Genomic DNA, 123,482 nt, shown 5'->3' on the forward strand with positions numbered 1-123,482 from the left:
AAAGCTTATGGTTCAACACTTCTATCGAGCAAGAGGATGGAAAAAATATTTGGTTGAAGTTTTAATACTATTCAATATTACACTTTAGTAATTTTAATGATTTTGAATATGAAAAACAACTCTTGTCGCGTCATGTCGCCGCCATTTCGAATATTGCACATCAAAAAGCATCTTTAGATCTCACAAAAATCCTTCAAATTTTTTGCAGAAATTCGCTGATTTGCAAGTTTGAGCTATTTGAATAATTCAATATTTTACATATATTTTGACAATATTTTTCATACAAAGTTTATTTAAAATATATACAACCACTATTCATACACATTTTGATCAAAATCGATCAAATATAAACAGAATTTGTGCTTTCACTTCAGTTTGATAACAATTTTAATTTAAAAAAAAAATCTTTTTTTCGAAGTTACGTAATTTGTGAATAACCCCTTCAGAAACAACAAAAACGCCAAAGAACATATTCAGATTACATATTTCATCGATTAAGGCGATAAAAATAGTTTTGGCCAAACTTCACTTTTTTCCGACCATTGTGCATTGGGTAGATGCAGCTCTCTCTATTTTTGACAACATTCGTGTGGGAGAAAGAGAAAACCGAGAGATTTTGGGTTGAAACTATAATCAATATACTTAATTTTGGGTAAAGTAAACTCAAAAATTAAGTAAAAATATGTCTCCGTGTATAGAGGAAGAATGTCGCTGGCGTCGCTGTCGGAACATCTCTTGCTGGCGGAGATTCGCGACTACGAAGCTGCTGATGTTTTCATCGGTTTTCTGTGAGAAAAACAAGGAGAGATATTTTTTGCTTTTTTTTTCACGCACACGATGACAGTTCCTTACGAGGTTTTCCGTTGGTGCGAGTGCTTTGTGGAATCTTTTTTTGTTTCGTTGTCGCGAATAGGGTTGTCGCAAAATCTCAATTAATCGATTAGTTGGTAATCGATTACACTGCGGAACACGTTTTTGTCTCTGTAGGGAATAGTTATAAGTGGGTAAATTATTGTTCATTTGGGTAATTATTCTGAAGAAGTAAAGTTGAAGTTCAATTTCAATAAAGATGATTATATATCGTCGAGAGTGTAGAAAAGCTCAGCATGAAGTAGTTCGCGGGAAAAATGAAAGCTTTCTTTGAATCAGTTTTGAAACGGATTTGCGTGAGAACGGACGTGTGTTTTACTGTTCCGTATTTATTGTGGGAGAGTATGATTTACCGCACAGGGGAATCTGCGTATGTTTCGGATTACCGGAAAAAGGAACGACCACGAGTTTTAGGAAAACTGAATAAAGGAAACTTTTACTCTACGTGTTTCTCGTCGAATGTACAAAGTTGAACTGAACACTGTCTCTTTCTCTACACACTGCTCTGCCGTCGCCGTTGGGGTGCGGCAGTCGCCCCAGTGGAAAAGTAATGCACAGGATGTGGTTGACGAGGGGCAAGACACTGCTTATTCTCTTCACTCCTCCTCAATGTTTGACGCTCGGCACACCGCCAACCAATCCAAGCTCGCTCGCGAAGTGATGATGCTTGACTCTTCCCAACGGTTTCGTTAGAACGTCCGCCTTCATGTCCTCCGTCGGGCAATACTCCAACGCAACCTCGCCTCGTTCACATAGGTTCTTCACGAAGTGGCGCTTTGTTTCTATGTGCTTTGACCGCTTGCTAGAACGCTCGGACTGAGCAAAGCTGAGGCATCCCTGATTGTCCTCGTGAACAATCGTCGCTGTAGTTTGCTCCTCTCCAAGATCACGAAGCAGTCGTCGCATCCAGACCACCTCTTGGCACGTCTCCGTTAGGGCAACGTACTCTGCTTCTAAAGTCGACAGCGTGACACAGTCTTGCCGGCGACTTGCCCACGAAACGGCTCCTCCTGAATAAAATAGCACGAAGCCGGTAGTAGACTTCCGTGTCCCGGTATCTCCTGCCCAATCACTGTCCGAAAATGCCACAAGATCTTCGTTATCACCGCCGAGAATCAGCCTCCAATCGCGTGTTCCTTTGAGGTAACGGATTACGCGTTTGGCTGCCGTCCAGTCACTCTCCGAAGGTGCACTGAACTTCCGGCCAAGTATTGCAGCACTGTTCATGATGTCGGGGCGAGCGCACACGGCAATATACATAAGTGCACCCACCGCGCTTCTGTATTTCGTAACGTCTTCTAACGGTTTATCGTTCACTTCATCACCAAGTAAACCCTTGTCCATCGGCGTTTTCGAAAACCTTTGCTTCACTGAGTCCCACTCTCGCTACCAACTGGTCTATATAGTTTGTCAGACTCACACTATACACATTGTCTTTCTTCTGTACTTCGAGACCCAGGAAACATTTCACATCGCCGAGGCATTGAATGTCAAAACTCTTCTTCAATTGTTCGAAAACACTGGTGATCACTTGTTCGCTCTCGCATGCCACGAGAAAATCGTCTACATAAACAATCAAGTACACTTTCTTCCCGTTCACAATGCCCACGAACAAACACGCATCAGCATCGCTTGCCTCGAACCCCATCTTCTTCAGCACTTCCGTCAGCCTCTCGTTCCAGCAGCGGGCCGATTGTCGCAGTCCGTATATGCTCCTACGCAGCCGGCATACAAGCTCCTCCTTGCCTTGAGCGACATATCCCGGGGGCTGCTTCATGTAGATTTCCTCGCTTATGTTGCCGTACAGATAAGCGGTTCGGACGTCTAGGTGCTTCACTACGAGATTCTTCTTTCCAGCCAATGCCAAAAGAGTTCGCAGAGTGGCATGGCGAGTCACCGGAGCAAAAACGTCGCCAAAGTCCACACCAGGAGTCTGGGTAAACCCCTGCGCCACAATCCGTGCCTTATAGCGCACGATCTCGTTGCATTCATTCCGCTTGAGTTTGAATACCCATCGGCTTCCAACTAGTTTCTTGCCTTTCGGGAGAGGAACTAGCTCCCACGTACCATTCTTTTTGTGGGACGCCATCTCACTGTCCATAGCCGATTTCCAAGCATCTCGTTCCGGGAAAGACATCGCCTCCTCGAAACTTACCGGTTCCAACTCCGAATGTGCTGCTACACCAACAACGTAATCTGATAGGTGGTTGGGTAGCACACCACGCGTCCGGCGGCCTGATTGCCGAACGCCTGCTCCTTGATTCGATCGCGCTGCTTCTTCACGGTCTTCTTCCTCCGAGTCCTCCTCCTCCTGCTTCACAGCCAGGGGGTCAGCTTCGGCATCCTGATCTTCCAGGTCGAAAAACATACTATCCTCGTCTTGATCTTCAGGCAGTTCCGCAGGAACATCCTCTTCTTCAGCTTGCTGGTCCGAGTTTTCCTTGAGCGGCCATACCACTTCAGTGTTCACGGGCTCCTGACTCGGATCCTTCGCCAGGCTGTGAGAAGATCCATCATCCAACTCCAGGAATCGCGCATCCCGGCTTATGGTGATCTTGTCGGTAGAAGTGTCGACAAACCTGTACCCCTTATGTTCTTCGGAATATCCAATGAAGCGAAGTTTTCGCGCTTTCCCGTCAAACTTACCGCGTTTAACATCTGGGACGTGTACGAACGCATGGCACCCATAGACGCGGAGGTATCCTAACTCTGGTTTGCGTCCGTGCCATTTTTCGAAGGGAGTAGTATCCACAGCACGCGAGGGAAGCCTGTTCTGCAAGAACGCCGCTGCCACCACTGCCTCTCCCCAATAACGCGTGGGAAGACTAGCATCCAGTAACATGGTTCGAGCCATCTCCTGAAGCGACCTATTTTTTCTCTCCGCAACGCCATTTTGTTGCGGAGTATACGCCGTAGAATATTGGGCCTTGATTCCCTCTTCCGCAAAGAATGTGCGCAATTCCTGGTTACAGTATTCGCCGCCGCCATCAGATCGGATGATCTTGGGTTTGCGGCCGAACAAATTTTGGACAAAACGAACATATTCTTTGATCTTACCTGGTGCTTCCGATTTCTTGGCGAGTAGATAGACCACGGTATAACGACTAAAGTCGTCAATCATCGTCATGATGAATCTCTTACCACCGGGGGTTGTCGTTTTCATTGGCCCACAGAGATCTGTGTGGACCAAATCCAACGGCAGCGTTGATTTGCGTTCCGCCACTTTCGGGATCGGATTCCGAGCCAGTTTGCCCTCGATGCACGGCTCGCAGGTAAGCCGAATGCCGCAGTCTACGACCTTCATCCCGTTACCTAGCTTCTCATCACTAATCCTGTTTATCACTCCCGGATGCCTGTGGCCAAAACGTCGGTGCCACTGGTGCTGGCACAGCGGATTATGCACCTTTTCTTCCACCTTCCTCGACACTTCACCAAGCTTCAACCGATACAAGCCACCATATCGGTCACCGACAACAACGACCTCACCAGTTTTGTCACGAATTTCACAACCTTTGGCTTCAAACACAGCCGTGAACCCTTTGGAGGTTAGCTTATCAACGGATATCAAGCCGCTCGTTAGCGACGGCACAAGCAAAACGTCGGTTAACTTCACATCAATGACGTTACCACTTCCACTCACACCACGAAGTGTGCCATAACCACAACCCGCCGTTTTCACAACTTTTCCGTCTGCCAACACAACACTCGGGCCACTTTTCTTAACCAGCTTAGTGAAAAACTGTTCGTCATTTGTCATATGACAGCTGGCACCACTATCGACATACCATTCATTGTTTTTCGCACTGTTGGTAGCCGAAAAGCACACATAACTTTTGTCATCGTTGGCTTTCTTCGCACTCTGCTTAGCTTCGGGCTTCTTCTTTTCATCGTCACCCTGCTTCGCATTCTTCCATGCCCGACAATCACGCCGGAGATGACCGGGCTTCCCACAGTGGTAGCATGTTTTCACCGCACTACTCTTCTCTCGACTCTTCTTTGTCGCACTTTTCATGGCGGTGGCTTCACTGCTCGCCGATCCACTCACTCGCCCAGAACGCTCATTCCGGCGCTCAAATTCTTCAAGCACTTTCACTTTAACTGCCTCCATCGTCGTACCCGCATCCAGCTGGCTTTGCAGCAAAGTTGCCAGCCCCTGATACGATTCAGGCAAACTTCTGAACAACAACACAATCTTGAAGGACTCCGTAAGAACGTGCCCCGCGGCCGCAAGCCGGTCATACACTTCTTCTAACTCGCGAATGTGACACTCAACGTCACCACCTTCCGAAAGATTCATGCTCCACAATTTGTTCAGCAATGCCACTTGTGTCGTGATTGTCGATTTTTCATGGTACGCACATAACTTGTCCCAGTACCCTTTCGCCGAATCAACACTTTTCACTAGGCTATATTGGCTTTCTTCAATGCAAAGCCCAATAGTCGCCCTCGCCTTTTGATCAGCCTTTTTCCACCGGTCGTCCACTGGCTCTGGCTTCGGTTCGGCAATCACATGCCAAACCTCCTCACGGGTGAGCAACATTTCAATGCGGAATTTCCACGTGTTCCAATTTCGATTGTTCAACTTCTCGAAAGCGAGTCCCTTGAAATCCGCCATTTTGCAAATGCACTATTGCGGCGCTTATATTAAATCCACATCCAGCGGCGGCGGTAACGCGCAGAAGATATGCGCGCAATTCAAACGCAACGTCAAAATTCAAGTAGGCTTGGATTTTTTCGTGCTTCAAGGACACAAATGATTCAAATTTGCTAAATCTGTAACATTTATTGATATTCATTATCACTGCGACGGTATATCGACATTTTCAGATAATCGCATTACGTGGATTTATCTTGCAGAGCACAATACCACCGCCGATTAACCACTCGCGACGCCGCCAAACGAAACGAAAATTTCTCAAAAATTTCCTCCCGCACTTTCCGAAACGCAAACCGGGCTCATAACCTGTGGGAGAGTATGATTTACCGCACAGGGGAATCTGCGTATGTTTCGGATTACCGGAAAAAGGAACGACCACGAGTTTTAGGAAAACTGAATAAAGGAAACTTTTACTCTACGTGTTTCTCGTCGAATGTACAAAGTTGAACTGAACACTGTCTCTTTCTCTACACACTGCTCTGCCGTCGCCGTTGGGGTGCGGCAGTCGCCCCAGTGGAAAAGTAATGCACAGGATGTGGTTGACGAGGGGCAAGACACTGCTTATTCTCTTCATTTATAAGAGCGCAGTTTACGACAATGTCGCGGTCGGTAGGGACACAACGTTCCCTAGTTAAATGTGATCGTACAAAAGTGTTCATTTTTTTTTACTCGAGGAACTCGGCCACGAACAACTTGGTTTTACGATGACCATCGGTATTTTTTTTTCTCGACTTTTTCTGCGTGGAAACTAGTGGGTCAATGCCGCACTGCAGTTTACAGAGCTGTTTTGTTGCAATTGTCTACAGCGGTAATATGAAAGTTTTTTTTTTTTTACCTTGTGTTTGTTGATTACGGACCATCGGATAATGAAGCTTTCAATGAATTCGATCGCAATTCAAGCACTTGTAGAAGTTAGTCGCGTTTACAGTTAAATTGTTTTTTTAAGGGTTGGCTGTGTTTTTTTGAGTTTGTGCTGGATGAAAGTGTTTGTGGGACAAAGGGAAGAAAAAGTGAATGGCCGTCAGTAATAATGCTAAAATGAGAAAAGGATGATGAAAGGCATGAATAGTGATGTGATAGATTATGCTTTTGTGCGATAGAGAAGCAAAAAGTTTCGCAGCAAACAAAGAAGTGCATGATTAAACAATTTTGTTTATGTTTACTTTTTCACAGCAAACAAAATGCAATTTTGTCAGTTGTCACAACAAAAAATACCTCGTCAACATTGCACTACTTCGGAGGCAATAATTGGATTGGTCATTAAGATTGGCACCAAGGTAAGTGTAGATAGCAAAAAAAACGAAAATCGGTGAAGGATAAGTGATCTTTTGAAAATTCTTTAAATTGGAAATTCTCGGTGAAAAAACTACGGAAAATTAAATCAAAGCGCTAAAAACGAATCTTTCAACAGTACAAAAGTGCATAAAAGTGGAATAGTGGTCAAAAAAGTGGAAATTGCGCGGAAAGTTCGGTTTTTCTGAAGCGTTTTGGCGTGTTGTTAAGGCGTTGACGTGGTTGCCGTCGTGTTGACGTGGTTGCCGTCGTGTTTGTTTTTCGTAATTCGCCTAATGTCGGATCCCGGAGCGAATTAGTTAACTGTTAATGTCCTAACGGGGAAACGTCTCGTCGGTTGGGCAATCCCGGTCGCCGCGCAACGAAGAAATAAAAACACACCCGAAAAAGTGGCATTGTAGCGGACTCGAGTGTTTCTCAACAGTACCACAGGAAAATGCCACAAGCCAGCCAGCGGATGACAACGAGATCCCAAGACAAGGTAACGAGGCTTGGAGGAAGGAAAGGTGACGTGACCATCCCTGAAAAGTCGGCTAGGAAAACCGGAGGAGTGAAAAAGACAGCTGTAATCGAATGCGGAAATGCACAACCTAGCATGGAACCAACGAGGATAGTGTACTTGGAGCCGATTGATTACGAGTCCCCAATCCCAAACCACCCGCTGGATGTAGGAAAGCTGCTGTATGATGGAGGCTTCAGTAAATGCAAGGAAATCCAAAAAATTGGAAGGTTCCGGTACAAGCTGGAACTGGAAAGGGCTGAAGACTTCAACCAGCTGAGAGAAATTGACATCGCATCGAAGAACCTTAAGTTTTATGCTCCAAAGCTGCGTAACGAAACCTTGTTGTTCGTGCCAAATGTACCGTTGGAGTATACCGAGGAGGATCTTACGTTAGGCATCACGACTCACGTGCCGGTGAAAAAGGTTGAGCGGATCAAGAGGAAGAACCGAACCGGAGACTTGGTCAATTCAAGGAACGTGAAAGTGACGGTGGAAGGAACAGAGGTTCCGAGGTCAGTGAAAATCTTCACCGTCAACTTCAGGGCGGAGTTGTATGTATTTCCGGTGAAACAATGCTTATTGTGCTGGAGATTCGGACACACCAAGGTGAGTTGTACTGGGAAAGCAAAGTGTGTAAATTGTGGTCAACACCACGATGCACAAGAGGAATGCGAAGGGGCTACTCGCTGCATAAACTGTAACCAGAACCATCCGGCAAACAGTAGAGAATGTCCGGAACGAGAACGGAGGTCGAAGATTCTCAAGGTGATGCAGTGCAACCGGGTACCTTTTGCAGAGGCCGAAAAATCGTATCCAAAAACGCAGAACCGGTTCTCAGGACTTCTGGATGAATCGGAATTCCCAGATTTGACAGCGGTGGAAACTCCGACATCGCCGAGCAGAGGAGCAGTACCGAAGACGACAAGGCGAATCAAAACGGGACACCAGGTGAGACGACGCAGCAACGAAACTGGGAGAACAAGCCAAAGTAGCAGTAGGCAGCAGATCAACGAATATCCAGCAAACCGATCAAGACCAACGGAGTGTTCGATCGCTCAATGTGGAAATCCTCATAGGGCAACGGAATTTGAGAGGTTCATGGACCGATTGAGGGCGGACATAAGGCGATTCTGTAGCGGAAATGATTGGATGACCCCCATTGCCCAATTGCGAAACAAATTAGAAGCTAGACTTCAGCAAGATAGGACAGAGATCGAAACAGATCAGTTGTTAATTGAGATCAGCATAGAGTTAGGGAAAATCCTAGAAGGAGAAACAGCTTCCGAAATGGAACATCAGAATAACACACTGGACCACCACAATGGACCATAAAACGTTAAAAGTTATGCAGCATAACATACAAAGCGTAAGACAACCAGAAACACGGGAAGAACTCTATGCATATATGATCTCTAACAACATAAATATAGCATTACTGCAGGAAATTTGGCTCAAGGAGAATGAACCATTTTGTTTCAAAGGACACTATCTCGTCTCAAAAAGGCGTTCTGAAGGTTATGGGGGAGTGGGTATTTTGATTGCTGACTCCATAGCAGGACAGACGATCGAACTTCCGGAATTCGAAATCTTGGAGGTAGTAGGATTCCAAATAACCAGAGGTTTTGATCCAATCAACCTGTTCTCGGTTTACTTACCACCGATGAGGTCAACGAACAACGGAGTGCGGGAGGAGCTCATGAGGTTTTTCTCCCTGATAAACACCATGGAGGGGGAGATAATAGTAGGCGCTGATTTCAATGCGCATCACGTGTCATGGAGTCCGGAATTTCCGACATGCAGTCGCGGTAAGATGCTTAACGAAATGATCGAGGACTCGCAGCTAATAATGCTGAACGACGGCTCCAACACAATGGTTAATCCACCTGGTGGTAAGGGCTCGGCCATTGACCTCTCATTGGCAACTGCTGGACTGACTAGGAAAATCACTTGGACGGTACAGGAAGAAGAGTTTGGGAGCATCCATCTAACAATACTACTGGAAGTGAGTAGTACTATCCCGATTGTTGAACGAACGATTACAAGGGTCAACCAAAACACTTTGGTAAAGGAACTAAATGGTATCAGGCCTCAATACATTTACTCGCCCGAAGAAATGGTTGCTGTGTTCGACGAAGCGATAGAGAAGGCATCTTTCAGCTTCAAAAATAAAAAGGCTAACTATTTGAAAAGTTGGTGGACGGATGAGATCGCCAACCTATACGCAAGCAAAAGGGAAGCACTGAGGGGTTACAACCGAAACCAAACCGACATCAATTATGTACGGTTGAAGAAAGAACGAGCACGGTTTAAGAGAGAAGTCAGAAGGACCAAGCGGAAGTACGTAAGAGAAATGACCGAAAAAATCGACGAAGCGACCCCTGCCAGACAACTCTGGAATATTGTGAAGGGAATCGACACAGCCCTCGCAGGAAATCACAAGAAAGGAATCGAGCTTACTCATGAAGAGGGAAGAAAGTTCATGGACCACTATTTTGGGAACAAGTTCCAGGAAGTATCCTTCCCAAAAGCGTCCACAGAAGAGACGTTAGGAGCATATGAGATGGCAATTAGAGAACGCGAACTTCAGCCCGTACTGCAAACTAGAAAAAGTTATTCGGCGCCAGGACTCAATGGAATGTCGTATGCTGTGCTGAAGCAGTTGAATCCAGATATGCAAGGTAAGATCTTCGAAATGCTCAGTAAGGTTTTTGTGTCTGAGAAAATACCGGACCAGTGGAGGAAGACGGAAGTCAGACCGATTCCGAAAAAAGCATGGATCGCTGAACAACCAAATACAATGAGACCGATAGCTTTAATTAGCGTGGAAATTAAGCTGATAAATTCTGCAATCAAAAACAGATTGGTAGAAATAGCCACAATCAAGAATATGATTCCGGAGCTCTCCTTCGGATTCAAAAAACATGTCTCGGCATCGACTTGTGTGAACTATGTTGTAAACTCCGTGCACAAGGCTAAGGAGGATGGGAAAGAGGTTTTCGTGGTGTTTCTGGACGTCAGTATGGCATACGACTCGGTGAGTACCTCATCCTTGCTGAGGATCCTAGCTGACTTAGGAGTGCCGGAAAAAATTGTTTCCTGGCTATACGAGTACCTAAAGTATCGAAGAATGATCCTGAAAACGCAAAATGGAACGATAGAAGTCGAAGTCTCCGAAGGATTGCCCCAAGGTTGTCCTCTTTCTCCGGTCCTTTTCAACCTGTACACGGCAAACTTACATGAATTGTCTGAGGAAGGCTGTGAACTGGTGCAGTTTGCCGACGATTTTGCGGCTATCATCAAAGCAGATTCAGTGGAAGAAGCAGCCGAACTGTGTTCAAGATTCCTACCCAAATTGTTCGACAAGCTGGAGTGTCTGAACTTGAAAGTGAGCAGCCAAAAGTCAGCAATCATCCCCTTTACCAAGAAGAGACTAGAAGGTCTAAAAGTAAAGGTGCGTGGTGAGCAAATTGAGCTGGTTAATACACATGCGTATCTGGGCTATGTACTCGACAGAGGACTCACACACAGAAAGCACATCGAAGCGGTGAAGGAAAAAGCGGGCGCCAAGATGGGCCTACTGAAGATGTTGTCAAGGAAATCGAGTGGAGCAAACCCTGAAACACTGGTGAAAATAGGGAACGCTCTCATCCGTAGCAGAATGGAGTATGGCGCAACTGTATATGGAAATGCAGCGAAAACAAATTTAAACAAGCTTCAGGTGCTGCAGAATGCGTACATACGTAAAGCAATGCACTATCTAAGCAGCACGCCAATCCATGTTATGCTAGCCGAAGCAGGACAACTCCCGATGAAGCAGAGGATTGAAAATCTGACCAAGAGGGAGCTCATCAGAACAATATGGTATAGTGTAACAAAGTTACAAACTTTCCTTCCTAAAATTAAAAAAAAAAAAAACTAAAGGTATTCCTTATGCTGTAAAAAAAAAAATGTTTTCAATCCCTGCCTAAATTAAATTCAAACCTGAACAGCATACGAAATATGCCCTCGTCTAAATCCACAGCGAAAGCGTTCCCACTCTCTGATTCGTATCTAATGCAGACCAAAGACAGTTCAAGTCGGCGGTTTTCGATACCGAAAGTGAACGGATGTAAAACACGATCCCTAAAACAATAGCCTCGCGATACGATATAGGATGAAAGGTCCAGAAAACAAGATTAAAGGCTCTCTTAGTATTTGACCACCGAAGAGTAAGGTTGCCCTCTTGAGAAGTGCGAAGAAAGTTAAAAACGTGATAAAGCAATACGATTAGAAAATCTTGTTGATTTGCCAGTGATTAATAGACTGTAAACCCAAGTGAAATAAATCTAGTGAGCACGGAGTGATTTGTAAGTCCCGTAGAAATTATTACAAAGCTTATAAATCTAATCGAATGTCTTATTTAGGCTCAGTACGTCGAACGAGCACCGTGCACAAAGTTTAGTTAAATCACGTGGTGTGAATAACAGGTAACTCCTTAGTTAGTGCTCACTCTTCCAGTCCTAATTGTTTTGTAAACCCGTTTGAAGGCTTTCCTTCAAATGAAGGTCTAACCCCCAGGACCAGTCTAAGGCCGTAGTGTATCGCCACCCGTGACGCCCCGTGTGAAAATCGCCAGTAGTGACGTGATGCGATCGTCATTGCGTCATCAAGTTTTGTGAACGGTCCCTCGCCCGTGACAGTTAAACGGGATAGCCACTAGTCCGACTCCCAACGGCGAACGGAATCTCACAGCGATCGTACTGAGGTTACGACGGTTACGTTCGGCACTGAGAAGCACCTCTTGCCTACCATCAGGGGCAACCACGTGCCGCTGGAAGCACGGCTACTACGTGCCGCTGGCCTCGAGATTGCAGCGAATGGGCAGTAGCGTACGCAGGAGTAAAGAAAAAAGGGCAAGTAGCAAGAAAATGGAAAAATTGTAAAAACTAATTAACACTAGATATTAAGCACGAATCGATGGAATAAGGCGTGAGGCAGATTAGGCATTGCACAATAGTTGCACGAATAAAAAAAAGCTCGGGAAAATGTTACAGAACCGTTTCAGTGTTATTGAGCCAATTCCATGAACTAGTGGTCATACAAAGGGAAATTTTTAATCCAGTTTTACTCCGGGTTCGACGTAGGATAGGCTCTGGATTTGGAAAACCTTCAAAGGAAACCGGTCCACCCTGTATTTTTATAATCTTTTGGTTGTTGCAGTTAGCTCGTGCGTTCAGAAGTCTCGGTTTTGGATTGGAGGTCTAAGACAAGGACTCGCCCTGAGGTCTCAGTCGGGTACGGGATTTTGAGATAGACACGCTCCTTCGCGGTAAGTCTCTGCACTTGCCTGGCGCTTAAGCGAAGGCTGTTTCGCTCCTTCCTTTTTCCACCCTCCCAACTCCCGTTACATTTGGCGCCCAACTAACGGATTTGAGTAAAACGATATTAGATTATTTTTGGTTTTTGAACTATAAGCATATTTTATTGAACTCTTTTTCATTCATTTTTAGTTGTTAAGTTATTGAAATATTGAATTAGTTATTTGAGGTGAATTAGTTGAAATTTTACGTTTAAGTTGTATATATTTTTGATTTTCACAATATTATTAGAAGCATTAGTGTTATATTTGACTGAATTTCTTATTTTTCCTCTATTTTGGGTTGCTGAGTATACCTGAAAAGAAAAACAATATTGTAGATTAAAACATGGATTCCGAACGAATGGGACAGTTTGAATCGTTTATTAATCCCAATGATTTATTGGCTGATGAAGTTGAATTCGAATTAAAAATAAGGTGTTTACCCTTGGAGGGAACCCTACAAGATAGGCGAAATGCTTTAAGAAACGCTCAATTGGAAGAAGTTAGGAAACCGAGACAGTTGAGGGGAAAAAAATCAATCGTTGATGAATATGGCTTGGTGAAGGAGAAAGTTCTGGACATAAAGCATGTTCTAGAGTTATTCCCCGAGCCGAAACATATTTCACGTTTGAGACACTATAGATTGAGAATGATGAGGGCAAATACGGTTACAAGAGAACAACAAAGACTCCGAGATGGATTGATTGCGGATATTGAAGGTCTGATTGATAGGTACGGAAGTCCTGAAGATAGAAGAAGGAGTGCAATAGAAAATTTCACCAAAAAAATTGACGAAATTCAGTTTCAAGACGAAGAGGGTCTGTTAGACATAGCTGCAGGAAGTCGCGAAAATATTCGGGAAGAAAGTAATCAGGAACCCTTACTTCCAAGAAGAAGAGAAACGATAAATCAATCACACACAGGGTCTCAAGTTGAGCAATGGAAGGACGAAATAAACAAGTATATTCAAGATACTTTGTCCACCCAATTGGCATCAATGATGGATCAGCTGAAATCAGCAATGAATCAGCAATCATCATCGACCCCTGTTTGGTCAGAACAAGAAATATTGCCACCACCTCCGCCACTATCCCCGCTACCACCTATTCCAACACCACCAGCAGACCAATCAATTGCTCTATCTAACCCATTTTCTCAACCTCTAACTCTACAACAACCCTTGATACAACCTCTGTCACCAAATCCACCAGCTCCACATCCTGTGGCTCAACAACAACAATATCCACATCAGTTTGAACAGCAACATATACCAGGTTGGCCACAAGAGCCACAACTAAGAGCAGAACCTCAAAGAAACAGGGAGGGTCCACCTAATAATCGACCAGTTTACCCTAATTCAGTGGCATCTCATGTTTCATCACTGAGGAATATGCCACCGGTACAAGGGGTGCGTCTACAGTCAGATTGGCGAAACAAATGGCAGGTTCCAATTAGTAAATGGAGAATTAATTTCAGTGGAGATGCGAGAGGGCCTACTGTAACACAATTTGTCAATAGAGTGGAAATATTAGCTCAAAATAATAGGATTCCCGAACAAGAATTACTTAGCCAAGCCAACTTTCTTTTTAAAGAAGGCTCGGAAGCAGAAGAGTGGTATTACACATTTTGCCACAAATTTGTTAACTGGACAAGTTTCAAACACCAGCTTCGACTTCGCTTTGAACTCCCTAACAAAGACAAAGTAATTGAACGACAAATGTTAGACAGAAGGCAATTGCCTCAGGAAACATTTAATGCGTTCGTCGGAGCAATTGAGAAATTAGCTCAGCAGCTGACCAAGCCCATGACCGAAGCCAGAAAATTAGACATACTTTTGGAAAACATGAGAGATAGCTATAAGCCGTTCCTTACGATTTATAGGATAGACCGTATTGAAGATTTGATACTCATTTGTCATGGATTAGATAAGGCGATGTATCGTAACTATACAACTTATCCACGACACAAAACCCATCAAATTAACAACATAGAAGAGGTAGATTTGTTGGAAACTCAAGAAGAAGAGACTGAAGAGCTAAACGCAATCACTCAAGTAATCAACCGAAAGAAAAATGTCGAAAAGCCAAGGGCTATGACTCCGAATGCAACCAATGCAGGACCAAAACCGGAGGCAAATGCTCAGAATAACATTTTGTGCTGGAATTGCCGCCAGTTTGGTCACTTCTGGAGGGATTGTAACCGACCAAAGAAGATATTCTGCCATTTCTGTGGACAAATGAACTGTGTTACATCTAATTGCCCAAATGATCACCGTTTTCCTCCAACACAGCAGGAAAACGAGTACACGGAAAGATCGTAGGGAGGGATTTTTCTGTTTCGGATGAAAACACTCCCACAAGCTTTTCGAAATTTGCTCAATCTTTCAACATAAATATTAAACCACAAAAGTGTCCTCATATTCAAGTGAATATTTTGGGAACTACTGTAAATGCGCTACTAGATTCAGGAGCGAGTGCTAGTATAATAAATTCCAAGGAATTAATTGAAAAACATCAATTCCAAGTACAACCTATCAATCTTCAAATAAAGACAGCGGATGGGACTGTGTACGGCTGTGAAGGTGTAGTACAAATTCCATATACTTACAATGGACATACGAATGTGGTTCCAACGTTGTTAATACCGCAGTTGACGAAGCAACTGATCCTAGGTGTCGACTTCTGGAACACATTCCAAATCGTCCCTGCGATTTCCGAAAATGGAGCGATTCGAAGAATTGCCTCCGAAGGGACCGATGAGAGCGAGAGCCTCTACTTAGTAGAAGATCACTTCACGGATCAGGAGGCGATCATCTTGTTCATCGAACCAACAGCTTCAATCGTTGAACAAAAAAAAGATGATACGCCGGATGATAGCCTAGAGCTGCCATTTGCAGAAAATCCTAAAAAAGTAGAAAGAATTAGTACAGAACACGAATTGTCACCAAAAGATTGCAACGAGCTACAAGAAATAGTTGATATCTTCAAAAATATTAACGATGGAAAATTAGGTCGAACCAAGGTAATCTCGCACAAAATAGAACTGGTTCAAGGAGCAAAGCCGAAAAAGCCACCTCAATATCGATGCTCGCCACACATTCAAAAGGAAATAGATAAGGAGGTCCAAAGAATGCTGGAATTAGATATTATTGAAGAATCTACGTCTGAGTGGTGCAACCCTTTACTACCAGTAAAGAAGGCATCTGGTGAATGGAGATTATGCCTAGATTGCCGAAAAATTAACGAAATCACTAAGAGTGAAGCTTACCCATTCCCAGACATGTTGGGCATATTGGGCCGAATTGAAAAATCAAAGTATTTTTCAATAATAGACTTATCAAAGGCCTACTGGCAAATCCCCTTGGAAGAAGCCTGTAGGGATCTGACGTCATTCCGAGCGGGGCGACAACTTTTTAGATTTAAAGTTATGCCTTTTGGGCTCAAGGGTGCACCGACGACACAGACTAAGCTCATGAACATGGTTCTAGGATTTGACCTAGAACCAAATGTTTATGTATATTTGGATGATATTATTATTATCTCAAATTCCTTGTCCGAACATTTCCGTCTTCTAAGAGTTGTCGCGGAAAGGCTAAAAGAGCTAAATTAACAATTAGTGTAGACAAATCCAAGTTCTGTCAAAAAAAGATTTGTTACCTAGGGTACATTCTATCGGAACAAGGCCTAGCAATTGACAGTGAGAAAATTCGTCCAATACTAGACTTCCCAGCACCAAAGACACAGAAAGAAGTTAGAAGGTTCATTGGCATGGTATCCTTTTACAAAACAGTTCATTGACCGTTATAGCGATCTAACATCGCCAATAACTGACTTGCTTAAAAAGGGTAAGGGAAAAATTGACTGGACAAAGGAAGCTGAAGAAACCTTCTTGAAACTTAAATCTGTTCTAACGTCACCAAGCGTCTTGGCAAATCCTGATTTCAGAAAGCCATTTATAATAGAATCGGATGCGTCAGATGTTGCAGTTGGTGCAGTACTTGTCCAGATTCAGGACAATGTACGGAGGCCAATAGCGTTTTTCTCGAAGAAGCTGTCTGCGTCACAACGAAAATATGCATCTACGGAAAAAGAATGCTTAGGTGTTATCCTCGCAATCGAGAAATTCAAACACTATGTTGAGGGATCTAGGTTTACTGTTGTTACAGATGCCCAAAGCTTAATCTGGTTAAATAAAATCAGCGCGGAAAAAGGTTCTGCAAAATTGATTCGCTGGGCGTTAAAGTTACAGCAGTACGATTTTGAATTACAATACCGGAAAGGTTCACTTAATATCCCAGCAGATGCGTTATCAAGGGCAGTAAATAGCATTCAGATTCAAGACGCTGATTACGAAAACTTGAAAAAAAAAATTTTGAATAATCCCGATAACTATAAAGATTTTCGAGTAGTCAGGAATCGAATTTACAAACTCGTGCAATCAGGACTCTCTGACGCCAAGTTTCAATGGAAGTATATTCCACCGAAACAAGAGCGACTACAGATTTTACAAGATGCCCATGACAATTGTCACTTTGGTCGAAATAAGACTTACAAGAAGCTCTTAGAACGGTATTACTGGTCAGGGATGGAGAACGACGTCCGCCAGTATTGCAAGGGCTGCGATACTTGTAAGCAAACCAAATATCCCAATATCAACAGTAAACCAATGATGGGAAAACAAAAAATGGCTTCACTACCATGGCAAACTATTTCAGTAGACTATATTGGCCCTCTTCCCAGGTCACGGAAAGGTAACTCTGTCCTATTGGTTGTAACAGACCACTTTTCGAAGTTTGTGATAATTCAACCAATGCGGGAAGCCAAAACGGCTGCTTTGACAAAATTCCTCGAGGAAATGGTATTCCTATTATTCGGGGTCCCGGAAATCTTGATATCCGATAACGGGCCCCAATTCAAATCGAAAGAATTTGAAAGATTATTAAAAAAATATCACGTTACTCATTGGCGTAACGCCAATTACCACCCCTGTAACAACCCAACTGAGCGAGTCAATAGGGTGATTGCAGCAGTTATAAGAACATATATAAACGACGATCACTCCGACTGGGATCGAGACATCCAAAAAGTAGCGATGGCAATTAGAACAGCTGTGCATGAATCAACAGCGTTCACGCCATATTTTGTAAATTATGCACGTAACTACATCAGCTCAGGCGTTGAATACAGTCACTTGAGGGACACTAACCCTGACATGTCGGTTGAGCCAATGGAAATGAACGAAAATCTCAAAAAGATTCACGAAACAGTTAAAGAAAACCTGCGGAAAGCGTATAATAGATACTCCAAGCACTATAATCTCAGATCAAATCAAAACGCCCCAACCTATGAAATCGGCGAGACTGTCATGAAACGAAATTTCTTCCAATCGAGCAAATCAAAAAAATTCTCAGCCAAGTTAGCCAATCCTTTCTCTCCAGCGAAAATCATAGCGCTAATAGGTTCATCCTGATATGAGTTGGAGGACTTGCATGGCAACAAACTAGGAGTTTTTCCATGCAAGCGATTTACAAAAGAAGTAAACAACAGGGTTTCCAGCTATGTACGTTGCCTTTAGTGCACTAACTACGGATCTAATCCATAAAAACACAAACTTACGTTTGGCCCCCAGAGTGCAGCGGAAGGGATTGTCTCCAAAAACACATTCCATTCACTACGAGCAATTCTCCTTCCAGCTCCTCTTTCTGACCGCGAACAACCCCTGAAAAATAAACAAAAATAGAACAGTGAGAATGGTTAAAAATAGCTTTTCAAACTTCATTGTCCCAATCACAAAATAGTCGCGTTCACTAGAATAGGCCGAGTAGATTTCAGCTAATACAGCAACAAAACCCAAGTTCCATGTTTTAATTTTTATCTCTCTCACTAAATTACACTACTGCAAATCATTAATACCATATTTCATTAAAAAACTCACTTGTAGTAATCGTTGGCGTGCATTTATCAGCAATAGGTGATAAAATTCGTATCTCCATCAATACAGCAGCTTTCTCTGAATATTTTCTTCACCGGTTTATTTACATTCAAATTGTCAAAACTTATCGATTCACTCCGTTTCATTCCGACTGGTACAGTAGAGGCTCAATGTTGGGAACACCATCAGTAAGTTAAGTTGATGTTATTTTGAACATCGTCATTGAAATGAGATTGTTTTGAATGAAATGCAAAACGGTCGACTATAATAAGTTAAATTTTGGAATTTTCTGATCTGATTCGGAAGTAACAGTTAATATGCATCATTTAAACAATGATTGATTATATTCGAGAGGTTTCTCGAGTGAACCTAAAAAAGGTGTTATCGCGTTCATTTCGCTGAATTTCTCCAAAATGTTGGAGGTACCCAAAAGGTTTTTTTTTGGTAAAGTTAAAATTTAGTTCTAAGTTCAGTATTGTGAAATGGTGTTCCTCACAAATTCCCAAAGCAACAAAAATAAAATACCCATACAACCAATTCAATATTTCTTACCACATTAGGCAATAGTTTATTTGTTAGAGTAAAAAATTTGTTCATAGTAGAGTTCAATTAAATATGAGTAAAATTTTGATATAACTGGTTAATTTTTTAGAGAAAAAAAATAAATTCAGTTTCCTTCATTTATTTTTTTTTTACCGTTGGTAGGGGGTAATGTAACAAAGTTACAAACTTTCCTTCCTAAAATAAAAAAAAAAAAACTAAAGGTATTCCTTATGCTGTAAAAAAAAAAATGTTTTCAATCCCTGCCTAAATTAAATTCAAACCTGAACAGCATACGAAATATGCCCTCGTCTAAATCCACAGCGAAAGCGTTCCCACTCTCTGATTCGTATCTAATGCAGACCAAAGACAGTTCAAGTCGGCGGTTTTCGATACCGAAAGTGAACGGATGTAAAACACGATCCCTAAAACAATAGCCTCGCGATACGATATAGGATGAAAGGTCCAGAAAACAAGATTAAAGGCTCTCTTAGTATTTGACCACCGAAGAGTAAGGTTGCCCTCTTGAGAAGTGCGAAGAAAGTTAAAAACGTGATAAAGCAATACGATTAGAAAATCTTGTTGATTTGCCAGTGATTAATAGACTGTAAACCCAAGTGAAATAAATCTAGTGAGCACGGAGTGATTTGTAAGTCCCGTAGAAATTATTACAAAGCTTATAAATCTAATCGAATGTCTTATTTAGGCTCAGTACGTCGAACGAGCACCGTGCACAAAGTTTAGTTAAATCACGTGGTGTGAATAACAGGTAACTCCTTAGTTAGTGCTCACTCTTCCAGTCCTAATTGTTTTGTAAACCCGTTTGAAGGCTTTCCTTCAAATGAAGGTCTAACCCCCAGGACCAGTCTAAGGCCGTAGTGTATCGCCACCCGTGACGCCCCCGTGTGAAAATCGCCAGTAGTGACGTGATGCGATCGTCATTGCGTCATCAAGTTTTGTGAACGGTCCCTCGCCCGTGACAGTTAAACGGGATAGCCACTAGTCCCGACTCCCAACGGCGAACGGAATCTCACAGCGATCGTACTGAGGTTACGACGGTTACGTTCGGCACTGAGAAGCACCTCTTGCCTACCATCAGGGGCAACCACGTGCCGCTGGAAGCACGGCTACTACGTGCCGCTGGCCTCGAGATTGCAGCGAATGGGCAGTAGCGTACGCAGGAGTAAAGAAAAAAGGGCAAGTAGCAAGAAAATGGAAAAATTGTAAAAACTAATTAACACTAGATATTAAGCACGAATCGATGGAATAAGGCGTGAGGCAGATTAGGCATTGCACAATAGTTGCACGAATAAAAAAAAGCTCGGGAAAATGTTACAGAACCGTTTCAGTGTTATTGAGCCAATTCCATGAACTAGTGGTCATACAAAGGGAAATTTTTAATCCAGTTTTACTCCGGGTTCGACGTAGGATAGGCTCTGGATTTGGAAAACCTTCAAAGGAAACCGGTCCACCCTGTATTTTTATAATCTTTTGGTTGTTGCAGTTAGCTCGTGCGTTCAGAAGTCTCGGTTTTGGATTGGAGGTCTAAGACAAGGACTCGCCCTGAGGTCTCAGTCGGGTACGGGATTTTGAGATAGACACGCTCCTTCGCGGTAAGTCTCTGCACTTGCCTGGCGCTTAAGCGAAGGCTGTTTCGCTCCTTCCTTTTTCCACCCTCCCAACTCCCGTTACAATAGGACACCGTTAATGAAATTCGTGGGTGACACAATGGATAAAGCAATTGGCAACGAATCATTCCTCACTGAAGTAGCAGAAAAGCACCTAGATTTACTATTCCAAGTACACCCATCGGACAAGGAACTACCCATGCTGAGAAGGATGCGTCCCATAGATAGAGTGGAGATGGAGAGAATAGTAAAAACTACGTTGGTCGAAGAAAGACCAAAAAAAGAAAGGACAGCACCGAGCGTTTGGCAGGCACTGTTTAAGGAAGCGTCACAAACCGTGTATAAACACCACAACAAAATCTTCACCGATGCGTCAAAGACTGCTGCAGGAACGGCCGTCGCGGTTTTCGATGAAACAGACTCAACGACTATAGCGGAGAGCATCAACGAGAATTACTCAATCACGAACGCTGAGTTGCTTGCCATTCTAAGAGCAATTGAAACGACTAGGATGAAAGGATACAGGAGAGCAGTCATCTTTACGGATTCGAGAAGCGCGTGTGAAATGTTACTAAAACTACGAGAAATCGAGGATAACTTTTTGCTGGGAGAAATTTACAAAGAGCTTCTGGAAATATCAGGAGATGTGTGCAAGATCCAGTGGATACCAAGCCATGTGGGTATTCAGGGAAACGAGATTGCAGACCAACTGGCAGTGAACAAGTCGCGAGAGAGACAGTCTAACTGCCAGGGAATAACCGCAGGAGATGCGCTCATTCTCAGCAGCCACGAAACATGGGAAGATTGGAACCAAGCATATAAGCGGGTCTCGGATGAGAAAGGAACATGGCACTACCAACTGATGGAAAGGCCAGGTCGGAAAATTTGGAGCAAGGGACTCATCCTGAGTCCAGATGAAGTGAAAGTTCTGAACAGAATAAGAAGCGGGCACTGTTTAACCAAAGACAGGAAAGCAAAATGGGGCTGGGAAACCGACGAACTCTGTGAGTGGTGTGAAATTCCAGAAGATCTCAAGCACATACTATATGACTGCCCACGTTACAATCAGAGTCGAAGCAATTTTCCAGCACTGGAATACATGAAACCCCTGGAAATTATACTGCAGGAAGGCTGCGAGGAGGAAATGAAACAGATTGTAAAGTTCTTAAAGGCAAACGATATACACATCTAAAAAAGCAACATTATGTTGAGAACCTATGAAAAGCAAAGGCCTACTTCAGTGGCGAGATGGACCAAACCTGCTCTTAGCCTGTCTGAACGACAAATACAAAGAAAAAAAAAAAAAAAAAGATTGGCAGAAAGTGGTTTCATTTAACGAGAAAATGCGAAATGCGAGTTGATTCAATATAGGTTTTCGATGGTAAGTGTTTTCAATTTTGATTCGCCTATAAACGGCATCTGTGACCTTTGTATAATTGTTTAGTTAAACTCAGAGACGTTCACTAATTTGAACGCTGTTTCGGAAAAAGCTAAGGTGCAGCTAGGTGTATTTACCTAAATGGATACTATTTCTATATGCATTGTAATGATTCGTTTGTGATGTGCGTATAACAACTTTCACTAAGTTTCAATTATTCAATGATTAGTATTATTCTTCTATTAAATAATGTAATACAAGCACACATTTTATAGTAAATTGAGCAATGAAGTGATCTTGGGGATGTCTTTGATTGTTCATGTTTTGCAACTTGTCCTAAAAGACTTAATTGTTAATTTTCGGCAAACCAAAGACAATTTTTAAAATGAAGATATTCTGAAGTGTCACATTTCTTCGTTTTACGAAACGGTCACATTTTATTCCATTTGAGATAAATAATACTGTGAATAACATGAGAAACACAAAAGGAATTCGGACATGATTAATTTTACATTTCGAGATTAGTCCAAAAATTGATTTAGTTGTTAAATATGATATATATGCAAGATTTTTATTTGATTGTATAATCATTTTTAAAAAATGATTAAATTGGAATTGCGTTGGTTGATTGAAATATAACAGTTTTGCAAAAATCATTCGAATATAAGTTGGCTCATATTGATCTTAGATAAATGAGGCAACATCTATTACATTATTTGAAATGACCTAAAAGATGCGCGTTGAAAGATACATTTAAGTGAGGTGTTCCATAGAAGCACAGTTGGGCCCAGTCTAGCCTAACGGAAATTGAAATCCAACTCTGGAATGGGGTGGTGGATGATTTTAAACTACCAACGGACCTAAATCGGTCACACGAAATTTAAAATCCAACTTGGAAATGGGTTGCTAGATGATTTGAAACTCGATCGAAATTTAAAATCCAACTCGGGAGTGGATTGGTCGATGGATTTGAAATACCATCGGACCTAGTCGGGTCTAATGAAAATTGAAATCCAACTCTGGAGTGGGTTGGAAGATGATTTGAAACTTGATCGAAATTCGAAATCCAACTCGGGAGGGAGTTGGTCGATGGATTTGAAATACCATCGGACCTAGTTGGGTCTAATGAAAGTTGAAATCCAACTCTGGAGTGGGTTGGAAGATGATTTGAAACTTGATCGAAATTTGAAATCCAACTCGGGAGTGAGTTGGTCGATGGATTTGAAATACCATCGGACCTAGTCGGGTCTAATGAAAATTGAAATCCAACTCGGGAGTGGGTTGGTCGATGGATTTGATGTACCATCGGACCTAGTCGGGTCTAATGAAAATTGAAATCCAACTCTGGAGTGGGTTGGAAGATGATTTGAAACTTGATCGAAATTGAAATCCAACTCGGGAGTGAGTTGGTCGATGGAATTGAAGTACCATCGGACCTAGTCGGGTCTAATGAAAATTGAAATCCAACTCGGGAGTGGGTTGGAAGATGATTTGAAACTTGATCGAAATTGAAATCCAACTCGGGAGTGAGTTGGTCGATGGAATTGAAGTACCATCGGACCTAGTTGGGTCTAATGAAAATTGAAATCCAACTCTGGAGTGGGTTGGAAGATGATTTGAAACTTGATCGAAATAGAAATCCAACTCGGGAGTGAGTTGGTCGATGGATTTGATGTACCATCGGACCTAGTCGGGTCTAATGAAAATTGAAATCCAACTCTGGAGTGGGTTGGAAGATGATTTGAAACTTGATCGAAATTGAAATCCAACTCGGGAGTGGGTTGGTCGATGGATTTGAAATACCATCGGACCTAGTCGGGTCTAATGAAAATTGAAATCCAATTCTGGAGTGGGTTGGAAGATGATTTGAAACTTGATCGAAATTTGAAATCCAACTCGGGAGTGAGTTAGTCGATGGATTTGAAATACCATCGGACCTAGTCGGGTCTAATGAAAGTTGAAATCCAACTCGGTCGTGCGTTGATCGATGGATTTGATGTACCATCGGACCTAGTCGCGTCTACGCTGAAATGGATTCGGTAGATTATTTGTTTGTGTGTAATGAGAATTGAAATCCAACTCTGGAGTGGATTGGAAGATGATTTGAAACATGATCGAAATTTGTAATCCAACTCGGGTCTAAGCTCAATAAAAAAAATAGCATGACTAAGATCAGACAGAACTGTACGTGGTGTATTAGAAAATGTAATGTATGATGTGAGAAAAAGCTTGTGAAACTTTCTCTGACTTTGCTGCTAATGAGATGCTTCGAGCCTGGTAAGCTCAATCCAAAGTAGCATAACTAAGATCAGGCAGAACTGTACGCGGTGTATTAGAAAATATAAATTATGATATGAGAAAAATCTTGTGAAACTTTCTCAGACTTTGCTGCTAATGGGATGCTTCGAACCTGGAAGCTCAATCCAAAATAGCATGACTAAGATCAGACAGAACTGTACGTGGTGTATGAGAAAATGTAAACTATGATGTGATAAGAATCTTGTTAGAATTTTTCTCTGACCTTGCTGCTAATGGGATGCTTCGAGCCTGGTAAGCTCAATCCAAAATAGCATGACTAAGATCAGGCAGAACTGTACGTGGTGTATTAGAAAATGTAAAGTATGATGTGAGAAGAATTTTTCTCTGACTTTGCTGCTAATGGGATGCTTCGAGCCTGGTAAGCTCAATCCAAAATAGCATAACTAAGATCAGACAGAACTGTACGTGGTGTATTAGAAAATGTAAAGTATGATGTGAGAAGAATTTTTTTTCTGAATTTTCTGCTAATGGAATGATTTGAGCCTGGTAAGCTCAATCCAAAGTAGCATAACTAAGATCAGACAGAACTGTACGCGGTGTTTTAGAAAATGTAATGTATGATGTGAGAAAAATCTTGTGAAACTTTCTCTGACTTTGCTGCTAATGAGATGCTTCGAGCCTGGTAAGCTCAATCCAAAGTAGCATAACTAAGATCAGGCAGAACTGTACGCGGTGTATTAGAAAATGTAAACTATGATATGAGAAAAATCTTGTGAAACTTCCTCTGACTTTGCTGCTAATGGGATGCTTCGAGCCTGGAAGCTCAATCCAAAATAGCATGACTAAGATCAGGCAGAACTGTACGCGGTGTATTAGAAAATATAAACTATGATGTGGGAAGAATCTTGTTAGACTTTTTCTGACTTTGCTGCTAATGGGATGCTTCGAGCCTGGTAAGCTCAATCCAAAATAGCATGACTAAGATCAGACAGAACTGTACGTGGTGTATTAGAAAATGTAAAGTATGATGTGAGAAGAATTTTTCTCTGACTTTGCTGCTAATGGGATGCTTCGAGCCTGGTAAGCTCAATCCAAAATAGCATAACTAAGATCAGACAGAACTGTACGTGGTGTATTAGAAAATGTAAAGTATGATGTGAGAAGAATTTTTTTTCTGAATTTTCTGCTAATGGAATGATTTGAGCCTGGTAAGCTCAATCCAAAGTAGCATAACTAAGATCAGACAGAACTGTACGCGGTGTTTTAGAAAATGTAATGTATGATGTGAGAAAAATCTTGTGAAACTTTCTCTGACTTTGCTGCTAATGAGATGCTTCGAGCCTGGTAAGCTCAATCCAAAGTAGCATAACTAAGATCAGGCAGAACTGTACGCGGTGTATTAGAAAATGTAAACTATGATATGAGAAAAATCTTGTGAAACTTCCTCTGACTTTGCTGCTAATGGGATGCTTCGAGCCTGGAAGCTCAATCCAAAATAGCATGACTAAGATCAGGCAGAACTGTACGCGGTGTATTAGAAAATATAAACTATGATGTGGGAAGAATCTTGTTAGACTTTTTCTGACTTTGCTGCTAATGGGATGCTTCGAGCCTGGTAAGCTCAATCCAAAATAGCATGACTAAGATCAGACAGAACTGTACATGGTGTATGAGAAAATGTAAACTATGATGTGATAAGAATCTTGTTAGAATTTTTCTCTGACCTTGCTGCTAATGGGACGCTTCGAGCCTGGTAAGCTCAATCCAAAATAGCATGACTAAGATCAGGTAGAACTGTACGCGGTGTATTAGAAAATGTAAACTATGATATGAGAAAAATCTTGTGAAACTTTCTCTGACTTTGCTGCTAATGGGATGCTTCGAGCCTGGAAGCTCAATCCAAAATAGCATGACTAAGATCAGGCAGAACTGTACGTGGTGTATTAGAAAATGTAAACTATGATGTGAAAAGTATCTTGTGAAACTTTCTCTGACTTTGCTGCTAATGGGATGCTTCGAGCCTAGTAAGCTCAATCCAAAATAGCATGACTAAGATCAGACAGAACTGTACGTGGTGTATGAGAAAATGTAAACTATGATGTGATAAGAATCTTGTTAGAATTTTTCTCTGATCTTGCTGCTAATGGGATGCTTCGAGCCTGGTAAGCTCAATCCAAAATAGCATGACTAAGATCAGGTAGAACTGTACGTGGTGTATTAGAAAATGTAAACTATGATGTGAGAAGAATTTTTCTCTGACTTTGCTGCTAATGGGATGCTTCGAGCCTAGTAAGCTCAATCCAAAATAGCATGACTAAGATCAGACAGAACTGTACGTGGTGTATGAGAAAATGTAAACTATGATATGAGAAAAATCTTGTGAAACTTTCTCAGACTTTGCTGCTAATGGGATGCTTCGAGCCTGGTAAGCTCAATCCAAAATAGCATAACTAAGATCAGACAGAACTGTACGTGGTGTATTAGAAAATGTAAAGTATGATGTGAGAAGAATTTTTTTTCTGAATTTTCTGCTAATGGAATGATTTGAGCCTGGTAAGCTCAATCCAAAGTAGCATAACTAAGATCAGACAGAACTGTACGCGGTGTTTTAGAAAATGTAATGTATGATGTGAGAAAAATCTTGTGAAACTTTCTCTGACTTTGCTGCTAATGAGATGCTTCGAGCCTGGTAAGCTCAATCCAAAGTAGCATAACTAAGATCAGGCAGAACTGTACGCGGTGTATTAGAAAATGTAAACTATGATATGAGAAAAATCTTGTGAAACTTCCTCTGACTTTGCTGCTAATGGGATGCTTCGAGCCTGGAAGCTCAATCCAAAATAGCATGACTAAGATCAGGCAGAACTGTACGCGGTGTATTAGAAAATATAAACTATGATGTGGGAAGAATCTTGTTAGACTTTTTCTGACTTTGCTGCTAATGGGATGCTTCGAGCCTGGTAAGCTCAATCCAAAATAGCATGACTAAGATCAGACAGAACTGTACGTGGTGTATGAGAAAATGTAAACTATGATGTGATAAGAATCTTGTTAGAATTTTTCTCTGACCTTGCTGCTAATGGGACGCTTCGAGCCTGGTAAGCTCAATCCAAAATAGCATGACTAAGATCAGGTAGAACTGTACGCGGTGTATTAGAAAATGTAAACTATGATATGAGAAAAATCTTGTGAAACTTTCTCTGACTTTGCTGCTAATGGGATGCTTCGAGCCTGGAAGCTCAATCCAAAATAGCATGACTAAGATCAGGTAGAACTGTACGTGGTGTATTAGAAAATGTAAACTATGATGTGAGAAGAATTTTTCTCTGACTTTGCTGCTAATGGGATGCTTCGAGCCTGGTAAGCTCAATCCAAAATAGCATGACTAAGATCAGGTAGAACTGTACGTGGTGTATTAGAAAATGTAAACTATGATGTGAGAAGAATTTTTCTCTGACTTTGCTGCTAATGGAATGCTTCGAGCTTGGTAAGCTCAATCCAAAATAGCATGACTAAGATCAGGTAGAACTGTACGTGGTGTATTACAAAATGTAAACTATGATGTGAGAAGAATTTTTCTCTGACTTTGCTGCTAATGGGATGCTTCGAGCCTGGTAAGCTCAATCCAAAATAGCATGACTAAGATCAGGTAGAACTGTACGTGGTGTATTAGAAAATGTAAACTATGATGTGAGAAGAATTTTTCTCTGACCTTGCTGCTAATGGGATGCTTCGAGCCTGGTAAGCTCAATCCAAAATAGCATGACTAAGATCAGGTAGAACTGTACGTGGTGTATCAGAAAATGTAAACTATGATGTGAGAAGAATTTTTCTCTGACTTTGCTACTAATGGAATGCTTCGCGCCTGGTAAGCTCAATCCAAAATAGCATGACTAAGATCAGGTAGAACTGTACGTGGTGTATTAGAAAATGTAAACTATGATGTGAGAAGAATTTTTCTCTGACTTTGCTGCTAATGGAATGCTTCGAGCTTGGTAAGCTCAATCCAAAATAGCATGACTAAGATCAGGTAGAACTGTACGTGGTGTATTAGAAAATGTAAACTATGATGTGAGAAGAATTTTTCTCTGACTTTGCTGCTAATGGAATGCTTCGAGCTTGGTAAGCTCAATCCAAAATAGCATGACTAAGATCAGGTAGAACTGTACGTGGTGTATTAGAAAATGTAAACTATGATGTGAGAAGAATTTTTCTCTGACCTTGCTGCTAATGGGATGCTTCGAGCCTGGTAAGCTCAATCCAAAATAGCATGACTAAGATCAGGTAGAACTGTACGTGGTGTATCAGAAAATGTAAACTATGATGTGAGAAGAATTTTTCTCTGACTTTGCTGCTAATGGAATGCTTCGAGCTTGGTAAGCTCAATCCAAAATAGCATGACTAAGATCAGGTAGAACTGTACGTGGTGTATTAGAAAATGTAAACTATGATGTGAGAAGAATTTTTCTCTGACTTTGCTGCTAATGGGATGCTTCGAGCCTAGTAAGCTCAATCCAAAATAGCATGACTAAGATCAGACAGAACTGTACGTGGTGTATGAGAAAATGTAAACTATGATGTGATAAGAATCTTGTTAGAATTTTTCTCTGACCTTGCTGCTAATGGGATGCTTCGAGCCTGGTAAGCTCAATCCAAAATAGCATGACTAAGATCAGGTAGAACTGTACGTGGTGTATCAGAAAATGTAAACTATGATGTGAGAAGAATTTTTCTCTGACTTTGCTACTAATGGAATGCTTCGAGCCTGGTAAGCTCAATCCAAAATAGCATGACTAAGATCAGGTAGAACTGTACGTGGTGTATTAGAAAATGTAAACTATGATGTGAGAAGAATTTTTCTCTGACTTTGCTGCTAATGGAATGCTTCGAGCCTGGTAAGCTCAATCCAAAATAGCATGACTAAGATCAGGTAGAACTGTACGTGGTGTATTAGAAAATGTAAACTATGATGTGAAAAGAATCTTGTTAGATTTTTGGTCTGACTTTGCTGCTAATGGGATGCTTCGAGCCTGGTAAGCTCAATCCAAAATAGCATGACTAAGATCAGGTAGAACTGTACGTGGTGTATTAGAAAATGTAAACTATGATGTGAGAAGAATTTTTCTCTGACTTTGCTGCTAATGGGATGCTTCGAGCCTAGTAAGCTCAATCCAAAATAGCATGACTAAGATCAGACAGAACTGTACGTGGTGTATGAGAAAATGTAAACTATGATGTGATAAGAATCTTGTTAGAATTTTTCTCTGACCTTGCTGCTAATGGGATGCTTCGAGCCTGGTAAGCTCAATCCAAAATAGCATGACTAAGATCAGGTAGAACTGTACGTGGTGTATCAGAAAATGTAAAGTATGATGTGAGAAGAATTTTTCTCTGACTTTGCTACTAATGGAATGCTTCGAGCCTGGTAAGCTCAATCCAAAATAGCATGACTAAGATCAGGTAGAACTGTACGTGGTGTATTAGAAAATGTAAACTATGATGTGAGAAGAATTTTTCTCTGACTTTGCTGCTAATGGGATGCTTCGAGCCTAGTAAGCTCAATCCAAAATAGCATGACTAAGATCAGACAGAACTGTACGTGGTGTATGAGAAAATGTAAACTATGATGTGATAAGAATCTTGTTAGAATTTTTCTCTGACCTTGCTGCTAATGGGATGCTTCGAGCCTGGTAAGCTCAATCCAAAATAGCATGACTAAGATCAGGTAGAACTGTACGTGGTGTATCAGAAAATGTAAACTATGATGTGAGAAGAATTTTTCTCTGACTTTGCTACTAATGGAATGCTTCGAGCCTGGTAAGCTCAATCCAAAATAGCATGACTAAGATCAGGTAGAACTGTACGTGGTGTATTAGAAAATGTAAACTATGATGTGAGAAGAATTTTTCTCTGACTTTGCTGCTAATGGGATGCTTCGAGCCTAGTAAGCTCAATCCAAAATAGCATGACTAAGATCAGACAGAACTGTACGTGGTGTATGAGAAAATGTAAACTATGATGTGATAAGAATCTTGTTAGAATTTTTCTCTGACCTTGCTGCTAATGGGATGCTTCGAGCCTGGTAAGCTCAATCCAAAATAGCATGACTAAGATCAGGTAGAACTGTACGTGGTGTATCAGAAAATGTAAACTATGATGTGAGAAGAATTTTTCTCTGACTTTGCTACTAATGGAATGCTTCGAGCCTGGTAAGCTCAATCCAAAATAGCATGACTAAGATCAGGTAGAACTGTACGTGGTGTATCAGAAAATGTAAACTATGATGTGAGAAGAATTTTTCTCTGACTTTGCTGCTAATGGGATGCTTCGAGCCTAGTAAGCTCAATCCAAAATAGCATGACTAAGATCAGACAGAACTGTACGTGGTGTATGAGAAAATGTAAACTATGATGTGATAAGAATCTTGTTAGAATTTTTCTCTGACCTTGCTGCTAATGGAATGCTTCGAGCCTGGTAAGCTCAATCCAAAATAGCATGACTAAGGCCAGACAGAACTGTACGTGGTGTATTAGAAAATATAAACTATGATATGAAAAATCTTGTTTAATTTTCTATGACTTTGATTAGAATAAAAAAGTGCGAGATTTTCATTTTCATAGATTCTAAGTAAGAGTAGAGGAGAGGGTGAATGTAGGGAATAGTTATAAGTGGGTAAATTATTGTTCATTTGGGTAATTATTCTGAACAAGTAAAGTTGAAGTTCAATTTCAATAAAGATGATTATATATCGTCGAGAGTGTAGAAAAGCTCAGCATGAAGTAGTTCGCGGGAAAAATGAAAGCTTTCTTTGAATCAGTTTTGAAACGGATTTGCGTGAGAACGGACGTGTGTTTTACTGTTCCGTATTTATAAGAGCGCAGTTTACGACAATCTCCAGCACCAAAATACCGCTATTCACTTAATTAAGGGTTTCTGAATCCATTGCCGTTTTCAGAAATAGCATAGCACGTCTAGTTTTTGAGATATTGACTGTTGAAAATGCAAAAAATGACTATTTCAGCCAACTTGCATGCAAGTTTGCCAGCTTGTAAGGTAATATATTGGCTTAATTTGCCACAGAATTCAAACTTTATGTGTATAACAATACTTATCATCAAAGTTTGTATTACTTTCGTTACGGAAAAGTTATTTTTTGATGGTTTAGAGAATTGTTGTATTTTGCCATATAGAAGAAACGAAGAATTTTGTATGGAGACTGCAAGCATGTAGAAAAAATCGGTTTAATCGAAATTTAATCGCGCAATTTCAATCAAATTATGTCTGAAATGAAAGTTCTAGTTCTATTTTGTATGTTTGGTGGATTAGATTACAAAAAAGTATGATAAATTGTACTTTAAATTTCATGTAAACATTAATAAAACCTGTGTTTTATACAACTTTGGCGACCTGTAGCTAAAAATTGTGACGTGCTGGAACATTTCTGAGAATGGCACCAGATTCAGCAACCCCAAATTTACTAGAGACACATAATTTGATCCTTGAGACACGCAAAAATGTCATTTTTGTTACGCTGTGTTACAGTTCAAGAATATCGATTATTGATAACGATTAATCGACTAGTATTTTTCGATTAATCGAATTAACCGACATTTTTTCTGTAAATATGAGTTTTTACTGCTATAAGGTACACCGGAGTAGGCTAAAACGGGTGAGGCAAAATGAAATACTAAGCTTTAAACATGATGACAATAAGTGTTAGCAGGTTTTTCGTTCCTTAAAGTTGGTTTCATTTGTTAGCACAATGTTTCTGTAGTAAAATTTTAAATTATTACGAAATTTTACATTTCATGTAACCCTAGCCGTTTCAACTTGCCCGAAATTTAATTGAAAAACAGTTTTAAAAATAGTTCCTAATAGATAAATTCTTGTGAATTCGGATGGACATGCACGATAAAATTCTTTTAAAATTTAATAGAATTTATCCAATTTTCGAAGCATGAAGCTGAGGTTCATGGCTTAGTAAATTGTTTCTTCAAGATATATTTTTTAAAATCAAGATGAATTTAGGTATGTTATTAGTATACTATTTAGTATATTAGTATTTAGTTGAACCAATGGCCTACACTTATAATTCTGAAGCTTATCCTTTCCTTTCTCATTGTTCATGATTTCCATTATGGAAATGAAAAAAAAATAACATAGAACTGACCCATATATGCAGAACATACATGAACGAGCTTTGTGGAAAATTTCTGTTCCTGGAGAATAATTAGATCGTACTTCCATTGAAATTTGTGATATTTTTATTAATGGTAAATTGTAGGGAATAACATAAAGAATTTGTCAAACAATTCGTATTTATCAGAACCACTAAAAATGTTTACGGAATTGTTGAAAAATTCTAAGGATATTTTGAAATGAGTTTCTACACGATTTTCGAATGAACTTTGAATTCGTTTTTCAAGAAATTTTAATATCTAATATCTTAAGGACATATAGGAAGGAATTCCTGTCATGGCAGTGAAAATGGCTTCCTCTCATATACAAACACATTTCTGGAAGTCCACATTATTTCTCAAAATATTTCACTTACCTGCACTAAGTTCACTCACAAATTGCTAACGAGACATCAGAACACTATTACCTTACGATTTCCGTAATTTTAACACTAGTAGCTGGTGGAAATTTCATGAACCGTTCTAATTTCCAACACGGACGTTTAACTTTGCTACAATTGTTTACACTTATCCGCCTGCGAACGATGAACACTTTTCGCCTAATTTTAGCACTTTAACTAAACATAGAACCTCCTACACAGTTTACTTTCACTACTTGTTAATTAAAGAACAATTACTGGTGGATTTCTTATGAAAACAACTTAAAATTTCACCAAACCGTGCTAAAAACAATCACTTGATCATATCATTTCGCTTTTTTTATTTTTCTAATTTTACGCCGGCTGCTCGCTTGCAGGGCTGTCAGATACGTTGATGGTTACGTACGACATCAAGCAACCCAAGTAACCATGGAGCATTATATAATTGCATATATAATGCAGTTGCATTGCCGTAAGCCTACCATTAAAGTAGTTTAAAAGTGGAAAAGGGCCCTTTTACAGTTGCACTAATGCAAAAACGACGATAAAGCAATGAAGCAATTTATAAAGTAACATTAGTGCAGCAGTGCAATTTATAAAGTGATATTAGTGCATTGATACATTTGTAATGTAGAGTTAATGCTTTATTGCTTGACAACTCTTGAAAATTGTCGAATAAAAGCAATGTTACATCAATGTTGTTGATATGCAGTAGAATACGTGCAATGTTATAATGCTTGTGGTTACTTGGGAATCTTATTTAGTCGAAGGGGAAAAGACTCAAATTGAAGTAGCGATTACTGGCAACAACGTCTTATCAATTATAATTTTACTATTACCAACAAATAGGAGAATATTTTTTGTGTACCATTACTTTTATACAGTTATTAGTGGATTCAAAGGAGTTTCACCTTAATACCGATATTCAGTTTTCTCAGGTAAGCTCTGTTTAGGTTACTTCAGAGTTTTCTACCTTCTGAATATTTGTTTCACAATTCTGCAAGGAGGAGAACGGTAAAGATAAAAAGAATTTTTACTATTGATCTATGCGTTTGCTTTTTTACATTATAACCTAGCTATCCTGGCATACTGCACGTTCATGGGCGTTTATTCTACAAATTATAACACACAATTTCCTAACGTTATCTATAAAGTTTATGGAATTTCCCCTCCCATGCGTCTGAGTTCTGGACAAATACATCAGTGAAAAAAATTCAAATCCGTTGACCCGCTCTCATCTCAACTCTTGACTAGGACTGGTATACTGCCCAGAACTGCATATTTGTCACTTTCGACATTTTTGACAATTTCGAGTTAATACCGTGGAGAGTCATCAAACGATGAACACTTACGATCAACTTACTGAAATCTGTGAGATTGTTCTAGAAAATACGATCAAAAATACCAATTTGTTTGCCAGTTGTAATCGCATAACAGTCACATTGAGATTATACAGGAGCCTCGTAATGTTGTAGCAATGAAATTTCTATCAGAATTATTATCTGACTATTCTCCCAATATGCAATATTGTCTATACAAAATGTCAATCTCAAGTAAGCACTTTTGAGTTCACGGTAATTTAAAAAAAATTTACTTTCTTGCCATACTACCATAAAATCCACACTTGGTGTTCCATTTATTTAATGCCTACTTTTGTCGAATGTTACAAATATGCAGTTATGGACAGTTAGGACTGGAACTTTTAAGTTCTTTCCTGAAAACAGACACCAAACTGGAACCAGGAAAAAAAAACAATGAAAAACCAAACAAAAGTTAAGAAAACAAAGAGAAACTTAGCAGGAAATAGGGGATATAAGATCGATGTATAAGAAGAAGAAGAAAAAGAAGAAGAAGAATAAGAGATCGATTAGCCATAAATTCTGACCAGAAATTTCTATGAAGTTTTTATAGATTATTTTTTTATTATTTTCTCGCGACATTACCATAAGTGTTACTTTTCGTATTACTGTATGCATTATGTCATGATTTTCACTAGGAACTTCATCTGAATATAATTAAAATTTCCCAGTCTATTTTCTAAGTATGTCACCAGAGAAACGTCAAGGATGTTTTTCAGAAATTATTAGTGAAAAACTGAATTTAGAACTATACCATTTAATTCCACTAGCGTTTGTACCCTTTGACAGATACGCGTATTTCGTCCTTAACTGTAAGGCCGTCTTCAGTGTCATGTACTAGACTCGACTTGGAAATTGTTGGATTATTTTTCGAAATAAATCTGGGGGTAAATTCTAAAAAGAATTTTAATGACGAAAGCTAAACACACGGAAAATAGTCACATTGAATGGTACGAGGCGACTTTAACATGACATATAAAACACAGCTTTGAGATTTTTTCTGTTATGCATAACAAATTTTGTTTGTTTCCCTGTATGCGACGCTTCGTATTGGTATACTAGTTCGCTTTAAATTATTTGGAAAAATATACAATTTTTTGATGTGCAAATTTATTTTTGATTAACAGGAAATCGTAGCTAGACGGTAGTTTAAAATAAATTTTCTGATACTTTTGACTCGTGAAAATGTCCAGGCAAAACTGGTGGAGAAATCTTCAAGGAAAATTCCTGAGGAAATGTTGGATAAATATCTAGAATTTAATCCTTTAAGAATTCATTTAAAAATTTTAATAAAAAAGGCAGAATTCTTGGAGTAAGACCTGGATATTTCCCCTTTCTCATTTTCATTTCATGAGATTCCTCCAGCAAAACTACCAAGGAAACCACATGAAACCCCTCCAGAGATGCCTTCATGAATACTTCAAGAAATTTTGCTTCAGAAATTCTCAGTAGATTTTTTTCAGTTTTTTCCTTCGCGATTTTTTTTTTCAAAAAGTCTGCCAAAGATTCCCCTAGGCATTTTGTGTACGAGCAGCTTCAATATTTTGCCATGAAGAAATATTGAAATCGCTATAACTTTTTTGTTTCTCAATATATTTGCACCACCACAAGTTCTCAAAAATATCTTCTATTTTAATAATCTGTATTTGTTTTGATCATTGGTCATCTGTATCCGGTGATGTTCCAAAATTCTTTCGGGGACCGACGCGTAGGCAATGACCCACTAGGGCGATTCAAATTGTAAAAATGTTTGAAAATCCAATCTTCCATATGCTCCTTACCAACCTTACCATAAAAATAGTGTTCTGTGAAATTTTCAGCTTTCTAGGTGGTGATTTAAAGGTTGCCCAAAGACAATGTTGGTTTATATGGAAATTACTATGGAGAAATTTTGAGAAATGTTTCAAACACACTAGTACTGTAATGTAAGTAGAAACTCATCATCCCATATTGAAAACTCATTCTTCAAGCCTTATTGAAGGATGTTGCTGAAGAAACAAATCGCTTTTAACCTTCGGGCTGTCGCGTTGTTGTACTTTGTACAACAGTTGTAATTTATATGCTATCATTTTGCAACAAAGATGTCTATCGACACCAAACCAAAATGTATTCCTCAAAAATCTTCTTAAGAACAATACTCGACAGTTTTTATTTACAGTGTGGCCCTTTATAATACGGTAAAATCAACAAATGTACATGGAAGTCGCATATTAATGAACGCACTATGTACGGTTCGAGGAAACCACAGTTTGAAATCGTCATATCTTAAAATCCAGATAATATAGAAACTTGGGGTTTTCATAAAAGTCATTCTGGAGGTGAAGCGCTATCTGATGGTACCTCATTTAATTCGGAATTTGACCGCTAGGTGGCACTAGTGGGCATGGAAGTTTTACTTTTGTTTTGCAGATATTTCAGGATCCTGACTATTTAGATGGATGTCGTCTTCGGCAAAGTTGTTTGGTAAGTTAAGTACTATCATTTTTCGAGCTAGTTGATTCAAAATTTTGCCACTAGGCGGCGCTAGTGAGCATGAAACTTTTGTTTGCAGATATCTCAGGAGCCTGACCACTTAGAAAGATAGTGTCTTCGGCAAAGTAGTTCAGTAGCTCAAGGGCTATCATTATTTGAGCCAAGAAATAGGGTACTTTGCGGTGCTAGTGAGCATGAAATTTTGTTTTGCGGATACTGCAGGATCTCGACTTTTTAGGCAGGCGCCTTCGGCAAAGTTGTTCAGAAGCTCCGGGATTATCATTATTTTGCAAAATCTCGAACTTTAAGGATTAAACAAAGAAAGAATTTGAGCTACTGAACAACTCTGCCGAAGACACCATCTTTCTAAGTGATCAGGCTGCTGAGATATTTGCGAAACAAATGTTTTATGCTCACTAGCGCCGCCTAGTGGCACAATTTTGAATCAACTAGCTCATACAATGTTAGTCCTTGAGTTACCGAACAACTTTGCCGAAGACGTCATCTTTCTAAGTGGTCAGGATCATGAGATCTGAGAAACAAAAGTTTCATGCTCACTAGCGCCGCCTAGTGGCAAAATCCCGAATTTCTTGGCTATAATAAAAATAGCCCTTAAGCTACTGAACAATTTTGCCGAAGGCGTCATCTTTCTAAGTGGTCAGACTCCTGGGATATTCGCTAGACCAAGGGTGTTGTACAAAGTACAACGCGCGACTACTCGCGTTACAAAAATTCGCGCGACGACCGAAAGGTTAAGTTAATTTTGTTCGGGATTTTTTTACATGTTTTGCAGGGCTATAGTCTCATATAATGCTAAATGATTGCAAACAAACTCATGAATACCTCTTCTGCTATCCGTCGAATTGAATTTCTCTCTTCAGAAATTTTCTTTATTATGGTTTGAAGAATGAGTTTTCACTTTGGGATAATAAGTTTGTACTTACATTACAGTACTAGCGTGAGTGGAACATATCTCAAAATTTCTCCATAGTAATTTCCATATAAATAGACATCGTCGTTGGGCCACCTTTAAATCACCACCTAGAAAGCTGAAAATTTCACAGAACACTATTTTCATGGTAAGGATGGAAAGGAACATATGGGAGATTGGATTCCCAAACATTTTTAAATTTTGAACTGCCCTAATGATCCACGTTAATATCTCAAGTTTGACGAGAATCTGTTGTGAAACCGTTGCAACCGTTTTTTGAGTAATCAGCTTTTATGCTTTTGGTACAACTGCGGCCGTAACAAGATCTTGAAAACTTAAAAAACATCATATTGTAGTTTTGGACTTCTTGAAGGGAACTCAACCGATTTGAATGGTTTTTTCAGTGAAGCTCTTTATTACCTGACACTGTATAGCCCGCATTTTTAATAAATCGTTTAAAAAAAAAAATAGCGGCCTAAGAAATTTTATATGAGAAGTGTCGGTTCCGTAATGAATACCGGATTATATTCAAAACTAGACGACCAATGCTCAATACCGACACAAAATCCAAAAATAGAAAAGTTTGTTGAGAATATGTGAAAAAAGGTGCAAAAATATCGAGAACCAAAAAATTTATCGCAATTTGAATATTGTTTTTTTGGTGATGAGATGAAGCTGCCGGTAGAGAAATTAAGAATTATACTTGGAATTATACGAGTCGCTTCTGTTTTGCTGCTACAGTTTTTCTTCTTCGGGATTCCTTTAAAAATTCCTACAAGTATTTAGATAATTCATCCATGGATTCCTTTATAAATGGCTCTAGTACAACTTTCAGGGATTGCTTATGGGTCTCCTTCTGAAATATCTTGGCTGCAAGTATTTTGTTTGAAATTCCTCTAGGAATTCCTTCAAGAATTTTTTTAGAAATTAGTTTAAGGATTTCTCCAATCATTGCTTCAAAAACATCACTTGGCTCCTCCGAAACATTTTCCAGTGGTTCTATCAAGAGTTCCTCCAGGAATTTCTTCAGAGTTTCAAAAAAAAATCTCTTTGAGGTTCTTGAAGAATTCCTCCAAAAAAATCCTAGGATTTTACTTTATAAATTTATCCAGAGATTCCTCTACGACTTATTCTAGGAATTGTTCCAGATTTTTTTCAAGGGATTCTACCTGTTTTTTACAGTCATTTCTCCTAAAATCGGCCAAAATTTCCTCATGTTATGTATTTCAGTAATCCCTTATTTGTTCTTACATGATTTCCATGAAGTCTACCGATAATTTCTCAACAAATTCATCCTGAAATTCCTTCCAAGGTTTCTTTAGTAAAAACAACAAGTTTTATTCCTGAAATTCTATGAAGAATACCTGTAAAAACTCATCAATTAGGATGTATCAATGTACATCTGAAAACTCCTCCTGGAATTGACATTTTTCTTTCTTTCGGAATTTCTCCAGTTATTTCTCCTGGGTTTTCTTCAAAAATATCCTCCAGATTGTTTCCTGGAATTCTTTCAGGAAATACTCCAAGAATTTCTCCAAGAAATCCGAGGAAAAGTTTTTATTAAATGCCCTGGTTGAAATCGCTGAAGAAATCTCTTAGTAACGTCTGGAGGAATTTCTGAAGGAGTTCTCGCTGGAATCCTAATAATATTTTTTGGGGGAATCCCTTGAACAATTCCTAGAAAAATCAGGAGGAATCTGTGAACGACTCCTGGTGAAATTCTTGAATCATTTTCTGTAAGGATTCTTAGGGCAAATACTGCAGGTGCACAAAGAGGACGTTGTGTACGGTCTCATGAGGGTTTTCTTGTAGTGTCTTGCATAAGAATCCTAGATGGAAGTAATAGAGAAATATTTTGGAATGTTTTTGGGTAACGCTAGAGATTATTCCGACAGTTTTTTCTATTTATTTTTTTAAATGCCTGGAGGAATAGCCTTGAAAATAATGCCTGAAGGAGTCTTGAAATGAATTTCGAGACAATCTCTACCAACTTCCTGAATAAATTCCAAGAATCCTTTGAAGAAATGCCTGGACGAATCACGAAATAATTTGGGAAGGAATCCATAAAGGAATTTCTGAAGCAATTCCTGAAAAAATGAAGGAATTTCATATTTGAGCTTCATGTTGAATTCCTAGAGACATCTACATGGATTACACAGCTATAAATATTCCTAGAGATCTCTTTGGAAAAATCTTCGCAATGTGATTCCTGGAGCAATTTTTGGATAAATCTGTGGAAAAATCTGTACAAGTTTATTAATCTATGAATTCCTGGATAAATTATGGATTCCATGATTCTACCCAAGTAACCACGAAGCTATATATGAATACTTTATGTTTGCTCTATAGTATGCTATCAGGTTTTGTTTTAATGTGACATAACCTTTAAGAGCTTTATAAAGCATAATTAAAGTGGGAAAGGGCCCCACAACAACCAAATTAATGCAATACTTGGTAAAGCAGTTTTAATGCACAAGCCCTACTAAAGCATTTATGTTTGTATATTTAGGGTTCATGATGTATATTAGCTTAAAATAATGTATGTTTAGAGCTTGCGTTAAAAATAAACAAAACAATGAATCCATTGACTACCTTTCAATGGTTTTCTTTACCAGCTTAATGATTTTTTTGTTGGAATCAGGATTCGAACCCACAACTAGGATGATGGTGTGCTGGATGCCTGGCGCGTTGGTGTCCTGTGCTAAAGCTGCTGATGTAATAAGGTAGGATAGAAGTTCCTTATAAACGAAGCCACTGTGTGTGTTAACATTACTTATCGCCCAGTTATTACGAATAGAAAGAATTCTCTTCGGCGATTGATTTTCTTTTCTCACCAAATGAAACATCAACATAAATAATTTGATCATCATTCTTTCTCGTAGAGGAAATAACAGAACTTAACCCACAAAACAAAGCCCTAGCGCATTAAACATATTTCAGAGGAAAGAAATTGATCGACATTTTCTCTCGCTTCTTATGAATAAAAGAGTCTCATAGATAAAATACAACAATTTTGAATGAATACATATATCCTTAGATCATGAAATGGGGGTTCGAGATGAAAGAAAGTCATTTCATTATTCTTCCATATCCCACAAACGTAATGAGCGAGTGTGAACGTGCTCGATCGTCTTACTTATTTATTACATATTCGAGTGCGTTTAATGAGGTTATGTAATCTTGTATGACAGCATAACTGTATATTCACTCTAAACGCTTAGCATAATGCTATATTAAAATAATGCTACAAAGCATTTACAATGTTGAATCAAATGCATCATTGCTTGACAGTTATTGAATAAATGCATGATAACATTATTAATGCAAAAATGTTGACTTTCGACCAAATTAATGCAATGGTATAATGCTTGTGGTTACTTGGGTAGTTATTGATCACAGGATTTACGTTTTATTTTACTTTTGTATTGCTGTTTGCGTTTGACGTGCAAATTTTGCTCGAATGCGTTCCAAATGCGGTAACACAAACTAATCAAAGGACACTTAGCAACCATGATCCATATCACCGCCAACCTAGCAAAGAAAAACGATCTTTGACTTCGCCTTCCTTGTTGAAAATCTTACCGCATTTGGTGTTCCCGCATTTGTTATTTGCATTTCAAACGCACACAGCAATATAAAAATAATATACATTTCGTTCTATCTTCGTGTTTTGTAATAAAATGAAGAATTCAGATATAACCTATTTAATATTTGCTATGGTATGACGTCTTTCTGAGTGTGGATAAGAATAATAGATTTTGAGCTGACGAATGATGGTACAACATGATGTTCAGGAATTGTCCACCAGAACCGACCCAAGTAACCATGGAGCATTATATAATTGCATATATAATGCAGTTGCATTGCCGTAAGCCTACCATTAAAGTAGTTTAAAAGTGGAAAAGGGCCCTTTTACAGTTGCACTAATGCAAAAACGACGATAAAGCAATGAAGCAATTTATAAAGTAACATTAGTGCAGCAGTGCAATTTATAAAGTGATATTAGTGCATTGATACATTTGTAATGTAGAGTTAATGCTTTATTGCTTGACAACTCTTGAAAATTGTCGAATAAAAGCAATGTTACATCAATGTTGTTGATATGCAGTAGAATACGTGCAATGTTATAATGCTTGTGGTTACTTGGGGATATCACATGACCAAAATCAATCGTCCATGACTTGATGCTCTTGTGAATCAGAATAAAAAAGTGAGCCATACACGCTTATGAAATTCTGACCATAGGTGTATACCACTTCCTACCACTTACATGATCAAATTTACAAAAACTGTTCAGAACTCTATTCTAAGGTCTCATACCTTTTCATTAGAGTGTAAAAAAAAATAAATTAGGTTCAGAAGTTAATTATTGAGAGCGTTTAAAAGCATTGTAGCGCCGCTCACCGAGGTCACTGAAAGATTATTGCAGCATGGATATGATCTCTTTCCAAAGTTAGTTTTCTTAAGTAAGGAAATATCATACTATCTCTTTTTTAAGTGCCAATGTCTAAAAATCATCCCGATTTACAAAGAAAAAAAAAGAGATTTTTGATAAATTCATTGCAAACATTCGTTTAAAAATGTGGGAAAATCTCAAGAGATACTTTGGGAAGATCAAGAAAACGCTGAATGTGGAATCTTTCCAAAAGTGAATAAAGGAAATTGAGCAGAATATTTTTCTCTTCTCCCTGTAAAGTGTTAAACATGGAAACGGTAGTAAAAGTTTGTGGCGTATGCAATGACATAATGACCCATGGTCATTTAATTGATTGACAATATAATGCTGTCAATCGCAAGTGAGTCCCATTCAAACGAATACTAAAAAAGTTCAGGAGATTGACACATGTTTGGATATCAATGAAACTTTCACATTTTGCTTATCATTCTGATACCTTTTGAGAGAAATATTAGGATGATCAAAATACCGTTAATTTTTGTATAACACGTTACAAAACTATGCAGTGGGACTGTAATGAGGTCACATTTCATTATAGGACAATTCGACTTGATATTATTTTTTTTACAAATTTTACCGAACAAATTATGCAATCTCGTTAGTGTAGCTGAAAGGTCATATTTATGAATATATGTTCAAAACTTGTACAAACTAAAATTGGACAAAATAGCAGATGGGACTGCCTTGCGATTCACGGCAGTATAGGAATACAGGACTGTGTTTATCGAAAACAATTCTCGCACCGATGATCTTGGAAAACTGGTTTGCTGGTTTGCTACTGACAAGAAAAGGAATCGCCTATCTCGATGCGAGGAGAATTTCTTCCCAGAAATGACCAGGAAATTACATTTCTCTGATCACAGTACGCAGTTGAGAAGAAATGTCATATCAAATGGGACTCTCTGTAGGAATTTCTTGAGTGAAACAGCATACTTAGCTTTTCACAACACAGTGTTTTACAGGCATCGTAGTTTGAATAGGTCATTTTATTTTGGAAAAATCGTCAAATAATCGAAGTCAATTAATCGATTATCTCGATTATAGGCCTATTCACATGACGTTCCAAAACAGCTGATCAGGAAGGTCTTTGACAGTTCTTCTATGAAAATGACAGCCTCGTGTATGCACCGTTCTTCCACCGATGTAAACAAATGCATAGACGGACCTGTCACATGAAAAGGCCTATTAAGTGAGCCAGTTATCGATGAAAAATTAATCGATTAGTGAGTCGATTAATCGATTAATCGAAATAATCGATTAATTTGCGACAACCCTAGTCGCGAATAGGCGGGGCTATAAATGTCAACGCGGACATGTATGCAGTTTGACAGTTATGTACCCGACATATTTCTGAGCGAGAACAGAGGGAACACCAGCGACATTCGTCCTCTATACTTTTCTATCTCTATTCCCCCAAGGCTAAAAATACTGTACTGGGTCAACCGGGAACTAGGTGGCGGTAGTTGCCCAAACGTCAAACTCGAACAAAAGCGATAGGCCTATTGACTGTTTAACCAATGAGAATATATACCGAGGTGGGGAAGAAGACATTTAGTGTGCGTGACATCCGTGTACGGTGCAAAATGTTTCACAACTACAATCGAGCGAGCTCCCATAAGAAGCCGTGTAAATTAGTGACGTAGTTATTTTTGTTTACGTTTTTTCTTGTTACTAATACATAGCCGTTGCTTCTTCTTCCACACCTTAGTATATATTCTCATTGCCGTTTAACGATAAACTTGCGACGATCGACGCGCCACCATATTTCATATAACGGAGGCTATTAGAACTAACTTGGAGGTTATTTGGTAAGGGTTCTTTCAAATATTACGTAACGCAATAGGGGGACGGAGGGGGTCTTTCGTAGTGTTATGGTCCATACAAAAATTTTGAATTCTTCATACAAAAGCTGTTACGTGGGGGAGGGAGGGGATCTAAAATTGTCAAATTTTGCGTTACGTAATATTTGAATCATCCCTAAGTTGGAGGTTAAAATCACCTCCAAACACTAGTGATTTTGCGGTGGGATGTTGACGTTTGATCACGAATTCAGGTCCGTCTATGCAATTGTTTACATTGGTGGAGGACCGGTGCTAACAATATTGTGATGGATTTTACTAAGGTGACGCAGATGATTGGAGCGTGCCACTAGTTCTCTCTTTCATTCTCCCGCTGTTCTTATGCAGCGCAAATAGTGACGTCACTATTTGCGCTGCATAAGAACAGCGGGAGAACAAAAGAGAAAACTAGTGGCACGCATTAATCATCTGCGCCACCTTAGTAAAATCCATCACATTGCGGTGCTAGCACGGGACTGTCATCTCCATAGAAGAACTGTCAAAGAGCTTCCCGATCAGCTGATTTGCAACGTCTTGTGAATAGGGCTATACGAGCGCCACAAGTGGTGCGTCGATTACTAAACATTAGATTTGGGCGCTATTGGCGGGTGTCTGGAAGATGTTACAGCTCATATGAAATTTGAAAAATGTTTAAACAGCATTTGTTATAATGTCCTTTTGGCTTTATGAAATTTGTGAATTAAGGTGAAACAGTTTTGAATCAACTTTTAAGATTGTACTAAAACTTCAAAAACTTAAGGCACAAATCTTGCGAAAAAAGCATCCAACAAGAGTGAACTTTTTATGTTGGCTTTGTGCACTAGCAGAAAAAAAAAATAAGAAGATCAGGAACGTTTGCCTATTATTTACCCAAGGACAGTTGGGAATCCAATAAAACCTTTAACACATCCAAGTTTGTGTGCGTTGATCACGCTTGGAGGAAATTTCGGATCAAGTTTAGCTAAGAAAAATTTTACTTCAGAAATAATTTTTATTCACCCTGAATTTTCTAAATTGTTCCAAACGGTTCGAACATTCGCTGTTTTCCCAAGTAACCACAAGCATTATAACATTGCACGTATTCTACTGCATATCAACAACATTGATGTAACATTGCTTTTATTCGACAATTTTCAAGAGTTGTCAAGCAATAAAGCATTAACTCTACATTACAAATGTATCAATGCACTAATATCACTTTATAAATTGCACTGCTGCACTAATGTTACTTTATAAATTGCTTCATTGCTTTATCGTCGTTTTTGCATTAGTGCAACTGTAAAAGGGCCCTTTTCCACTTTTAAACTACTTTAATGGTAGGCTTACGGCAATGCAACTGCATTATATATGCAATTATATAATGCTCCATGGTTACTTGGGTTACTTTTACATACCTACCTATGATTCTTCAGAGACATCTCAGGAAAGGGGAAAAATAGTCTCTCCTAATGATGTCGCCAAACTTTATCGAATGTGCGTGAAAGGATCTGCATTTAAATTCGTACAAAATGGTACAAACAGTGTTTTCTTTGATCTTTTGGTTTTTATTTGGTTGGTAAGCTTGCAGGAAGAAGAGTACGTTTACTAGTTTCCATGAAAAACCTTACTACTTATTAGGAAGAATGTAAATCCTAGAACGACGGTAATGGTGCATACAGTCAGTTTAAATAGCTTTCTGGACTAGATAAACAATTTTCTCTATTGTAAAACAGTTCTGTTTTAATGTAGTTTCATATTCAACTGTTAATAGAAGTCGTTTAATGTGTTTCAACATTGTTATCAACGATTCAGCAGGATTTGAAAAAAGGAGTTAGTATTTTTGGCTTACGCTGCCCTAGTTTGTATAATCCTCCATTGCATTAAAATTATAATACTAGTGCCAAGTTTTCTGAGTCATACTGTTGTTCTTTCTAAAGTGTTAGGATGATGAGTGCCAAATGAAGGGATGGAATTAAATATGTATGAATGAATATCTGTTACTTGCGTTTAAGGAGCCATATTTAAATTCTATTTCATGAAAAAGTTCTGCAGAGATCATTCATTTTGATTTTGACAGCGAATATTGCTTGAGTTTGCTAACCAAATTTTTGTATTTCCTATTTCGTTCCAAATAATATCACATATTTGATCTAACTGAAATTATAATAAATAAGATGCTAACCCTCCTTAGATATTAAATAGTTTGAGTTTTGAAGATGTAGCAACAAATACATCTACGTTAACAAATAACTTATAACTTCTCATAGCTTATTCAACAGAAATATTCTCCAACATTGCATAAGAAAACTAGTAAGTTATGCCCCTTGAAACATTAGTATAGAATGGTATCGCTTCGCATTTACAATTCTTTTTTACTGAGGTCGTTGGCTTTCTCTTCTAACTCTGGAAATGTTTTCTCCACCGGAGAATTGCTAAACGATTTCCGCTTCATGCTGGCATTGGTATCCACGTTTATATTGTTACATTTGGCGGGCTTTCCATCAGCCGCGGTAGCTGTTGTTCCTCCTCCTCCACCTCCTGCTGTACCGAGGTTATTCGGGAATAGCAACTGAGTGTTAGCACTCAACAAATGCTTATGCTTTTCCCGTAGAGCTTCCATATTGCCATGGGCGATCCAGAATCGTCGTGCCGTCAGCATGCAAACATCCTTCATGTACAAGACACACTCGAACAACTTGTACAACACTCCGTTGACCGTGTCGTAGTCGTTGGGAATTATACCGTCGACCGAGCTTTCGAAATAGCTGAACATGGGGAACCAGATGCGCGTCCGGTTGGAATCGTGCGACATAAGTGCCTTAAAGAAGAGATAGTGTATGTCAAACATAGATATATAGGATAATTTAAACATTTAATAGATGAAACGATAGATATGGATTATGATTAAATCCGAGTTTTGATCGGTAGACGGCAATTGTTCGATACAACATACATCAGAATCTGTCGCTACATGGCGATGGCAAAACTATAGTGAAACTATGCCGTCATAAACGATTTACGGTACCGACGCCCGCCTCGGTATATACACGCAAAAAAATTGTGCGGTAAGAACTACTATTTTAGGGGGTTAACTTAAGCGCTCGCACCGGCAATTTTCAGCAGACCAGAAACGCGCTTGATTTTACCATGTTTGTAGTCGAAATCAGATTGTTGTAAATTATTTCTGTCGAATGTACCAGTTATATGGTGGGATGTACCGTAAACATAGTAAATTGGTCTAAAATTCCATGGTAGTTTCAAGAATGGGCGTAGTAATTATTACCACAGATTTTTTTCCCGTGTACAATACAAGAAGTACAGTGAGAGCTTCTATCAACGATGCATCTGAGCGGAACGTCGAGTGTGTGGGATGCCGCCTGGATGAAAATGAGTACAAGAGATCGAAAATCTGTGCATGTCCTAAAAACACAAAAGTTCCATTGGAAGCTCAGGCACCCACACAAGGTTTACAGAGTTGACCAAGGATGGAAATCTAGTGATCATCAGTGATGATAGACACTCACTCAAATCTCAATCAATACGCTCTCCCGTGAGAGCAAACTCATTAGAGATCTGCTTCGCAAATCTCACGCTTGATATTTTGATGCAAAATCACTGAATCAACTCAAACCGTGAAAAATGATTCAGTCGCAAAATCCGTCAAAAACTCGTGAAACACAAATGTTCTTGTTCACGTTAGAAAGGATTATTTTAATTTTATAAGACTAACAAGAAATTATTGCCATGTGTGAGTGAACTGTAGAAATACTAGACAATGAGTCAAAAAGGTGAGCTAACTCAACCATGATTTTTTGAAAACTGAGTTGCGTGATTGACGACTCACGCATAAAAAATCTCAAACATGAGTTATGAGAAATTGAGTTTTTCACAACACTGGTGATCATGACAAAATAAATGATGCATCGTGGTTGTTCTTTATCCTGCGGTAAAAGCAACAATGATTAACCAGTGTTTGGATTTTGATCCGAATAAGCCGATCGAACCATATTCGGAGAGTGTAACAATTCGCGAACCATAACAGTTCGTGTAGGGTTACCATCCGTCCTGATTTAGCAGGACATGTCCTGATTTTAAGATTCTTTTGAGGCGTCCTGATTTATTTTTCATATTTTAAGTTTTGTCCTGGTTTTTTCTGCTTGGCGTGGAACACCGAGGAATGTCATAGATATCTCGGATAATGGAAAGCTATCCTTTTGCCAAAAAATAGCAAAGAATGTTCAAATGGAATCATCCAAAATCGATGTTGCATTTTGTGGTTCAGAAATTGACTACTGCCACATAGAAAGATGCTTTTCATACTGTGTCACAACGCCTTCAAATTCAGTCGATGTTTGACGATATGTTATTATTAAAATTGTTTTAACTCGTTTTAAAACTGAAGCTATTATCTTTGAAGTATTTTCACAAAATTATATCGATATCTGAATGAAAGAGATCTCCGAAACTTAGATTATTCGTTTCATCACAGATGGTAGCAATCATGGGAACTTAAAACTGTTTCCTATCTCTGTGATAAATGTTGATGCACCGCAGCTTGTACGATTGCTGTCATTATTGAAGATGTTCTCAAAAAATACAATTTGTGATTAAAGTGTTTTTTCTTCTTGTGTTGAGCGTACTATCACTGCGACCAATTGATCTTTCAGCAAAGATAATATTTATAAACACCATGGCTGAAACTACAAAGTTAAAGTAGGTGAGCCCTCCGTGAGTTTCCGAAAAGATCATTAACGATTGACTCTTAGAATCGTGTTGAATAAACTTCCAGTAACTTTTATTATTTTTTATAGGGCTCTTCATGAATTTCTAGCGAGATCCTTAGCGAATTATCACGAGATCTCAATGAAAACTTAACGTAAGCTTTTTTATGAAAATTCTAAAAAGAGTCTTAGCACATTTCTTTTGAAACCATGTTTCAAAGAATCCATGCGAAATTTCCTCGATCTTTGATGAATCTCTGATAAAACTTTAAGCAGATTTCAAGTGTTTTTCTTAGATTCTATGAAATATACTTTTGAAATTCTTAGACTGTTTTTTTGCATCCTTAGGAATTTTGTTTTAGAATCTTGGTCAGAGAGATTGGCGAGATTGTTGCAGGATTTCCTGGACTTAATAGATGAATGGATGTTCAGAGATTTTTAAAGGATTACTGACGAGATCCTTGATGTAAATTTAGGCGACAGACTGACAAACATGATTTCTTCTTCTTGGCATTAACGTCCTCACTGGGACAGAGCCTGCTTCTCAGCTTAGTGTTCTTATGAGCACCTTCACAGTTATTAACATATTAACTTTCATTGCCAAAGTTGCCGTTTTTGCATTCGTATATCGTGGGGCAAGTACGATGATACACTATGCCCAGGGAGGTGAAAGAAATTTCCATTACGAAAAGATCCTGGACCGACCGGGATTCGAACCCAGACACCTTCAGCATGGCTTTGCTTTGTAGCCGCGGACTTCAACCACTCGGCTAAGGAAGGCCGATGATTTGTTGTTTTTGACAGACTTCAAATAATAAATTTGAGAAAATAAGTGTCAGTAAAAAAACAATATAAAAAAAACAACCATAACACACTAGAGTCTTGGTATAAACTCTTAAGGCCGGAACAAGTTTAAAATTTTACTTCTGTCTAACCCACCCCCCCCCCCCCCCCTCCCCCAAAATTTTCAAAAAAGTCAGAAGGGGAAAATAAATAAAATATCTTATTTTCAGTGTAGATTTTCATTATTCTTCGTGTTTTTGAGTTAGCTTTGTAATTCGTTTTGACTGTATTATATGAGATAACAGGTGTTATTGGATTACAAATCCTCAATCTGTCTGTTTTTTTACTGTAACAGTGTGGCCTATGAAAAAAGATTTTTTTATGATTTACATGAATTCTTCTTCTTCTTGGCATTATACGTCCCCACTGGGACAGAGGCTGCTTCTCAGCTTAGTGTCCTTATGAACACATTCACAGTTATTAACTGAGAGCTTTCTTTTCCAAAGTTGCCATTTCGCGTTCGTATATCATGTGGCAGGTACGATGACACTTAATGCCCAGGGAAGTCAAGGAAATTCCCATAAAGAAAAGATCCTGGACTAACCGGGAATGTTACATTAAGGCTGTTCAGAATTAAAAAAAGTTTGAAAATTAAATCTCCCATATCTTTCTTACAATCCTTACCATAAAAAAAGAATTCGGTGAAATTTTCAACTTTCTAGGTGGTGATTTGAAGGTGGCCCAAAGAAGATGTTGGTTTATATGGAAATAACTATGGAGAAATGTTGAAAAATGTTCTAAGCAAGTTAGTACTGGAATGTAAGTACAAATTTATCATCCCATAGTAAAAACTCATTCCTCAAACCATAATAAAGAAGTTTGTTGAAGAGAGCAATTCAATCCGACCGATAGGAGAAAAGATATTCATGAGTTTGTTAGCTATTATTTAGCTTCACAGCCCTAATTGCTCAAAACGCATTTGTTTCTTCAGCAACTTCCTTTATTAAAACTTGAAGAATAAGTTTTCCCTATTGGATGATATGTTTGTACTTACAGTACTAACGTAATTAAAACATTTTTCAGAATTTCTGAATATTAATTTTCATATAAACCTACATCGTCTTTGGGCTACCTTTAAACCACCACCTAGAAAGCTGAAAACTTCACAGAACACTATTTTTATGGTAAAGATTATACGGAAGATATGAGATATATATTGGATTTTCAAACATTTTTGAAATTTGAATCGCCCTAATGTTACATACATGTTGGACCAAATTGATACAATCTAAATATGTTTTCAAGTTGCATATAAGTGCAACATTTTAGCAGTCTTCTTGAAATTGTAAATAGCTAGAGTACAATTTGAAAGCCGTTTTATGAAAAATGTTATGCCATCGATGCTACGAACAATTGAAAAATGTCGTGTTTAATATTCAAACATTTTGATTTGACGGATATATGTGGCAAAACATAGTTTTGCACCATATGAGAATAAAAAATGATGAATTTCTCTGAATTTCCATTTTATTATTTTTTGTTTTGAGTTTTGACACTTTTGATGGAAGGTGACAAAAGAAGATTTTAAGATTTGTTCCGGCCTAATTATAGCTATATTTTAGTCTTGGAATAATACTAGTTATAATTAAGAATTTATACCTATACTCATACCCGCTAATTAGAAGTTTCTCAAGATCGTACGCTACAAATCCTCAACGTTTAAAATTTAAAAAAAAATCTTTTTAATCGCTACTGGTCGAAATATGAGCGATGTTTAGACACTTTTAAAATGGATTTTGTACAGGAAAATTGTGAAAATTACAAATTGTCCTGATTTTGAATCTCCAGGAAATAGTCACCCTAAGTTTGTGGCACATCGCATTCGGAGATCCTTACACTCAAAATAATCCACACGTCATTAGCACGTGGAAGCATACGTGATTTTTTTCCATCCCACTTTTCATGTAGCACTTAAGTGGATCATAGGCAACACATAATGAACGCATGAACACTTCAACATCGTCACTTCCTAGTTACTAGATGCTTCGTTGGGTAGTGGTGCTCTGTTCAGTAGATGTTAACGGGTATACAACATGGTACCCAGGTTGTCCGAAAATCCAGATTTACACAGCTTCTGCAGAATCACACAATGTCGGTACATTCGATAAAACAATGCAAAAAAAATAATACTAGTAGAATGAAAAAAATCAATCAGGTGCCGCAAAATTTGTTAGGGCCAAAAAGTTGATGCTGATTTGAATTGCAATTTAGCTTTTTCAAAAAAAGATTCACCTCCATACTTCAAATTAGAATTTTTTTTTTGAGAATAACTGACCCCATCTTCACCATCTCGAGCACAATAAGCGTAATATGAAATGTCAAACATCAAACCACAACACAGAATGAACTACCTATCGAAATGAATCTAACTGGGGTACGTGATTTTCACGTAGGAGTGATGATCATAAACAGTAAATAAAGTCTCATTTCATCCTTACCAACGGTTAGATGATTATTAACGTTGTCAGGTAAATTGGGGAAAAGTTCATTTTATAGGGATCTACGTGAAATTCCACGTAGTTGACATGTGGATTTTTTTAAGTGTATGAAAGTAAACATTAACTCTCTCGTTTGGTACGTGGCGTGGCACGAAAGCGTTCAAGAGCAGCAACTCTCACAGACTGCAACAGTATCGAGCCATTCGGGTGATTTATGTTTTGCATGTAATGGATCATTGAAGGTAGTTTTAGTCTGTGCTCACCGCATCAAAACAAAGGCGCCGCTGTATATGGGATTTAACATAGAAGAGTGCATGGTGACGTCACGAAAAATTCTCCTTTTCTGTCCCTCTTTCACCACGCTCAATTGACTGTCCTGCTCTTTGACACTCACTGCTTGAATTGTTTAGATTTTTTTTTATATGGTGTTGACATTCACTGCTAGAATTGTTGACATTTTTTTATATGGAGTTTCAAGGTTAGGTCAGGCGTGCAACGATCTATTGTGAGCATTGCTGTTCTGCCAAACACACAAGGCTACGGTGGCGCTATCTATGCTTTCCATAGCGGCCGTTTTGGTTATTTTAATGATCCATTGGTAATAACTTTCATATTTTCTAGTAATTCAGCCTTTAATAACTTAATTATAATCTATTGGATCATTTAACACTCCTTTGGTAGCAAACATAGCCCAGAAAATAAAAAAAAAATATTCGCCCCTGTTTATTGATCAGAATGAGAGTGGGTTAGCGAATGTTACAAGTGTTGACACACAGTGATCGGCGCCAAACAGTGGGTGGTGTGTGTCTGTCTTGTTTTAGTTCATGGCTCGTTATCTTCCACGAACGATAAATGCCGTGCGTGTTGTATGAATGCAGGCGGTTAAATGAGATGAAATTATGGCTCATGTGTCAATGATCGTTAAATTTTCCAAAGCCTGCGATTAACCTTTTGCCGTCAAGTGATCACAGCAAACTACGTTCCCCGAATAATGCATCGTATTGCATGTGTGCTAGCGATTAATTCTTCGCGAATCAAAGTCCTATTATTTTGAAGATTTTTCCACTTTTATTTATTGATTTAACTTCCGACATGCTTTTTATGATTTCGATCGTAGTAGGGTCGATGTACCAATAGCCGCATAGCTAAGAAAAAATATTCGTATAAAATCGAAAAATAATGCTAGCGTCATTATTTTTACATCATCTGAAAGCTTTTTATCTTGGTTTTGTGGGAAAAATATGAAAACTGCGAAAACTCATATGTTTGCATTTATTATCGCTTGTGCCACTATAGGAATACATGTGCCTATAGTAGCACTATTTCTAATTTCTGTTCCTATAGTAGCACTAGCATCACGGCGTTGGCAAAATACTAATCAAAACCGTATTTTTACAAAGCTTTTATATTTTTCCTTGAAAGTGTGGATCAAAAGCTTTCGTTTGAAGTAAAAAAGTACTTAATTCATTAATTATTTCATATAATAAAAAATAGTTTCTCTCAGTAGTGCTACTATAGGAACAATAGGTTTACTATAGGCGCAAGGAAGCTCAAATTTTAAGCAAAACTAATTATTTCGATCATTTTTTGAACAAAATCAAGCTGTGTATCAATGGTACTTAGATAAATAGCTCCTGACCGTCATGTCAAAAAATATGTTGTAAAGATTCATAGCAAAACGGCCGTAAAAAGCCACTAGTGCGACTATAGGGGACTGTCCACTAAGGGAACACTGACCCTAGTAGTTTTTTCGCGTAGTGAGCTGTTGAAATCATGCGGCTGCAAGAACGACGGCCCTCTTAGACCTTTCAAATACTGTGTTTTTTTATCGCTAGAGACGATTTTTTCCATCCTTGGAGTTGACTGAATTCAGTTCATAAATTTGAGTTCGACATGCGATAACAAGCATCGACCTTGAGTTGGCCGAAGCAAGCTTTTATAACACTGACTATCTGAACAGAGGTATATGACTTTGCCTATTACGTGCCGTTGTAATGCTTGTTGCACTCCGCACATAAGAGCAAATATTTCCGTCTAAAAAACGGTGCAGTGTCAGCCAAGTGAGTAAAACTGATTCAGCCTTAGCTAACGAGAATATACAAAAGCTCCAGCTCTACATTCAAGAATGGAGCCATGAGTGTAACATACTATATTGCTTGATTATTGATATTGGAATTAAAGCTTATGATACGTTCACAGTCTTATCAAAAATAAACCGAACGACTCGGCGAACACTTACGTTAAAAAAAACTCACTGCTTCTCTGTTGTGAAAAGAAGAAGCCAAACTTGTAATTGCTATGATTAAATTAATTTACCATGTACTATACTGCCCATAAAAGCATAACTGTCCCATATGGATTTTCGAACCAACACCTTTTTTCGTCGCAACATCCATATTTTAATATATACTTAATTATGCATATGAAAATTAACACACTTTGTTTGAAAATTTTGTGGAAAAATATGAAGTTGGTGCAGTCCCATATTGAAAAATAAATTCATAACAGTCTCCATATAAACTTTTGACTCAAATAGTAACTGGAAAACGTAAATTGTGTTCAAGTTTATATTTTTTGCTGATCAATATAAGCAAAATGAGTTATCTGTGCGATTGTGTTCAATGAATATTGCATGTAGAAATGCACTAGAAAATTATGAACATTTGTATGAAAAGAAAAAAACCCAAACTTTGAGCGCTATTTTCTAAATGCCTACTAATTCAATATGGGACAGTTATGCCTTTATGGGCAGTATAATAATGATTGAAGCAAAACGATGCTACAGAAAGTCGAATAAGTTGTGAACCGTTTTAGAAACTGTCTAAAGCTGACTACAAGCGCAATGAGAAAACATATGCTGGCATCTATTACCGCTAGCATGGAAGTGAATATTTTTTTACATTAAGGATGTTCTTCTTTCAGCATTGACTTTTCCTTGAACTAACACTAAAGAGCTGTAATATCAATGATCATTTATCCTTCGTTAAGAATAAATTGTTTTTGAAATTTAGCATTGAAGAAATTCATTACAAATGCATGCTAACTGAAAACAACAAACAATTCACTATTGTTTTCAATTTCGGGCAAACGGCATTCGGCTAAATGACTCTTTCGGCCAAATGACCCGGAACTGGGAGAGCAATGTAATATGTATGCCAACAGTGTATCAGAAGGCCGGCTCGTACAGAGCTTTATTTAAAGGAGTCACTGTGGACTTTCCAGATTGGTAAGCATGTTGGTCTAGTTTTCAGACCAACCAAATTTGGTTTTGATTATCTTGATAGTTACACCTAATAGTGTTCAGTAAAAGTAACTATCATGGACTGTATTATACATACATTTTACTTGTCAGCTTCTATGTTATAGACTTGCAACATAGAACCTTGGCACGTAGAACCGTTTGAAACAAGAAAATTAAATATAAGTAGAAGTTTAAGTGTTCATGAGGTTTCTAGAAAAATATTTTAACTATCATGCATTATCGTGTACGCAGAATGAGAACAAAAATGCGCAGGATAGAAACACGAACACCCTTGAGGAGATTTAATATTTGAACATTTATATACATTGATAATCATTACTTAGTTAAATTTCTCTATATACAGTCAAACCTCCATGAATCGATATCTGAAGGGACCATCGACTCATGGAAATATCGAGTAATGGAACAGGAAAGCTTCGGAAAGCTGATTGAGGGGACTATCATAGTAACCATGAAATTTCGTTTTTAGTATGATTCCATTAGTCGATGTATAGTCATGGAGCATCGACTCATGGAAAGTTCACTGTAAGTTAGATAAGTGTTTGCTCTCAAAATTATGTTGTGTTTCCAATCAATTACAGCTTTTTTTAAATAAATTTCACGATAATCAGAAAAGCTCAGGTTTGTCCTTGAAATACTGAACCCGCAAATATCTAATGTACATTATATACATACATACCTGATTATTAGCCAACGTGTGATAGTACAGGAATAATCTGGAAGTTATGTAGAACGCGACAAACACATCGATTGAGTAATGTTCGTGTGCGGCAAGTATGAAAAATATTCCGAACATGTTAAGAAGCCAGGTCAGCGTGTGCAGAAAGTACAAATTACGAGGGGTATCTACGATGAAAAAAAAAGATGTAAACGCATGGGTCGATTAAAATTCAAATCAGCACTCAGTCAGTGTCATTCAATTAAATCCGTCTAAAGTCGGCACATTCATGCCAAGGTGCTTGCACTTGCATTGTGCATATACTTACATTCTGTAATGAAAAAATTGAGCAATGTCAACGCCACCGTATGGCCGCTGAACATATAGTCGCCACAGGTCCTCACGCCCTGAATCGACATTCCCAGCCCGCTCCAGATGGTATAAGCCCGGCTGATGCGCAGGTAGATCATTTCCGTAATCCGAACACTGGAGCTATCGTCGAATTTGTGATCATGCGGGGTGCACTCCAGGTGTGTTCCCGGTACGCTCAATGATGTAATCAGCATCGTCACGCACCGCAGCAGGAACACGGTTCCGGCCAACGCGAAGAAGCGCCGTAATAATACCATCCTTAAAAAATAGCAAAACATTTAAGCCGTTTTAGTACACAGTGGTTGTGATAATAGATTTTGATGAACCTTTATTAATCAATGAATGGAGAAGAGATAATATACAGCATTGAAATACAATTGCAACTTTTTCGATTTCTTAAAATTAGTCAGATGGTCTTAGTTACGTATGGACCAGTTTGAATGAAATACTCACAGTTCTTCAGAAATAATTTGAATTTGAATGAGTCATTTTTATGAACACGAATTCAAAAGTAAAATCCGTTCGACTAAATCAGGGCTTGTAGCGACTGAGTGGATTGAAAATAGAAAGTTTAGCGCCCTCTTGTCTGAAAAAATTGACCGAAAAAGGACAAATCAGCACCTAGGAAACAAATAAAAAACTTAACAGGAACTAGGTGATAATACGTTTATTTCTCAGAGAATCTTTATAAGATATATTTTTTGGACTTCTTTGGACGAAAAGTATTAGGGGGAAAGTACTAATTTTCGACCAAGCACTAATTGGCACAGATTTCTTATAGGTCGAAAATAAGTGCTTTTCCTCTACTGCTAGTGTTTCTGTATGTTCTGTATTTCATCCAGGGATTCATTCAGCTGTTTACCCAAAAGTTTTCTTGACATATTACTCCAAAGATGCATTAGCTCATTCAGTGATTTTTAGGACCTCCTAAGGAATCTCTCTAATAGTTTCGTTTTAGAATTTTTCTAAGGATAACCACAGAAGTTACCTCAGACATTCCAACAAAAATCCCACCAAAGATTCCTTAGAATTATTGCTCAGAACTTAAGATTTTTTTCAGACATTTCTGTAATAATTACTTCAATGTTTCTTCTAAGATTACTTTAAAAATTCTTCCGAAGTTCTAAAGTAACCCGTGATTTACTCCCACGAGGTTCTCTGAAGAAAATCCTGGACTAAATCAAATCTCCAAGCAGAACATCCAACAGAAATTTCTTGAAAATTATCGTTCAAAAGTCCTGAAGAAATTTATGTAATGCTGATCGGGGGAATTACTGGAAAGATTACTGTAGTATTAGGTGGCATGAAGCCTTTAATAAACTTGTTAAGAATCCATGACGATGTCGAAAAGTATTTAATATATTTCCTCAAGCATTCTCTGGAGGGATTTTTGGGGCAATGGGATTATTGATCATTCAAAAATTACGTCTATCATTTGGGGGGGTGGGAAGTTTTATGAGAGTGTAGGGGAATGAAGTAGGGGATCTAGAAATGCCTGGAGGTAAATGTGCATGAATTCTTGTAGGAATTTATATGATATACCTGGAAAATAACTGGAAAATTTAGCGTACAAATTCCTGAAGATCTTTCAGGAAAAATCCCCACGAATTTCTTTGAAGAGTCTGAAATGAACCTTTGCGGGTTTTTTGCAAGAACTCCTATAGAAATCTTTGGGAAATCTACTATAATAACAACTGGAGAAACCGGTGGAAGAATTAGTTAAAAAATGTCTGGTAGAAATCCTGACATAGTCTTTGGGAAATTGTTGGATGTATAAACGTTGGCATGTTCGAGGAATTCCAGGCGCAAATTCCAAAGAAATTCTTCTAAGTACACTGGTCCCACAGTTATTAATCATTTAAGGCTCTAAATTTAAATTGAAGAATTATAGAGAGCAAAATAAACAATATTTTTTATGAAATCAATGCCGAATGGTAAAGTGAGGTATATACTTGTAGTTCATGCACAATGTTGTCATAAAAATTGTTGAAAACATTTGAAATTTTCACTTATTTGAACATTGTCTAAAACCACAATTTATGAATCGGCAAAAAAGTTGTCCACAAATATGAATCAATGTGAACACGATTTATGAATCAGTTGTTTACTTTCAACTATTTTGCAATCAAATGCTGTAAAGTTCATATGTTTATTAAAACACTGCCTCGGGCAACGTTAATTATATCCGGGGGTGAACCGGCACCATGTATTTCAAGAATCTGCATGACATTCCTTGATTTTTAATATTGCTACTGAGCGGGCCTAGTGAACATTGAATTTGTGGATTAATATGCTTCTGGAGCATGTTTATTTGGATGATGATGGCAAATAGTGTAATTAGACAATCATTAGATCTACATGGCAGAATTCTTGTCTCTTCGACTGCCTTTACTGCCCATAACTGCATAACAGTCACATTCGACATTTTTGACAATTTCGAGTTAACACCGGGGAGAGTCATCAAATGACTAATACTTTCGATCAACTTACTGAAATCTGTGAGATTGTTCTAGGAAATTCGAAAAAATACCAAGTTGTTTTGTCACATTGGCAATTGTAACCGCATAACAGTCACATTGAGATTATACATGAGCGTCATAATGCAGTAGCAACGAAATTTGTATCAGAATTTTTTTCTGACTATTCACTCAATATGCGATATGAGTTGTACAAAATTTCAGCCTCAAATAAGCACTTTTGAATTCTCAGTGATTTTTTGAAATTTTAGTTCCCTTCCATACTGCAATAAAATGCAAACTTGGTATCACATTTACTCAATGCCTACTTTTGTCGAATATTACAAATATGCAGTTATGGGCAGTTTACTGCACTGATAAAAATCCACACGATCGACCAGTGTGTTTAAAATCATGGATCGATTCATGAACGTCCATATCGATTTGCTGTGAATTTCTTGCAAATTTCGTGTGTGTTACACATTAAATTCCTTTGTTTTGCTTCATGGATTGATGCATCATCCAATAACAGGGATTCCATATTTTTTCCACAGAAGTTCCCGGAGATTTTCCTTCAGATTCGCATGCATCAACCTATGGACGCATAGATCATCACCCAACACGGATTCAGTATGGTTTGCTTTTGGTTAGCTTGTGTCATGATTATCATGTTCAAGTTGGTCAATTCATCGATTTGCGCAATTAGTTTGTGATGATTTCCATGTTCAAAACTTCTAAACTGTTTGTGATCAACCCATAGCGAACTAAATTACGGTTAGACCTTGTGTCGAACGACATTCATCATCATGCTTCCAAAGAGAAGAAGCAAATTTTGAAGCTGGAAGTGTTAGATGGAAATTTGTGACTTAGATTTTTCTTTTATTAGTAAAGTTGTCCGATATAAGAGGATTTTACATTTCTATAAAAACATGGAACATAATGTATGATTTAGAAAAAAAATCGGATTCCACTAACAGATTTTCAATTTCGAATCAAATGGAATATGCTAATCCCGGGCTTCCCAAATTGTGGATTTGCGGCACCCGCTTGTTGCTGGCTCACTCGTTTGAAAAAAAAATTCAAGTGAGCTTGCGACAAGCAGAGGAGCCTTGAATTCATATTTTGGGGAGCACGAGTTCTTCTACCAAATTTCTTCTGTCCTCATTACGCAAATTCATAAGTAAAACACACGACCTTGTCTTGTATTTTTTTTTCAGTGTGAGGAAACCAATATTATATGGTGATTTTATTGATCAAGTATTTTACTCAAAAATCTTATCCAAATCCGTATAAATACGCATTTATCTCGCATAGCTAAGTTTATTGAATCTGTAAATATTGTCTGTGGCTCAATCTCTCATAAAAAATCTTTGAAACAAACTTTAAAACGTCGTTTCTAGCTAGGCGTCAATAGGCACACGGCTTACAAAGTTGGCCAAAAATACAGCCCAAATAGCTACAAAAAGAATTTAGTAGTATTGTTGGTTCATACCACGATCAAGAGCTATCTTACTGAGATTAAAACTTTGGAATGGCTGAACACTATGTGTTGCTTGTCAGTAAAAATGATTCTGTGAAGTTTTGTTATAAGTTTGACAATAATTTTGTCTTTTGAATTCAGCTGATTCATAAATTGTGGGTGATTCAACTGCGTGAGGTGAATGCGTGGGGTATCTCATAAAACACCACCACATTAAACACATTAAAATAATCCTAATATTTTTTGTTTTGAATAATAAGAAAAAATCACCCAAACTTCCATTCCGAACCACTGTGCAATAGAACTTGAACCATACGCAAATATGATTGCACTTATGATGTGGTATCGTTCAGCGTCACTTACCTGTGCTTATGTACTACCAGCACGCAAACCCAGATGCAGAAAAGCAGTGTGCCCGTAACTTCGCACATGTGGAAAGCCCAGGGAATGTGCGGAACGTTGTCGAGGAAAATGTCTGGAAGAGGGGGGTATTTTTTCATGTCCGGTACTCGCTCGTGCACGACCACCATTACGAAGGCGGTTATCCAAGTGACCAGGAAAGCATAACCTGCAAAATTTATATGGAAAAAAATCGATATGAGTATATAGTAGTTCGCTGATAAAAAAATAAAATAAAATAATATAAGTTAGACGGAAGATTTAGAATCCGAGGCCAATCCAAGACCTATGGTCTATATATTCTGAATGTCAATAAAACTTATCGTTTGGTAAAAAAACTAATAAAGTCAACTTTCCTTCACTCGATATTCGGTATCGCGACCTTGAGTTAGAGAACCTGAGCATGAGCATGAGCATATATGACCGTACAATTCGTAGTTGCTACTCCGTGATTGACTAGCGCAATCGAAGTTGCACAGGGAATCAATGAATGGGGCTTGGGATTAGCTAACCATTCTTCAATGTGCACAAATCGAGAGCTCAAATTTTAAAAGTCAATAACGGCGCCGGCCACGTCCTTACGGTCATCGGGGAAGGGAAGGAATGTTAGCTAGACAACCGTTGTTACTAGAGACCGAAGAATCTTCTGCATCTCCACAGTTGTCATGGAAAGGATATTGGGTTAGTGGGATAAGGTAAAGATCTGGGAGTCACCAGCGATTGGTGATGCGATCCATGATACATTCACGCCTAACCCGTTTAACGCCACTATTTATTCATGCCGCGCGAGCGGACGCGCAACACGATTGATCCTGCTCACATCACCCGCCCCCGCAGGACCAAGCGACGCGAGCAAAGGATCAAACACTACTCCGCGACCTTGAGTTAGAGAACCTATGTAAAAAGTGGTTTTCATGGTGTCGCAACATTCCGTTGCTTCGCACCACATCCAAACAGCACAACAGTACGGACCTACGTTTTCTACCTTGTCCATATTGACAAGCCCCTACAGTATGCGCGCCGTTGCGTCAGAGAACTTCAGTGAGCGAGAGTTTGAGGAGAAACGTCAGGACTGTCAGACTGAAAAACATGCAAGTAACGAAAGGCGTGCAAAGTAGAGTCCGTTCATTTAAATTTTAATTAACTTAAAAAGTGTTACTGTTTCACTTAAAATTATTGTTGAATTTATAACTAGTTTAATCTACCTACGTTTAGTGAATTTAACTACCTAAGATAAAAAATGAATTAGAAAACAACACAGTTAGTACGGCACAAAAATCACAGGTTAGTTCATGCAATGATAAACTAGAGAATTTACTAAAATTAAGCCTTGATTACACAGTTTGCGTCCGTGAGCAGTCAGAACCCACTTGAATTAACGTGAGACAAGTAAAAGACACGTTAAAAAACAGGTAAAAATCAATATTGAAATGTTGTGAAACTAAACCTAACCTATAATCCGAACTTGTAGCAGTTCCCCGTCCGATCTTAGAGCTAAACACCAATTGAAATACGCTAAAGAGACACTAAACGTAAGTACTACCATTTGGACAACTAGAACTAAGAAAACACAAAAAATCAAAATTATTATGTACAACATTAAACACAAAAGAACATACAGCATTTCCCTATGGTCTGTTTATTCCATAGGAATTTTTTAACGTTGGCCTAAATATACTGCGTTCAGAAAATCGGACATCTGTCTCTTATTAGTTGCATTTGCAACATTTTTAAAAAATTCGTTTATTCGCGATCGGGTGGCGGAAATTATGTCGAAGAACCGTGGGAAAGTTGCGTTGCCGGGTGTGAGTTGCGTTGTGTGCAAAGATCCAGACGACAGTCGAATGGTGTGCTGTGACGATTGCGGAGGATGGTTTCACTTCATGTGCGTGGGCGTTGACGAAGGGATCGAAGAAGTAGATTGGAGTTGTACAGCGTGCGAAGCAAAGCGGGCAGCTCAGATTACACCGACCCAATTGACGGTTCCAGCACAAAACAGAGCGGCCAAGTCAACCCACAGCAACCAGGATCAGCAGAATAAGCAGCTAGAAAGGCAGTTCATGGAGTTCCAGAAGCAAATGGAAGATATGCAGCGGAAGTTTGAAGAGCAGCGACAGTCGTACGAGAGGATGCTCGAGGAGAAAGACCGTGAGATGACGAATGCAGTCAATGATTTGAAGCATCAGTTCCAGTGCCGTTTGGAGAAAAGGGAGCAACAAGTTCAAGATGAATTGATGATCCCACCTGCAGTGGCTTTACCTAGTGCAAATTCGACCACGCTAGGAGGGGGAAATCATGCCACGACCGATGTTTGCAACATGATCCAGCTGGTGCAAAAGCAGCTTGAAGAGATGGCGAAGAAACAAGATTTAGAGACGAAGCGTCTTGAAGGTCGATTAAGGGCGATGGAAATTGGAACCAACGATCCTGTAGGAAGGAGTAGAAGTGGTCTGAACGTTAATGCGGATCCATTTGACCCAGACCGTAGTTCTGGTCAATCTTCGGTAGCTATTTCTCACGAGCTCAGTAGAAGTCAACTAGCTGCGCGGCAAGCAGTGGCAAAGGAACTTCCCATCTTTGCCGGAAATCCTGAGGAGTGGCCACTATTCATCGCCACCTATGAAAGCACAACCAAAATGTGCGGTTTCAGTGACGAGGAGAACCTACTTCGGCTTCAGCGGAGTTTGAAGGGCAAAGCTCTCGAGGTGGTAAGGAGTCGGTTATTGTATCCAGCCGGGCTTGGAGGTGTAATCAGTACGTTACGAACGCTGTTCGGTCGGCCAGAAGTGATTGTGCACTCGCTGGTGTGCAAGATTCGGGAAATGCCAGCGCCGAAGACGGAGAAATTAGCAACTCTGATCGATTTCGGTGTAGCAGTCCAGAACATGTGCGCAACGATCGTGGCCTGTGGATTGAACGAGCATCTTTGCAATGTGGCACTTCTTCAAGAGCTAGTTGAAAGATTACCGCCTACTATCAAGCTTGACTGGGCGAGACATCGGCAAACGTTGCAAACAATCACACTATCGGACTTCAGTACCTGGTTGGGAACGCTTGTAGAAGCAGCATGTGTAGTCACTGTTCCATCTTCAATCAGTACATACACTGGAAAGCCAGAGAAGCGTGTTCGAAAGGAAGAAGTTCACGTCCACGTTGATACCAGTTCAAGTCAGAGCTTCAGCACATCGGCCACCCCCAAAGTTACGTCTAAACCAGTCAGCAAGCAGTGTGTCATTTGCCATGGAGGATGTAGCAGCGTAGGATCTTGTAAGAAGTTCCAGGATCTTGATATTGCGGCACGTTGGGAAGCGCTGAAGCAGAACAAGTTGTGCCGGAAGTGTCTTGCGAAGCATTTCGGGGCGTGTGTCGTGAAGCAACCTTGCGGAAGAAATGGCTGTTCATATATGCATCATGAGTTGTTGCATGATGATTCCAGGTACCAGCAAAGGGAGAAAACTCAAGCACCAACTTCACAAGCGCCGACGCAATCTCCTACTGAAACATGCAACACTCATGTAAGCAATGACAACAAAGTTCTGTTTCGTTACGTTCCAGTTCTCCTGCATGGCCGAGAAAAATCTGTTCGTACTTTCGCCTTTTTGGATGAAGGTTCATCTGCAACGTTGATGGAGCATGACCTACTGAAGGAATTGAACCTCGAAGGCAAACCGTATCCCTTGTGTTTAGGCTGGACAGCTGATCATCAGCGGCAGGAGACGAACTCTGTGATGCTTCCGTTGGAAATTTCTGGACTGAAAGATACAAGCAGTTACTGGATTCCGAAGGTGCATACTGTGAATAGTCTTGCTCTGCCTCAGCAAACTCTTTCTATGAAGGAATTGTCGCAACAATATCACTATCTGAATAGTTTACCAGTCAACTCTTATCGTAACGTACGACCGCGGATACTAATTGGTATGGACAACTGTCACTTGGGCCATGCGCTGGACAGCAGAGAAGGTAGCAACAACGAACCAATCGCTGCTAGAACACGTCTGGGATGGATAGTATTCGGACCTTGCTCTACCACATCCCAATCAGTGACACGATTCAGCGGACACCATAGTTTTCATTTGTGTCCATGCTGCGAGCGTAATGATGCAGAGCTGCACAGCACAGTAAAAGCGTACTTTTCGCTGGACAGTCTGGGAATTATGACCGCAGTCAAGCCTCTCCTGTCGAAGGATGACGAGCGTGCCGAGCAGTTACTGAAATCACTGACACATGTGAAAGACAAGCGATACGAAACAGGTTTGCTTTGGCGTTACGACGATGTCCGACTACCAGACAGCAAAGAAATGGCCATGCGGCGTCTAGTTTGTCTTGAGAAGCGAATGCAACGCGATCCAGAACTGACTGAAGTGCTAAATCAAAAGATTCGTGACTACGAACGTAGCGGTTATATTGAGAAGCTGACGGAACATCAACTGTCGGAAAAATTCGAGCGCGTTTGGTACCTATCTATTTTCCCCGTGGTGAACCCGAACAAACCAGCCAAACTTCGTATTGTATGGGATGCGGCTGCAAAGGTGGCTGGAACTTCACTGAACTCTTTTCTGCTCACCGGTCCAGATCAGCTCACTTCTCTTCCGTCCGTTCTCCGTCGTTTCCGTGAATTCCGCATAGCCATTACTGGCGATATCAGAGAGATGTTCCATCAAGTGACAGTGAACAAGAACTATCAACAATGTCAGAGGTTTCTGTGGCGGAATGGTGATCAAAAGCGAAGCCCAGATGTCTACGCCATGAAAGTTATGACGTTCGGGGCTACGTGCTCGCCAAGCTGTGCGCAGTATGTGAAGAACCACAATGCGCAGCGCTTCCAAGAGCAGTTTCCGAGGGCTACTGAAGCAATCATCGAAGAGCATTACGTTGATGACATGCTGACTAGTGAGGAAACGGAGGAAGATGCAACGCAGTTAGCAAAGGACGTCCGTTTTATTCATGCCGAAGCTGGTTTCGAAATACGCAATTGGTTGTCTAACTCCAAACAGGTACTGCGAGAGCTGGATGCGAAGCCTGGTGAGAAAAGTCTGAACCTGTCGAATGGAATGGGAACAGAAAAAGTCCTTGGCATGTGGTGGTGCACTGCTACCGATTCGTTTACATTCAAAGTTTCTCCTAGAATCAGCGCAGTATTACTGCAAGGCCGCATTATTCCGACGAAAAGACAGATTTTGAGCACGCTGATGATGATATATGACCCTCTTGGACTGTTGGCGAACTTCTTGATGTTTCTAAAAATCCTACTTCAGGAGATTTGGCGGAGTGGCGTAAGCTGGGACGATCAGATCAAGTGCGAGCAATTCGAAAAGTGGAAGACATGGTTACGAGTTCTTCCGCAGGTAGAGAATGTCCGCGTACCAAGATGTTACCGAATCAAGCCTAGTGTTGCAGAGCAGAATGTGATTCAACTGCATGTGTTCGTGGACGCGTCAGAAAACGGATTTGCTGCGGTTGCGTATCTCTGATTTCAAGAAAATGGTGAAGTGGAATGCGCGCTTATCGGGGCAAAAACACGGGTAGCTCCATTGCGATTCGTGTCGATCCCGAGGCTGGAACTTCAGGCAGCAGTAATCGGAGCCCGTTTAGCGAACGATATCATGGAAACACATAAGCTAAAACCTGCGCAAAGGTTCTTCTGGTCAGACTCACGCTACGTTCTTTGCTGGCTCAACTCGGATCATCGGAAATACAGTCAGTTTGTGGCGGTGCGAGTTAGTGAGCTACTGGAATTAACAGAGACTAATGAGTGGTACTGGATTCCGACAAAGCTAAACGTCGCCGATGAAGCCACGAAGTGGCAGAAGCTGCCAGATCTGTCTCCTGCGAGTCGTTGGTACAGTGGTCCAGAATTTCTGTTGAAGTCGATAGAGCAATGGCCTGTTACAAAATCGCAGTTCAGTCAAACTGAAGAGGAGAAGCGTCCGCACTTGCTTCATCATTACGTACAGTCGGCATTATTCTGCTGGGAAAATTTTTCAAATTGGAAAGTTCTTTTGCGTCGCACTGCCTTTGTGAGACGATTCCCCTCAAATATACGTAGACGTCTGGAGAAGAAAGCAATCGTTACTGGCCCGTTAACTCAAAAGGAACTTAAAGATGCCGAGCTATTCATAATAAAACAAGTACAGACTGCTGAGTTTGCTGTGGAGATCAACCTGCTGAAGAAACCTAACCCTGTACCATGGAAGAAGGTGTTACCGAAGGGGAGCTCGCTGTATAAGCTTAGTCCGTTTTTAGACGAAAAAGGACTGCTGCGAATGAAGGGTCGCATAGATGCCTGCGAAGTAGTAGACGAGAGCACAAAGCGACCAATTCTGCTGCCGAAGCATCATCCAGTGACAGACCTCATCATCGCCAGCATACATCAGCAATATTTCCACATGAATCACCAGACTGTACTCAACGAAATCCGGCGTAAATTCTATGTTCCTCAGATCCGCTCAACGTTTAATCGCGTACGAGGTCGTTGTCAGTACTGCAAGAATCGTCAGTCGATGCCAGATGCTCCAGAGATGTCTGATCTTCCAGCTACACGTCTGAAGGCCTTTTGTCGTCCATTCTCGTACATCGGCATTGACTACTTTGGACCCATGAACGTGGTTGTTGGACGAAGGACCGAGAAACGCTGGGGGGTGTTGATCACCTGCCTTACCGTAAGAGCGATACACATCGAGGTCGCCCACAGCCTTACAACCGACTCTTGCATCCTTGCTCTCAGAAACTTCGTCGCAAGGAGAGGTGCACCTCTGGAGATAATCAGTGATCGCGGTACAAACTTCGTTGGAGCCAGTAGAGAATTGAAGGAGGCGTTGCAAAACGTGAACCAGGAGAAGCTGATGGAACATTTCGTCACCACAGAAACCAAATGGTCGTTCAATCCACCAGCATCACCACACTTCGGAGGAGCTTGGGAACGACTTGTCCAATCCGTGAAGAAAGCCCTGAAGCGCACCCAACTCACACGCACACCCACCGACGAGCTGCTGAAGAACATGCTGACTGAAATTGAGATGATTGTCAACTCACGACCGCTGACAGAATTACCGTTGGATAGCGAGTCGGCCGAAGCACTCACTCCGAATCATTTTCTGCTCGGGTCGTCAAATGGTAATAAGCCCCCGATCGCGTTCGACGATAGCAGATACGCTCTAAAGCACACTTGGAAGATGTCGCAGATCTACGCCAATAGATTTTGGCGTCGGTGGATATCCGAATACCTGCCGACCCTGACCCGAAGGACGAAATGGTTTCACCAAGTCAAGCCCATTGCGGAAGGAGATGTAGTCGTTGTTGTCGACGAGACGATGCCGAGGAACTGCTGGCCGAAAGGTCGAGTGGTTCGTGCGATACGATCCCCTGATGGACAGGTTCGTCGTGCTCTAGTGCAAATGCCAACCGGAGTTCTAGAGAGACCAGTCGTGAAGCTTGCAGTGTTGGACGTAGGTGCTACTGTAAATACTTCGGTTCAGCGACCATGAAGCACTGGGGGGGAGTGTCGCAACATTCCGTTGCTTCGCACCACATCCAAACAGCACAACAGTACGGACCTACGTTTTCTACCTTGTCCATATTGACAAGCCCCTACAGTATGCGCGCCGTTGCGTCAGAGAACTTCAGTGAGCGAGAGTTTGAGGAGAAACGTCAGGACTGTCAGACTGAAAAACATGCAAGTAACGAAAGGCGTGCAAAGTAGAGTCCGTTCAGTTAAAATTTAATTAACTTAAAAAGTGTTACTGTTTCACTTAAAATTATTGTTGAATTAATAACTAGTTTAATCTACCTACGTTTAGTGAATTTAACTACCTAAGATAAAAAATGAATTAGAAAACAACACAGTTAGTACGGCACAAAAATCACAGGTTAGTTCATGCAATGATAAAACTAGAGAATTTACTAAAATTAAGCCTTGATTACACAGTTTGCGTCCGTGAGCAGTCAGAACCCACTTGAATTAACGTGAGACAAGTAAAAGACACGTTAAAAAACAGGTAAAAATCAATATTGAAATGTTGTGAAACTAAACCTAACCTATAATCCGAACTTGTAGCAGTTCCCCGTCCGATCTTAGAGCTAAACACCAATTGAAATACGCTAAAGAGACACTAAACGTAAGTACTACCATTTGGACAACTAGAACTAAGAAAACACAAAAAATCAAAATTATTATGTACAACATTAAACACAAAAGAACATACAGCATTTCCCTATGGTCTGTTTATTCCATAGGAATTTTTTAACGTTGGCCTAAATATACTGCGTTCAGAAAATCGGACATCTGTCTCTTATTAGTTGCATTTGCAACACATGGCTACCTCGATGATCCTTTGGATCGCATTTGCACTGATTTTGTGTTCTGTATCTCGATACCTCCCTAACTCGATGGTCCCTTCAATGTCGAGCTATGGAGAGTTGAGTGTAAGTAATTTTGTTTCTACCAACGCTGAGTAAAGTAACCGTTCAACTTCGTTCAAACGATGGTACCTTTGCCAATGTTGTTGCGGGTATTATTTATTTCACTTTCACCGTATTACCAACGCCTGCCGAGCAGTTGGTGAAGCATGCAAAATGCGTACCCAGTTTATGATTATGAATAGTAATTTATCCTGGCGTCCTATCAAAATGTGGTCTTCGGCAAAGTTGTAGCTGAAAGGATTTCACATGAGAAGAGTTGGTTCACTTTTCCATAGAATATTATGACGAACAGATAGAGGGCTGAACACAAAAGTTTGGCGTTTTCCATAGTAATCTCCATATAAACTTCAAAAGGCGTGTGCACAGTCAATTTTCTTCCGAATCATTTCAAACTTTGGGAGGATGATATTTACTATAATAAAAATCGTTTAAGGACAGGGGACCTAAAGCTTCAAATTTTGCATCACCCTAATACCCACTGGTGAGCTTGTTTCATGCTTATAACCCAATTTTATCGGGGCAACATTCATTTTAAGTAATTTTCAAACAAACTATGGATATATTCGTTCTTTCAAGTGTTGTCATAATCCCATATTCCTGTTTTAATAAATCGTACCTGCCACACCGATATACACATGCAAAAATGGTCATTGGCATAGTAAGCTCTCAGTTAATAACTGTGGAAGTGCTCATAAGAACAGGCTGAGAGCTGAGAAGCAGGCTCTGTCCCAGTGGGGACGTAACGCCAGAAAGAAGAAGAAGATCAAATGCAATCAATCAAAATGTTAATTATCTATCAAAAATTTGATATATATCAAAAAGTTCATATTTAAACAATACAAGATCAATTCGTTTGGCATTCATGCCTTTCAAACTGTCATGGGCAGAATGTCAACTGATTCTGCAATCTACTTGCGCATATAGTCGTCATCATAATCCATCCGGCGTTGTACAATCAGCCATCAGGCACAACGTGTGCGAAAATGATGTTGCGCCAACGAGGGTGATGACGATGATGCAACGTCTAATTACCGACCAAGGAGAAAGCTGACCGGTGTGATGTGATGTGGCGTGGTGTGGTGACCAACATATGGAATGGGTGCACTTTATATCAGAAGCCTTAGTGTACTATCTAGATTATGAATGACATACCACGTGGTCTTTTTTGCTCTTGAGATAATTGCTTTTGGCATTATGTTTCTATTAAATTTATCTAGAGAGATGGCGGACATAATTAGCACACGCAACGAGTAACACCTTGTCATTTTCCTAAGACTTTTTATATGGATTCCTAAAATAGTAAAAATGGCATTTCTAATAAGCGGTTTCTTCACCACCGCTTTGGCATACAGTTTAAATACATAAGTAAACGTGGTTTACGCCTCAAGCGAAGATGAAGAAATCGGCCCTATGAAAACACTAAGCTGAGAGACAGGCTCTAGTTAGGATGTAAGGCTAAAATATTTCAAAGAATGTCTTTTGCTTTATGATTAAATTCATGCCAAACATATTGTAGACGCTACTTACAGTACTGGACAGAATGAAGTACAAGCTTGGAGACTTGGATCTCGGCTTCTAATGCTCTGATTAACCTGAAATTTACACTGCAGCTTGAAAGTTATTGACTGGTGCGCTGGATATGATACTGGAAAAAAAACGCGCATTTGCCCAAAACTCGACGCGGCGAATCGTCTAGGAAAGGAACAACCGCGTTTGATGAAACACCGCAATGTTTTCTCCCATAAGAATGAAGTAAAAGGGAGAAAAACCGCGGTTGTTCCTTTCCTCTGGGGAACGCCGTGTGTCCTTTTGAGCAAATGCGCTAATACTTCAAATTCGCTAAGCTGGAAATTCAGAACCCTTTTAAACAAACTTTTGAGTTAACGCAATTCTCAAATATACAATTTAGAATTTATGATAATTCATAAACTTTTTTGGATTAAACCCTAATAAGGTATTGTCCGAAATAAATATTCGCCACATAGCCGTAGCAGTAAATGCGCAGCTAGTTAACAAGACCCAGTTGAGGGTCGTGGGTTCGAGTCCCATCGGTTGATGATCTTTTCGCATAGAAAATTTCCTTGATTTCCCAGAACATAAAATATCTTCGCACGTGCCACACGATATTTATATGCAAAATGGTCAATTAGCAAAGACAACTCTCAGTTATTAACTGCATTATGAGCACTTCTAATTGCTAAACTGATGAGCAGGTTCTGTCTCAATGAGGACGTAATTCCAAGAAGAAGAAGAAGAAATACTCTCCAACAGAATATCAGTAGATGCATTCGCTTAACAAGCCCATTATGCCCCGTTCCGCTTATGAATAATGTTTTTAACGCCCACTGAGGTAGACAACACATCGAAGGCCGGCCGGTATCAAGACACGTGTGCCGTTCTGGTGAAACGTGAGACCATTAGTCGATTCACGGAATGCAGACATTAGGTTCGTTAAGCTATAACATCACAATTCAACATAATCAGACACCGGTCTATTCTCGGAAGAAAGCAATTAAGGATGGCGAACAAAAAGCAACGAAACATATATTTGAAGTGGATGTCCAAAACAATGTGAGATACTTCTGAAACAATAAATTGCCATGTAGTAAGTAACATTTGGGATTTTATTTTATTACCGTACGGGTTTTTCATGAAACTTTTTCCACAGGCAGGGCTCATGGATACCGTTTTGATTCATATTACGGACAGCTTCAAATTCCGGACACTCTACTTTGTATGGGAAACATTTCACGCGAAATGTTTCAATTTTTGCTGTTCAAAAGTTCTCAATATCAAGGCCCGTTTTAGAAAACTTTTTCCATAAATATCTTTGACAATTTATAATGCCCAACTACCTTAGATGTCTCTTGGGTGGTTTGATGAAAAAGCCACACATTTTGATTTATTTAAAATTATTGAAGTTGCGGAAGCGTATTGTTCACCCACCGTTCGAAAGTAAAGGGCTTCCGACGCTCGATAGCGCTAAGGAATCATACAGAATGATTTATTTTGTATACTCTATGCTGGGTTATATTTCCCTGAGTCCTTAAGTGTCCGTAATATGAATCAAAACGGTATATGAATAAAAAATAATTGAGAAAAATTCAGGGTTTCCCGGAAAACTCAGGTGGAAATTTTTTGTTTTTGTTTTTTGTTTATTGTGTCATGACTCAAGACTCATCATGACTTGTCTAACCGGATTCAAATTATCTCAAAAATATGAAATTTTTGAAATGGAATCAGTTTCCCAGGACATTTTTCACTGTTTATGAAAACAAATAATGAAAACCCGATTAGCTATTCCAGCTTTCAAACAAAGTATATTTGAAAAGAGCGATCAACAAGATCCAATCCTACAATATTTTTCAATACGCTCATTTTTCGTTCCTAAAACATGATCAAATATTGCTAGGATGAGCTGTTTGAACCATATGTTTACAAATTTATAAGTTCATAAACAAAATTTCTTAGGAACGAAACTACATAGAAACAAAGTTTTCTTCAATCAGAATGTAGGCAATTTTTTCATGTTAGGTAACTACAAAATTGACAGTTAAATAAATGGGTAGAGAATATGACAAATAGGTGTTTACCAATTCAAGTTTAAAGCGTTGAAATGGCTTGAGAATCATAAGTTTACCAAAAACTAACAAAGAGCAGTGAGAAAGTGCAAGTGTTGTCTATCAGCTGTATATTCCTCGTTATTAATTTTTGGAAAGTGAAAAAAGTTTTCCCGAAGCTGTTGAAATGGACAAAGTTCAATATTACGAATACAATTCTTTATGCTGTAACCCCTTCGGACTGGACGGCCACAAATCAGTAAGGACAAATCTACGATCGATCAGCCAAGGCCTCATCAGTAAGCTTCATTCGAATGGAGTTCGGTGGATTACGGAAAAGATGAAAATTTGCGTGAAGTGCTCCATTACCGGTGACCAGAAGGCTCTCGTAACGGATCTTCCAGAAGCAATGGCGTTTGAGGAAGTTTCACCACTAGCTTCGTTGGCGTCGCCAAAGGAAACTCCTTCCTCGGGTGAGTCAGTTGGTTCTAGAAATAATGTACAAAAAATACAAGAGCTTGCTAAATTCTTTGAAATTTCTTTTCAAGTAAAATCTTTACGTTTGGATGCTTCTAGTAGTAACTATCGCAATGCTTCTATGGACGAAATGTTCAATCAAATTTTGAGCAAAATAAAGACTTGGTTTCCGCCTAATATTGTCGATGTTACAGAGGATTTTAATTCCGTTTTATTAAATTTGAACTCAGCTGTTACAAAAGCCGAACCTGACAAGCAAATTGAACTTCTAAAATTACTTCCTAGGAATTGGTCATATGCCAAAGTTAAAGCTCATTTTGACGTGTCTCAACACGTTATAACAGAATCAAAAAAATACAATTTAGGGATTCAACCACTTTCAAAAGTAGGACGACCCTCGCATGGATCAGATGTCCAAGACATAGTTTCAATTTTTTACCTAAGGGATGATATCAGTCGGCCATTTCCTGGCTTGAAAGATACCATATCTATTAAGTTACCCAATGGAGTGCGCCAAAATGTTCAAAAACGCTTTTTGCTTCACCCTTTGGATACTTTATATAAACAATATTTGGAAACCTGTAAGAGTGAACAGGAATCTGTCTCATTCACATCGTTCTGGAAACTTAAACCAAAACAATGTGTTTATACAAAGGATTCATCGGCCATGAATGTTTGTGTTTGCATGATACATGAGAATATGAAATTCATGGTTGATGCATTGAAAAAAACTAATTGCTTTGAAGTTCATAATACAGAAAAAAAACTTAACACCTTTTTGACTAGTCAAATGATATGTCCAGATAGTACAGATGATTGTTACTTGAGGTCCTGTGAGGATTGTAAATTAAAGAAATTAGATTTTGTTGCCAATCGCTTAGATGAAAACAACGTTGAAGAAGTTAAGTATTGTTTTTGGATTATTTCTCCTCGTTGTGAAATTATCAACAAAGATGAAAATGTAAATGATGTTGAAAACTGTTGAAAATGTAAATGATGTTGAAAACTTGAAAAATCTCACAGAGAAGTTTCTTGTGCATCAATTCAAAGTAGATAAACAAAATAAATTTATAAGAGCTAAAAAGGAATCACTAGTTGAAAACAAAGAAATAATGTGCCAGATGGATTTCGCGGAAAATTATTCGTGCGTGATACAAGATTCCATTCAAAGCCATTACTTTGTACGACCTCAAGTAACAATACATCCATTTGTAATTTATTACAAAGACAAATCTTCGATCAAAGTCTAAAATTTTGTTGTAATTGCTGACATAAAAAAGCATAACACGACATCAGTTTATGCTTTTCAAACAAAACTAATTTCAAGATTAAAAAATAAATTTCCTGAGCTTGAAAAAATCATTTATCTTTCTGATGGTTGCGGAGAGCAGTACAAAAATAAATCAAATTTCAAAAATGTATGCAATTAGATTGCAAATGATTTTAAAATTAGAGCAGAATGGCACTTTTTCCCAACCTCACATGGAAAAGGTCCATGTGATGGTATCGGTGGCAATATTAAGCGAATGGCTAGAGATGCTAGTATTAGAAAGTCAGCGGAAATTAATAACGCCCAACAATTTTTTGACTGGGCTGTGTCGCAAAAGGTGAAAGACCAATTTAAAAAAGATTGGGAATTCATCTATGCAACTGAAAATGACTATTCAGAGGCTGAAAAATGACTTCAGGAGAGATTTCCTAACCTTGTTCTAATTCCTGGAACAAAAAAATATCATTCATTTATTCCAAAAGACGAACGAAGCATTTTTGCGAGTGAATTCTCATATGCACATGAAAACCAAGAAAATACAGCATGCTGTGTTCTTAATACTACAAAGAAACGAAAATCTTCTGGTGGTAGCAACCAAAGGCAATCTTCCCGGTTGAAAAAATAGATAGTTTTAAGATAAAATGTAAGTTATGTACTGAAGAATTGAATAAATAAAATTAAAGAAAAATATAAAAAGAATTTTATTTGTTCCATAGAAAAGAAAGAATCCCTTGGAATGGAAAAGAAACAGTTTTTTCAGCTTTGCTTAACGGTGTAATGATTCATGAAAAATATAATCCAATCCGACTTATACTTCATTAAAACCAATCCCATATCGTTTCTTTCAGATCTTTTAGAAAATTTGCAATTGCTTTGATAAAAAAAACCTTGTTTTTCTGATGCTTCGATTGAAATATGGGATTTCAAAGAAAAGGCTAATATGGTCATTTTTCACAAAATTGACCATAACTCAGGAACAAAAAAAAAGTACATCCTAAAAGTTACTAGAATTGAAGTTTATAAAGTTTCTTTCTCAACAATATTTTAATAAAAAATTTCCGCGAGTTCGGGCATAGATTTTCCAGCTTTTCTTTATGAATTTCCCTAACGGTAGAAAATTTTGTGGAAAACTTTTTCCAGTTCATATTTTTTTGGGATTTCTGAGAAAATTTGCTTAAATTTTAATATAAAAACTTTGTTTCTACGATGCTTCGTTCTTGAGTTATGATTTTTCAAAGTAGTGTCAAGGGAAAACAAAAGTTTCCACCTGAGTTTTCCGGAAAAATAGGCGACCCTGATTTTTTCTCAATTTTTTTTTATTCATATATCCATGAGCCCTGCCTGTGGAAAAAGTTTTATGAAAATCTGAGACCCTTCGGCCCAATTTGTACGATAATAAAAAAAATCGCCATTGTCTGAAGAAAAAGTTTTAAATTCTATTTCGCAGAAAATATGCACGGATTGCATATAGAATTTTAAGGAACAGGATCGCCTTGTTTCTTCACCCGCAAGGCGACTGTCGAATAGAAATTTGATTTTTTGATAGACAAAATCTAACGAAAAACTGATGGATACTTTGGTACCAATCAATACACCGCCATCAACATGCACCACAGAATACGTTTGAACGTATGCAATTTACCAGAAACATTCTGCATTATTTGCAGTAACTCACTTACTTTTAACTTCATCTCACATATCTTTCTCGCTTCTTCTTCTTTCTGGCATTACGTCCCCACTGGGACAGAGCCTGCTTCTCAGCTTTGTGTTCTTATGAGCACTTAAATTTTAATATAAAAACTTTGTTTCTACGATGCTTCTTTCTTGAGTTATGATTTTTCAAAGTAAGTAGTGTCAAGGGAAAACAAAAGTTTCCACCTGAGTTTTCCGGAAAAATAGGCGACCCTGATTTTTTCTCAATTTTTTTTATTCATATATCCATGAGCCCTGCCTGTGGAAAAAGTTTTATGAAAATCTGAGAGCCTGCTTCTCAGCTTTGTGTTCTTATGAGCACTTTAACAGTTATTAACTGAGAGCTTACTGTACCAATGACGATTTTTGCATGCGTATATCGTGTGGCAGGTACGAAGATACTCTATGCCCTGGGAAGTCGAGAAAATTTCCAACCCGAAAAGATCCTCGACCGGTGGGATTCGAACCCAGGACCCTCAGCTTGGTCTTGCTGAATATCTGCGCGTTTACCGCTACGGCTATCTGAGTCCCTCAATCTTTCTTACTACTAATTGCTTATGCTAATGAAGAAAAAAGAGTCCTGTTAAATTTTTACCTATTTTGGTGAGGTCCAAAGACGTTAAAGGTTTATATGGAAACTCATATAAAAAAATAATGGTGCTTTTGACAACGGTTGAACTTGCTAAACTAACAAAGCTAGTTCGGTTTGAGGTTTTTGCAGAAGTTTACTGGACCTACCTGAAGCCAAATGATAGCATACAAATTCATAATAAGATTTTTCCCATGCATCGTACTGAATTGCTCTCTTCACCAACTACATTGATTATGGTTTGATCAAAGACGAAATAAAGACCTCCATGTCCCTTGAAGTTGCCCAAAATTTCATGGCACATTCAAAATCTAGAATGCCGTGAGAAGTGTACTGGCGATCTGTCAAACTAGGGTACCTTTAGCAGTACCAAGGAACCACATGCAGTACTACCCGAGAAGGATAAAAATAACTCACAATAACTTATGCATACCATATTTTGGTATCATACCATCATTAGGTATTGTTCAGTTGTCAATACCTCATTTTGGTATTATAATGGTATTGAAAAAAAAAATGTTTAAAACAATTAAAAATACTTCATTTTGGTATTCGATAGCTATTGAAGACTGCTGAAGGCATTGAACTACTATTGAAAAATTTCACTTTTATATACAAATCTATCATTTAGGTATTACAATACCTAATCTATTTATCAGCTTGGCGTTTGTAGAATATACAGAAGGTATTACAGTTGACTCTCCACATCTCGATGTTCTATATCTCGATATGTCGATGATTTGTTCGGTTCCTTCGTTCTGCATACATTTGCACTCTCCATCTCGATATCCTCCTCATCTCAATATCTCCCTATCTCAATGTGATTTTCGTTCCCGATTTTCTCTCCGTTTGTCGATATGGCCATTATCAAAGGTTACTAGACTAGATTTTAGGGATTCAAAACAATTTGCGACGAGAAAATGACGTCTGTTTGTTTTTTCCCTATCTCGATGGTCCCTTCGATATCGCGAGTCGACTGTATTTGAGGTAGTTTACCTCTTATGCAGGGCTCATTCATACCTCATTCAGGTTGTAAGTATTGGAAATTATTTGGCATGGAATACCTGCTTAATTAGGTATTCAGTAGTTTTTTTCTTCTGCTCAGTGGAAGTGGTACCCAATCTGAACCCAAGTGGGACGGATCTGGCTTGATGAATGACTTTCACTTATAGTTTTACTCCAAGTTTCAACTTACATTAAAGCACAAACGCTTTCAGAACTTTTATTTAATTTCTCCATAGTAATTTCCATATTAACCTACATCGTTTTTGAGCCATCTTTAAATCACCACTGGAAGCCTAATGACAATAGTCCATTTTACGAGACGTTTTTGAACAGCTGATCGCTTATTTTATGAATGAAATTTTGACAGTAGGCGGTGTCGTAACGTGTGAAAGTAATAGCAATATCATCAGTGTTGTCGTTTCGTAAAATGGACTATTTCACAAAACTCTATTTTTATTTAGATTGAAACAAAATTATGTGAAATTGGATTTTTATTTTTCTTATAATTTGAATCGACCTACTTTTACAGCTTACACACATGTCGGAATTGGACACCCCTAGATTTGTGGGCTAAAGTGAATTTATTATGTGATACAATGGTATAGCCGCGTTTCGATCACGTATCCCGAAATGATTGAATACGAAATGGTTTAGAGTTTTTGAGTCATATAATTTTTGAAACTCATGTGAGACATGACTGTGCTACTTTTTAAAGAATGACGTCATGCCGAACGTCAGTTCGCCCAATGATATCCTTTTCCCCGGAATGTCTCCAAAAAATGCAAGAATAGCCTTCAGTGACGATAAGCCGTCAATAACATTTCAAAAGGGCGTAATTGATTTTGTAAACATTACATTTCTTTAAAACTGTAAAGTATAAAAAGGTGCATGTTAAATGACCAGGTTGTTCACCACCTTATAATGTAGAATGTTAAGAAAATAATAAGTGTCAACAATTTTTCGGGAAACTTCAATCATAACACAGTGGAACAAATTTTGTCGCAAGCTACAAAATACCACTACTCACATTATTCAGGGTTGATGTATCCATTGCAATTTTCAAAAAATATCACAGCACGTCAAATATTTGAAATATAGACTGTTTAAAATGCAGAATTTGACGATTTCATTTGCTTAATTTACCACAGAATTCAAAACTGTATGTGTTAAACTATACTTATTTTGCCATATAAGAGATACAATGCATTTTGTATGGAAAATGCAAGCATGATGAAAAACTTGATCAAACCTAAATATAATCATACAGTTTGAAACGTCAAAATTCAACTATATTTTAGTTGACTCAAAGTAAATTTGATTGAGTTTACAATATTTTGCAATGTTTACTCAACATTTTGTTCTGCTTCATCCTCATATCTGAAAAGATTCTTTGCTGCTTTATCTATATAAGAAAAACCATTGCAAAAATCAAAGTGCGCGTCGGTAAACTTGATACGTGGTTTCCTGCGGGCAAGGTGGTCATCTTAGCACCTACACTATTCCTTGCAAGTTAAAAGTAAGTAGAGTTGTAAGCATGACTTAAAGGCTAGGGATGTAAGTGTTTCGGATAGTGGTAATTATCCAAACAATAATTGATTTAAGTGCAAGTGGATAGCTGAATCAATGAACTGTATGAATTTATTGCGAATCTTTACTTAAATCCGCAGACTGTCCAGCAAGTTGCTCGCCGGTGGCCCATGCGCCGAGTTGTGCGCCAGCCAAAAAGTAAATAAAGAAATGTCAAAATATCTCGCCGAGGAAGTGAATCACTTTTAGGGCTCGAGTCCTAAACTGGAGAGCGATCATAATTGTTTTATCGATACAAAACATATGGAATAAAATTGTTCGTACCTTCTTGTGTTCAAGTTGCAAGCGATTGAAATCGTTTTGACCGACCCACAACTTGGCGCATAATCGATCGGCGCGCAACCTTTTTGGTGGTCTGCGGTTTTGAGAAAAGATTCGCAAAGTGCCCAACTAGTACCAGACCATGGCGCGTAACATTCGAAGTAAAGAGGAAGTGATCGAAATGCTAAAAATTCTCGAGAAGCTCAATAATTTTATGATAATTGAGAGTTGGCGTAATGTAATTTTACTTCGAAAGAACTATTTGTACGTAAGTAAAAGTAATTAACAGTATAGGGGCGGTCCATTAATTACGTAAGACAATTTTTGTGGATTTCTCTACCCTCCCTCCCCCATGGTAAGATTTTTTGTATGAAAATTAAAAATAATTTGCATGGCGGGTAAGAAATCTCAAACCCCCCCTCCCCCCATAATCCCTTATGTAATTAATGGACGACCCCATAGTAATCTCAACATAAAGAAATTCTCCTGCATGTAGGCTCTTATGTTGATCATTTCCTTGATATAAAGTGGGGTTATATGCAACGTAATGGCAAAAATGTTATTTTTGCAATTCCGTTGCAAATCAATCAACTTTTCATTGAGAAGTTGATCATCATAACGGCTTACTTATCCTACCCAAATAAACAGTGCTGAAAAGTGTTACTTTTCAGCACTCTTTTCGGTGCTGAAAAGTAGCACTTTTCAGGTGGTAATTTAAGCAGAAAATCGAATTTAATTCAATTACTTACGATATTCAATATTTTTCATGAAATTTTCGTGGAGTAGACGAGGACATCCTGAAATTTGCGGGGTAGAAAATGATCAGCAGGAAACACATTCCAAGGCGCGCGATTTTTCAACACTATAGGGGAAAGTGGGGCAGTTTGGCCACCTTAACGAAAAGTCGATAAAAATGCTGAAAATATTATGAATCTTTCGAATGTTTGTATGATTTCCAACAATTTTTAGATGAATACACTAGATCCGCATGATTTCCTTTGTCTTATGAAGTTCACGGATGAATGATTGAAAACGGAGCAGTTTCTACCAAGTGAGTAAAACTGATTCAGCCTTAGCTCACGAGAATATACTCCTGCACCAGCTCTACCTTCAAGAAAGGAGCCATCAGTGTAACATACTATATTGTTTGATATACTTCTTTCCAAACAGTTAGACGTCCACTCTTCCCGTGAAGGGAATTGTGTGGTAAATGTCCTGTAAGGAAAGTGACAAGCAATTGTGAGTTCGGTTTTGCGTCTCCGAAGATTTTTTTTTTTTCTGTTTTGGAGCTTCTTGCTGGGTAGGTATTTGGGAAGGCACAAGCAAGACGGTTTGTTGTCGGGACGCCAAGAAGTTTTGCTGTTAGTGTCAGTTTTGTGTTCAGTCGAGGATGGATTACCAACTGGTGAGTTCGTTTCATGCTTGTGATAACACATATTTTCTTGAAAGCGTAACTTTTAGTAATATTAAAACAAACTTTGTATGGTTCGTGCTTTTTTCTTATACAATTTCAATATACATATATTTTTCTCTTTTTGACATGATTAAAAAATTATCTTTTGAATTGTTCGACATTGTGAATGTTGACGTATTTTTTAAAACTTCTACCATATCGAGACAAAATGCACAGTAATACTCATATGTAATTTTCAAACAAACTATGTATAGTTCATCACTACAAGTGTCGGCATTATTCCTGTTCCTATAATTTAAAATATATACATGTAATTTTCAGTTTTCGTCATTAATAAAAACATCTTTTGAATTGTTCGACATTATATATGTTGACGTATTTTTTGAAGCTTCTACCAAAAACTTCTCGAGACAAAAATACAAAACTAGCGTTAAATATAAGTCGTATATTACCCCCTTGTCCATGGATCGCATCATAGACCAGAGGTGACTCCCAGATCTTTTCCTCCCTCACTAATAAACACCCTTCTCGTGGTGATTGTGGAGATGCAGAGGTATTCTCGGTCTCTAGAAGCAACAATCATTACTCCCTAACATTCCTTCCCCATCCCAACTGACTGTAAGGACTTGGCCGGCGCCGTTATTGATCAATAATATTAGATCTGCTAAAATTGCACTTCGAGAGTAAGCGGAAACTCCCATCCCTTATTCATTTGGATCGTAGTGCAATTCTTACCAGTTCCGATCAATCACGGAGTAGCAACCATTGACATGTACAGTCAGTCTATGCTATGCTGTGCTATGCTATGCTATGAAGTTCACGGATGAATGATTGATTTTTCAAAATTTATCATTTTTCGAGTCAATTTTACTGATGGGGTGGTATGAGCACCCCATTTTTGATTGCAAAATAATCTCATATAATCTAAAAATTAAATTATGTTGTTACTACACTTGAAAGTTATTAGTATTTTGTTCCGTGCAAGAAGATAAAATCTTTTAAGAACATTCTAACAGTCAAACATCATCATTCTGAAATGATGAAATTTAAACGAGCCATTCGGGGCAAAATGGGCAGTTTTTTCGAACATCATTTATTTATTTTTTTTTTTGAGTTTTAAACACGGACTTATAACATGCCTATTGCTTCATTTCATCATCAGCTTTGGGGTTGCATGTTATTTCAGATGAAATTTCAAGAATTTATGCAGTTTTCAAGGGGTGCTCATTTCACCCCATTGTCCAAACCGCCCCGACTACCCCTACTGCTTTTCGGTAAGAGGTAGACCGGAAATTATTGCTCCAAATCGTCGATTACACCATCAATTTATTTATTCATTGCAGTGAACCACACGAGGAGGAATATGATCCGTAAAATTCCCGCAGACCAAGACGACAAGCGTCATTGCAAGGACAACGAGTTCGTTGAAGAGAGGTTTTCGCGTGCTGCAAAAACAAAGCTGGACCGTAGATTCGCAGGGAACGGAATTTACGTAAGAAACCCGTCGAAGCCGAACTTGGATCCGGGAGTTAGGATATGGTGGGAAATATTCTCACGCGGAGCGTTCATCGCCGCAATCAAGCAAAAAGCGTCCGGTATTCAGTCCGCAGTTTTCCTAACTGCACATTTTCGTTGAAATTTCAAATGAATGGCAAAAGTAAGCAGTTGGCAAGAAATTCAACCTTTTGTCAAATACAAATTTCTCTCACAATGTGAACGATAATTGTTTTTATTTTTTTACGAAAACTAAAATAATTAATAGTTTTAAGCGACTTATAAAATTAGCATTCATAATACATTGGATTACTATTAGCGAAATATGCATGCGCTACTATAAAAAACGTTTATACTAGCAAGGCATATTTCATGAAAATTCATTGAAAGGAGTGAATAGACCAAATATGATTTTAGTATGACTTTTACGCTATTTAGCATATAAGCTTGCTGATAGTGCGATACGATTGCTTGGCCGAGTATTATTCGTATATTAAAAAGTGTTTTAATCGCGTTTTGCTTTTTTTTTTTATTTTTTTTTTACGATCCAATGATCTAGAGGTATTGGTTCTGCTTTGTATTATCTCTGAGCAGAAAAAAACACCCGAATCATCATAACAAGTGCCTAATAATAAATCCAGTAAAAAAAAAGGTTCTCTTTTGATTGCCGGCATTCAAAAGAATAAATTTACAACACTTAACCACAAATGCCCTTTGTCTATCGCTAGCTTTTCAGGCGAATCCTGACGTCAAACCTTTCCCATTCTCCTCCTCCGTAGCACTTATGAGGGTGTCGCTGAGTCGGTGGCCTCTCATTAAGTAAGTGCTACATCAACATTTCCTTCCCCTATCCCAAGTTACGGTAAAGATGGGCGTGGCCGGGAATAGCAATATTCATGCTTTTGGTAATATTGTCCAAGATTGGGCCAAGGTTTACTCCCCAGCCTTGTTCATGAAAGCAGTCTGGGTAAAATTATCAAATTACACATGAATGTTGCTAGTATCCAATCTACGAAGTATACCGTAACTACGCTAACGCTAACTTTTACGCTATTTAGCATATACATTTTTAACCGTGGTGCTATCTTACCTGTTCTTTCCTTCAATAGAGAATATAGAACTGCATGATACCGATGGGAGCGAGAAAATTTGTGACATTCATGGGTACCACTGTATCACAGCCTACGTGATTTAAAAATACTGAATGCGTAGTTTCACGCATAGCTGTATGTCCATGTGGGTTCTCTTAAATGTTTGTTTGTGCTTTTAGAGTTCATCCAGCTGAAACGCCATTTTTAGAAATAACAAAAAATGTTGTTTGCAACTCGTTGCAAAACTCCATCTTTTCAGCACTCGTTGTACAGCTCGTGCTGAAAAAATCATCATTTTGCAACTTGTTGCATAAATAACTATTTTGTTACGCTGTGTAGTCATAATCAATGCTTTGAAAAGTTACCTCAACAAAATCAAATTGAGGGGCACAATTCATGACTTCAATATGCTTCAACAAAAAAATGTTACATTTAGGTATGGAAACATATCCGGGGCCAAATGCAAGAAAGAATTTTGCCAAAATCGTTATTATTGTTATTGCTTTACGTGTCAATCAACGTTAGCTTACTTATCGGTTTTTCTTGAACACATTTTTCAGATTGTTTGTAGTTTGTCATCAAAATTTCAGCCAATTCGGACTACAAGAAGCTGAGATACAGATTCCCAAACTTGTGCATTTTGTATGGAAAACCAGCACTTGGTTCCTAACTGTTGCAACTGACTGTCTGAAGACCTGCTTTGTGGGCTTCGTGGCCTTGTGGTTAGCGGCATCAGTCGGCTAGGCGTATTGTGCCACGGAGTGTGGGTTCGATTCCCGCTCCAGTCGGTGAAAACTTTTCGTCAAAACGAAAAATTCATCGCTGGGCTACTGGGTGTTTCGTGTTGTCCGTTGCCTAATGTTAGTGATCGTTCAGTCTGAGCAGCCAATGTGCTGAAGACGGTGTAAATTGTCTTTTGGCAGATGTCTAGCAAACTAAATGGGTAACAATGATTGGCACATCTGTGGTGAGACCTATGCCATAATGTATCTGAACAGCAAGACGGATTTGAAAAAAAAGTCCTTTGTGAAACCCAGTTGTTTCTTGAGGCTTTCTCTTATCTTATCGCATCAGTTGATTTCTCTGCGTGAAACAAGCAAGTCTCCATTCAATAAGGGACTGTCCATTAATTACGTAAGGGGTTATGGGGGGAGGGGGGGTTTGAGATTTCATACGCGCCATACAATTTATTTTGGATTTTCATACAAAAAATCTTATCATGGGGGGAGGGGGGTTGAAAAATCCCGAAAATTGTCTTACGTAATTAATGGACCGCCCCTGACGTGTGGGTAAAATCATCGGAATTATTCATTGTTTGAAACGTTCAGGCTCCGTTTGTTGCCTTGTTGTGTCTGCGCGCCACTTCGCATGCAGTTGACAAAGAGAAAATAATCGGACATTCCTCGAAGCGATGAACTTTGATATCGAATCAAATCGATTGGATCTGTTGTTGTTGCGAGAGCCATAACAATAGAATTATCAGCTTGGAAAATGTTTACTTATTTCGAAGAATATTTTATTAGTACTATCTTCGCATGTGGTCTACTCGAAGGTTAATTTGTTTTTCGGGATAACCTTTAATCGGAAGTACAGATCACATGATTGGTTCCCATATTCGATTCTAAGCACGTTGATAGCGCAACGTCTGTCAGATAATCTTCCTCGTGGAATTCCGAAATGATTGATCCGCTGACAGTTTGGCAAGAAAGGGGTTGGCATAATCAAACACGCAAATCAAACCTAATTATCAAAATACTAGCCACGTTCTATCGTGATCATTGACGGAAATCATTTATGTTGACAGAGTTGAGCACGTCGCAAGGTTTGCTAGCTTAAATGACCTTCGAGTGTTTACTCTCCTAACTAATTAACTTGCGTCAGATTGTTAGTTGTTATTGTTTTCGTTTTACTAATGGCATCGATTGATATGGCCGACCGTGACGTAAATACCTTTCCCTGAACAACAACAGCTAGAGAAATTGTAAAATATATGCTTCGCCTGGGTATTTAAGATAAGCAGTTTAGGAATGAATTGATATATATGGTATAGCATAATTTCGTACGAAATTTTCTGTCAAGTTTATCGTCTCCTGTTACGGCTCTATATCTCAGCTTTTCCTAATCCGCATAGGCTGAAATTTGGATGTCGAACTACAAATAACTTGAACTTTCGTCTGTAGTGAATCTAGACAAAAGTAAGTAACTGAGTGATTTTTCAATTTAGTTCAAAAACGGTACCTAACATTTTTTTTTCTAGATAATAATTGAACAAATCTCTTTCGAACATAATTCACGAATCTCTGATTTCCTTACAAATCTTGAAGTCAATCGCAGTATCCATCCAAATAAGCATGAATTTTCTGAACTATCTGACCAAGAAGCGATAGAGAAGTTTGGAGCAAAAACAAAACATTTTGTTTGGGTACAGATGAACCGAAGTCACACCACAACTTCTTAAGAGCTCAAATCTGGAAAACCAAATGTTTATTTACACTGAAAACCTGATCGATTAAATGTTTAGCGCAGGATTTATTTTGGTTTTCCATATATGCAATCTTGAAAATTTGAAGTTTGTCTTAAGGCGAAGTAGGCCGTCATTGAAATTTGTATGCGTCGTTGATGATTGTTGCTAATTCATCTCACGATTTCGAATCAAAGAAAATCAGTTGGTTTTACTCTGACACACCTGAAAAAGTATCAGCATACTTTATGCATGTTAGCGCGTACAGTGATACATTTTCAAGTCAATATAAACTATCAAGGCTGAGTATTATCACTTTGAAATGCAAGCTGAATAGTCATCATTGTTGTCAAAACGAATGACAGGCTACTTAGCCTTAAGGCGAAGTAGGCCGTCATTGAACTTTGTACGCGTCGTTGATGATTGTTGCTAATTCATCTCCACACGCAGCGAACTGGACTATCGAAATTCATACATTTTGCCTTATGAAAGATGGAACGATTATCGCAATACGAACGCTTTATGTATCGTTTTAGCATCACTCCACATCAAGGCGTCGATAGGCGCAGGGTGTACGCACGAGCCTATCGATCGCAAGGTCCTTGGTTCGATTCCAGGTTGCTGCGAAAACTATTTTTGTTTTCAAATTTCGGTTTCATAAGGCAAATTTATAAATTTTAACCCGATTCCTTGTGGCGAATTTTCATAAGGGGTTCCTATGTTTATCGATAGTCCATTTGCCTGAGTGCAGATTTTGAACCGAAGAAAATCAGTTGGTTTTGCACTGATACAGATGAAAAAGTATTAGCATACTTTATGCATGTTAGCGCTTGCAGTGATAGTTTTTCAAGTCAATATAAACTATCAAGACTGAGTTTTATCACTTTGAAATTGCAAGCTGTAAAGTCATCATTGCTGCCAAAACGAATGACGGGCTACTTAGCCTTAATGTTATCTTCACCTTAAGGTAACACGGGAGACCGTGTTATTTTACCTATCTTTTGTCTCACTCTAACAATTATCATCAAAACTTTGCAGAAGCAAATCACGAGTTTTAGTGAACCGATGAAGCTGAAAATTTAATGGGTTGTACCTACACTACATGTATAGAATAAAGTTTTCGCATCGATATATGGAGTAGCTCTTGAGATTTGCTTCTTCAAACGGATAGGGTGATTATAATGACGTCCCGTGCGGCCTTAACTGCCGTGAATCGTAAGTCAGCCCCAGCTGTAAAAAGTAGGCATTGAGAAAATGGACTGGAAAATTTACCTCGTTTTCCATACAAGTATTCAAAAAAATCCAGAATATCCAAATATGTTTGAATCTCAATAAAACTTTCACAATTTGCTTTTAACTTTGATATATTTACAAAAAATATAAAGATGATCAAAACATGGTTTATTTTTGAGTTGAACGGTGTGGAAATCTGTAGTGGGACTGATTTTCGAATAATTTGTATTATCGGACTTACTGTTTTTTTCCTAATTTGCCGTTTTCACAAAACGAATTTTGAAATATTTGACGAAACCCCGAATAAAGCTCTATTTAGATGCCTAATTGTCACAGTTTAAGCCTGAAATAAAAAACTTTCTGAATCAAATAAAACAAATATGTTTAGATTTGAATTGAAAATTAAAAAAAAAAAATATGAGAGATTGGTAAACATAAATCTTACTTCAGGATTTTCGTAGGAATCATAGAATCGATTTAAGCGTGTAAAAAGTTCATATTACAAAAGAAGTGTCAATGAAGAACAAGTGCTCCGCGCAACAATTATATTTCAAAAAGTGCCCCGCGAGCCAAAAAGTCTGAAAACCCCTGTATTAAACAATACTTATCGACAACGTTCATAATATTTTAGATGCTTAAAAATTATTTTTTGATGGTTCATAAAAATATTCAATTTTTTGATATAAAAGAAACTAAGAATATTGTACGGAGTAGCGATGGGCGATTTTGAATCGAAGTTCCGAAAATCGATTTTTTCGTTTCGATTAATCGATTTTTTGAATCGATTTTAGGAGCTCTCAAAATCGAGTGAATCGATTTTCTTCATTCGATTTTTTGTTTCGATTTAAAACAATGAAATTGATTAGAACTTTTTAGTGAGTTGATGAACTATAAACCTAATTATGAATTAAACTTGAAGTGTTTAATATATAATATTTAATCTCCAACGTAAATCAATTGAAGGAATTTAAAAACCATATAAAATTGCTTTTGGTATATTTTTGGGACCACGTTTTCGTAAGTTGTCATATCCGCTTGCAAATTGAATCGATTCGAAAACATCGATTCAAATGATTCGATTAAATCGGTGAATCGATTCGATATATTAAATTTGAATCGATTCAGTAACATCGATGTTCGGGTCAAATTTGCCCAACGCTAGTACGGAGACTGTAAATACGATGCAAAAATAGATTTGATCTAAACTTAATAGTGCAATTTAAACCAATTAATATTTTAACCCTTAAAATTCGAGACGATCCTTGAATTTTCGACTGGCTATAATTCGGAGACCAATAGATCAATTTATTTGAAATAAATTTCAAAGTCAATGCGGTAGTTGGTCTTACAATCCTTAGATGCGACATCCCCCTGACCCCTCCCTTTTCTAGATAATTTAAAAAGCGTGGACTCGAGGGGGGTCCAAATTTGGCCTCAAACGGATATCAGCTAGAAGGTTGGTGTCTTCGGCAAGGCTGTTCAGCAGATCCAGGGCTATCTGGCGGTAAAGAGTATGATTGGAAATGCATCCGCTAGGTAGCGCTAGTAAAAATAAATCTTAAATCGTGTGTATCTCAAAATCCTTATCAACTAGAAGATTGGTGTCTTGGGCAAAGATATTTAGTAGATTGAGGGCTATTTCAAGGTTGACAATTTCATTGACAATGTACCCGCTAGGTGGCACTAGTGACAAATTTTCTTCAATTGTCTGTTTCTCAAGATTCTTATCAGCTAGAAGGTTGGTGTCTTGGACAAAGCTGTTCGGCAGATCAAGGGGTAAAGAGTCTGATAAAAAATTTATCCGCTAGGTGGCTCTAGTAAAAATAAATTATCTTCAATCTTTACTACGTCAAGATATTTATCAGCTAGAAGGTGGGTGTCTTCGGCAAAGATAGTCAACAAATCGATGAGGAATTCATCGCTAGATGGCGCTTGTAATAAATTTCCTTCAGTTGTCTGTATCTTGAGATCCTTATCAGTTAGAAGGCTTCTGTCTTTGGCAAAGCTGTTCAACAGATTAGCAATCTGATTTGGATATGATTAGGTCTTCTGCAAAGACATTCAGCAGATTGAGGGCTATCTGGAGGTGAAAAATATTGGCGCTAATGTATGAAGAATTCAGAAAACAGAGATAATTAAAATTTTTGTTCAAACAGTTATGAAGTGTGCCATAGCCTAAAACTGACTGCCCAAAAACGCTAAGATTTTGAATGGCTGTTCAAAACCTGATCAGACATATCTTCTTCTTTTTTTTCTGTTCTGGCGTTACCTCCCCACTGGGACAGAGCCTGCTTCTCAGCTTAGTGTTCTTATGAGCACTTCCACAGTTATTAACTGAGAGCTTACTATGCCAATGACCATTTTTGCATGTGTATATCGTGTGGCAGGTACGAAGATACTCTATGCCCAGGGAAGTCGAGAAAATTTCCAACCCGAAGAGATCCTCGGTGGGATTCGTCCGGCTATCTAGCCATGAAAAGTCTGATTGAGAATTCATTTATTTTCATTTAGCAGCGTTTGGTGGGGCAATAAGAGCGCAAGTCAATCCAAAGTCGATGATAGGAGGGGTAATGGCTAAATAGTCTATGCTGATCACGTAAACGCCATGGAAGAGGAAAATAAGATTGGGTTGGGTGTTAGGTTAGTGGGATGGACTTGACACAATAATGCTAATAATGCTGCAAAATGTAATAAATTGGTAGGTCAAAAAATTTCATTCATTATTTTAGACCAACGTTATTGGATATTGAAATAATATTTTGAAAATATAAAAATAAATATTTAAGGGAAAACCAATATTTTTTAAGAAAATATATTTTGTAAAAACAACTTATCAAAACTAATAAATTAAAGAACAGCAACATGAAAGATGTTGAATGAAAAACATCTACTTATGTCGCTAAACTACTACTTGTATTTCGTAACTATTCATCTGCACTCCGTGTATTACAGCTCCAATACCTGTATAACTAATTCTGGATCCTGAAACATTTTTTTGAATGGTGCTCAGTTAGAGCTGCCTGACAGATTTACTTGTCAAGCTTGAACCCTCGGTCTGGCTTTTGCCAAATCTCCCCTCTGCCATGACCAATACTCAGACATTGTTAGTTATCTAAAATCGTTCTAAACACGTTTTGGGAAATGAATTATTTTTTATTCTCAAATCTATAATTTATGGTTTTTGAGTTATATAATTTTTATTTTTGAACATCCCTATCCCTTTCATATTTTTTTCAGTCGTCGCGCGATTTGCCACCTTCAGAACCACTGCGCTTCTGTTGTAAACGAAAAGCGAGGTTTTTCAGCAGTCAAAATACAACAGCGCGACGACTGAAGTGTTAAAGCCTCTTCTATTTACTTATTTTTTGGCAAATGAAAATTCAAATTTTTACGGTACTTTTCAAATTTATATTTTTTTCTGGATTTTTTTATTTTTCGTGTAATTAACGGAAAAAAAAAAACAGATTTGAAATTATTTTAATACCACGTCTTCTTCTTTGATAGGTTGATCGTAGAAAAATATAAAAGGTACGACTTTTTATATTCCACGTTAAATGAACTTCAGGCATTTGTAGGTTTTATAAGAATGCAATTTTCCATACAATTTTCAAAAATACAAAAAAGTTTCAAAAGTCATAAAAAACTTTTCTTATATGCATGTTATGAGTCAAAAATAAAATTATTTTGATTTTCGAGCCACGAAAAATTACAAAAAATTCCAAAGTGTACCCCGTTTAAAGGCGGGGTTGGGTATTAGAGGGTTTAACACAAATCCTAAAGCTACTTCTATGTAATTTCAACTACTACGCTCTCGATAATTATGTTATGATCGCTCGAATAAAAACGATAGAGGTTATTACTACATACCAGAAATACTACCCAAAGAACGCTAATGTCGCCAGTGTTGGTGTGGTAAATACAAGGTAGTGCAGAAATATTTAGAGAATTGCAAAAAGAAAGTGCAAAAGACGCAGAGACCTGCAATTTCTCATCGTAATAGGCTGTTTTTCATCACGCCAATCTGTCATGAAAATGCCTACTTTCCTACACTGTAGTATGTATGCAGTGCGGGAATAGTCATTACGCAACTGAAACCAACTGAAAATTGCTTTTGGTATATTTTTGGGACCACGTTTTCGTAAGTTGTCATATCCGCTTGCAAATTGAATCGATTCGAAAACATCGATTCAAATGATTCGATTAAATCGGTGAATCGATTCGATATATTAAATTTGAATCGATTCAGTAACATCGATGTTCGGGTCAAATTTGCCCAACGCTAGTACGGAGACTGTAAATACGATGCAAAAATAGATTTGATCTAAACTTAATAGTGCAATTTAAACCAACTAATATTTTAACCCTTAAAATTCGAGACGATCCTTGAATTTTCGACTGGCTATAATTCGGAGACCAATAGATCAATTTATTTGAAATAAATTTCAAAGTCAATGCGGTAGTTGGTCTTACAATCCTTAGATGCGACATCCCCCTGACCCCTCCCTTTTCTAGATAATTTAAAAAGCGTGGACTCGAGGGGGGTCCAAATTTGGCCTCAAACGGATATCAGCTAGAAGGTTGGTGTCTTCGGCAAGGCTGTTCAGCAGATCCAGGGCTATCTGGCGGTAAAGAGTATGATTGGAAATGCATCCGCTAGGTAGCGCTAGTAAAAATAAATCTTAAATCGTGTGTATCTCAAAATCCTTATCAACTAGAAGATTGGTGTCTTGGGCAAAGATATTTAGTAGATTGAGGGCTATTTCAAGGTTGACAATTTCATTGACAATGTACCCGCTAGGTGGCACTAGTGACAAATTTTCTTCAATTGTCTGTTTCTCAAGATTCTTATCAGCTAGAAGGTTGGTGTCTTGGACAAAGCTGTTCGGCAGATCAAGGGGTAAAGAGTCTGATAAAAAATTTATCCGCTAGGTGGCTCTAGTAAAAATAAATTATCTTCAATCTTTACTACGTCAAGATATTTATCAGCTAGAAGGTGGGTGTCTTCGGCAAAGATAGTCAACAAATCGATGAGGAATTCATCGCTAGATGGCGCTTGTAATAAATTTCCTTCAGTTGTCTGTATCTTGAGATCCTTATCAGTTAGAAGGCTTCTGTCTTTGGCAAAGCTGTTCAACAGATTAGCAATCTGATTTGGATATGATTAGGTCTTCTGCAAAGACATTCAGCAGATTGAGGGCTATCTGGAGGTGAAAAATATTGGCGCTAATATATGAAGAATTCAGAAAACAGAGATAATTAAAATTTTTGTTCAAACAGTTATGAAGTGTGCCATAGCCTAAAACTGACTGCCCAAAAACGCTAAGATTTTGAATGGCTGTTCAAAACCTGATCAGACATATCTTCTTCTTTTTTTTCTGTTCTGGCGTTACCTCCCCACTGGGACAGAGCCTGCTTCTCAGCTTAGTGTTCTTATGAGCACTTCCACAGTTATTAACTGAGAGCTTACTATGCCAATGACCATTTTTGCATGTGTATATCGTGTGGCAGGTACGAAGATACTCTATGCCCAGGGAAGTCGAGAAAATTTCCAACCCGAAGAGATCCTCGGTGGGATTCGTCCGGCTATCTAGCCATGAAAAGTCTGATTGAGAATTCATTTATTTTCATTTAGCAGCGTTTGGTGGGGCAATAAGAGCGCAAGTCAATCCAAAGTCGATGATAGGAGGGGTAATGGCTAAATAGTCTATGCTGATCACGTAAACGCCATGGAAGAGGAAAATAAGATTGGGTTGGGTGTTAGGTTAGTGGGATGGACTTGACACAATAATGCTAATAATGCTGCAAAATGTAATAAATTGGTAGGTCAAAAAATTTCATTCATTATTTTAGACCAAAGTTATTGGATATTGAAATAATATTTTGAAAATATAAAAATAAATATTTAAGGGAAAACCAATATTTTTTAAGAAAATATATTTTGTAAAAACAACTTATCAAAACTAATAAATTAAAGAACAGCAACATGAAAGATGTTGAATGAAAAACATCTACTTATGTCGCTAAACTACTACTTGTATTTCGTAACTATTCATCTGCACTCCGTGTATTACAATTTTGTTCAACGTTGTTGCAGTACTAAGATTTTGTTTTGCCATGTCATTAGTATAATATTTCCAATTTAAGTATTGTCTGCCGAATCGAATCTTCATTGTGATTTGTCGTCACAGGGACTCCCTGTCATCTTAATGCCTCAAACAAAGTCAAGTAAACTACCTGTATAACCGAGGAGATTTCGACTGATGTGGGAGATTTGGAGCTACTAGTTTCGGCGCTGCAGTCTTGGGTAATCAAAACGACTGTTTTAGATTTTTCCCGACGTTTCGACTCTAATCCGAGTCTTCTTCAGGGGGAGATCTAACGACTAAACAGAATTCTCCCCCTGAAGAAGACTCGGATTAGAGTCAAAACGTCGGGAAAAATCTAAAACAGTCGTTTTTTTACCCAAGACTGCAGCGCCGAAACTAGTAGCTCCAATACCTGTATAACTAATTCTGGATCCTGAAACATTTTTTTGAATGGTGCTCAGTTAGAGCTGCCTGACAGATTTACTTGTCAAGCTTGAACCCTCGGTCTGGCTTTTGCCAAATCTCCCCTCTGCCATGACCAATACTCAGACATTGTTAGTTATCTAAAATCGTTCTAAACACGTTTTGGGAAATGAATTATTTTTTATTCTCAAATCTATAATTTATGGTTTTTGAGTTATATAATTTTTATTTTTGAACATCCCTATCCCTTTCATATTTTTTTCAGTCGTCGCGCGATTTGCCACCTTCAAAACCACTGCGCTTCTGTTGTAAACGAAAAGCGAGGTTTTTCAGCAGTCAAAATACAACAGCGCGACGACTGAAGTGTTAAAGCCTCTTCTATTTACTTATTTTTTGGCAAATGAAAATTCAAATTTTTACGGTACTTTTCAAATTTATATTTTTTTCTGGATTTTTTTATTTTTCGTGTAATTAACGGAAAAAAAAACAGATTTGAAATTATTTTAATACCACGTCTTCTTCTTTGATAGGTTGATCGTAGAAAAATATAAAAGGTACGACTTTTTATATTCCACGTTAAATGAACTTCAGGCATTTGTAGGTTTTATAAGAATACAATTTTCCATACAATTTTCAAAAATACAAAAAAGTTTCAAAAGTCATAAAAAACTTTTCTTATATGCATGTTATGAGTCAAAAATAAAATTATTTTGATTTTCGAGCCACGAAAAATTACAAAAAATTCCAAAGTGTACCCCGTTTAAAGGCGGGGTTGGGTATTAGAGGGTTTAACACAAATCCTAAAGCTACTTCTATGTAATTTCAACTACTACGCTCTCGATAATTATGTTATGATCGCTCGAATAAAAACGATAGAGGTTATTACTACATACCAGAAATACTACCCAAAGAACGCTAATGTCGCCAGTGTTGGTGTGGTAAATACAAGGTAGTGCAGAAATATTTAGAGAATTGCAAAAAGAAAGTGCAAAAGACGCAGAGACCTGCAATTTCTCATCGTAATAGGCTGTTTTTCATCACGCCAATCTGTCATGAAAATGCCTACTTTCCTACACTGTAGTATGTATGCAGTGCGGGAATAGTCATTACGCAACTGAAACCAGTGCTGTCATGATTCATTACGCAACGCAGTCATAAATATTCTGAAAAAGTTATTATTTTGTTTTTATTGTACTTATGTAGCCCGGGGTTACGCGTCTCTGTGCATTCAGATCGACTTTTTTTAATCGTTTTTACACCTAGGATGACGAATTAATTTGTCCAGTTGATAATTTGATCCATTAGTGAAAATGAACATTAAGCAAGAATTAATACCTTCAATGCACATTGCTCCACGTTGAATCGTTGAAATTGGGCGCCAACTCCGCATGAGAACAGCACGCGTAAGCGGATAAGTGTCACCACGCTTCCGTTTTTAAAATGTGGGGTTCCCAGTGTCCATCACGCACACCGTTACCACCGCGACTTCCAAAACAAATCTTTTATTTCGTCACTGCAAGTGAAATTTTTCGACCACGCCACGTCGATTGCGCGCCACCTATATACCTAGTAGCGTAAAAGGCCAATGCCATTCGCATACCTTCACAAACCGGTTATTGAGCTCTTACTCTTTGCCGTTTGGCATTCGTGTGATTCATCTTTTTCCAATTTTTCGGCAATTTGCACCATTGATGCTGAGGTTTGTAATCTATGCCGAAACATCATGCAGGTGAATGGAGCGAATGAAGCAGATTGTTGTATTGTGACTCGGTTTGGATGGCCACAACGACGATTGCTTTCAATTGAACCAATCAAGAATAATTCAATTATCACAACGTCCCTTCTCAAAATACATGTGGTGTAGATCAGTTCGTTTGAATGAATTTATGAGATAGTCGAATATTACAGAAATATTGATTTGTCTTCATAATTCTTTCTTATCATTGCATTTTCTCATATACAGGTCTCATAGTGCGCGCTAAATCAGGCATTCGTTAAAATATAAAACTCTTCATGCCGTTAATCGTGCTGAAAAGATATGGCCAAAAAACTGTTACTAGGTCCGAATTGGACCATGTTCCCCTAACAGAATCCTAACTAGGTTTACCGTTAAATCCGATGAGAAATTGTCACAAATCCTAGAGTTTGTGGGATTCTATTGAAAATCTGGGTGGTTTTTCAAATTCTAAGCATGATTGTGACAAAAACCCTCCCATGATATACGAGATTGATATATGATATATGATCGATATATGTATTTTGGGTAGTCAACTAAAAATTAGGTAAAATGTTTTTTTTGCAGTGAGGGTTCACCGGGTAGATCTTTACCGCATAATTATGTTGACGTGAATAACATTTAAATGAACAAAAAATTAAGAGTTAAAAACAACATGCTAAAATCGCAAACTTCTTCTTCTTGGTATTAACGTCCCCACTGGGACAGAGCCGGCTTCTCAACTTAGTGTTCTTATGAGCACTTCCACAGTTATTAACTGAGAGCTTTCTTTGCGTAAGTTGCCATTTTTGCATTCGTATATCGTGTGGCAAGTACGATGATACCCTACGCCCAGGGAAGACTAGGAAATTTCCATTACGAAAAGAACCTGGACCGACCGGGAATCGAACCCAGACACCTTCAGAATGGCTTTGTTTTGTAGCCGTGGACTCTAACCAAGGAAGGCCCCTTCATCGCAAACTCTGTAATTTAAGAACAATTTGTTACATGTCTATCATTACTTTTGATCAAATCCTATCCCCGATAATGTGACAAATCAACCAATGTTAAAGTAAACAAAGCCGTCAACTAACTGGCCTCATCAGCGTCGGCCGGTGTCTATGGGCACAAATGAAAAGGGCTCAATAGCTTTTGATGAAATAAAAGCCTCATTTCCTTTAACTCGTTTTTAGTAGGGTTTTTTGGCAAAAAAATATAGTAATGAATACTCATTGTTCTAAATCAATTTGTGCAGCGATATTCTGAACGATAAAATAACATGCAATGCTTCAATTTATAATATAAATTTGATTGATTGATTTAATGTTTTATCAAACAAAACAAAATTGCGTTTTTCTCTTTGTTTACTTTTTGGAAATGAGGCCGCCTTTTTCATTGTTAGTTTTTGGAATGGCTTTTAGTATAGTAGGCATACCTACGAAGCTTGTCATTCAAAGCTTTCTTCTGCACGATTTTTTACTGGTGAGACGCGAAAACTATGCCTGATCGCTAGTTGAACGTGTTTTTCATAAAAGCTTGGGAACCTATGTACTAGAGCCTTTCATAATTCGACGCAAGGCCCACTGGCTACGCTCTCGATTACCTTCAAATCGTTGAGAATGCTGTCTACCTGGAGAACATTGTCCTTATAGATAATGTCACCTTCCATTTGTCTCAATCGGGTATCCAATGCCAAAGCAGACATAATTTCAATTTGCTAATATCGTTATTGAAAATTTGGTTGGAGGGTCTTTATAGGTAGGGTGATGTGCTAGTATCCATCGTATTAAGCATTGATCAGTGATGCCTGCAATTTTCCCAGTATTGCAGTGAATGATGCTGATACAAACCGATGCCAAACAATTCCTTTCTCAAACGGCTTTAGCATTGTACAACTAACATTTTGATAAATCTTGATCTGTTTTTGGAAATAATGCAAAGAAAATGCATCTTATCGTATTCTCAATCCGTCTTATCGTTTTCAACTCCGTCGCAATCAGTTTCCAGATTCGTCCACAAACTATGGCTCACTGTGTGTATTGAATGGTTAAAACACAATATATCAACACTAATAAAAAATGTTTTACTAGATATATAGATCTAACGGCATCTCCCTCCATCTCACTGCATGATGGAATAAACTAATTTCTTTAAAATTCATTGTTCGTCATCAAAATTCAGCCCAAATTCCTTTTTGACCGTATAATTATGGCATTTGCTCACAGTACAGCGAAAACAACACAATCAAAGGAATCGTATTTATACGTCGAGCGTCGCGCACACATTGATGCGACAAGCTTTTTTTTCTCAGTACGACGGATTGAACTTTGTTTACATTCTCATTATACGCGGCGGTTGAGGAAATTTCGTAAAGTTTGGTGATTAATTGAAGTTTTCACGGCGTGTGATTGGAATGAAATCCTTCAGTGAAGAAGTACGAAGGTTTTCCATATTGAAAATAAGTGCCCGGCGAAGTAAGTCACCCACGAGGGCGGGAAGACTTGTGGTTCGAAAGTGGTGTGACTGAATATCGATCGCTAAGTATTTCTCTAAAATCGTATTCGTCCATGCGATTTCGTGAAAAAGTGAAAAGTGGATAATTGACTGAAGTTATTTATCGAAATACAGTTAGTTTCATTGCATTTTTGGTGTACAGGTGGACGAATCATAAAAACTTTCACAAAATTACATTCGTAAAATGAATCTATGTTGCAGGTAAGTTGGAATAACCCGCCGTAGTGGAACATTTTAAGTTTGATACGACGAATAGTAGCTCGTACGACGAAAGTAGAACGAAACCCTAGCTATTTTTATGCGAGATGCTCAATCATTTGCGTTCAATTATTGCATGTTTTTGGAATTGAGCCAAGGTCATGGCGGTGACGTTCTATTTATATAGGGGAATGCTTATCAATGTGGACATTTATGACGCTCAGACAGCTGTTTACTGCTCTTATCGTTTCTAGTCAGGCAAAGAAATCGAAAGGAAAGGCAACATAATTGCGAAATGACTCACCTAAGCTTATCATTGTCTTGAAGAATTCCGGCTGTATACAAGTCGCTCTGCCGTCTATCGACATGGGTGGCGAAATCCGTTCAATTTCGCTAAAATTGATATCCGCCGAAGCATAGCTAGTTCCCAAACTGGACAGCAGGGAATGATGGTGCTGGTGGTGATGATGATGGTGTCCCAACCCTTCGCCACCGTTTGTGGGAAGCATCCCCAAATAGGCCAGCGTCGTTACATTCTGCTTTTGCACCAAACGCACCGAAAACCAAAACCGTTTCATATCACCCAAGGTAAGCCCATAGGAATACTTTTCCCGTAAGCTTTTTATATCATTTTCGCACAACGTCAGCAAACACTTTCCGTCGATGTCTTCCTTCACTATGCACTCGATAATCTTCCGGTTCAGGCATTCTTTCCGGGCCCATTCGGCCACATTCTCTCTCGTCCACTGTATCACACTTAGCTCGTTTGCCATTTTACCGCAAGCCCTTGCTCCGGAACTATCTCTCAGCAGGTTGTGCAAAGAATCACCAACACATTTTTGCGACATTGAAAAACTCTCAACTCTTTGCAATCAGCTGCGTTTCAATGATGTAATGTCAGCACCATTATTCATTGATAAAAGAAAAACACTTCACCATTGCCCTCGTCTACGAATTGGACAATAATCTTTTGACGAGTCAGTGATTCCGAGAAAGAAACTAAAATCTGGGACAAGGGAACACTGAAAACCCGACGAACCGCACTGCAGAGCGACTGCAGCTTGAATGAAAAATTTTGACAGCAAGACAACACACCAGCTCGGCTCGCTTTCGCTCAAGGCGCGTTCAATTCTCTGGCTACAGAGTAAAGGGTTCGTTCAAATATTACGTAACGCATCAGGGGGAGGGAGGGGGTCTTACGTAGTGTTACGGTCCATACAAAAAATTAAAATTTTCCATACAAAAGTTGTAACGAGGGGGTGGGAGGGGGTCTGAAATCAACATTTTTTGCGTTACGTAATATTTGAATGAACCCAAAATGCACACACCTTGCTTTCGCTTCACTTCTCTTCTCCTTCGTTTCGCACTCGTGTTTTTGCGGTTTGTTTTGGTTGGGTTTCGCTTTGTGTTTTTGCTTCGCAAGTGGTTTGTCCTCAACGACTACCCACGCAAAATGCCTACCCTTTTGCTACCAACAGAATTACGGAGTTGACGCAATAGGGTAACCAATATATTTTGGACCTCTATATATTTTGGACCCCCTGGACCATTTTCCTGCAAATTTTCCAGTTTTAATCAAAAGACAACTAGATTCGCATGCCATTTGGAAAGATAGGACTATTCCGCACTTGCATAAACTGTTTGTACATATAAAATGTGTTTATTTTATCTGAAATTAATTTAATTGAATCAGTTCATCCATGCAACCGTTACAATACTTTACACACAGAAATTAAAGTCGTCAGAAATTTTTCAAATGTAAACAAAACTTTTTTTCAAATTCCTGAACTAAACGCGTAGAATTTCTTAGGTTTTCCATTGTCAATCGATTGATTAGACTATGGGCAGCAAGGTTGTATATATTATACAACCAGTGTCGTGGACTTAGTCGCCAAATGATAAAAATGCCGGGGGTCCAAAATATATAACTTGGAGGGTCCAAAATGTATTAGGTGTGTCCAAAATAAAGAAAAACAGTGCTTCGCAATTCAATTATTTTCGACGTTTTTGGATTCTACATGACCGTGAGGGCATTGTTATCTTGTTGAGGAAGTTTTTTCTCTACATTTTGGCATGTTCTTTGACTTGGTTACGCTGTGCAATTAATTAATTGGGACAAAAAAACTAAAATCAATTCCTTAGGGGGTCCAAAATACGACCGTTACCCTAGATGTAGGGGTCTATTTTGTAAATCGAGCGGTTTCATGTGACTCATCTGGAGTCACTGTCGATCAAAGTAAGCATGCATATTTCAGATGTCACCCGTCGACTCCATAGTAATCTAGTCACATAGAGTGACAACTGTCGATAAACTCGAAGTGACAGAGCCGAGTCGAGCGAAATTTTTGGTCGACAGTGACTCCAGTCGAGTCGTTTTTGATCGACTCGATTTATAAATAGGGCCCGTAATAAACTATATTATCACTGTAAACTCAACAGTACCCACAGAGAAACAGACGTAACACTTAGAACAAATTGCGATCAAAATCATAGTCGCGAAAACATGTACGCCCATGCTAAAAACACTGTAGTTGGCCGATGACCAACAGGTGACGGTTAGTGTGTAAACGTCAAACACGAAGAAAAACGACGCGAGCGCTGCGGGTGGTCGATTGATCACCTACCAGATATTCGAATCGATCGTTAAAAAGTTGGTCGATGGACATCGATGAGAGTGTGACGTCTGTTTGTCTGGTGAGTACCCACTTTTGCCTGATATATGGAGCCTGTCAAAATGACGGGTAATTTATAATTTTGAATAAAGGGTATTATTTGCCCATTTTCTAGTTCCGAGGGTATACTCTTTAATGGGTGAACATTTCTAGAAAATTCGCGAATCAAGCGAAACTGACAAAATTTACACAATTTAAGAAAATATAGCGTTGAAATTGTAGCTCGATTGTCTATTCACTGCACTTGAACTTTTCCCTCTATCGATAATTTAAACTATTCAAAAAAACACAATTTGTAGAAGAACGAAACTTCACCTCATATCAAACCACACACTTTATTGATTACGCCTGTGTTTTTGTTTATCCAAAGTGATGGGCGCATCTGAAATCGAAATCAAAAAACGGCGAGAGTAAACCGCGACACTGCAAACAAAAAATAAACAAGTTTATTTTTCGCTATGGCGGGCTTAATTGAAACCAGAATGTAAACACGGCGCAAAAGTAATAGGCGACACTGAAAATAATATCGATTACACACGCAAACAAATTTTGTTGTATAATCTACCGAATCCATGGTAGAATTAAGAACTGCACCAACGATTTTCAACCGACTACAAAAATCTGTTAAGTTCACTATAATCTGGTGAAAATCACTGAGCAGTGCAGTAAATTTGACTATGTCCATAGTAGCATCCACTACAAAGCATTGTATTTCAATCCGTGACACCACCGTACAACACAGTGTGGTCAAAAGTATGATGCTAAACTTCTCAAATCAAGAATGTTTCTAGTCAAAAATACTACAACTCTGGTTAAATCAACCGAAGAAATTTTCTTGTGTAGTGATGTTGACTATGTTTTGGTAGAGTTAACAGATTAATGTAGTCGGTTGAAAATCGTTGGTGCAGTTCTTAATTTTACCATGGATTCAGTAGTTTCTACAACAAAATTCATTTCAGTGCAGGCACATAACATTGGGCGATACTGGCATTCTTGAGCGCGTTTAAGGCGAAACCTTATAATATATTTTTAGTACGAAATAGCTAGGGAAATTGTAGGAGATGTGTGTGGTATTGATGATGATTTTAAAACTAGGTTTATAAAATGTGTATTAAAGTGAAAAGGTTAAAGTTTGAGTATATTTTCTCCAATTGGGATTAAAAATTGCACATGAGAATTTCATTGGTTATTTTCTCATTGTTATTGAATTGTCAGATAGGCCCTTATCGCGAATCCCTCTCGATTTAAAATTCAGCTTGTACATAAAGCCAATGCATCTCAACAGTTGGAGTAAAATTTATACACCGATGGATCAAAAAGTTTAAAATGTAAGTAAGAAATATAAAATTTGTTTGCTACCCTATAGATAGGCTAACAAAATATACATTATGTTTTAAATGCAGGGTATACACTAAAAGCTCCAATCGGAACTTGGAATGTTCCCCATCGGCGGCTCGAACAAATAAACAATAACAATAAGGGACCGTCCATAAATGACGTAGCATTTTTTGGCCAATTTTTGACACCCCCCTCCCCCATCGTAGCCTATTTTCCCATACCTAATACATGGTTCGTAGCAAAATCGTAGACTCCCCCCTCCCCCCTAAAATGCTACGTCATTTATGGACGGTCCCTAACAAATAAATTATAGCAGCTGCTTTGACTGGTTTGCTGGCGACGATTTTTTCAGGCTGTTCGAAAGTTGGCGGCGCGTTTTGTTGTGAATGAAACATATTGACAATTCGAGTGACAATTAGAAGTTCGGCAGTCAAAACTTCGGCGAAGTTCGGCGTCGGCATTAGTCGGCAAGCTGGAGTTATAGGCCTTTTCATGTGACAGATCCGATTATGCATTTGTTTACATCGGTGGAGGACCGGTGCAAACACGGGCCTGTCATTTTCATAGAAGAAATGTCAAAGTGCTTCCCGATCAGCTGATTTGAGACGTCATTTAAATAGGCCTATGCAGTTCAAACAAACGTTGTTCTATATTTCGTGTGTAGTATCTGTGCCTCCCTCCCAGCTGGTGACCTTTTATACTGTTTTGTTTTGATTTTGGGTTCCGTTCCACAGCGTTTCATTTCACTTCACTCCGTTCCATGAGCAAAATAAAGTTTGAACCATTTTTAATCTGAACGATGTGCAAATTAGCGGGGTACTGATTAAAAAGTGTTCAGATTAAAAGTTGTCAAACCAACGGGGTACCCGGTAGTGTACATCTATTTCCTCTTTCCCGCTGCGTCGCAACTCGATTCTCATTAGTTCGCATAATGCATACTACCATTATGCGAACTATTGAAAATCGAGTTGCGACACGGCGAAGTTGGTCAAAAATCAAACTTCGCACGTTGGTTAACCCACTATGTAATATAATATTAATATATGCAACGCGAGCATTCGATAGGCCAACTAACCAGGGGTGCTCTACCTACATCGTGCTAGACACGTAAACAAATTTTGTTGTATAATCTACCGAATCCATGGTAGAATTAAGAACTGCACCAACGATTTTCAACCGACTACAAAAATCTGTTAAGTTCACTATAATCTGGTGAAAATCACTGAGCAGTGCAGTAAATTTGACTATGTCCATAGTAGCATCCACTACAAAGCATTGTATTTCAATCCGTGACACCCACCGTACAACACAGTGTGGTCAAAAGTATGATGCTAAACTTCTCAAATCAAGAATGTTTCTAGTCAAAAATACTACAACTCTGGTTAAATCAACCGAAGAAATTTTCTTGTGTAGTGATGTTGACTACCCAAGTAACCACAAGCATTATACCATTGCATTAATTTGGTCGAAAGTCAACATTTTTTGCATTAATAATGTTATCATGCATTTATTCAATAACTGTCAAGCAATGATGCATTTGATTCAACATTGTAAATGCTTTGTAGCATTATTTTAATATAGCATTATGCTAAGCGTTTAGAGTGAATATACAGTTATGCTGTCATACAAGATTACATAACCTCATTAAACGCACTCGAATCTGTAATAAATAAGTAAGACGATCGAGCACGTTCACACTCGCTCATTACGTTTTGTGGGATATGGAAGAATAATGAAATGACTTTCTTTCATCTCGAACCCCCATTTCATGATCTAAGGATATATGTATTCATTCAAAATTGTTGTATTGTCGCGCGCCCACCAAATCGGAACGCGCGTGTGGGACACGCGACGTGTGACTCGCTCCCGACATAACTGTCATAATGACATGTATGGCGCTGCATTCTTACGATGTTTATGAACACAGTGCAGTATTCAAATATTAGTCGCGACGCTTGGAGATTGAGAAAAAATATATTTAAAAAAAATGTTTGTCCTTATTTCTGTCGGATCGATAATATTTTATCTATGAGACTCTTTTATTCATAAGAAGCGAGAGAAAATGTCGATCAATTTCTTTCCTCTGAAATATGTTTAATGCGCTAGGGCTTTGTTTTGTGGGTTAAGTTCTGTTATTTCCTCTACGAGAAAGAATGATGATCAAATTATTTATGTTGATGTTTCATTTGGTGAGAAAAGAAAATCAATCGCCGAAGAGAATTCTTTCTATTCGTAATAACTGGGCGATAAGTAATGTTAACACACACAGTGGCTTCGTTTATAAGGAACTTCTATCCTACCTTATTACATCAGCAGCTTTAGCACAGGACACCAACGCGCCAGGCATCCAGCACACCATCATCCTAGTTGTGGGTTCGAATCCTGATTCCAACAAAAAAATCATTAAGCTGGTAAAGAAAACCATTGAAAGGTAGTCAATGGATTCATTGTTTTGTTTATTTTTAACGCAAGCTCTAAACATACATTATTTTAAGCTAATATACATCATGAACCCTAAATATACAAACATAAATGCTTTAGTAGGGCTTGTGCATTAAAACTGCTTTACCAAGTATTGCATTAATTTGGTTGTTGTGGGGCCCTTTCCCACTTTAATTATGCTTTATAAAGCTCTTAAAGGTTATGTCACATTAAAACAAAACCTGATAGCATACTATAGAGCAAACATAAAGTATTCATATATAGCTTCGTGGTTACTTGGGTATGTTTTGGTAGAGTTAACAGATTAATGTAGTCGGTTGAAAATCGTTGGTGCAGTTCTTAATTTTACCATGGATTCAGTAGTTTCTACAACAAAATTCATTTCAGTGGAGGGACTGATGCTTTCTCGGTGCTAACACAATAAGCCATTTTATGAGACGTTTCGAATCATATGGTTTCCGTTTGTTTACCAGCTTTGAAAGTTTCTGGCGGGCCGATGTATTTACGTTTCTTCTAGCGTTACATTTGGAAGGAGCTTATTCAACAATGGCGCTGGTGGCACTGAAACAAAGTTTTTCAATTTTCGCATTTAAAATTGAAATCAGCAAGCAGGGAAGGTATTTTTCATTTACAGGTAACATAATACATGTAAGCCAGGTAGAAACATGCGCTGAAAGAGACGGGGACGTCATCGCCAACAAAAATGTGACCAGCGCCATTCAGATATCATGCTAGTTTTTTGAACAACAACAATGAGCGGCCCGCGGTTGGCTGCTTGCTTGCTTGGTTCGGGCGGATTGTTTTGTGAAAAAGGTTTGCAAAAATTATTATTTTAAACGTTTTGTTAACTTTAAAGTGCGTCGAAAACGTAGAACATTATCGCGAGTGTATTCTTGAGGCGGTAATACTCTGAACGGTGTTCTAGAGAAGTGAAAGAAGAACGTCTGGAAATTTCAGTCTAGTGCGTGGCTACAATCTTCTGTTATGGTGTTTCGTGTTGATTAAGTGCAAAGCTCTCGCCGTTTAAACAGTTGAGAAGAGTGGAAATTAGTGATATTTTAAAATTACGGTTTCTAAACGATCCATGAACAATTTGAGAACATGAAATTTTCAAGTTTTCTAATGAATATTCCTGTTTCGACTTGCTGGGCTTGAAACCAGAAATTTGAGAGGAGGGTGTTGATGTTTGACAGCGCATGGTTGCCATATCAAGACCAACAATTCAAAAGGCCTCAAGTCCAAAATGTAAACAAATCGGGTTTCGGCTGATTTAAGTGTATAAGAGCCTATTCTTACTGTATCATACAATAGTCATGCAAAAATATGCATGAAAGTTGAAAAAATATCATTTTTCTAAAAGGCCCCATCTCATTTCCCGATAATTAGGATATTAATCGCAAATGCGGCCTTTTCCCAAAAAGGCCCCATTTCTATATTTACTTGAAACCGAGTTGAGGCCTATTAAACAAACATCAAAATTGCAACTAAAATTACGAAAAAATGTTTCAAATTTACTAAGCAGATACAAGTTATACTTCAGCCGCTCCGCTCCATGTATTATTTTACACAGCGATAGTCTCAACTGCGAACATAATCAAATTTTTCGTCGGGTTCCTGTGGAGTGATGTATTTTGTATCATACTACCTAATGATACCTGTGTCAGCATGTCTGTACTTCACGACTTATTGATAACAACACGATTTCGTTACAATTACATGAAACATAACGTTCAATTGAAATATTACTTCAATTGAACAAATATTTCCATATAACTGCTCGACGACACTCTCGCTTAGCACATCCATTATGTTTATCGATGACGATGATTGAATAAATCACATACTTAACCGACCGCACGAATCTCCTCTTGCTGCGGAGATCCCATGTACCTGGATTTACCACGTAACACTCTTCTACACTTCAATTATCGTATTTTATCATGAATATTGAATGATTTTCAAAAGGCCACATCTGAAGATGATGAAAAAACAAGCCACAACTAGAAGGCCTCAACACATTTTAAAGTAAACAAAGGCGTCAACTCACAGGCCTCATCAGCGTCGGCCGGCGTCTATGGGCACAAATGAAAAGGGCTGCATAGCTTTTGGTGAAATAAAAGCCTCATTTCCTTTGACTCGTTTTTTTAGCAGGTTTTTTTGCTAAAATGATAGTAATGAATATTCATAGCTAAAAATCAGTTTATCCATCGACTTTCTGGACGATAAAATAATATAAAATGCTTAAATTCATAATTTAAATTTGATTTATTGTTTGACAAAACAAGATTGCATTTTTCTCATTGTTTACTTTTTGGAGATGAGGCCTTTTGAATTGTTAGTCTTGATATGTTTTGTTTCGTTCACTAGCGTACCATTTAAAAAAGACCTATTAGTCATAGAATTATTATATTTTATTAATATATTGAGGATTTTGCCTTTCAATAGACTTACACCTAAACAATTTTGTCACACCACAACATTCACCCACTATGTCTGCAATATATTGGGTGGCGTCGTAGTTAACAGAACCAACATGTCAAGCATTGAATGCAAGTTTTGTGCTTTTGCTGTACACTAAAGTCTTTTTTACACGGTTTTTTTTTGCACGCTTTATTTTTACACGGCTTTTTTTACACGCCTTTCGGAATTAACACGGAATTTATTTTGCACAAAATTCGGAAATAACACGGTTTTTTTACTTATTTACACGGATTTCGGAATTAACACGGCTCTTTTTTCCTATTCACACGGATTTCAGAATTAACACGGTACTTTTTCCACGGATTCTAGAATTACCACGGTTTATTTTAACACAAATTCCAGAATTAGCACGGTTTTTTTGCACGGAATGTTTTTGCACGGCACGGGGGACCGTGTAAAAAAAAAACCTTAGTGTACTGACATATAAACAGACGTGTGAATGTTTATTTTCCAAGTTGAAAATTTGCACGAAAATCTATTCATCAACAAAACGTACAATATGCCTTTTTTCTATCTGCCTCACTTACATTCTGCAGTGAATTTATATACTAATTGTCAATTTGCTTGGGTTGAAGCATCGCTAAGCTTTAACACAGTCGAAATGACAATTACTGTAAAAGTTCACAGCAGAATGAAAGAAAAGTAGATAGAAGATAGTCATTAATGCAAAAACTTGAGAAATTTGGTGACTATTATTATTGCTGAATGTACCATCACCTACCGGTAGCTACCATGCAGTGGAAAACTGCAATCATCTACCACACGCTCAAGTGTGCGAATCTGGCATTCAAGCGGGGAGAAGGGCGAGGATGAATCTGCGAGAGAGCTAATACAGCTTAACCAAAGACAAATTAACTTAACGTTTTATACTTGAGGCACAGACGGAGGGGAAATAGGCCAGGAGAAGTGGAAGAACTTGTCATTCATTTTTCTGTCAATTCTCATACAAAATCTACTTTTTCTCTGACATAAATTCACTCTGGGTGAGCCACTTCCCCTGGCCTATAAAGACACCGAGGCATTGAATGACAGCTGGTGTCTACAATTATCTCACTGCAACAAAATTTGCATTTCAACTACAAAATGCTAACGGTAGTTGATACATAATGCAATAAACAAGCTGTGCATAAATCAAAATGTCCGAGGTTACTATAACTGGAACAAAATTACCAAAGTGAATGCCAATGTAACAATTGTTGAATCATATGTACATATTTTTGGTCAAAAACGTCCTATCTGTTGTTTTATAGATTTCACTGTCCCAATTTCAGTACCAAACGCCTTAGGTTAGGGCAGAAACACATGTTTATTCAATTTTAAATGCTTTTCGTTGGTTTACGGCCATAAAAACATTTTATTCGGATTTTTGAGATTTTGTCACACTCGTTGCTTTAAACTCAAATTTTGGGTGTATTTTGTTTTCCGTGTCCATTTCGAAATGTCAGACAGGAACAATCCCAGTGTAAAAACTATAATCCCTGTGGCGTTTTTGTCGACTAAGTGAACGTCAAACATGATCAAAAGTGTCATGGTTCATATTTGGACTTATTTTTTTAAATTAAAGTTTCAATATGATGTAGCCTAGACTGATGCAAATTTTGAAGTTTTTGCTCCCCTATGCTTAAACGATGGTTATTATGGTGAAAATGATCCTCCCAAAATTTGAAGTGATTCGGAAGAAATTTGGTTGTGCACACGCTATTTGAAGTTTGTATGGAGAATACTATGGGAAAAACAAACCTTTTGTGTTCAGTCCTCTAACTGCTCGTCATAATTATCTATGGAAAAGTGAACACACTCATCTCATGTGAAAACTTCCCAGCTACAACTTTGCTGAAGACCACATTTTGATGGGACGTAAGGATAATTTGTTATTATTGATAACAAAGTCTAAATCATGCTGAGATGATCATTCAATTACATTCAGAGCAACACTGCTTTTTTGCTGTAGAACATAGTAGCCTGGATTACTTTGATCTATTCATCCCGCCAGGAGCACCACTGTTGCCTGCCGAACAGTTGGTGAAGCATGCTACATGCAAACCAACTTTATGATGATGAATAACAATTGATCCTGACGTCCAATCAAAAAGTGGTCTTCGGCCAAGGGGTGGATCACTTGCTCAATGTACATCAAATGCACATCGATTTGCATCAAATGCATTTTTTAGTCATCCACATCAACTTAGCTTTGTCCAGTTTTTTGAGCTATAGCAACGAGACATTGTTTGTTTTGAAAGATTTGAAACTGTTTATCTGGTGGTTTCACTCTTCCTAACAAAAATTAACTTTCTTAGATGTTCTACTACTAATCACAAACCTTATTCATTTTAGGTTATTCAGCTGAAGTTCTGAAAATGTATTAATTTCGTATTAGAAGCCTGACTGATGCAGCTCAGTGATCAGTAAACATAATGGGAAGAAGATGATGGCTTAACAAGCATATATTGTCGCACTTCCCCGTAGACGCAGTGCCATTTGGAATCAGGATTCATTGGAACCTCCTCCCCGAGAAATGCACAGCTTTACTAGTCTCATTACTGATGGCACTTGTAAATCTGCATCAAATTGAAATGAAATTTTTTTCACAAATTATTTGTCCAAATAAATTCTTTAATTCTATTCAGCTTCGGTTTGGGTTTGGAACAGGTTCTGAGAGGTAAACTCTTGAGGTTGATTAATCTATTAATTTCAGAGAACTCGTTTACAGTCATTCTTTGAAGTAGAAATACTTCATCTACGGGGTTGTAAATGGTGTACCCATGGCATAAGAGATTAGAACTAATAGGTAAGCCAGATTTCTAGCCGTTCAACCACAGACGAATTACCCTACCGGTACTCCATTGTACGCCGTATCAATTACTATGAGGGAAAATGGTCCCCAATTGTTGAAAGGACTACAAACGGGTCACATCGTTCCTAGAATCATTAGATTGGCGGGAAACAACGGTACTGGAGTAAAATAAGGGAGATGGAGTGTTCGTCTAGGACTCATTTATTTCATGAGATTGTAATCACACATTCATGATTCACAAGCTTGATAAAAAATCGCAATACAGGTTATTTCGAACTCCTTCCTTGCAGACTGCTCCTGCTGCCAATGAATCAACAGCTTCGACAAACAATTAAAGCTATTGTAGACAGGTTTGCACTATCGTTGAACATGCCAAAATGCCGTCTTTACGATGACTTACTAACTTTACTGTCCAGTGAGAGATTTGATGCTCTTTGGTATGAGCCAAGTGCCGATTCCAGAAACTTCATGAGTCCAGGGAAAGTTTCAGTCCCTCTTTGAATCTATTTTGTGAAACGAGTTTGACACTTCAAAACAGGCAACAGTTAAACTGTTTGAGCAAGCCATGAATTGAAATTTGTTGAGTGTGCATATAAATGCATTTCAATGTTTGAAATTATTTCAATGCATCAGGAGTGATCCACCCCTTGTCTTCGGCAAAGTTGTAGCTGGGAGGATTTCACATGAGAAGCATTTGTTCACTTTTCCATAAAATATTATGATGAAGAGATGGAGAGCTGAACACAAAAGATTGGCGTTTTCCATTGTAATCTCCATACAAACTTCAAATGGCGTGTGCACAGCCAAATTTCTTCCGAATCACCTCAAACTTTGGGAGGATGCTATTTACTATAATTAAAATCGTTTAAGCATAGGGGAGCAAACATTTCCAAATTTGCATCACTCTAATGTAGCCGTTATCTGAGCGGGAAAAATTGCTAAAGCAGTTGCAAGAACATGCTCTTTCGTGTTAATAAATAAAAACAAGATTTTATTAAACATTTAAGGATCCTATTGTCAAAATGTTCATCATTACGTTGAACTCTATTACTCTGCTTCCCTCTGAAGGCAACACAGCGCAGAAAAAAATATTTCAGTTTGATAAATTTAAAATATAGGATCACATCTACCTTCTAAGTTACGCGAGAGCATATTTTATTACAACAAATCGTAATTTGAATAATTTACTTACAGTTCGTTGTATTGTTTTGTATCATTGATATATTATAAAACGGCATTTTAAAGTCAATGCTGCTAGAAAAGAATCGCTCCAGAAATTTCTCGTTGATTTCATACAGAAATTTTCGTCAGCGTCTCCCTTTTAAACTGACATTTCTTTTAAATTTACGATCTTGAAAACCGTTTAAAATGCTTGTAGATCGTTGCAGTTAATTCAAAACGTTGTTGTGCATTCTATGCAATTATTCCTGATTGTGCAAGGAATTATTACGCATAAGATATCTAAACGATTTGTTGAAACTGACCTACAAGCGTTTTTAAGATCGTCGGCGCGAGAATTGTGATCTGAGAAAAGCGCTTGCTTGTATGTCGTTTGAAACGATGATATTTGCATAATCATATTGAGAAGTATGCACTTCAACAGAAAAGTAAACGCCTTTCTCGATGCGTGGGAAATTTTTACAAGAAATGCCCAAGAAAAGCATTTTATTGATCGCAGTACGCAGTTGAAAAGAAATGTCAATTCAAATGCAGCTCTCTGTAGAATATTTTTTGACCATTTCTTTTTTTTTTTTACTTATCTCGTTTATTTGGCAGGCTCAGGCGCCGTAGGGCATAACAGAGCCGAAATCTTTTCTTTTTTTTACATTATTTACATTTTGAAATTTGAACTTATTTTAAAAACTATGTTAGTTTGCGGAAGTTTTAAGGTTAGTGGATACATTTGAAACAGGGAAGGAAAGGATTTTTTGGAATTTCTTAAGCTACTTAGACTACTAAGCTGATGAAGCTTGAAGGGACAGGATGTCCAGATCTGTAATGAAACTAAACAGAAACGGTTTGTGGGAGACACGACGAGAAGAGGACAATTTGAATGGGAAAAAGAAAGACAGGGAACGAACACAATCAAACCCGGATATTGATACGCTTCAAAAACAGATGGATTAAATTCATATATTCTAAATCAAGGCCCGCCAACACTTCCCTGACAGGTTTCTGCTGTTTTCCTCGGATCCGGAGAGTTTCAGTCAGCTCAGATCTGACGCCACGATGCTCAACGCATCCCCACACAACATGTTCGATATCCTGGTAAGCCACGCCGCAAACACAGAGATTGCTTTCTGAGAGCCCAATACGGTGGGTATGCGCGCTTAACGAATAGTGATTGGACATAAGCCGACACATGACACGAATGAAATCACGGCTCATGCCCAACCCCTTAAACCATGGCTTTTTCGACACCTGTGGAAATATGGAATGCAGCCATCTACCCATTTCTCCGTCTCTCCATTTCTGTTGCCAGCTGATCAAGGTCTCCCGACGGGCCAATGCAAAAAATTCTTCGAAGGCGATTTGACGCTCGTAAACATCGCCTTCTTTAGCGCCTACCTTAGCCAGAGAGTCCGCTTTCTCATTGCCAGGAATGGAGCAATGCGAAGGGACCCAAGCTAGGGTAACAGTGTAAGAGCGAATTGACAAAGCACTCAATGCCTGGCGTATTCTATTCAGGAAGTACGCTGAGTGCTTCACCGGCTTCATTGACCGAATAGCCTCCAGAGAACTTAAACTGTCGGAAAAAATGAAGAAGTGCTCGGGTGGGAGAGAACTGATGTACTCTAAGGTGTAATGTATAGCTGCTAGTTCAGCAACATATACAGAACATGGTTTTTGAAGCATGAAGGAGGCGCATCCATTTTTGACCCATCAGTGAAGAACTGTCGGCTGAGCGACGCTCGTTTGTGTGACGTACGGTTGTGTTTCTTCCACGCTCCCAAGTCCAATCAAGTTTTTGATTAATTTCGGTCGAGTTCGGTCGTGAAAAGTGCGTGAATTGTGAAAGTGCGTGCGGAATTACCGAAATTAATTGCCGGGTGGTTCGGAATCGCGGATTTGAGCCGGAAAAAGTGAATGTGAAAGTCACCCATTGTTTGCGATTCCCGCAGTGAGTGAAAAAAGCAGGAGGGAAAAAGATTGCCGGGGAGTGTATCCGGGACGTGGCCGGGGCCACCCCGGACCTTGCCTTTCCTCGCCTGAGGGTGGGGAAGGCCAAAAGTGCCCCACGGGGCCAGTGAAGACGGCGGAAAAGTGAAAAAGAGTGAAAGAAAACTAAGGGCAGTGTATACCTACAAAAGTGCGGTTAGCGTGGGTACTCCGCAAGTGGGCCCACGAAGAAGAAAAATCTTCCGGACGATTCCGGAAGATTGTTTAGTGCTATGGAAAGGGGCCCAAGCCCACAAATTATTTACCCTTTGGAGAGATTAGTGTGCGGCCAGTGAAGAGGCCATCCTCGGGGCCCTGTAAAGTGACCCTACCCGGGAGCCTCAGCTCTCACCCTCCCCCCTCAAACACCAACCCACCACCCCTTCCACCCCCTCACCCCCTCACCATCCTTCAACCCCCACATTACATCCAGGTAAAATCGTTCTTTATTATTATTTACTCACCTATTACCATTTGAAACTAAATACGTGCCAGGGTCGAAAATTTAATTTTCGATTCGGGAAGTGTAAAAACATTTCATATATCCATTTGATATCTGGGTGTTTTTATGCGGGGCTTACTGTTAATGAAAATGACCTCAGAATGTGTGTGTATTTACTGCCATTCTTGAAATGGGTCGTTGGAATTTCAGTAGAGCTATCACCTTTCATCTCCCGGGCTAAAATTGTCTGCAGATATAAAGATATCGAAGGGTATCAAAAATACATGCATACAATTTTCTTCCATAAAAGCACTGCCGGTCAGTGGGAGGTGGATTGTATACACACACACACACACAACAATGAGCGGCCCGCCGGAAAACGTCAATCGAACGTCTCGTAAAATGGCTTATACAGTATTGTACCGTCGATGGGGGTGACAATGGGTCTGGGGGTGAGATTGGGTCAAAATGGAAAAATATGATTTATGAAATATTTCAGCTAATAACGCTGATATTACTAAAATTTATTATTCATATGTTAGGGAACATATTATTACATATAATTAATCACAATATACATTTTTAGAAATAGTAGTTTTTGTTTAATATATCAATAAACTTATATGTTGAAACTAGACAAAATTTACATAATTTAATTTATCCTCTGCAAAGTATAACGCATATACTTTAATCTCTATTGTTAAATTAGTAGAATGTTGAATGTCTTTTCAATACCCTGGGCAAAGGCACAACCTTGTGATCAGCTTGATTGCTGTCAGGTCTCGGGGCTTAAATGTATCTTTACTCTGAAGAGAAAGATGCACACTAGTGGTGCTAATGGTGATAATAATCAAAAGTGTTTTCTAATGAACACTATTGATTAACATCGCCGTGAACTGATACTTTACGTGGTCTATGATGAAGCGGCCCTTGTTTGTTTTTTCTATACGCATTTTATTTATACTTCCAGACACTCATCCGGAGCATTATTTTATTTGTTTTAATGTGCATCAAAACCTCCTAACATTGAAGAAATCGCGCTGAACAGGAACACGCATGGCCGTCCAAGGATACAGCAGAATCTAAATCCGTTTCTTATACCAATAATATCGCTATTTACTAATTACTAATTATAACACTCTCTTCTCGTCAGCTAGCGTCATGTCTCTATTTATAGGTACCCGTAACCGCAAATAGGAATAGTAACTCATGAGAAAAAACTAGGATATAAGTGAGTAGGAAATAATCACTAACACCCCCAACACTGAAAAGGTAAGCACATATACTATTCCATTAATTCCATTCTAAAATAAATCTGATTAAGGAGTGTTATCTTAGACGCGTACTCGGAAGTAGTTTTAGTGAAAACAGGTAGCCCAGTGTAAGTGATTAGTATAATCTGCGCTTGTGATTGCTGTGCGATGCGCTTCATTATTGCAGGACATTGTTCTCATTATTATTGCGGCCTTCAGCCCCTCGACGAGATCACTTTAAGAAGATATATGAATAATCTCGTTGCTGGTTTTGAAAATAGTGATAATGTAATAATATAGTGAGATGACGTTATTGTGTCGAATAAGTTTGTGTGGTTAATAGTAGTAAGCTACAAAGATGGTGATTATTCGAGTGATGATAGTTGGTGATATTATGAATATTAGTGATATAAGCAACAAAAACCTTACTTTTATTTTAATGAAGATAATGATATTGAGTGTTGATATGATTTATTTATTACAGTGATTATTTTGTAATGAGAAGTTTTATACTTTAAACCTGATAGAGCAGTAGTGTTGTGTTGCGGCTGGGTTATAGATGTGATGTTAATAACAAAATTGGTACAGATAATGGTGACGCTGTTAGTAGAAATTCAGTTGATAATAAAGATAGTGATATCAATACCAGTGAATAGTGCTATGAAGTAATCTAATAGTTATCAAGTGAAGTGATAGTGTGAAAAGAACGTTTTCCACCTTCTACCGTAATCTTCTGAGACAGATCGCAACAGTGTCTTCTTGGAAGCCATCTTTCCGTGCACGTCTGGTGAACTGCTTCAGAAGGATTACGTCCTCTTTTCTATCTAAAGTCTAGTTTAGAGCTTTGGACAGTATTCACTGTACGGCTAGCAACATACAAAAAAAAAAAAAAAAAAAAAAAAAGAATGTTGAATGTCTTTTCAATACACTGCACACGTATTTTCCGAAATCTATTTGATTTTTCCACAATAATTTTATTTTTTTTTTTCAGTACGGTGTCTAAAACATCAAAAATGGGGATGAGATTGGGTCAAGGAAGAACGATGGTGAATAGGCCAGGAGAAGTGGATGAATTTGTCATTCATTTTCCTGTAGAATTCCATACAAAATCTACTTTTTCTCTGCTATAAATTCACTTTAGGTGAACCACTTCCACTGGCCTACACTCTTAAAAATAATGAAAATTACTCTGGACGTAATTCTGGTTATGACTGAATGAAACATGATGTAAGTGATGGAACGACACGAAAACGTGTCCTTGAAGATGTATTGAACAAAAAATGTAATTTTACATGTAAAAGGACACGAAAACAATGGAACTGTGATCGACATTTCCCGAATCAGACACTAACGTATTTGAAATTCGACACAAATTTACGTCATTCGGATCGCTTCTTTTATGTGCATCTCAAAAGACGTAAATCACATTATTTTTTGGTACTGTGTATGAAATCACAAGTCTACTTTTTTGTCGTTCTACGGCCGTAGTCACCAAAGTGCGGCCCCCGGGCCGCACGTGAGGTCTATATCTCTTAAATCTGATAAGTTCCGCAAAGTTTTTCTTTGGGAACCTGTTCTATTGCCAAAGTTATCAAGAACATGAAACTAAACTGTTACGAAAACTATCCATTATCATGAATGAAAATGGTTAAAAAATCAGGCCTGAGGATCACTGTTCTACGGTGTCATTTGTATTCTTTCTTCATTAAGATGTTTTTTTTTTTTTTTTTTTAAATTTTTATTTGAGTGTATTTTAACGCACGAGGGCTAGTTCTACACTTTCATTAAGATGTGTTTATTCCCAAGTAACCACGAAGCTATATATGAATACTTTATGTTTGCTCTATAGTATGCTATCAGGTTTTGTTTTAATGTGACATAACCTTTAAGAGCTTTATAAAGCATAATTAAAGTGGGAAAGGGCCCCACAACAACCAAATTAATGCAATACTTGGTAAAGCAGTTTTAATGCACAAGCCCTACTAAAGCATTTATGTTTGTATATTTAGGGTTCATGATGTATATTAGCTTAAAATAATGTATGTTTAGAGCTTGCGTTAAAAATAAACAAAACAATGAATCCATTGACTACCTTTCAATGGTTTTCTTTACCAGCTTAATGATTTTTTTGTTGGAATCAGGATTCGAACCCACAACTAGGATGATGGTGTGCTGGATGCCTGGCGCGTTGGTGTCCTGTGCTAAAGCTGCTGATGTAATAAGGTAGGATAGAAGTTCCTTATAAACGAAGCCACTGTGTGTGTTAACATTACTTATCGCCCAGTTATTACGAATAGAAAGAATTCTCTTCGGCGATTGATTTTCTTTTCTCACCAAATGAAACATCAACATAAATAATTTGATCATCATTCTTTCTCGTAGAGGAAATAACAGAACTTAACCCACAAAACAAAGCCCTAGCGCATTAAACATATTTCAGAGGAAAGAAATTGATCGACATTTTCTCTCGCTTCTTATGAATAAAAGAGTCTCATAGATAAAATACAACAATTTTGAATGAATACATATATCCTTAGATCATGAAATGGGGGTTCGAGATGAAAGAAAGTCATTTCATTATTCTTCCATATCCCACAAAACGTAATGAGCGAGTGTGAACGTGCTCGATCGTCTTACTTATTTATTACAGATTCGAGTGCGTTTAATGAGGTTATGTAATCTTGTATGACAGCATAACTGTATATTCACTCTAAACGCTTAGCATAATGCTATATTAAAATAATGCTACAAAGCATTTACAATGTTGAATCAAATGCATCATTGCTTGACAGTTATTGAATAAATGCATGATAACATTATTAATGCAAAAAATGTTGACTTTCGACCAAATTAATGCAATGGTATAATGCTTGTGGTTACTTGGGTTCTTTCTAAATACAGTCAACTTTCGTTCGTTGCACTAAACCTCTAGCTCACTTAGTGAAAGGTTTTCACTAAGGGTTCATTCAAATATTACGTAACGCAAAATTTGCTAATTTTAGACCCCCTCCCTCCCCCACGTAACAGCTTTTGTATGGACAATTTTAAATTTTTGTATGGACCGTAACACTATGCTAGACCCCCTCCCTCCCCCTGTTGCGTTACGTAATATTTGAACGATCCCTAATCGGGCTGAGTTTTGAGCTGTCAAATAACATAGAACAAAAGAATATCAGGGCTACCAACATTGATAAATTGCTTCTTATGTCAGGAAATGACGTTTGCCTTCGTTTTAGGTGGGCTATGGCCCAGGTAACGGGAGCCCAATTAAAACGAAGCCTATCTAAAGATAGTGCAATGAACGAAATTCGTACATCATCGCTGAAACATCAAACAAGTCTAGTTGAGGGTTTCGTTCATTGCATAACAATGCAACGAATTTGACTACTTCTCAAACCAGCAACTGTTATTCTATACTATTTTCTACAGTTGTTACAGTACCATCACAGTACATACACACCAAATTTGAAGTTTCTTCTTCTTTCTGGCGTTACGTCCCAACTGGGACAAAGCCTGCTTCTCAGATTAGTGTCTTATGAGCACTTCCACAGTTATTAACTGAGAGCTTTCTTTGCCGATTGACCATTTTTGCATGTGTATATCGTGTGGCAGGTACGAAGATACTCTATGCCCTGGGAATCGAGAAAATTTCCTTTACGAAAAGTTCCTCGACCAGCGGGATTCGAACCCACGACCCTCAGCATGGTCATGCTGAATAGCTGCGCGTTTACCGCTACGGCTATCAGGGCCCCAAAAAAATTTGAAGTTTATTGGAGTTTTCTTTGGTTAAATTGCGAAAGTTGTTCAAAAAATAAATCGTACATATCCTTTTTGACCCATTCTCACCCCCAACGACGGTACGTTTCTTCTTTACATCATGACCACGGTCATAGCCATCACAACCAAAGTTGTTATTAGTCGCCAGATTTTACAGACTATCAGCGACGGTGACGAATATCAAAAAATTGTCACTGCCTCAGCTCAGCACAATCAACTACAGTCGACTCTCCACATAAGGGTTTGTTCATATATTTCATAACGCTTAAATTGACCATTTTGGACACCCACCCACCCCCTCGTGACGCTTTTTGTATTGATACTCTACTGTTTTTGTATGAGCCGTAACAACGTTCGGACACCCACCCATCCCCTAAAGCGTTATGAAATTTGTGAATGAGCCCTAAACCAAGCTCCTCGTCGCGACGAAAATCTTTGTCGCTTCTCTCTACCTATGTTTTCGTTGAACACGTTCAACATGAATTCGTCATCAAACGTCAACATCCCACCGCAAAATCGCTAGTGTTTGGAGGAAATTTTAACCTCCAAATTGCCAAATAACCTCCAAATCATCACCTCCAAGTTAGTTCTAATTTCCTCCGTTATATGAAATATGGTGGCGCGTCGATCGTCGCAAGTTTATCGTTAAACAGTCAATTCGCTCCCAATACGACAATTCGTCCGGTGGGGTGTGCTGCTGTATTGGAAAATGGGAGTGAGCCAAAGAACGAACTACTTTGCTTGAAGGTTGAAACGAAAAAGAATGAGTTTATTCATGAGGCAGTAAAATTCAAAAAAGCATAGCCTACTATAATGGTTGATACAATTCAAATTGCGTTAGGGGATTGCTTGACATGTCGCACTCTAACACTCCTCCTCGACTTTGGTCGGCAATAACCCTAACTGTTCTGCTAACATTTTTATTCTACAATGTTGCAAGATATCTGCAAGCATTTCTCGCGGAACATTACTAAAGGACCTATGTACAAATGAGAGATTCTCTCCTCTCTCGTTCTCTTTCGATTATAACAGTGGAATACTAAAGATTTTGGGAAGTTTTTCACTATAGATCGAAAGTCAATTTCCTTGACTAGCGTTTCATACAAAAAACGCAACAGAAGAGGTTAATGTGACTCAGATATTAATGAAAGAGAAAGTAAACAAAGAGAGGCTCAATGTTAGATAGGTCCTTTAGTAATTTTCCGCGAGATTTGTTCTGATGGACAATATTTTAACATAATTTGTTTTCTTTCTTGCAGGTTCCTAACATAGAAATATTTAGTTTCGATGTGCTTTGAGCGTTTCTCAATTCGATCACTACTAACTAATTTAATACAACTCTGGTTGTCTTCAAATGTTGGGATTGGCTCCGAAACGTCCTCACCGAAATCAGCCAACAGCTTCTTCACCCACGTGAGCTCTTGGCAAGCTTCTGCCAATGCCACGAACTCCGCTTCCGTCGAAGATAATGCTACGCAGCTTTGCTTTCTGGACGCCCAGCTCAGATACGGATCAGAAAACCGATATTTGACTTCCGGTCACGATGGTTGCCGGCCCAGTCACCATCTGCAAACATCTCTAATCCCAAGTTCGACGATCCAAGGTGCAATTCGTAGTCACTTGTAGCCTTCAGATATCTGAGCACCCTTTTGGCTTCCTGCCAATCCAGTTGCGTGGGGCAGCTCGACTTCTGTGCCAGAATCGATGTGCTGACAGCTATGTCCGGGCGTGAATGACCGACACGTACAGCAGACCTCCTATCAGGCTGAGATACTGAGCGTTACTCGGCAGACGAACCTCCTCCTCCTTCTGCTGTAGGTAGGCAGGATCTAAGAAGATTTTTGACGGTTTGGCATCCTTCAGACCGTGTATCTCTGCCAGCTTCAAAATGTAATTTTGTTGGTTCAACTTGAACCCGCTGGAATGCCGCACGACTTCAATTCCGAGAAAATGCTTCACGTCCCCCAGGTTGGCAGCTTCGAAGATTGGCTCTTCAAGCTTTCCATGAAGGTACGCGGTCTTCACATCTACGTGTTTCACGAACATCCGACGACGGCTGGCAATGGTCAGAAGAGAACGCAGTGTTACTTGTTTGGCAACAGGAGCGAAAACCTCATCGAAGTCGACGCCAAACTTCTGCGAAAATCCTTGTGCCACCAACCTGGCCTTGTGGCGGATAACGTTCCCCTTCGAGTCTTCCTTCGTCTTAAATAGCCACTTGCATCCAATGGCCTTGCGGTTCAACGGTAGTTCGACCAGTTCCCATGTACCATTTTCAATGTGAGATTGGTACTCCTCGTCCATTGCCGCTCTCCACAGGTCGCCTTGTTGACCATTCAGAACCTCGGATGGGGTGCGGGGATCATCATTTGCCTTCGTTCGATTGTTGACGACAAATCCCTGCTGCAAGCGGCATGCTTGTGCTTCAGGACTAACATCACGTACGGCGTTTGCCGCATTGTCGTCTGGTTTGTTGCCAGAATCGTCTTCATCTACAGGTTGCTCGATGCTACCTTGCTCGGTAGGTACCCTTTCGCAGGAAATCGGTTCCCACGGAAATTCGCCATCGATGTCCAGCCGAATCGTCTTCCGTTCCTCTGATTTCTTCATATTGCTAGCGGCCTCCACCACTCCTCCTTCACGGATAAAACTTACATCACGGCGCTTGATAATTTGTTTCGCTTTTGGGTCCCACAGGCGGTACGCTTTAGTGTCCTCATCGAATCCAGTTAGAATGCATTCGTGTGCCTTTGCATCCCACTTCTTGCGTTTCTGTTTCGGTATGTGAGCCATTACCGATGACCCAAAAACACGGACGTATGCGAGACTTGGCTTCTTGCCGCTCCACATTTCCTCCGGAGTCTTATCGTGCCCCTTCGTCGGAGAACGATTCACCAGGTACACCGCTGTTGCTGTAGCTTCTGCCCAAAAACTCTTCGGTAGGTTTGCTTCGAACAGCATGCAACGTGCACGCTCCACGATGGTTCGGTTCACACGCTCTGCCATTCCGTTTTGTTCTGGCGTGTAGTCAACCGATGTCTGGTGGCGGACTCCTAAACGCCTCAGATGATCACTCAGGAGTTTGTTGGTGAACTCTTTTCCGTTGTCGGTACGTAGCACTTTTAATTTCTTCCCAGTCTGTCTTTCAGATGAGCACCGAAAATCTTCAAAGGCCTTGAAAACGCTTTCAGCCGATTTTTCGGCCAAGAAATACACGCTGATTCTCCGCGACTTGTCATCAATGAAGGTGAGATAATATCGGCTTCCACCCAACGATTCCGTATCCATTGGACCACAGATGTCGGAGTGTACCAGTTCCAAAAGCTCCGATGCTCTTGAACCTACATTGCTGAAAGGCAAACGAGAAAGCTTACCCGTTGCACAAATCCTGCAGTTCTCATCCTTCTTGGCTACGTCGCTGAATTCGAGGTCCGATACCAGGCCGCCCTTGAGACGCTGAAGACTGTTGAAATTGATGTGACCCATCCTTCTGTGCCACAATTCAACGGTAACCGCCGGCGAGCAAGACAATGCTTTTGTAGGCGGTAATTGGTCTAATTTGAAAAGACCGTTCGTTCGACTACCTGTAGCGATGATGTGTCCCTCGGGATTTGCCACCGTGACACCATCTGTGGTGAAAGTTACGGTGTATCCTCGTTGGACAATTTGATTCACGGACAGCAAGTTGGTGGCTAGCTCCGGAATCACGTGGACGTCGTGCACTTCAATTGGAGGATTCTCGGGACAGCACTCAGGCTTCAGCTTCATACTTCCCTTCGCAACCACTTTCATCGAACCTCGGTTGGCGGCCAATGCTGTCCCGCCATGCCGCTCGAAGTTTTCCAGCAAATTTTCCGATTTCGCAAAATGGTTCGATGCACCGGAGTCGAAGTACCAGTGGCTATCATCTTCGGAAATAGTCGACAGTACCGTGCACCACGCATTACCTTTCCTCGAATCCTTCTGAGGACATTCCCTGGCGATGTGGCCGAACTTCTGACACCGTCGGCATTTCGGTCCCTTACCTTGTGGCGCTGATTCGGTTTGCTTCGATTTTCGGTCGTGGTGCTTGTTACTTGAAAAAGCAGCACCAGCCGACGACGATGACGACACACGAACTTCCTGCAGCAGCTTCGTCTTGACGATATCACCGGTAATTGCTGTTCCGGAATTCTCCAGTGCCATTATCATCGGCCGATATTCTTCTGGTAAGCCTGCCAGTAGAAGAGTGCCAATCCATTCTTCGCTGATGTCGAACCCGATCCCACGCAACTGATGAGCGGTTGCTATGATCGTGTTCACACACGTTTCCATGGATCCGTTGGTTGCTAGGGACGCCGTGATTAATTTTCGCAGCAGACCAACTTTCCGGGTGAGCCCCGTATCTTCAAACGCTGCTTCCAGCTTTGACCACGTTTCCTTGGCTGTTTTCGCTTCTCGCACGTGGACGTAGTTGACCGGGTCAAGTAAGAGAATGATTTTCCCCCGCACTCTTCTGTCCTTCAATGGATCTACGGCAGGATCCGTTCCGTCCGCATTCGGCGTTGGCTTGACTGCTTCCCACAGGTCTTCCAGCTCGAGAAACGTCTGGACGGCGAACTTCCACGTGGACCAATTTTCTCGCCCCACTAGAAACACAGACAAACAGACGCCACACTCTCATAATTGTCCATCGACCACCTTTTTAACGGTCGATTCAAAAATATGGTAGGTGGCCAATCCACCACCCGCAGCGCTCGCATCGTTTTTGTTCATGTTTGACGTTTACACACTACCGCCCTCTGTTGGCCTGTCGGCCAAACACAAACATTTTTGCATTGGGCGTACATGGCCTCGTGACTATGATTTTGATCAAGATTTGTTCTAAGTGTTACGTCTGTTTGTCTGTGCTAGAAGCTCAATCGACGGCAGACTCGTTGAACTGTGCACCCCATGGTGCGGCCGGTTTTGAGCAGCCACGTTATCACCAATTTGCTGGGAACTTCCTGGCGCGTTCATTTTTCGGACAATATTCGCGAAAT

At 38.8% G+C, this 123,482-nt stretch overlaps 1 protein-coding gene and 3 long non-coding RNA genes across 4 annotated transcripts; 2 read left to right on the forward strand and 2 right to left on the reverse strand.

Moving 5' to 3' along the window:
* The first annotated feature begins 10,575 nt into the window (after positions 1-10,575).
* On the forward strand, positions 10,576-12,251 carry LOC5566083. The gene is made up of 2 exons (XR_002500279.1): positions 10,576-11,788; positions 11,849-12,251. It is a non-coding gene; the product is annotated as an uncharacterized LOC5566083 (long non-coding RNA).
* Positions 12,252-15,545: 3,294 nt separating this feature from the next.
* On the reverse strand, positions 15,546-18,808 carry LOC110676333. Its single transcript, XR_002500278.1, has 3 exons — positions 18,595-18,808; positions 18,276-18,378; positions 15,546-15,562 (listed from the first exon to the last, which is right to left on the reverse strand). It is a non-coding gene; the product is annotated as an uncharacterized LOC110676333 (long non-coding RNA).
* A 3,221-nt stretch (positions 18,809-22,029) lies between these two features.
* LOC110676332 lies at positions 22,030-82,606 on the forward strand. The gene is made up of 2 exons (XR_002500277.1): positions 22,030-22,140; positions 82,233-82,606. It is a non-coding gene; the product is annotated as an uncharacterized LOC110676332 (long non-coding RNA).
* On the reverse strand, positions 45,532-99,208 carry LOC5570327 (sphingomyelin synthase-related 1). Its single transcript, XM_021843820.1, has 5 exons — positions 98,408-99,208; positions 60,581-60,785; positions 56,238-56,539; positions 55,931-56,097; positions 45,532-46,805 (listed from the first exon to the last, which is right to left on the reverse strand). The coding sequence occupies exons 1-5, from the start codon at positions 98,949-98,951 to the stop codon at positions 46,347-46,349; spliced, it is 1,677 nt and encodes a 558-aa protein (XP_021699512.1). The 5' UTR covers positions 98,952-99,208; the 3' UTR covers positions 45,532-46,346.
* Between the last annotated feature and the right edge of the window lie 24,274 nt (positions 99,209-123,482).

This window comes from Aedes aegypti, chromosome 2 (genome assembly GCF_002204515.2).
Source record: "Aedes aegypti strain LVP_AGWG chromosome 2, AaegL5.0 Primary Assembly, whole genome shotgun sequence".
Lineage (NCBI taxonomy): Eukaryota > Metazoa > Arthropoda > Insecta > Diptera > Culicidae > Aedes > Aedes aegypti.

What these genes read in the sequence shown, in the direction of transcription:
- LOC5570327 (XM_021843820.1), bottom strand. Translation starts at nt 98,951, where the DNA reads ATGTCGCAAAAATGTGTTGGTGATTCTTTGCACAACCTGCTGAGAGAT. An exon ending in CTGGTAGTACATAAGCACAG is followed by an intron (nt 56,540 to 60,580) that starts GTAAGTGACGCT and finishes CTATTTTTTAAG; the next exon opens with GATGGTATTATTACGGCGCT. An exon ending in ACACGTTGGCTAATAATCAG is followed by an intron (nt 46,806 to 55,930) that starts GTATGTATGTAT and finishes CTCTTCTTTAAG; the next exon opens with GCACTTATGTCGCACGATTC.